Raw genomic sequence first — 144,179 nt, 5'->3', positions numbered from 1 at the left:
CAAGGTTCAGCTTGAGGTGGTGAGACACTGATATGTCTGCCAGACATGCAGAATTCCCACCATATCAGAAGGGGGAAAGGAGAAGATTAATTGTGTGTTTTCTGCATAGCAATGATAGGAGAGACCATGAGGTTATGACAGAGCCAAGTGACTTGGTGTATAGCGAGAATAGGAGAGGGCCTAGAACAGAGCCCTGGGGGACACCAGTGGTGAGGAGCTCGCCACGCCACCTGGTAGGAACCTGTCAGGTCAATCCAAGCGTGGGCCGCAGATGCCCACAGGGTGGAGAGGAGGATCTGATGGTTCACAGTATCGAAGGCAGCCGATAGGTTAGAAGGGGGCAGTGCGGAGCGCCCCGTGATAAAGTTGAATGACTAGTCTTGAAACCTGACTGATTTGGATCAAGAAGGTCATCTGAGAGAGATAGCGGGAGAGGGGCCAAGGACGGCATTCAAGAGTTTTGGAAAGAAAAGAAAGAAGGGATACTGGTCTGTAGTTGTTGACATCGGAGGGATCGAGTGTAGGTTTTTTCAGAAGGGGTGCAACTCTCGCCTCTTGAAGACGGCAAGGGACGAGCCAGCGGTCAGGGATGAGTTGATGACGAGGTGAGGTAAGGGAGAAGGTCTCCGGAAATGGTCTGGAGAAGAGAGGAGGGGATAGGGTCAAGTGGGCAGGTTGTTGGGCGGCTGCAGATCATTACAAGAAGCGAGATTTCATCTGGAGAGAGAGGGGAGAAAGAGGTCAGAGCACAGGGTAGGGCAGTGTGAGCAGAACCAGCGGTCAAGTCAGTTTGACTTTCGGATGTGACAAAATGGTTGAAGAAAGTCATCTGCAGAGAGGGAGGAGGGGGGAGGGGGGGAGGATTCAGGAGGGAGGAGAAGGTGGCAAAGAGCTTCCATGCTTTTTGATCAGGTGGCAGGCAGAACAGAGGAGGAAAATGTAGAGAGGAGGGATTGAAAGGATGAGGAGGCATTCCATTTCCGCTCGGCTGGGAGCTCTGTTCTGTGAGCTCGCAGTGAGTCATCGAGCCACGGAGCGGGGAGGGGAGGACCGAGCCGGCCTGGAGGATAGGGGACATAGAGAGTCAAAGGATGCAGAAAGGGAAGAGAGGAGGGTTGAGGAGGCAGAATCAGGAGATAGGTTGGAGAAGGTATGAGCAGAGGGAAGAGATGAAAGGATGGAAGAGGAGAAAGTAGCGGGGGAGAGAGAGCGAAGATTGGGACGGCGCGATACCATCCGAGTAGGGGCAGTGTGGGAAGTGTTGGATGAGAGCGAGAGGGAAAAGGATACACGGTAGTGGTCGGAGACTTGGAGGGGAGTTGCAATGAGGTTAGTGGAAGAACAGCATCTAGTAAGCACAAACTGTGGCTGTCTTCCAAGCAATTGGAACCTCCCCAGAAAGGAGAGACAGGTTTAAAAGGTTGGAGATAGGCTTGGCGATGATAGGGGCAGCAACCTTAAAGAAGGGTCTAAACCATCTGACCCAGGTGTTTTTTGGGGGTCAAGTTTAAGGAGCTCCTTTAGCACCTCGTACTCAGTGACTGCCTGCAAGGAGAAACTTTGTAGTGGGGCAGGGGAAAAAGAGGGAGAAGCATCGGAGATAGTCGCATTAGAAGGGGTGGGAGATGAGAAAATGTTGGATGGGCAGGGAGGCATGGCTGAGTCAAATAGGAATCCTGACTTAATGAAGTGGTGATTTAAAAGCTCAGCCATGTGCTTCTTGTCAGTAACAACCACATCAACATTAAAGGACATGGGCAGCTGTGAGGAGGGTTTATTCTCCAGGTCTTTAAATCATTTTCCAGAACGTCTTGGGGTTAGACCCACAGAGAGAGAACCGATCCTTAAAGTAACTAACTTTGGCCTCCCGGATAGCCTGAGTGCACTTATTTCTCATTCACCTGAACGATAGCCAGTCAGCCTGAGTGTGCTTGTGCCGAGCCTTTCGCCAAATGCAATGCTTGAGGTGGAGTAACTCTACAAGATCACGGTCGAACCAGGGGCTGAACCTGTTTTTAATTCTCATTTTCTTTAAGGGGGTGTGTTTGTTAACAATACCACTGAAAATATATTTTTTAAAGAAGGTCTAAGCGCCTTCGACAGAGGGTATCAAGCTGATTCTATACCAATATACAGAGGCCAGTTCGTGAAAGAAGGCTTGCTCATTAAAGTTTTTTAGCAAGTGTCTATGACATATCAGGACAGGTTGTTTCACTGTGAAGCCATTACGAACACAGGCTGTAAAACAATGATGAGTAAGGTCATTGCAGAAAACACCATAAAAAGGTAATACATATTATAAAAATCTCAACATGATACTGTCCTTCAAATGGTCAGAATTGGTTAAATAAGGTTATGCATGCCAAATAAGAGTAGGCAAAGTTATCGTGTCAGGCGAAATGTATAGCTATTAAAAGTTTTACCATTGCAACATTTGATGTAGGCAACAATGACATTAATTGTTGAACTACTGAAAACCCTACTCAGATGTGAATTAAATGCAACTACCACTATGCCACTAGTTAAATTACTAGCTAGTTGCACTACGTGTGTCGATCCTCGACCAACATTTGACAGATTTTGGAGCGGAAGCTGTAGAAAATGTAATTTAAAACCTTTCGCCGACACACGTCGGATTTGGGCACGGAAAGAGCCTCATCTGCTGCATTTTAAGGGGAGGGTTAAACATTTAGGAGAAATACATTTTTTAAAACTTAGTGCTGACGCGGACTGGGAGCTGGAGCAGCCGACTGGGTTGTGAACTCCACCATGTTTCTTTGGGTTTTAGTGGTCTTCGTTTCTAGAACAGAATGTTATTTTTCGGAGGAAAAATATCAAGAAGAGTCGAAAATTCAGCCACCAACGATTATTATTGCGATCATTGCTCGGAACGCGGCGCACTCTTTGCCATACTACCTCGGGGCGTTGGAGAGGCAAAACTATCCCAAAAACCGCATCTCTGTATGGTAAGTGGCAGCCATCCCGCCAGCGCTGTTTCCCTGGACGCTATCTGTTCGAATGTATCAAACTCGCCGGCGATCAAAGGTCAATCGCATTTAGTTTAGATTAAAAATACCACCCCTCTTCTCCCCAGTCCCCACAATCCCTTTAGAACCCTCGATCGTCACCCGACATATAAAATAATGAGTGCTTCTGCTGCTGTAGGCTACTCCAACTTTGTTTTCCAAGTTAGTCTCTAATCTAGAGTTTATGAACGTTAAATTGTAGGCTAGAACGACTGTTGCACTGCATTACGCAATTATATGATTTTCATTATAATAGCCTATACTTTACACTACTGTCTGCATGTTACTGTATGCTTTGCACAGATGACATTTCCATGTGATTCCACTGTAGCCCTAAAGGGATTTCGTCTTGTGCATATTATGTTTTTAATACGGAAATCTTTCTGCATATTCATGATCAACTCCTCATTAGGGCAAACGATGTGCGTGGCTTTTCTCGATTGCATGTGTAATGTTACCACATCGGTTTATCCGATTTGCAGTGTCTTTGATTCCTAGTTGTGTGGTGCTTGTATGCACACCCAGTGGTCACGGTATACACTGTATAAGTGCAAGACAGTGTCTTTATTCCCATGTCTGAAGGGCAGCAACAGATCACAATGCTGACAACACTACAGCTGTTCTGAAAGAATGGCTGACCGTCATGCAGAAGTTCTATCACTATGTGGAGTGGAGGCCCATGGAGCATCCTACGTAAGTTCTGTTTCTGTTCAGCATTATCTTGTATTTTCCCCGAAAGTCTGAGATTGGAGACCTATAGAGCGTCCATCCTTCATGAGTTATGTTCAGCATTATCATGAGTTCAACATTGTCATCCAAAAAGTGCATGTTGTTGATAGTTGTGCACCTCCCAGAACCTAAGGCCAAGGGCTTAAAAACATCTGGTCAACATCAGCCCCTGCTTTGTTGTAAAAGCCTTACTAGCACACACAGAGTAATATTTAAAACATGCTGTTTAAGGAATGTAACTTTAAAAAAGGATGAAGAGAAAAGAGAGCTTCAAAAACAATGTTAGGTGGTTAGAGAGTATACTGATACACAGTGCTACCTGACCTCAGTGGACTTCTAATTGTATCTCTCTAAGTACACTATATACACACACACACACAACAGTATGTGGACACCCCTTCAAATTAGTGGATTTGGCAATTTCAGCCACACCGGTTGCTGACAGGTGTATAACCTTGAGCACACAGCCATGCAACCTCCATAGACAAGCATTGGCAGTAGAATGGCCTTACTGAAGAGCTCAGTGACTTTCAAGGTGGCACCTTCATAGATTGCCACCTTTCCAAGTCAGTTCGTCAAATGATAGGACACACAAGCTCTCAGAACGGGACCGCCAAGTGCTGAAGCATGTAGTGTGTAAAAATGGTCTTTCCTCGGTTGTAACATTCACTACCGAGTTCCAAACTGTCTCTGGAAGCAATGTCAGCACGAGAACTGTTCGTCGGGAGCTTCATGAAATGGGTTTCCATTGCCAACCAGCCACACACAAGCCTAAGATCACAATGCGCAAGGCCTCCCGAGTGGCGCAGCGGTCTAAGTCACTGCATCGCAGTGCTTGAGGCGTCACTACAGACTCGGGTTCAATCCCGGGCTGTGTCACAACCAGCCGTGACCGGGAGTCCCATAGGGCGGCGCACAATTGGTCCAGCGTCGTCCGGGTTAGGGGAGGGTTTGGCCGGGGATGGTGGCTTTATTTGGCTCATTGAGCTCTAGCGACTCCTCGTGGCGAGCCGGGCGCCTGCAGGCTGACAACGATCGTCAGTTGAACAGCATTTCCTCCGACACATTGGTGCAGCTGGCTTCCGGGTTAGGCGGGCAGGTGTTAAGGAGCGCAGTTTGGTGGGTCATGTTTTGGAGGATGCAAGACTCGACCTTCTCTCCCGAGCCCAAATTGCAGCGATGAGACAAGATCGTGATTGAAATTGGGAGGAAAAAGGGGTAAAAAAACATTACAATGCGCAATGCCAAGTGTTGGCTGAAGTGGTGTAAAGCTCACCGCCTTGGACTCTGGAGCAGTGGAAACACATTCTCTGGAGTGATGAATCACACTTCCACCATCTGGCATTCCGACGGACGAATCTGGGTTTAGCGGATGTCAGAAGTATGCTACCTGCCTCAATGCATAATGGCAACTGTAAAGTTTGGTGGAGGAATAGTGGGCTGGGGTTGTTTTTCATGGTTCGATCTAGGCCCCTTAGTTCCAGTGAAGGGGAACCTTTACGCTACAGCATACAATGATATTATAGACGATTCTGTGCTGCTGACTTTGTGGCAACAGTTTGGGGAAGGCCCTTCAATGGTCATATAGAAATGGTTTGTCGAAATCAGTGTGGAAGAACTTGACTGGCCTGCACAGAGCTCTGACCTCAACCCCATCAAACACCTTTGGGAGGAATTGGAACACCGACTGCGAGCCAGGCCTAACCGCCCAACAATCAGTGCCTGACATCACTAATACTCTTGTGGCTGAATGGAAGCACGTTTCTGCAGTTTTTTTCACAACATCTAGTGGAAAGCCTTTCCAGAAGAGTGGAGGCTGTTATAGCCGCAAAGAGGGGAACCAACTCCATACTAATGCCCATTATTTTGGAATGATATGTTCGACGAGCACATACTTTTGGTCATGTAGTGGGTACCTCAAAGCCATGCAGACGGGCGTAGGGGGGGGGGGCACCCACTACTCTGCTGCTACTCTGTACTCTGTTTATTATCTATGAATTGTCACTTTACCTCTACCTACATGTACATATTACCTCAATTACCTCGACCAACCTGTGCACCTGCAAATTGACTCATTGGCTTGTAAGTAAGCATGTAAGGTTTTATTCGGTGCAAATTTGTTTTGATACTGTAGCACGTGTGCGCATGTGATTGATTGTGTGTGTCTTGTTTGGCCTGTGCAGGTCCTACCCAGGAGAGATGGGGCCTAAATACTGGAGCAACGGCAGATATGAATACCTGATGAAACTCAAACAGGCTGCTCTCAACTTCGCCAAGCAACGCTGGGCTGACTACATACTGGTACAGTCCCAAATCTCTACTTTGTCCACTGACTAGAAGTTCTAGGTTTATCGCATTAGCTTATCCACTGCCTAGAAGTTGAAATCAAGGGTTGTTGGGGTAAATTCTATCTATTTCAATTCGGGAAGTAAACTAAAATTGCAAATCTCCTCTCTCCATTGGTTTTCAATAACCCTGGCTCTCTATCGAGATCATCTCGGACTCTTTACTCGAACCTGAATATTTGCAAAAAACACACTCTCTCTCTCATACTACTCTCTCATAATCCTTCAGTATGCAGACACAGACAACATCTTGACCAACCCAGAGACCCTCAACCTCCTGATAGCAGAGAACAAGTCTGTGGTCGCCCCCATGTTGGACTCCCAGGGAGCTTACTCTAACTACTGGTGCGGCATCACTCCACAGGTACGAGTGCGTGTGCGCGCTTGGGTATGTGTCTGGTTACACATGCCTGTGTGAAAATTACACGTGTATAATATTGCACACTGGGTTTTGTTTGAATGACAGATTGATCTGTGTGTCTGTACTCAGGGTTACTACCGGCGTACGGCTGAGTATTTCCCCACCAGACACCGCCATCGGCTGGGCTGCTACCCGGTGCCCATGGTCCACTCTACCTTTCTGCTGGACATGAGGAAGACGGGCATGAAGAAACTGGCCTTCCACCCTCCTCACCAGGACTACTCCTGGCCCTTCGATGACATCATCGTCTTCGCCTTCTCCTGTCGCGTCTCAGGTAGGGGCCTACAGTGCAGAATGTACAGTAAAGCACGCACACTTTCTCTCGCTCGAGTAACATATCATCGCAAACGTCGGCGAGTTCAAAGTAAGAGGCCAGATGGTTACATTCACGTGTTGCTGGTACTCCCATGTCGACGTTAGCTGTTTGGATGACCGAGTTGACTGTGCGATTCCAGAGGTGCAGATGTACCTGTGCAACAAGGTGAGGTATGGATACCTGAACGTCCCAGCCAAGCCTCACCACACCATAGAGGACGACAGCATCAACTTCAGCCACCTCATCCTGGACGCCATGAGTAAGAAACTTTATTTCATATTCTACAGTGATTTGAGTGTAGGTGCTATATTCTGTATGTTTATTATGGATTATAACTAACAGTGAAAGATCTGTAATACCTTTATAGTATTAATAACAGCTCTGTTCTCCTTCCAGTTGACGGACCCTCCATGGCCCCCTCCAAATATGTCAGCCTCTTCCCCAAACGGAGAGACCTCATGGGCTTTGATGAGGTGACAGAGCCCAGGGGCGCCCAAACCTCTCAAGGACTAGAATAGAGCAAATAAGTAGAACTGGTTTGGGGGGAAACTGCTATAGACAAATGGTGTTCTACTCGCTCACTCAATCTATGGATCATTGTGTCTTAGTTGACCTCTGACCCAGACTCTCGATTAATGTAGGTGTACCTGATCAACCTGCGTCGGCGTCAGGACCGTAGGGACAGGATGCTGTACTCTCTCAACGAGCTGGAGATCGACGTCAAAGTGGTGGACGCCATAGACGGAGGGTGAGAAATTATCCTGATAATCCAGGCTGAATCATTCTAAACAGAGCTGAATTCAGTCTGATTTCCAGGCTGGGCGAGGACGCAAAGCTTGGCAGAGCTATAGCACTGAGGGACATGTACTTACAAGAGAAAGACGGACACTGTATGCGTGTGTCTTACAGAGCGCTGAACAGCAGTGATATAAAGATCCTTGGAGTGGACATACTACCTGGTTACTATGACCCGTTCTCTCGCCGTACCCTGACCAAAGGAGAGGTGGGATGCTTCCTCAGCCACTATTACATCTGGAAGGAGGTGAGGATCAGACGCAAATATACATCCACAACAAGAAACCAAAAATTGTTGCTCAAACAGAACGGGGAACTAACAAACAACAACCAAAACAAAACAGGTGGGGTTGAAGGAGGGCTTCTCAAAGACACTCATGGTGGTGTCCACTGAATGTTGACTAGCAACAAGAATGACAATTTATGACTAAATGACAATGTACTAAATGTAACTGAAAGTGAGGCCTAAAAGACACCCACCATGTGTGCCTACAAAATTGGCCCCAGACCAGGCAAACCAAAATAAAAACCCACTCCAACTTATAATATGGAGTTGTTAAGTGACGCAAACTAAACCAATACAGAAAGGATTTGTTTATCAACTTAAAGACGCAAAGCTATATATAAAAAAAGGTGCAGCTCTTCCAACATCTCTCATGCCAACTGGAGAATTGGGCCAGCCGCTCTTAAATATCACCTGGCTAACGAGATGACAAGCCAGCACAGGTGTAACACATACTGACTGACAAGGTGACACCAATCAGTGCTAATGTCCAACCTCGAAATACAAATGGAAACGACAAAGCCTGTAATACCTTCCCACATATTTCTGTTGGACAAGTTTGCTCACAACCAACAAAATGTTACATTTCACAAAATGGTCAACTTAGATGCGTTGCTACCTAAATGTTAATTGTTGGTCTCTCATACAAGACAAAACAGCCACTTATTTATATACATATACACACTACCGTTCAAAAGTTTGGGGTCACTTAGAAATGTCCTTGTCTTTGAAAGAAAAGCAAAAAGAAATTGTCCATTAAAATAACACGAAATTGATCAGAAATACAATGTAGATATTGTTAATGTTGTAAATTACTACTGTAGCTGGAAATGGCAGATTTTTTAAATGGAATATCTACATAGGTGTACAGAGGCCCATTTATCAGCAACCATCACACCTGTGTTCCAATGGCACATTGTGTTAGCTAATCCAAGTGTATCCTTTTAAAAGGCTAATTGATCATTAGAAAACCCTTTTGCAATTATGTTAGCACAGCTGGAACATTTTTGTTCTGTTTTTAAAGAAGCAATAGAACTGGCCTTCTTTAGACAAGTTGGGTATCTGGAGCATCAGCATTTGTGAGTTTGATTACAGGCTCAAAATGGCCAGAAACAAAGAACTTTCTTCTGAAACTCATCAGTCTATTCTTGTTCTGAGAAATGAAGGCTATTCCATGTGAGAAATTGCCAAGAAACTGAAGATCTCGTACAACGCTGTGTACTACTCCCTTCACAGAACAGCGCAAACTGTCTCTAACAGAATAAAAAGAGGAGTGAGAGGCCCCGGTGCACAACTGAGCAAGAGGACAAGTACATTAGAGTGTGTAGTTTGAGAAACAGACGCCTCACAATTCCTCAACTGGCAGCTTCATTAAATAGTACCCACAAAACACACTACGAACACTCTAGGGTACTTTTCTGATAACCCATCAGGTTCCTCTTCTTTGGGTTCCTTACAAACGACAAGATTTAGCACAAATTTCCCTCAAGCCAAATCGTTGCCCAAAATGAACGAGACCTACTTCACCGGTAGGCTAGATCTCACTTGAGTTCCACATTATACAAAGGAACTTCCATGCACCCCATCTCCACACCTTAAACTACCAAGTTGCTGAAGTTTCAGACAAAGGCGAAACACCCTCCAATATTAAGGATTGGGCTGCCCCAGTGTCTCGCGGTATCCTCACATGCTGCTTAACAGCATCGACACTCTGCAGAGACACGAACCCGTCTAAAACAATGGGTTCATACACATCCGAGATGTGATATTCCAGATATTCACGGGCCGGAGTGCTCCCACAAGGAGAAGCTGCTTCCCCCCTCTCTCATCTTTCTGTTTAACTTAGGACACTGAGAGACCATGTGTCCTTTCTCATGGCAGTAATGACACACTGCCGCATACGAAGAATCTGTTTTCTGCTGATCCTTGTCTTTGGTCACTAGGGGAAAAAGATTGAAACCTCACTGTATGAGGTGACGTCTCTGGATTGCTTTTGGGTGGGGTAACTGCTGGGTGCTTTGTTTGTCAAAGACTCCAGCCACCCTAGTCATAAACGTTTCTTTCTGCTACCGCACGGCAAGAGGTACCGGAGCATCAAGTCTAGGTCCAAGTGGCTTTGAAACAGCTTCTACCCCCAAGCCATAAGGCTACTGAACATCTTATCAAATGGCTAGCCAGACTATTTGCATTGCAAATAGTCTTTTATTCTGCCGCTACTCTCTGTTATTATCTATGCATAAGTCACTTTAATAACTCTACCTACATTTATATATTACCCCGATTAACCAGTGTTCCCGCACATTGACTCTGTACCGGTACCCCCTGTATATAGACTCGCTATTGTTATTTTACTGCTGCTCTTAATTATTTGTTACTTTTATTTGTTATTTTTGTAGGTATTTTTCTTAGCTGCATTGATGGTTAAGGGCTTGTAAGAAAGCATTTCATTGTAAGCTCTACACCTACTGTATTCGGCACCTGTGACAAATACGATTTGATTTTGAAGGTAGTTTTATGAAAACACTGCAGTTTTCTCAGGGGTGAGGTCCTTGTGCTCATAAGTGTAGGTAGCAACCCTTTCGGGAAGGCAATTTCTTGAACTGTTTGAGTAGTAGGAGTGTCTTTTAAATCCTTGACCTCTTGAGAACCACACCACTGGTCAAAAAGACATGCTTGTTGCCATGCAAAATTCAACATGGCTTTGTGATTCTGTCTTTTTTGTTATTTACGGAACTGTCGTCTCTATGCCTCTAGGACCAACTTGTAAGCCCGGAGGATAGAAGCTTGTAATCTGAACTCTGGTCAAGAGAGGAAGCGGCGTACACATTTTTTTCTTCTCAGCATTTCCCACAAGAACACTTTGGGAGGAGCAGTGACCAAATATCTCACGGCCATTTTAGGGACGTGTCAAGTCCTCTCAAATAGAGGAAAATATATATGTCCACCTCCTTTTCGTTGAAAGGCGGTACAAGCCGCCTGTTCTGACCAAAATCAAAATCTGACGGTACAGGATGGGCCTGTCTTGATTCTGAGTACTTCCATCTCTTTTTGTCATGCTTCCATCTCTTTTAATCGAATGGCATGTTCACGTTCTTGTTCTAGTCTGGGTGCACATTCTCTCTTCCTTTCCTTGTGCTAAAGTTCCAATTTCTGTTGCTCCCATTTTGCCTTGAGTTCCACCTCTCTCAGTTGCACGTCTACAGGGTGTCCTCTACCACTCGTAGAAACCCTTTTCATCATCCTCCCTCTCCAGGATTTCCACCTCCACCAAAGCTGTATTGATTTAACTCTGACTACTAGCTTTTGAATCTGCATGTGCCACTTTGATGTCATTATTCTTTGTTTGCATTGATTAGCAGATTCGTCTTCGGAAATGTATCTACCAACTCCCAAGTAAGGTTTTCCGCAAATTCTTCCAACTTAAATTCCATGGCGTTAAATGTTTTATTTTTTATTAACCTGTGTGTTTATGCAACTTTCTAACTGATTTCACCAATCTTATAACCCCTCTGAGTGGTTGTCAGTGACACAAACTGTAACAAAAAAGTGTATTTTGAACATTAAAATATCTGGTTACAGTAGAGCTTCAGAACAGGTGATTAGAGCGACTGCTATACTCATGGGAAACAAGATCCCGGAGGAACACACACACACACACACACACACACAACAGACCGGGGGTTATGTTAGCAGCAGCTTAATTGACTTGTTCAGTGAAGCAGAAATGCTTCTCTGGTCTGTCATTAGAGCTTTTCTTAACTACTAGTTATCACCCATTCTCATCCATCTCTGTCCCTCTCTGCTCTCATCTCCCCCTACTGTCTTTCCCTTGCTCCCCCTTTCTTTCTCCCACTCTCTCCCCACCCTTCTCTCACCCTTCCATCTCTTCTCCCCTCCATCTCCCCCTCCCTCCCTCCCTCCCTCTCAGATGGTAGACCAGCAGATGGATAAGGCTCTGATCTTCGAGGACGACGTGCGTTTCCAGGCCAACTTCAAGCGGCGCGTGCTCCGTCTGATGGAGGAGGTGGAGATGGTGGAACTGGACTGGGACATCATGTGAGTCAGTGTCACAGTCACCCAGGCGACAGCCGCCCACCCGCGTTGTCATGGAGACGGAGAGGAAAGGGCCGAGCTGCCCTGGAGTCATTTCGTACGATGAGCTAAACTCGGTTGAGAGGGGGGGGGATGCCGTTAATTGTTACATCTAATGTAATAATTGCATATTAAGTCGATTGTTTCTTTTGTTATTACGCAAGTGGAATAAAGAATAGTCCCGTATCACAGCAGTTACAACACAAGCAATACGTCATCCTCTGCCTGACCTGCCTCTCTCTCCGTTCTCTGTCCGTAGTTACCTGGGCCGTAAGCAGGTGACGCCGGGTGACGAGGAGGAGGTGGTGGAGAACGTGAGGAACCTGGTGGTAGCAGACTATTCCTACTGGACCCTGTCCTACGCCATCTCTCTCCAGGGGGCCCAGAAGCTGCTCAATGCCGAACCCCTCTCCAAGATGCTGCCCGTCGACGAGTTCCTGCCCATCATGTACGACAAACACATCAAGTAAGTATAATTTGACATTTCTCTATTTCTTCATTTCTTTAGCCATTCGCAAGTCCTCCTTCAGTCAATGAGACCAAAAAAACACCAAGTAAGTGGAACTGAAACCTGAAGAATTGTGTTAAGTACACCCAAGATAATCGCCCGACTTTAGCTCAAAGGGATAACAGTCTTGTGGATTGCGGAAGACCTGGGTTCAAAACCCAGTCAGTGAGAGAGCCAGTGTCACAAGTATCCAACCTGTCTTTGATGAATGCCAGCTCCAAGAGTCCAATAGAGTCCAATACTAGGGTGAGTTTCCTGAAAGTTTTGTATCACTAAGATCATCCTTCATCCATTGCCAACAATGGACATATAAGGATCATGCTACAATGCTGTAACTCTGCTTTGTGTCGCTCAATATTGCAGTGCATCATGAGATGTAAACAATGTCCTGTTAAGGCTTGAAATATGCGGACAGACAGACAGATTGAAAGTAAGTTTACATTGTAATTCTTCTGACAGCCAACTCTCTGATCTGCCCATAACTTTTGGACTTTATAACATAGCAGCGGAAAGTAGGGGTGCTGAATCCGAATACATTTGAAGTATTATTATTTTCAAGTATTTTCTTTAGAATAAACATTTTTTTATTCACAAAAGTAGTGCACTGGGCCTTCTCTAGTCCTGTATTAGTGGACCAATATAGGCATCTGTAGCGCGGGCAAGTTACAGCAGTCTATATAGTTTCTTGTACAATACATTTCATTTTCTTCCATATTGCCACAATTTATTCATCTTCATGACCTCTTTTTATCCCCAATTTCGTGATATCCAATTGCGATCTTGTCTCATCGCTGCAACTACCCAAATTTGCTGGATAGAGGCGCTTCGTTTAACACCATTCCGCTTAACCTGGAAGCCAGCCGCACCAATGTGTCGGAGGAAACACAATTCAACTGACTACCGCAGTCACCCCGCAAGCGCCCGGCCCGCCTCAAGGAGTCGCTAGAGTGCGACGCCTCAAGCACTGCGATGCAGCGACTTAGACCGCTGCACCACTCAGGAGGTGTTATAAATGTTGTTAATGTGCCACAATTTATTACATTTCATGACTCCTTTCTATGCGCACCAAAAGTATGATGTGCTTTACTGATTTTCCCTGTGAATGCCTAACAATGTAAGATCATATTTTATAAGTTAGCTTGTCAAATAGAACGAGCTTTCAAAGGATGCCCACCTGACCCAGATTGCGATTTATAATGGGCCGTTTTTGGATTGCGTAAACAACAACAGCAAGCGTGCTTGCTCTAGTTCCTCAATAGTTAAAAGACTCTTCTTTCAATCATTAAAGCGTGCTGAAATTACGTAGGAACTGTGCACACTTTGGAGAGGTGTGTGTGTGTGTGGCCACTTGGAGACGCCAGTTCGTCCTCACTCAAACCCTTGTCATTTCTTTGTTTTATGTTGCGCCTACCCCACCTTTTCCGGGAATATTCTTATCATGTCACTGAATGTATGCGGTGAAAAGTACAGTCAAGCCCAATAGTGTAATGTTTGGCTTCAGTCTTGTCAGGTCAACTGTTTTGTCCTCAGCTTTGGTTTAGTTTTCCAATAATCTCCAAACGGTTCCTTTTCAATTGCTGCCATGCTTATGCATATGATTTTCACACTTCTTCTGAAGAAACATTTCAGTTTAGCCCTCTCCATATAGGCCAATTCCCACATGTAGCGCATTCTCATTTTAGTTCAATCAAAAAGCGCTGCTTTGTTCATGTGAGTGTCTGCAGACTGACTTGGCTTGTCATAGCATTCCAGTTTCATGTGGTCATCTCGCTCTCGCTCTCGCTCTCTCTCTGGCTGCTAGACCAAGTTAATAAAGCCCAGAGCCTTGGGAGAAGGCTGTTGGAATGCTTCGGTGTCCTTTTAAGACTGCCTTAGTGTTCCGTCATGCGTGGAAACCTGGCCAGCTGCCATAAATCCCTATTCCCTGCTCCACCTTTCCCCTCTTCCCATTCTCCTTTTTCTCCTCAGTGGTTCTTCTGATTTGATAAGCATGACTTGTCCTGAAAAGAATTCACTAGAACCACATGGAGTTGAATCTGGGCATTCTGACACACTGACTCATTTCTTCCAAAGAAAGTTGTCATTCCTACAGAAGCCTGATATATCCCCGGTACTTGTCTTATAATAACCTTGTTTACACAAAATGTTGAGCGTGTTCTCACATGCTTGTAATAATCTCTCGGAATGTTCTTTTGTCATTTTTAGAGGTCACATTCAAAACTCTTATCCTGATTTAAGATTATAGTTATGTTTAGAGTAGCAGTGAATTGTGGCCAACAATAGGCTTCTATACTAAACAAAGTATGCCTCATGATCTTGTAATCTGGACAGTACTCTCAACCATGTAACTGCTAGTTTTCTAGTGGGATTTTCCATTTCTCTACATGTCATCATTGTCTATAGCCTGTGACCGCTGGTAACTCTCTCAATTAGAGGTTTTAATATGTTAATATTGCCATCTGACCTGATATCTAATCTCCCTCTTCTGTTCCACAGTGAGGACTACAAGTCTCACTTCGCGAACCGTAACCTGCAGGCGTTCTCTACGCGCCCCCTACTGGTGCAACCAGCCCACTACGCTGGGGACCCCGAGTGGGTGAGCGACACGGAGACCTCCACGCTGTGGGACGACGACAACGTGCGAACAGACTGGAGGGGTTCCCACAAAACCCTGAAGGGGGCACCTCAATCCGACATGCTGCAGGCAACGTATAAGGATGAGCTCTAGTTGAACCATATTAGTGCCTGATTCACACTGTCGGGCCAACTCAAACCGCACTGGGCTGACTTGGGATGTTGTCTTTTCACGCTGTTCTTTTCCAGCACGGTTCCAGAAACTAAAGTAGCCAGCACAGATTGGATCGGTTTGGCTCCGTAGTGTGAAAGGTGTAATGGGTTCCTGGTTATAAGTGCCACTGCTGACAGAGAGGAAGATCTCTGCTATTCACAAGTGCCTTAATTTCTGACTGTATATTTCCATTTTGCCATTTTGTACTGGGTATGTCTGACCGTAGTCACTGGGAATGACTGGATATACATACAGTAGTGACGCCGGCTGAGGCTCCAGAGACTTGGTCTGCTCACATCAAGTGACCCCAGATCTGTTTTCAAAGTGTTTGTGTGTGGCTTTGTCTGTGTACGGATGCTGACGTTTAAAAAAAATAATTTGACTCATGAACATTGTCCTTGGCTGTCCATCTGTGCATCCACTGAACATTCCAGGGTCTGGACTCACCTCACTGTACACTTAGTCCCCGGGGGTCGGCCGACAGAAATGACCGGAGGGGGAACCCATTCTCTTTTATATCACATTCCACTCTTATTCAGTGTATTGTGAGAACAGTCTTAAAAGGTTTTCTTTACTTTAGCAAAGTAACTACATACAAGTTGAACTGCGAGCCCTCACACAAGGTAAGGATCCTGTAGCTAGCAGTGTGACTGATCTACGACAGGAGCAGTCTCTCTCTCTCTCTCTATATGCCTGACCTCGTGGTAGAGTCTCTCACTAGAGCAGACAGAAGTCAACAGACCAGAGAGAAGCCGGCCAACTTAGGTGTTGTTAATGGTGCCAATTGCTACAGCGATCGTGTTACAGTCTGACTGAGCTGTCGGTTTGTGTTGGTGTTTTATAAATGCATACAAGTTCCATTATTTGTACAATTCTTATATACAGTTTTCCTAATTTATTTTTGAATGCACAATATTAAACCCAAGTGCAATGTCTTAAGGGTAGTGAAATGCATGTACACTCAGTGTACAAAACATTAGGAACACTTAGTATTGAGTTGCACCCACCCCCCTTTTGCCCTCAGAACAGACTCAATTTGTCGGAGCATGGACTCCACAAGATGCCGAAAGCGTTCCACAGGGATTCTGGCCCATGTTGACTCCAATACTTCCCACAGTTGTGTCAAGTGGGGTGGACCATTCTTGATACACACCGGCAACTGTTGGGCGTAAAAAAAACCCAGCAGGGTTGCAGTTCTTGACAGATTCAAACCGGTACACCTGGCACCTACTACCATACCCTGTTCAAAGGCACTTAAATCTTTTGTCTTGCCCAATTGTCTCAAAACTTAAAAAATGTGTCTTTAACCTGTCTCTCCTCCCCTTCATCTACAATGATTGAAGTGGACTTAACAAGTGACATCAATAAGGGATCATAGCTTTCACCTGGTCAGTCTGTCATAGAAAATGTTTTGTTCACTCAGTGTTTATGTCAAGCAAAAGTAGCACATTTGGCAGGAGCCTTGCTTGTGCCAAAAGTGTTAAAAATGGATGTGACAATTATGTAACTTTAATTGTTTATACATTAATAAAAATCTACATCATTTTGTTTATTATGCGTTGATAGAAATGTACTCTTTAATTTTGAAGATACATTATGTGCTGACATGAAAGCACCACAAGAGGGCATATACATACCCCTTTAACCAATCAACATGTTGGCCATAAAAAAAAAAATGTTTAAAATATTGATTTAATCTGTTACTTATTAAAACTTTGCTGTGCAATGATGGTATTCTGTAAACCTTGACTGGAATTTTGAAAAGGGAAATTCTCTTTTTCCCTTTGTAGGAAGTGTCATTTTTAGGGAAGTGTAGTAACTCTGAAATAAGAGTCTTCTACTCACACCCAACTTGGGCAGGAGCTGGAAAAAATAATTATATATATATATATTTTTTTTTTTTTAAATGTCCACTCACTGTTTGCTGTTTCCACAAGAGCTCGCTCTCTCTCTCTCAAACACTAACCACGCTGTGGAACAAGTTTGTCTATCCATCCATGTCACAATATTAACCACCCCCCCTCTCTCTCTCTAGATAACAAGACCTGCCTAAGCTGAGCAGAGATGGTTCTGAAATAGGCGGGTACATTCCTTCCCAGACATTCCTGGGACTCCCCTCACGCATGCATGGCAACCTATATGCCAGGGTTCACTGAACTGCACACATGCATAGTAACCTTTTAGTTAGGGACATTCTGTCAACTGCATATGATTCTGTGAACTCTATGACCTAATTTCTCCTGTGCCGATAGTCGGCAGAAGGTCCCGGAATAACATCTTCAAACGAAATCCGTCATCAGAACGTTCTATAATTGAATAGAAAATAACTGTAGCTCAAAGACATTCTTTTCAAGAACTGTTCTTCAGGAGGAACTTGAATTGAACCTGTTCTGAGTGTTCCCCGTGGGGTGTGGCCAATACCTACCAGTTTAGGTGTGTGCGGGAATGTGTGTGCACATGGGCATAGTACGTATGTGCACGTGTGCTATTTCATGCGCGTGTGTGTTTATTCATGTGCATGTGTGTGTGGTTTGTGCTTACGTACGTTCATGCACACAGCGCGTGTGTTTCTTCAAGTGTGTGCACGTGGCACAGTTTCCCACAACCTCCTCTCTTCATGCACCCTCGTCTCTATGCTGTATCTTACACGTGCATGTGTGTTCATTCAAGTACTTTTTTGTGTGTGTGTGTGTGTGTGTGTGTGTGTGTGTGTGTGTGTGTGTGCGGCACAGTTTCTATGTTGCAGCCAGTTCAGAGCTGCGAGTTCACTGCTTTGCACTGCTCCTTCATATCTGGCTAGAGGCTGTCTGGACTGGAGAGAACCCGCTTCCAGGGGTGGGGACATCACCAAGCTCTCCAATTGGTTCTGAGGGGAAAGCAGGGTTCTGTGAGGTCACAGAAATATGCTGCGGCATGAGGCAACTTTCTCCTTATCTGCTCACTGCAGAAAAACAATGCCAAAGCATAATGGTACTGTAGTATAGGTGATCCACATACCTTTGGAGGTTGTGATTGTAGGTGTGATCCGTACCATATGTTTATATAATACACCTGCATAGATACAGTCAGGTCCATAATCATTGGCACCCTCGATAAAGATGCTAAATAATATAAATACTGAGCTATATTGTATGCTCAAAAAAATTGGGAAATTATATTTTATACTAATACAATTGCTCAGAGAAAGTCATTTTGTTGACTTTCTGGGGGGAAAATGAAAAAGATAGGGGTTGAAATTATTGGTATGTCTCGCTGGATGATTCACATGTTGCTAAATGTCAGCCTCCTGGCAGAGGCAACCAGGTTTTTTATCCAAAATGTCCTGGTACTTGGTAAAGTTCATGATGCAGCTGACCTTAACAAGGGCCACAGGACCAGAAGAAGCAAAATAGCACCATAACATAAAAAAATGCACTACTATATTTTACTGTAGGTTTGGGGTACTCTTCTGCATATGCTTTCGTTTCTCGACACCAAACCCAACACTGGTGTGCGTGGCCAAAGATATCTATTTTCATGTCATCTGACCATAGCCAGTGCTTGACTTGAACATAAATAGGTGCTGGTACTCATTTTGGCATCTGGTACTGTTTATATTTAGGTGCAGGAGCGCCAAAATACTTTTGAGCTAATATTCTACGAGAGGAACAGGAGCTCAAGCAGTAGGACATTTGAGGTGCCGGTACTCATCTCCAGTGAGCTCCTGCCCAAGTCAAGCATTTACCATAGCACCGCCTAGAGTCTGATAAACGGCATTGGCACTTGGATTGGAACCGGTGCTATGGTCAGAGGACTTAAAAAAAATATATATATATATATTTTTTTTAAACAAATAATTTAAAATTAAAAGCTGAAAGGCCTTGAGTCTATCAATATTGGCTTAACAAGTCACATAATAACTTGCATGGACTCTTGGGCAATAATAGTGTTTAACATGATTTTTGAATGATTACAGTACCTCAACTCTGTACCCCACACATACAATTATCTGTAAGGTCCCTCAGTCGAGCAGTGAATTTCAAACACAGATTCAACCACAAAGACCAGGGAGGTTTTCCAATGCCTCGCAAAGGAGAGCACCTATTCGTAGAGGGGTAAAAAAAAAAAGCAAACATTGAATATCCCTATTAATTACACTTTGGCTGGTGTATCAATAGACCCAGTCACTACAAAGATACAGGCGTCCTTCCTAACTCAGTTACAGGAGAGGAAGGAAACCACTCAGGGATTTCTCCATGAGGCCAATGGGGACTTTAAAATGGTTGCAGAGTTTAATGGCTGTGATAGGAGGAAACTGAGGATGGATCAATAGCAAGGCCGTTACTCCACAATACTAACCTAATTGACAGAGTGAAAAGAAGGAAGTCTGTACAGAATAAAAAATATTCCTGTTTGCAACAAGGCACTAAAGTAATAGTGCAAAATATTTGTCAAATCCATTAATATTTGGTTCTAAATACAAAGTGTAATGTTTTGGGCAAATCCATTACTGAGTATCACTCTCCATATTTTCAAGCATAGTGGTCGCTGCATCATGTTATGGGTATGCTTGCAGTCGTTAAGAACTGAAATTGGCTTGCTGACTACAGGAATGTCCACCAGAGCTATTGCCAGATAATTTAATGTTCATTTCTCTGCCATAAACTGCCTCCAACATCGTTTTAGAGAATTTGGCAGTCAGTCCAACCGGCCTCACAACCGCAGACCACATGTAACCACGCCAGCACAGGGCCTCCACATCCGGATATTCAAACTGATCCGCCTGGCACCTTCAACCATACCCCGTTCAAAGGCACTTAAATCCTTTGCCTTGCCCATTCACCCTCTGAATGGCACACATACACAATCCATCTCTCAAAAATCTCAAGGCTTAAAAACCCTTCTTTAACCTGTCGCCCAAAGTGGATTTAAAAAGTGACATCAATAAGGGATCATAGGTTTCACCTGGGGAAAGAGCAGATGTTCCTAATGTTTTGTACACTCAGTGCATATATATATATATATATATATATATATATATATATATATATATATATATATATATAGCTCTAGATCATTATGGTAACTGTAGTAATGGTAAAAACTGGGCCATGTTCAGATGGGCCATGTTCAGTGGGTAAACGTTGTGGATAGAAACTTCATGAATAGAGAGGAAACGATTTCCTTAATCTACATGTCAGCGAACATAAACTCAGCAAAAAAGAAATGTCCCATTTTCAGGACCCTGTCTTTCAAAGAGAATTCGTAAAAATCCCAATGACTTCACAGATCTTCATTGTAAAGTGTTTAAACACTGTTTCCCATGCTTGTTCAATGAACCATAAACAATTAACGGACATGCACCTGTGGAACGGTCGTTAAGAGACTAACAGCTTATAGATGGTAGGCAATTAAGGTCACAGTTATGAAAACTTAGGACACTAAATAGGCCTTTCTACTGACTCTGAAAAACACCAAAAGAACGATGCCCAGGGTCCCTGTTCATCTGCGTGAACGTGCCTTAGGCATGCTGCAAGGAGGCATGAGGACTGCAGATCTGGCCAGGGCAATAAATTGCAATGTCCATACTGTGAGAAGCCCACGACACGCTACAGGGAGACAGGATGGACAGCTGATCGTCCTCACAGTGGCAGACCACATGTAACAACACGGTACAGGATCGTGTAAATAGGTACAGGATCGGTACATCCGAACATCACACCTGCGGGACAGGTACAGGATGGCAACAACAACTACCCGAGTTACACCAGGAACGCATGAGAGATGTGAGTGCTACAGGGCGATAGTCATTTAGGCAGGTTACCTTGGCTTTCTTGTGCAGGGGGACTATGGTGGTCTACTTGGGGGACTATGGTGGTCTACTTGAAACAAGTTGGTTGTCACACCCTGATCTTTTCACCTGTCTTTCTGCTTGTCTCCACCCCCCTCAAGGTGTAGCCCATCATCCTCATTATCTCCAGTGTATTTATACCTGAGTTATACCTCTGTCTGTTGCCAGTTCGTTTTGTTTCATCAAGCCTACCAGCGGTTTTTCCCGTGCTCCTTGTTGTCTGTAGTTCCTGTTTTCTAGCTTTCCTGTTTTTTTTACCATTCTGTCTGCCTTGTCCCTGAGCCTGCTTGTCATTCTGTACCTTGTCACACCACCCTGGATTACTGACCTCTGCCTGCCCTTGACCTGTCGTTTGCTTGCCCCCCTGTTTTTGTAATATACTTTTGTTACTTCAAAACTGTCTGCATCTGGGTCTTCTCCTGAGACTTGACATTGGTATTCCAGACCGGGTCAGGGATAGGTTGAAATGTCAGTAAAGACACTTGCCAGTTGGTCAGAACATGTTCTGAGGACGTGTCCTGGTATTCCATCTGGCCCCGCAGCATTATGAAGTTTAATCTGTTAAAAAGTCTTACTCACATCGGCTACGGAGAGTGAGATCACACAGTCGTCCAGAACAGCTGGTGCTCTCATGCATGGTTCAGTGTTGTGTGCCTCGAAGCAAATATAGAAGGCATTTAGCTCATCTGGTAGCCTTTGCTTATTCAAAAAAAATTAGAATAGAAAATGGTGGGAAAATGTATATATGCCTTATGTCTTCCGGTCCGGGTTGGAGCGAGCGGTCGCATCTACACTTCGGTCCGCAGGTAGTATAACTTTTCATTACATTTCATTATAGTACAACGGTTTGATTTGTCTAATCTTAGCAATTTCTTCTTAGCTAGCTACATAGCCGTCTTTGTATCAAAGATTATTGCGTAATTATCGTATTTCGTCCTGCCCAGCAGCTAGCTAACGTCCAATGTCTACTAGCACTGTAGAAACTATTACACTCAACTGAACGAAGTGTTAGCTAAAGTTGTCTTTGCTGTCAGTATCCAAGATAATTGTGTAGTTTAGAGTGCGTAGACTTAGAGTGATTATCTTAATTTACTGAGGTTAGCTAGCCAGCTATTTGTCATCCTTAACGTAGGAGATACTGCTAGCTAGCTAGCCAACAGCTAGCTCGAATAGAACTTCAACAACCCGGTCAACATCGCTCCACAGGTAGTATCACATTTTCATTTCACTTCATTACAGTACAACGGTTTGATTTGTTTGATCGTAGCTAGCTCTACATGTCTTTGTATCTAAGACAATTGTGTAGTCTAGAGCGATTTTCTAGGTTAGCTTTTGTAATCAACACTGCTAGCTAGCCAGCTAGCCCCGAATAGCAGCACTGTAGAAACTATTACACTCGACGGAACGACTTGATTAGTGTAGTGTCTGCCACTGCCAGCTAGCCTACAAAGTCAACAACGCAGCCACTGCCAGCTAGCCTACTGCAGTACTGTATCATTTCAATCATTTTAGTCAATAAGATTCTTGCTACGTAAGCTTAACTTTCTGAACATTGTGTAGTCCACTTGTCATTCCAATCTCCTTTGCATTAGCATAGCCTCTTCTTTCAGACCATACAAACGCTCCACACCGCGTGGGGGACCCTAATCTGGTGGTCCCAGCGCACGACCCACGTGGAGTTCCAGGTCTCCGGTAGCCTCTGGAACTGCCGACAACAAGGTCATCTCAGCCTATGCCTTCCAGTCCCTCACTTCTTGGCACTGACGGAAACATGGATCACCACAGATAACACTGCTATCGTCCGCCCACGTGTTCTCGCACACCCCAGCGGGGTGGTGGCACCGGGATCCTCATCTCTAAGTGGTCATTCTCTCTTTCTCCCCTTACCCATCTGTCTATCGCCTCCTTTGAATTCCATGCTGTCACAGTTACCAGCCCTTTCAAGCTTAACATCCTTATCATTTATCGCCTCCACCCTCGGAGAGTTCATCAATGAGCTTGATGCCTTGATAAGCTCCTTTCCTGAGGACGGCTCACCTCTGACTTTAACCTGTCTACCTTTTCATCTGCCTCCTTCTTTCCACTCCTCTCCTCTTTGACCTCATCACCTACTCACAAGGCAGGCAATTCATCTTTACTAGATGCTGTTCTTCCACTAACCTCATTGCAACTCCCCTCCAAGTCTCCGACCACTACCTTGTATCCTTTTCCCTCTCGCTCTCATCCAACACTTCCCACACTGCCCCTACTCGGATGTATCGCGCCGTCCCAACCTTCGCTCTTTCTCCCCGCTACTCTCTCCTCTTCCATCCTATCATCTCTTCCCTCTGCTCATACCTTCTCCAACCTATCTCCTGATTCTGCCTCCTCAACCCTCCTCTCTTCCCTTTCTGCATCCATCCAGACTCTCTATGTCCCCTATCCTCCAGGCCGGCTCAGTCCTCCCCTCCCGCTCCGTGGCTCGACGACTCATTGGGAGCTCACAGAACAGTGCTCCGGGCAGCCGAGCGGAAATGGAGGAAAACTCGCCTCCTTACATTTTCCTCCTCTGTCTCTGCTCTAAAGCCACTTTCTACCACTCTAAATTCCAAGCATCTGCCTCTAACCCTAGGAAGCTCTTTGCCACCTTCTCCTCCCTCCTGAATCCTCCTCCCCCTCCCCCCTCCTCCCTCTCTGCAGATGACTTCGTCAACCATTTTGAAAAGAAGGTCGATTCAACATCCGATCCTCGTTTGCTAAGTCAAACGACACCGCTGGTTCTGCTCACACTGCCCTACCCTGTGCTCTGACCTCTTTCTCCCCTCTCTCTCCAGATGAAATCTCGCTTCTTGTGACGGCCGGCCGCCCAACAACCTGCCCACTTGACCCTATCCCCTCCTCTCTTCTCCAGACCATTTCCGGAGACCTTCTCCCTTACCTCACCTTGACCGCTGGCTACGTCCCTTCCGTCTTCAAGAGGGCGAGAGTTGCACCCCTTCTGTCGATCCCTCCGATGTCAACAACTACAGACCAGTATCCCTTCTTTCTTTTCTCTCCAAAACTCTTGAACGTGCCGTCCTTGGCCAGCTCTCCCGCTATCTCTCTCAGAATGACCTTCTTGATCCAAATCAGTCAGGTTTCAAGACTAGTCATTCAACTGAGACTGCTCTTCTCTGTATCACGGAGGCGCTCCGCACTGCTAAAGCTAACTCTCTCTCCTCTGCTCTCATCCTTCTAGACCTATCGGCTGCCTTCGATACTGTGAACCATCAGATCCTCCTCTCCACCCTCTCCGAGTTGGGCATCTCCGGCGCGGCCCACGCTTGGATTGCGTCCTACCTGACAGGTCGCTCCTACCAGGTGGCGTGGCGAGAATCTTCACCACTGGTGTCCCCCAGGGCTCTGTTCTAGGCCCTCTCCTATTCTCGCTATACACCAAGTCACTTGGCTCTGTCATAACCTCACACGGTCTCTCCTATCATTGCTATGCAGACGATACACAATTAATCTTCTCCTTTCCCCCTTCTGATGACCAGGTATCGCATCTCTGCATGTCTGGCAGACATATCAGTGTGCATGACGGATCACCACCTCAAGCTGAACCTCGGCAAGACAGCTGCTCTTCCTCCCGGGGAAGGACTGCCCGTTCCATGATCTCGCCATCACGGTTGACAACTCCATTGTGTCCTCCTCCCAGATAAGAACCTTGGCGTGATCCTGGACAACACCCTGTCGTTCTCAACTAACATCAAGGCGGTGGCCCGTTCCTGTAGGTTCATGCTCTACAACATCCGCAGATCACACAGGAAGCAGCGCAGGTCCTAATCCAGGCACTTGTCATCTCCCGTCTGGATTACTGCAACTCGCTGTTGGCTGGGCTCCCTGCCTGTGCCATTAAACCCCTACAACTCATCCAGAACGCCGCAGCCTGTCTGGTGTTCAACCTTCCCAAGTTCTCTCACGTCACCCCGCTCCTCCGCTCTCTCCACTGGCTTCCAGTTGAAGCTCGCATCCGCTACAAGACCATGGTGCTTTACGGAGCTGTGAGGGGAACGGCACCGCAGTACCTCCAGGCTCTGATCAGGCCCTACACCCAAACAAGGGCACTGCGTTCATCCACCTCTGGCCTGCTCGCCTCCCTACCACTGAGGAAGTACAGTTTCAGCCCAGTCAAAACTGTTCGCTGCTCTGGCCCCCAATGGTGGAACAAACTCCCTCACGACGCCAGGACAGCGGAGTCAATCACCACCTTCCGGAGACACCTGAAACCCCACCTCTTCAAGGAATACCTAGGATAGGATAAAGTAATCCTTCTCACCCCCCCTTAAATGATTTAGATGCACTATTGTAAAGTGGCTGTTCCACTGGATGTCAGAAGGTGAATTCACCAATTTGTAAGTCGCTCTGGATAAGAGCGTCTGCTAAATGACTTAAATGTAAATGTAAATGTTATGTAAAAAAAATATAGACTCTTCGCTTTCATTTGATAGCCTATTTGACATGCTCCTGTGAACTTCACATGTTTTGTGCTCATGTGTCCTTTCACACTGAACAAAAATATAAACGCAACATGTAACAATTTCCAACATTTTACTGAGTTTCAGTTCGTATAAGGAAATCAGTCAATTGAAATAAATTAAATTAGGCCCTAATCTATGGATTTCACATGACAGGGAATACAGATATGTATTCATTGGTCACAGATATCGTTAAAAAAATTATGGGCGTTGATCAGAAAAGCAGTCAGTATCTGGTGTGACCACCTTTGCCTCATGCAGCTCGACACATCTCCTTCGCATCGAGTTTATCAGGCTGTTGATTGTGGCCTGTGGAATGTTGTCTCATGCCTATTCAATGGCTGTGCGAAGTTTCTGGATATTGGTTTGAACTGAAATGCGCTGTTGTACACGTCGATCCAGAGCATCCCAAACTTGCTCAATGGGTGACATATCTGGTGAGTATGCAGGCCATGGAAGAACGGGGACATTTTTAGTATCCATGAATTCTGTACAGATCCATTCTACACAGGCCGTACATTACCATGCTGAAACATGAGGTGATGGTGGTACGGACAATGGACCTCAGAATATCGTCACGGTATCACTGTGCATTCAAATTGCCATAGATGAAATGCAATTCTGTACGTTGTCCATAGCTTATGCCTGCCCATACCATAACCCCACCACCATGAGGCACTCTGTTCACAACGTTGACATCAGAAACCACTCACCCATACAACGCCATCTGTCTGCCATCTGCCCGGTACAGTTGAAACTGGGATTCATCTGTGAAGAGCACACTTCTCCAGCGTGCCAGTGGCCACTGAGGGTTAGCATTTGATAGCATCATGGTATCATGGTACACTCATTTCCAATGGAACTCTCCATTTGCCTTTGTGTTGCCAATGTGTGCAGAGGCAGTTGCAGTGCGTTCTGTGGCTGAGGTCCTTGATGATCTTCTTGGCCTTCCTGTGACACCATGTGCTGTAGATGTCCTGGAGGGCAGTCAGTGTGCCTTGGTGAAGCTTTAGGGTGTCTGCACCACCCCCTGGAGAGCCTTGCGGTTGCGGACAGTGCAGTTGCTGTGCAGCCCGACAGGATGCTTTCAATGGTGCATCTGTAGCAGTTTGTGAAGGTTTTACACCTTGATCACACCGATAGTGTCATTGAGCAAAATGACACGCAGCATCATCTGGATATAGGTGCAACAAAAGTTCAACATGCTATAATTTCTGTCAAGCTGTCTACGCACACAGTCTGATGCATACATTCGATAAATTCAACGCATGTACCACACCCGAGCCATGGCCTGTTCACCCCGCCACCATTTAGAAGGCAGAGAGAGTACAGGTGCATCAAAGCTGGGACCAAGAGAATGAAAAACAGCTTCTATCTCCACGCCACCAGACTGTTAAACAGTCACCACTAGCTGGCCTACTTCCAATACCCTGCCCTGAACTTTAGTCACTGTTACTAGACGGCTACCACCCGGTACTCTACCCTGCACCTAGAGACTGTTGCCCTGTGTACATAGTAATTGAACACGGGTCACTTTAATAATGTTTACATACTGTTTTACCCACTTCATATGTATATATTGTATTATAGTCCAGGCCTATCCTATATAACTACTGCCGTACACACCTTTTCAATTAATTTACTGCCGATAATGTCTATACACACCATCATATAGGTTACTATTATATTTATATTCTGGACTCTGACATTGCTTGGTCTAATTTTGGGATTTGCATGTGTTGTTTTGTATGGTCAGGTATTACTGCACTTGTTGGAACTAGAAACATAAGCATTTTGCTACACCTGCGATAACATATGCTAAATACTGTATGTGTACTCGACCAATAACATTGCATTTGATTTATTTCTATTTGATATCCACAACTCTGGAGGGTACACACCTTGTGTAAACATCTCCCAATAATCTCCCGTATTCACAATACTGGTGTACTAAATACAATACACTATAGCCTACCTCTATAGAGGTAATACAATGCACAATACACTATAGTCTACACAAAGCAGGTAATACAATACACTATAGCCCACACCTTTAGCCTACACAATACAGGTAATACAATACACTATAGCCTACACCTTTAGCCTACACAATAGAAGGTAATACAATGCATAATACACTATGGCCTACACCTTTAGCCTACACAATACAGGTAATACAATGCATTATAGTCTACACATTACAGGTAATACGATGCACAGTACACTATAGCCCACACAAAACAGGTAATACAATACACTATAGCCAATACAAAACAGGTAATACAATGCACAATACATGATAGCCTACACAAAACAGGTAACACAATAAACAATACACTATAGCCTACACAAGTACACAAGACAGGTAATACAATAGACATTACACTATAGCCTATACAATACAGGTAATACAATATTTCCATTAGTTCTATGCTTCAACTACGTCCCTAGGTCTTAGCATATTCAGCCATTTTGTTATGATTATTCAGTCATGTCATGAGAGTGGCTGATGGTTTGGTCCTGGCTCTGCATGATTTGGTCCAGGCTCTGAGAAGAGGAGGGAGAAGAAACAGCTGTGGCCCCTGCTGGGGGCTTCTCCTGCCATGTGCAGGGTTAACCCCATCTCTCATCAACCACACACACACTGCTCTGCTCTGGCTAGCAAACTTTGTTTTAATTTTATGGTCACATGCAGTGAAATGTGCTGTTTTACAGGGTCAGCCATATTAGTACAGCGCCACTGGAGCAAATGATGGTTAAGAGCCTTGCTCAAGGGCACATCAACAGATTTTCACCTTGTAGGCCAGGTATTAAAACCAGCAACATTTCAGTTACTGGCCCAACACTCTAATCTTAGGCTACATGACACTAGGGGAATAGAGATCACATGCACGATGCATCCCTCCAGGGGTGTATTCATTTGGCCAATTCTGGTGCAAAACGTTTTCCTTAAACTGATTTTTTTTAACGAAACGGGGAGGGACCAACCTGCATTTGTCCAAAAGAAACTCGTCTTGCTCTGTTTGCTTCCGTTTGGTTCATAAACGGTTTCTGTAATGAATACACCCCAGGAGCCACACATTTTCCTGGCTCTAACAATCAACCTTTATTTTTAGACGGTTACTTAGATGGTCAAATAAGGTGTACAAAATGTTAAGTGTATTTAAGTGACAACTATATATTTCAAGATAGGCGCTAAAAGGCAAATATGAATGAAAAAGCTGGTTGAAATAATGCAAAAATGTTTCAGCAGTTGGTGCTCTCAGCGGACAACATTGTAGCTTCATCCTTACTTCTTGTCATCGAATGTTTCAGTGCTGATTACGCAATATTCTCCTCCTGAAGTTGTATGTGATGAACTAGCCTCTACTGAGATATTAGAGAAACGAGACAGGAATCCCATTGCAATGAATGACGAGCATATAACGCTTCACCCAGCAGACTGTAGAATCGCTTTCTATCCCTTTTCAAAATCAGTCGAAAATAAAATATTTGTAATGTTGAACTTGTTGTTGACGAAATTCATGCTAATCTTGGGTTTTTGAGCTAACGTCCAATTGAGTATGGTTACATACATAAAATATTGTGATTATTGTAGATAGTCTGATTAATACAATAGTTCGATTAAAACGTTTAGATGCTTTGCAAGAACGATTTCCCTAATAATCCTGTTTACATGGTCACATCTGAAAGCAGGCTTCCTGATAGAATGCAGAAAATAAACGTTCTACTACAGCGACCATGTTATTTTTGGAAGTATATCTGATTTTGAGTTCGGACATATAAAGTTTGTATGTGAAAAGTACTTCAAAGACTCATACACGGGTTCCAAACTAACTCCACTCATGCTTGAGGCTCACCGAGCTGCAAATATATGATAGAACGCTCCAATAGGATCTCGCTAGCTCCTGCTTGGCTCTGCCAACTTCCTCTTTCTTCCGGTCACTATGATTAATTTGCTCCCATTGGAAACGACAGGCAGTGGTCTATCTTGGGTTAGTTCTAAAAAATCTTTGTTATAACAAGGCGACACTCAATTTGAACCCCTCCTCCATATTTACTGGATTGGTTGAACAGTGCAGAAAACAATCTCCTCGAAAGTTTTTTCTTCTCCTCATCGTCAGTACCTTGTGGATCTAGTTCCAGGCGTTTATTTTACGCCTGCTTCGTTTTAGGTTAGGGATGATCAAGCTACTGCTGCCAGCGATGACCACACTTTGAGCTCGGGTTCAGACACCACACGGCCATTTTCGAGTGAGCTTCATATAAACGGTCTCCGGTTGTATGCTTTTCCCCTGTTATTGCATTTTTGGGGGTCAACTTTAATCAAGAACAGAAGCGTATAGGAGCAAAGTAAGTGTTTGCGTGTAGGGGAGCACACAACACAGTTAACTAACTTTATATTACACAACGGGTGGGTCTAATCCTGGATGCAGATTGGTTAAAACCGCTTTCCAGCCTCTGTCTATTCCACAAATTACCACCGGGTCTTTACTTCAACATTATTGTGCAATACCTTTTTACTTTTTCTGCTAGACGTTTTCCAAGACCCATTTTCCATCTGTTTGACCAGAAATCAAAGCGTTTAATTATTTCACATTTTTAGGATGGAAAATGTACATATGCCTTCATTTCTAATATGTATGTATGTATGCGTGTGTGTGTGTCTCTTGGCTCCCAGTAATATATTTTTTGGCCAAGGTCTCGATTTTCAGAGTTTGGTGGATGTGTAACTTGGTTGGGTAATAGAAGATATGGGAATCGTTAGCCCCCGCCCCCTTTCCTGTCTGTCAGTCAATGGTGGTTTTGGTCAATGTCTCAGTCTCATGTAACCAGACAAGGATGTCTCTGAATATTGAGGAAGCACCCCTTACCTCTCTGATTCAGAGGGGTTGGGGTAAATGCGGAAGACACATTTCCGTTCTACAACTGACTAGGTATCACCCTTTCCCTTTCACAAGCTGTAAGTCTGACATAAGGGATTGTTCTATGGCTAAAAGGTTTGTTGACATCGAGTATTGAGGATGCATTAAAAAATGGCATACTATTCCCTACATCGTGCACTACTTTTGACCAGAGCCGTATGGAACCCTTGTCAAAAGTATTACACTACATAGTGAATATGTTGACACTTGGGATAAAGAATAGCACTTTTTCTTCCCAGATGTGGGTAGTCAATGCCACGCAGCACAAAGAGAATCGGTGAAATGGCTTTGGCCCGTGACGTTTGTTTTACATGCTGTACCTCACATCGAGACTTGTGTGATGGTTGTCATGGCACAAGGTTCAGGAGCAGGTTCCGGCTCTGGTTGGCTCTGTGGTATACGAGTCAGACATCTGTATTGCGTGCACGCGCACACTGTTGCTCCACCATTCCTGCAATAGAGTGTGTGGGTCCTGTTCATCTCCCTATTCGTTTTCCATAGCCTAGGACGACCCCCTAAAGCACAGGCGTCAAACTCATTCCGCGGAAGGCCGAGTGTCTGCGGGTTTTTTGCTTTTCCCTTGTACTTGATTTGAATTAGTCACTAATTAGTAAAGAACTCCCCACACCTGGTTGTCTAGGGTTTAATTGAAAGGGGAAAAAACAAAAACCTGCAGACACTAGGCCCCTCCATGGGATAAGTTTGACACCTTAAAGGGATGTGACTTTTGACTATATTTGACTGTCTGCAGGAGGCATAGCCCTGGTAGCTGTGTAGCCAGGCCAGAATCAGACCGATATGTGTCTCTGTGTGCAGGGGCCATGGCCTTCCTGGGGACAGCAGTGCGGAAGGTGGCTAGCTGCCGTCCGGCCCTCTCCCCGCTGTGCCGCTCTGCCACCACCTCCCGTCTCTACAGCTCCAGTTCAGAGCCCACCACGGAGAAGAGCGTCCCCTACGAGAACGTACTCAAGGTCTGTGTGATGGTTTTTGTGTCATCCTCTATGGTTATGTCCGAAAATGGTACCCTAATCCTTAGTCTATATCGGCCCTGGTCAAAAGTAGTGCATTTACACTGAGTGGACCAAACATTAGGAATTCCTTCTTTTTTTTTACACTCAGAACAGCCTCAACTGATCATCCCTAAAGCCAACACTTCATTTGGCCGCCTTTCGTTCCAGTTCTCTGCTGCCTGTGGCTCGAACGAATTGCAAAAATCTCTGAAGTTGGAGACTTTTATCTCCCTCACCAACTTCAAACATCTGCTATCTGAGCAGCTAACCAATCGCTGCAGCTGTTTTTTTTATTTTATCTTTATTTTACTAGGCAAGTCAGTTAAGAACAAATTCTTATTTTCAATGACGGCCTAGGAACAGTGGGTTAACTGCCTGTTCAGAGGCAGAACGACAGATTTGTACCTTGTCAGCTTGGGGATTTGAACTTGCAACCTTTCGGTTACCAGTCCAACGCTCTAACCACTAGGCTACCCTGCCGCCCCAATACATAGTCTATCGGTAAATAGCCCACCCAATTTACCTACCTCATCCCCATACTGTTTATATTTATTTACTTTTCTGCTCTTTTGCACACCAGTATCTCCACCTGTACATGACCATCTGATCATTTATCACTCCAGTGTTAATCTGCAAAATTGTAATTATTCGCCTACCTCCTCATGCCTTTTGTACACAATGTATATAGACTCTCTTTTTTCTACTGTGTTATTGACATGTTAATTGTTTACTCCATGTGTAACTCTGTGTTGTCTGTTCACACTGCTATGCTTTATCTTGGCCAGATCGCAGTTGTAAATGACAACTTGTTCTCAACTAGCCTACATGGTTAAATAAAGGTTAAATAAAAATAAATTTTGTCGGTGCATGGACTCTACAAGGTGTCGAATGCGTTCCACAGGGATGCTGACCCATGTTGACTCCGATGCTTCCTACAGTTGTGTCAAGGCTGGAAGTTCTTTGGGTGGTGGACCATTCTTGATACACACGGTGAAAGAACGGTTAGCAGGAGCTCGTCTGAGCGGTTGGCTTCTGAGCCCTCACCTGCTATGTCCAGTACTTAGTGCGGATTCAGACCCTCTACTTCTTGGTGCACTACACAGCTGGCCCCAAGGTGTACACTTTCTAGCACAACACAGCTGATTTAAAATAATCAAAGCTTCATGATGAGTTGATTAGTTGAATCAGCTGTGTAGTGATATGGCAAAAACCAAAACCTGCACCCCTTTTGGGTCCCCAGGCCCAAGTTTGGGAAACACTGCTCTACGGGATATTTTTATTACCTTTCTTCCTCACCACCACAAATTAGCCACACACACACTTCCAGGTATTTACGATGGATCTTGTAATAACTTGGGATCTTACTTGTAGTGGTTATTTCGATGTTCGCACAACATTGACGTTAGTGTTACTGTCGACAAAAAAAATCCTCAGAAACCGTACTCTTTTCAGATGATGATAACACTCTGACCTGAGTGGGCGGTGCAGTGTCCAGATGCACATTTCCAAGCGCTCTGATTGGTTTGGAATGGCAGCACTATGATTTTTGAGTGACCACTAAGTTAGACTGAGCAGCCAAACTAATAGCATTGCAGTTCTTCACAAACCGGTGCACCTACTACCGTACCCCGTTCAAAGGCACTTAAATCTTTTGTCTTGCCCATTGAATGGCGCACACATACACAGTCCCTGTCTCGATAGTCTCAAGGCTTAAAAATCCTTCTGAAATTTGTGTCCTCTAGAGGTTGACAGATTAATTGGAATGGCAATTAATTAGGGTCGATTTCAAGTTTTCATAACAATCGGCATTATTGGACACCGATCATGACCGATTACATTGCACTCCACGAGGAGACTGCGTGGCAGGCTGACTACCTGTTATGCGAGTGCTAGCTAGCATTAAACGCATCTTAACATAATCACTAGTTAACTACACATGGTTGATGATATTACTAGTTTATCTAGCTTGTCTTGTGTTGCATATAATCGATGCGGTGCCTGTTAATTTATAATTGAATCATAGCCTACTTCGCCAAAGGGATGATTTAACAAGTGCTTTTGCGAGAAAAAAATCACTGTCGTTGCACCAATGTGTACCTAACCATAAGCATCAACGCCTTTCTTAAAATCAATACACAAGTATATATTATTAACGTGCATATTTTGTTAATATTGCCTGCTAACATGAATTTCTTTTAACTAGGGAAATTGTGTCACTTCTCTTGTGTTCTGTGCAACAGAGTCAGGGTATATGCAGCAGTTTGGGCCGCCTGGCTCGTTGCGAACTATGAAGACTATTTGTTCTTAACAAAGACAGCCAACTTCGCCAAACGAGGGATGATCAAACAGAAGCGCATTTGTGAAAAAAGCACAATCGTTGCATGAATGTACCTAACCATAAACCTCAATGCCTTTCTTAAAATCAATACACAGAAGTATATTTTTTTTAAACCTGCATATTTAGTTAAAATAAATCCGGGTTAGCAGGCAATATTAAACTAGGGAAATTGTCACATCTCTTGAGTTCATTGCACGCAGAGTCAGGGTATTTGCAACAGTTTGGGCAGCCTGGCTCGTTGCAAACTAATTTGCCATAATTTTACGTAATTATGACATAACATTGAAGGTTGTGCAATGTAACAGGAATATTTAGATGTATGGATACCACCTGTTAGATAAAATACGGAACGGTTCCGTATTTCAAATCAAATTTATTTATATAGCCCTTCATACATCAGCTGATATCTCAAAGTGCTGTACAGAAACCCAGCATAAAACCCCAAACAGCAAGCAATGCAGGTGTAGAAGCACGGTGGCTAGGAAAAACTCCCTAGAAAGGCCAAAACCTAGGAAGAAACCTAGAGAGGAACCAGGCTATGTGGGGTGGCCAGTCCTCTTCTGGCTGTGCCGGGTGGAGATTATAACAAAACATGGCCAAGATGTTCAAATGTCCATAAATGACCAGCATGGTCAAATAAAAATAAGGCAGAACAGTTGAAACTGGAGCAGCAGCACGGCCAGGTGGACTGGGGACAGCAAGGAGTCATCATGTCAGGTTGTCCTGAGGCATGGTCCTAGGGCTCAGGTCCTCTGAGAGAGAAAGAGAGAGAGAAAGAAAGAGAGAATTAGAGAGAGCACACTTAAATTCACACAGGACACCGAATAGGACAGGAGAAGTACTCCAGATATAACAAACTGACCCTAGCCCCCCGACACAAACTACTGCAGCATAAATACTGTATTTCACTGAAAGAATAAACGTTTTGTTTTTGAAATGATAGTTTCCGGATTTGACAATATTAATGACCTAAGGCTCGTATTTCTGTGTGATATTATGTTATAATTAAATCTATGATTTGATAGAGCAGTCTGACTGAGTTGTGGTAGGCAGCAGCAGGCTCGTAAACATTCATTCAAACAGCACTTTTGTGCATTTGCCAGGAGTTCTTCACTGTGCTTCAAGCATTGAGCTGTTAATTACTATCAACTCCCGAGATTAGGCTAGTGTAACCGATGTGAAATGGCTAGCTAGTTAGCGGGGTGCGCGCTAATAGCGTTTCAATCGGTGACGTCACTCGCCTTAAAGACCTTAAAGTAGTTGTTCCCCTTGCTCTGCAAGGGCCGCGGCTTTTGTGGAGCGATGGGTAACGCTGCTTCGAGGGTGGCTGTTGTCGATGTCTTCCTGGTTCGAGCCCAGGTAGGAGCAAGGAGAGGGATGGAAGCTATACTGTTACATTGGCAATACTAAAGTGCCTATAAGAACATCCAAAAGTCAAAGGTATATTAAATACAAATGGTATAAAGGGAAATAGTCCTATAATTCCTATAATAACTACAACCTAAAACGTCTTACCTTGGAATAATGAAGACTCATGTAAAAAGGAACCACCAGCTTTCTTATGTTCTGAGCAAGGAACTTAAACTTGAGCTTTTTTTACATGGCACATATTGCACTTTTACTTTCTTCTCCAACACTTTGTTTTTGCATTATTTAAACCAAATTGAACATGTTTCATTATATATTTTAGGCTAAATTGATTTTGATGTATTATACTAAGTTAAAATAAGTGTTCATTCAGTATTGTTGTAATTGTCATTATTACAAATATATTTTTAGGCCATCCAATAATCGGTATCGGCGTTGAAAAATCATAGTCGGTCGACGTCTAGTCTCCTCCTCATCTACACTGATTGAAGTGGATTTAACAAGAGACATCTATAAGGGATCATAGCATTAACTTGGATTTACCTTGTATTCACTTTGTCAGTCTGTCATGGAAAGAGCAGGTGTTCTTAAGGTTTTCTATACACGGTGTATAGCGTTTTATTTATGTACGTTGCAAGGCCGTCATTGTAAATAAGTATTTGTTCTTAATTGACTAGCCTGGTTAAATAAATACATAAGTTAAATGAGGACCACAATGGTAATGTCTCAAACGTATGTGTTTACAGCTTCTGCCCCAAGCATTAGAGTCCTGAACATCTAATCAAATGACTCCCAGACTATTTCCATTGCCCCCCTATGCTGATGCTACTCTGTTATTATCTATGCGTAGTCACTTTACCCCTACCTACATGTACATATTACCTCAACTAACCGGTGCCCATTGACTCTACCGGTACTCCCTGTATATAGCCTCGCTGTTATTTTACTGCTGCTCTTTAATTAGTTATTTATTTTTTACTTAACACTTATTTTTCAGTAAGCATTTCACTGTAAGGTCTACACAAGTGCCAAAATACAATCTGTTGCTTGTAAAACAAAAAATATATAAACATTTCATAAAGAAAAAATCTAAGAAATGTAGTTTTACTATGTGTGCCTTTTTTTTGTTTTTGTATTTAAACAAATCTCATGGTAGGTGGAGGAGGGTGGCAGTGGGCCTACCAAGCCCCTTCCCAAGTCAGCAGAGGCTGTGGTAATTGGAGGGGGAAGCCTGGGATGCCAGACAGTCTACCACCTAGCCAAGATGGGCATGACCAACGTGGTGCTGCTGGAGAGAGACCGACTGACCGCCGGAACCACCTGGCACACAGCAGGTAGGTCGTACTCACCTAACAGCCCAGAGGCCTATCCGGGCTGTGGCTTTTTCTACTATGGATTCATTCATGTGTTGGGTTGTTTTGTAAATGGATCCGTAATGTATATCAGTGTTTTTTTAAATCCTGGTCCTGGGGACCCAAAGGGTAATATGGAGGATGCATTCAAGGTAATGTCACATTAAATGCCGATAGAAAAATAAATGCATAATGATGACCACTAGGGTGTATCTTCACCATGCTTACAGATTTTTATTCCACTTTGGGTTACTTGACCTAAATCGCATACTCTATGAAAATGACCATAGAGCATGATTTATAGCCTCTGGGGGGTGGTGACAGGGCATTCTTATGACATTGCCAGCTGAAAATTTGAGCTCAATTTCCCGAAAAGACAAGTTCTGTAGCTTTCGTGTGATATGCCACCGATATTGACGCACTGCGGACCCGGGACTGGGTCCAAAACAACCACGCAGTTTAACAGGTTTTAAAGGAGAAAAATATAACCTCTGGGATTGTTAAAGGGGAGTCTAATTGGCCAGGAAACACATTTACCCCCCCCCCCCTCTCTCTTTGTCTTCGTCTCTCTTTCTCTGCCTTTTGGTCTCTTTCGCTCTCCTCCCTCACTAATTGTCCCTATCTCTTGTGGTGTCTCTGTCCCAGGTCTGCTGTGGCAGCTGAGGCCCAGTGATGTGGAGGTGGAGCTGCTAGCCCACACCAGACAGGTGATCAGCCATGACCTGGAGCAGGAGACCGGTCTAGAGACTGGCTGGATCCAGAACGGAGGCCTCTTCATCGCGTCCAACAAGCAAAGGCTGGACGAGTACAAACGCCTCATGTCGGTACGCTCAATACAGGACCAGACTACACTGGACTGGGGTCTTAGGTTAGACTGGTTGGGGTAGAGGTGTCCCTCTCTAACAAGCAGAGGCCGGACGAGTACAAACTCCTCACGTCGGTACGTATTGTAGACTGGGCCCTGCTGCTCCAGACTAGACTGGACTCAACTGAGTGAACTTGTATAACTTGTTGGTAGAGGCTGGGTACTGTACCTATGGGCCTTACTGGGCCAGACTAGACTGAGTCACCTACCTCTCCACAGAATTCAGTAAATAGGCCAAAGGTAACTTGTAGTGTGGGTGTGAGATGAAATGCCCAGTTTGATTTGATTAGGATCCCCTTTAGCCGACGCCAATGGCGACAGCTAGTCTTACTGGGGTTCGACATGTATAGTGAAAAAGACATTCGACAAAAGGCTTTACAATTTGCGTACATTTAAAAACATTGTGTGTGTGCGCATCTATCAGTTACACATGTCGGCGCATACAGACAACGAGTAGGTCACATGGGGGAGAGGTTGCTTTATTTGATTTTTGAAACCAGGTTGGCTGTTCATTTGTGCTCATGGCCCTGTAAAATACTGTAGGTGTCCTTGAATTTGTTCTGGACCTGGGGACTGTGAATAACCCTTGGTGGCATGTCTGGTGGGGTAAAGTGTGTGTCTGTAAATTGACTATGCGAACAGTTTAGAATTTCCAACACTTTTGTTAATGTTTCTTATAAAAACAAGCAATGATGCACCCAGTCAGTCTTTCCTCAACTCTTAGCCAAGAGAGACTGGCATGCATAGTATTAATATTAGCCCGCTGACTACAACGAAGAGCAAGACGTGCCGCTCTGTTCTGGGCCAGGTGCAGCTTAACTTAGGTCTTTCTTTGGAGCACTTGACCATTTTGATTATTGCACAATAGTCCAGAAATCAAATCCCACAACTCCCATATGGGGCAGGGAGAGACAAGTTAGCAAATAGAGGATTTATGAAACGTAATATTGCGGCGTCAACATTTCAGTCTTTGAACTAAGGAAATTCCATGGTAACAGAATTATGCTGAGACTTAGATTTTTCACTTTTAAAATGTATGCCAAACAAAAAAAATGATTGCAAAGTTAGTCCTACTCCAGTCTCCTTCATCACCTGATTTTACTGAAGGCATAGCTCAATAGGTGGTCCAGGTATTCTCATTACATAGCAGATTTTTCTTCAAGCAAGGTGAGGCCGACGACATCCCAAATGCCCTAATCCTTGAAGTTAGCAGTTGTGTATAAAAAAAAAAAACACGTTGTAGCAAGCTCAAGGGTGTGGGGTTTCCACGTCAAACAAGTTCAGCAACAAAACAGGCACCAGTAGCCCAAATAGAAGGCAAAGGGGACGTTTTGGGGATTTTGGTACACGGGGATAGAAGGGGGAATTCACCAATCACGTCACCGGTCTCTCTGTACAGAACACAAAGGGGGAGCGTAGTCCAACAGTCCAGGTCACAACGAGAAATCACACAGATTTTGCTCTCACTCTTCATAGCTCTCGTTTCTCTCACCTCCTCTGCCCCTTTGTCCCCAAACACTCCCTGGAATAATGAGTCTTGCCTCATTGGGGCAGGAGGTCCATATAAGATTTGGGAGTTGAGCCAGCAAGATCTCTCTCCTCAATTATAACCCCCCACCTCTCCCTGCCGGTTGCCACAGCGTCTTTGAAGACACCATACAACTCTATGCATAAGGAGGACTTAATAATTTCCACTGAACATTGTGCATAGAGTTGTATTGTTCGTTTAACTTTAATTATTGATTTTTGTTTGCCATACATTTTAAAATGAAATGTATGTTGCTGTTGGTTTTTTTAAATGATTATTTTCCCTCAACTCTACCACCCCTTCCCTAATTGAAGTAAACTAATGGACAACAATACTTAGGCTTCCACTTCCAGCTCATACAGACTACATACACTTCACGGACAGTATATATTACATTAGTTGTCTTTTTGTTTTGTTTTTAGTCCCAGCCTTCAGCTACCCTCAAACCCTCCCATCTATCTCTGAAGACCATCCAGTTTTAATTTCTAACTGCCATATATTTTCCCGCTGTGATTCTTCACAAAAGTTCTGAACCTTTCTATTCTCATAGTTTCTACAGATAAAAAAAAAAGTGGCTAAGAACATTATTGATCGATAGATTACCTAGCTGTGCTCTTGGCAGAGTAACTTTAGCATTTTCAGCCGTTCCTGAACCTGTAACCAAAAACAAGCTACAAATGGGGAGTACCAAAACAAGTGATCTACTTATTCTGTCTGGGCTGGAATGGTTGTATCCCCCATAAATATGTTATATTAGTTGCAAGAATTTTGTATGATAATTTATGAGCGGACCAAGTCATTTGGTGTCACTCTAAAGAGGAAAGGTGGAATAAACGAGTCAGGAGTAGGTTTTCTTGATTGAACACAGTTCTCTATTGAGGGATTTCTGTCAATACAAACACTCCAACACAATCAATGAGAATCTCCCAAGGAAAAACACACCTTTTTTAGATGAAACAGGAACACAAGACGATTATCTTTAAACTATAACAAAAACCACAGGTTTGTCACCGTCTTAATGGTTCTTCGTGGATAGCTCCCCTCTCTTGGTGGCCATCCTCCAGAGATAGTTTATCTTCTTCGCTGGTTCCCTCCTCCCTCTCTCCCTCTTGTAGGAGAAAGAGAATAAGTCATTATTACCGTCAGCTGTGCTTAATTGCCTCTGGTCACATTGACTCACATGCCTGGTTGGGCTACTATCCGTGAGCCCAGCCTGCCCTCTGGTGGTCCTTCCACATTATATTGAAATATTTGAAGTTTTCTAGCGTAATTTTGTGTATCCGTTCATAAACCATGTGCCATGGAATCGGTACATAGAAAATATCCTAACTATTTTGCAACCTGTATAGTGCAGCTGTCAATGTTTTGGTCCTTAAATGACACTGGTATACTTTTTAATATGGCAAAATTTTCTGTCGCCAATTTTGGCCGTTAATGCAGGGCCGACAGACAAGTTCCTTACCTTTTGCCCTTTCCACTTGCCTCCTCTATTTTTGCGGTAATACTTTGTTGTATTGGATAGAGCAGACATTTCCATATATTTTTGTTTAACCATATATTTGTGTTTAACCATAATATTTGTTCTAATAAAGTGGTATGTGTTTGCTCATATAATAAACAAATCAAGTTTATAGATTTATGCAGGGCCATAAGTAAATAGGTAAACTGGGCTAAAGAATGACTAAATTATGAATCGGTGTGGTTTTTCCACAAATAGACAGGTAGCTAAATTAGATAAGATTTTGCTAACTTTCTATTAAAATGTGTTGGAGTGACATCCATTTCTTTCTTTCGGGATATGACTACAGAGTATGTCCACTTCATCGTCGGACCATTTTATTGGTAAACTACACGGTAATGTAAAAGTTGTATATTTTTTTAAGATTTTGAGTTGAGTAATATGGTGCACTTGTCATTTGGTTTCAATCCAGAGAGGTTAGAAACATTATATAGATCCTCTGAGGCTATGCAGGGATCCAAATTGTGGATTTAAAAGAGAAACATGAATCATCAGCGTACAATGATGTACAATGTTTTTAAGCCCTGCATTTCTAGGCCCCTGATTTATTATTGTTGGATCTGATTTTAATAGCTAACATTTTGATGACCATAATGAATAAATATGCCGATAGTGGACAACCTTGTTTTACTCCTCGACAGTTTAATGCTTTCTGAGAAGTAGCCATTATTTACTGTTTTACTCCTGGGGTTACTATACATATCTTCAACCCATTGTATAAGAGATTCTCCAAAATTAAAATAGTCCAGGCATTTATATATGCATTTCAGTCATACTTTATCAAAAACCTTTTCATAGTCAGCTATGAATACCAGGCCTGTTTTCCCAGATTTTTCATACTGTTCTAGTGTTTCCAGTACTTGTCTAATATTATCTCCAATATGTTGTCTGATTTAGGATGAATAATATCTGACAATACCTTCTTTTAATTCTATGCATTTTGCTACATTTTTGGCATCACAACACGGAAGTGTAAGGGATCTCCTGTTTTTTTAAGTGGACTGGATCTTTATATTTACCATCTGGGTCCTGTTTCAGTAATGGTGAAATCAGACCTTCTTGCTGAGTATCTGATTGTCTAGCATTTTTAAGAGAGTGGTTAAAACATGTTAATAACAGACCTTTTGAGTGGAATTGCCCACAGTGAGAATAACCTGTATTTAATAAGAGGTTCCATGCAAAATGGAAGTGTAGTGCTGTCTCACAAGGATGATGTCATTTGTTTTTCTCTCCAGTTGGGGAAGGTGTACGGTATTGAGTCCCACGTCCTGTCCCCCGCTGAGACCAAAGACCTGTACCCACTGATGAACGTAGATGACCTCTATGGCACGCTGTACGTCCCCAAGGATGGCACCATGGACCCCGCTGGCACCTGCACCACCCTGTCCAGGGCAGCCACTGCCCGTGGTGCCACGGTAAAGATAACACTCACGCATGCATACACAGGCTCATGATCTTGTGATGAGTAAGCCTGGCCTGCGACTTCAGAATCAGTGCCACCCTCGGCCCGAGAGGGGAATCTCCTATTGGGCTAACGGTTAAGGCGCTTGTTTCTCCCATGGGAGACTCACTCACACAAATATGCCAAGTTACTTAGGCGTTACATGGCTTGAGTATTGACAGTTATTTTCTTAATTATTCTCTTCCCACTTGTGTCCTATTAAAGATGGAAACATTATCTTGACAGTTGCACCTTTTAATGGTCAGTAAAAGACATTGAGTGGGCTATAAATCTGCAGTTCCTTAAGGTAACAATGTTTCTTTCTAGATGGCTCAGGGGGCTTCTGTCCAGTTTATCTGTGTAGTGTAGGGAGGTCGGTGAAGCCTGAGCATCAACCTGTGCAGGGTCCAGCCTAATGTTCCATTTTCTCTTTTCTGCTATTAGTGATACTAATGAATATTAGACAGTAAAGCCTTTAGATGGCCAGCGATAGATACCAAACTATGGCACTTTATACTCCGTTTTCACTACTGTTGGCATTGCTCCTATAACACCCACTCTCAATGGCACAAAAAGCTCCTGAAGAATTCATCTCTATGCTATTATGCTTTTACCATATAACTATTATGTGAATGTATGTTATAACCAATGTTCCCTCTAAGCGGTGGCTGTAGCTCCCCAGAGACTGCCATGCAGAATGAAAAATCAGCCCACGCATAGAAGCACGAGCTTGAACACTCAACTTTCTAGAGTTTTCCACGTTTAGTTAACACTATCAACTTTTCCCTTTTACTGTGGGATTTGTGATCGACTCAAATGCAATATTTGCCACTTTCAATGCAACAGACCAAAACAAAACGAACTATGCAAGAGATTTTGTTGTAGGCAGAGCGTATCGGTGTATGATTCTATTGTATTGACAAGCTTTACACAAACCGGTGCGCCATAACCAATCAGAGCTGCAGTAGGCCTATAAGCAAATAGACCATTGCCATATATGGATTTGTGCCATTCACGTTAAACTAGACTGTTTTACAGCAGGAGCATCATGATTATTATGCATTTGTTTTCAGATCAAAGCGAGAGCAGCATGTAGCCACGTGTGCTCATTTGTTTACATTCTTTGCTAGTTAATGATTTAGTAGCCCAGTTATTGCTAATTTGTAGTCCGCAATGTGGGAGTGATTGCTTCCTACAAGACACAAAACGTGTAGATTTCTAGCCATCTCTGAAAAGCTAGTCTGGTAAATACAAAAAAAGGTATCTTAAAAGGGCAGTGTTTTATTTTGAGACAGGCTTGAATAAGCTAAGTAGCCAGTAGGCAGAGGGTAGCATAATTTGTCTGATTCTCTGTAATAATGGTATGGAAATAATAATGAATTGTGGTTTCTTGCATCAAACAACACAACAAAATGTTCAGTCACCTCTTTGTCTGATAAACTGGTTAATGTCTTCACGCGTGCCTGAAGATGCACAGATATTTCACAAGGTTCAAGTTTGCGCTCAGCAGACCTGAAATTGGCTCCGTGCGTAGAAATATTACAGGGAACATTGGTTATAGCATAATGGATCGTACCTGGCTCCACCAGGGAACTAAAAGGGGATTAGCCCCCTCAGTTCAAACTTTTGCCCCCTAAATTATATATTTTTTATCCCTATATAAAAATGGCAAAAAAAGTTCAAATGATTGAGTGACAGGTTGGCATAAAAAACAAAAATCTCTGCTTCGCTTTCAGCACAATGGACAGAGCGCGCCGTGGTTTGTGTAGGTGGGCTATGGAAAGCCACTGGGGTGGTTATGCATGATTCCTTTGGGTTTCCATAAAAGCAGGAAAAAATGCTTTTCATCTCATGTGGTAGGCTAAATGAGTAACGTGATACTCCTCCGCTTGTAATATTTGATTTAGATTTAAGGGCGGGTTCGAACTGTCCTTTCTGCTCCTCTGCTGTTCCTATGGGCAGTGCTCTGACCTATGATGGGATGTGTAAGGTTTTCAACTCAACATTGATTGACACTGAATTGATTATGACTGAGCTCTCTTCGGTGCCTGGAGAGAAGGTGTGCCGTGTCCCTTTCCCAATGCTTGGAGAGAAAATGACTACACCGCAAATGTCCCTGGGTGTGGAACTTGTCACTGCTGGGGGGGGGGGGGGCCAGTGTCCACTGTGCATCGTTCGGTTAGAGAATGCTCCCTTACCTGCTTCGACAAAGGCCCATATGGGGAGGTTTGGGCCCTAACATCGCCAAAAGGTTAGTGGACAGTGTTTAGGGCCTGGGCCAAGTGTTAATCTGCTATGGTGTTCCTTTATTTGCGCTACCGACATATGGACATACCATGTTGGTCAATATGTATAATGTACCCATTGCTCGGTTGGAATGTGCCGTTCTGCCCTGCTGATACATGTCTATTAGTTTGTATAGTGTGCCTTTAACGGTGCTGGTTAGAAATACTGAGCTGTAATGATTTCAGTTAAAGGGACAATGACCACTGCTACGTCCTGACAATGTTTTGAGGTTGCTGCTTATGAGTGAAGAACATGTCTCGAGCATCGTTAATAATGTCGAGACCAGAATAAGGGGAGGGGTATGTAGTGAAGATGCGCTATAGGCCCGTCTCTCTCTCCACTATTGGGCACCGACTCCTGCCAATTTGTTTCATTGTGTCAATTTTTTTAATCAATGCCCCGTGAAATATACACTGATCAAAAATATAAACTCAGTTGCAGCTCATATGGAAATCAGTCAATTGAAATAAATTCATTGGGCCTTAATCTATGGATTTCATATGACTGGGAATACAGATGTGTGTGTGTGTGTGTGTGTGGGGTTGTGGATCAGAACCAGTAAGTATCTGGTGTGACCACCATTTTCCTCCTCCGCATAGAGTTGATTGTGGCCTGTAGAATGTTGTTCCACTCGTCTTCAGTGGCTGTGCGAAGTTGCTGGATATTGGCGGGAGCTTGAAAAACGCTGTCGTACACAGCGATCCAGAGCATCCCAAACATGCTTAATGGGTGACAAGTCTGGTGAGTGGGGGTGATGAGGTTATGGCGGTGGATTACTTGCACGACGATGGGCCTCAGGGTCTCATCACGGTATCTCTGTGCATTCAATGCAGTTGTGTTCGCTGTCCGTAGCTTATGCCTGCCAATACCATAACCCCACCACCACGGGGCACTCTGTTCACAACGTTGACGTCGTCCAACCGCCAGCTCACATGACACCGTACACGCTGTCTGCCATCTGCTAGGTACAGTTGAAACCAGAATTCATCCCTGAAGAGCACACTTGCACACAGCGTGCCAGTGGCCATCGAAGGCGAGCCGCTACGACGCCGAACTGTAGTCGGGTCAAGACCCTGGTGAGGACAACAAGCATGCAGACAAGCTTCCCTGAGACATGTTCTGATTTGTTTATGCAGACATTCTTCAATTGTGCAAACCCACAGTTTCATCAGCTCTCCGGGTGGCTGGTCTTAGACCATCCCACAGGTGAAGAAGCCGGATGTGGAGGTCCTGGGCTGTTGTGGTTACAGATGGTCGGTGGTTGTGAGGCCGGTAAGATGTACTGCCAACTTCTCTAAAAAGCCTTTGGAGGCAGCCTATGGTAGTGAAATGAAAATGTAATTATCTGGCAACGGCTCTTGTGGACATTCCTGCAGTCAGTCATGCCAGTCAGTCATGCCAGTCAGTCATGCCAATTGCACGCTCCCTCAAAACTTGAGACATCTGTGGCGTTGTGTGACATAACTGCACATTTTAGAGTGGCCTTTTATTGTCCCCGGCACAAGGTGCACCTGTGTAATGATCATGCTGTTTAATCTGCTTTTTGACATGCCACACCTGTCAGGTGGATGGATTATCGTGGCAAAGGAGAAATGCTCACTAACAAATGTGAGAGAAATGTTTTTTTTGAGGACCACCACTTTACATGTTGCATTTAATATTTTTGTTCGGTGTGTATATATTTGTCATTATCACCGTCATCTTTGAAACACCAGCGCTGTGAAAATAAATCCAACACTCATTTGCACCTCTACCTGCCTGCCTCCTGATTAATCTTTTATCCTTACAACTGCTAGAAGGCCCCTATTTTATGCTGACACAGCGCAGCGGAGATGCATTAGGCTACAGATTCCACGCCAACCTGTCACTTCAAAAGCACTCAATGAACTTTGTTTATTGTGGTATGGTGTGATATAAGCAGAATTCAATTCCAATGCAGGAACCCCCCCCCCCCAGATTTGTGCCCCCTCACCGTTTTCAACTGCCCTCTTAGTCACTTTAACCTGACTCCGAGTCTGGTATGAATTATGCTCGTTTCTGGTCAAGTCACACAGTCAGAAAAAAGCTCCTGCCGATAACTATAGATACGTATGGGTATACAGTACATGAGGTTGTCTTTCACCTCATCTCTGATTGGCTCGCTCTCCTGTCAGGTGATAGAGAACTGTCCAGTGACGGGGATCCAGGTGAGCACAGATGACATGGGAGTGAAGAGAGTCAAGGCTGTGGAGACCTTCCACGGAACCATCCAGACCCCCGTGGTCGTAAACTGTGCAGGTTAGTCAGTCGTCTATCACAGTGATTCCCAACTATTTTTTTTTTATGGTTACTGTACCCCAAATTACATTTTGCTCTGTCTGGAGAACCCACAAAGTACCCCTCTTGTGCATTTTACCAGTAGGCCTATGTTCTGGCCTCCTATTTAAGCATCTGGACGCTATTCAAGATGACTGAACCATTACAAAAAGCCCTTAACAAGAAGTAAAGTTGATTTGGACGGCTCATTGATGAGTGGTTATTTAGCGTTGCAAGGTGATTTTGTAGGTCAGGGATTCTGCACAGTCGGACTGCAATGTGGAGCTTAAGCACACACGGTCTGTCTTTGCCCTGTCAGGAGTGTGGGCCGCTAAGCTGGGTGAGATGGCTGGAGTCAAGGTGCCACTCGTTGCCATGCACCATGCCTACGTCGTGACCGAGAGGATCGAGGGCATCCAGGTACGTCCATAGGCACTCATGTTGCACTCATGCCGCACACACACAGAAACACACACACACACAGCACCATGCAGAGATAGGGATCGAGGGCATCCAAGGAAAAGGAAGAGCCCGTCATTATTCATTTATTGATCCGAACTTGGGAAACTGATTTACCACCACAAACACATGCACTGCCAGAGGGTAAGTCCAGGTGACACGTGTTATTTGACGGGAACTTTGATCTGCAATATTATCCAGCTTGCTCATGCATGTCGTACTGCTGACTAGAGGGCCAGCTGGGGCTCCAGTCGGCTCTCTGTTGTCACTATCGGGCCAAGCTGCAAAGCTGGAGGTTCTACAATTTATCTTCTTAAAATGTTCAACCTAACCTTAACCCAACCACACTGCTAACCTTATGCCTAACCTTAACTAAAATAAATTTGTCTTAATTTTTCATACATTTGTTTTACGATATAGCCAATTTTGACTTTGCAGCTTGGCCATACAGTGTGAACCAGTCCTTTCCTCTCTCCCACCACCAGGTCTGCCCAGCAGGGGGCACTGTGACACTGCAGGCCCCTGTCTTACTACTTCCCTTCAGTGTAGAGCCAGTATTCTCAAACTGGGGTATGCGTACCCCCAGTACATTAGTGTCTAGTTTGAGAAACCGATGCATCACAATTCCTCAACTGGCAGCTTCATTAAATAGTACCTGCAAAACACAGGTCTCAACAGTGAAGAGGTGACTCCAGGATGCTGGCCTTCAAGGCAGAGTTTCAAAGAAAAAGCCATATCTCAGACTGGCCAATAAAAATAAAATATTAAGATGGGCAAAAGAACACACTGGATCAAGGAACTCTGCCTAGAAGGCCAGCATGCCGGAGTCGCTTTTTCACTGTTGACATTGAGACTGGTGTTTTGCAGGGACTATTTGTCACGAAACCGGCTCATAGTCAGTAACAAAAAGGGAGACAACGTAGAGATCAGTTAATAAATATTAAATACAATTAACAATGGTGTGTGTAATCAGTAGTGTGAGTGGTTGTGTGCATAAATGTGATAATGAGGGGTGTTGAAAGGTGCCAAAGAAACAGACAGAAAAATGAATGGGGAAGTGGCGCATTTATCCTGGGACACACCCGGGCCCAGCTGTGTCCCATGTCGCTGACGACCCTCCCAGCTCCGCCCGCCGACCTCCTAATAAGGAAAACAAGAGCAAAGAGAGAATACGGCAGACAGAGTGGGAGGTGGGAGGGTCCCCCCCCCCCCATAAAACCGGGGACCTACAAGGACCCCGGAACACCATACCAGTCTCACAAACAAATTGACCCCGCCTCTGCGTCCCAAATTGATGAGGGGCTACGTGTTCACACTTTCACTTGCCCTAGCCAACCTCGTCCTCCCCAGACCTCAGCAACCTTTGTGCACTGGAAGCAACCTTTAAGAGGAAATAAGAAAATGGGAACAGACAGGAGCGACAGAACAGAACAATACCAAACAATGGTCAGTCACGTAGGCATTCGGGAACAGGACAAAACCAAACAATGGTCACTCACATAGACATTCAGGAACAAGAGAACGCGTCAGCAACAAGCTCCAACAAAAATAACATCTCAGGGTCCTTCTCATTACATTTTGGCAACATCAACCTATAACTGATTTAAAAAATAAATACAAATATTTTTAGACATTTATCCCTCATTTCAATCTTGTAGTGTTAAACGATCTTCAACAGCTGTTCTTTAGTACATAATTCGAACAGTTCCTCTGATGGAAAGGTAATGAACTCATCTACATTAGACACCATAGTCAGAAGTAAATACTTTAAAAATTCATGCTCTTCCCCTCTGCTGAGCACACCAAACCGGACCACAACAAGAGAAATGACAATCACACTGGGCACCACAGAAGAGAGATGAGATCTATATGGGGGAGGCACACTGGCAGATTCCCCCAACCCACGGATGTGCCCCCGAGACAACTGCTCAGTCCAGACACAACACAAAAATAAACAAAATAACGATGCCCAACGTATTCCAAAGTGAAACATGTAGCGACGGGTAGCCTAACAGGGGAAAAGAAGAAAGGCTCTAGCTCCGGGTAGCAAGTGGCACTACCCTACCCAAATATCCCACTGAGGTACACAGCAGATTGTATTCACCTCAGACCGATGTCCCAACAGCGAGTAGAGCGAGAGTTTCCAGCCTGGGCAGGGGCCTGAATACTAACCAATGTTACTCTCTCCAACGCAGCACACAACCAACCATCCACCGCAGTGGCAAGTTTACCAAACAGGCAACCAACCAACACTGGGCCTACCAAACATTACAACTTTACAGCTGTAACAAAAGATACAAACAAAGCACTTACAGAGTCCTCAAACATTAACTCTACGTTTTCTCCCCAACACAATACAAGCCCCAACAACAGTAGTATTCGGCCCACTGGCATACGCTACCAGACAACACACTTGGCTCATGACGTCACCGGACCACCAAAATCACTGATGCGTATCTAATGCACTGTACCAAACCACTTTAGAATATGCCGTGAAGACCAACCAAAGCACATTCCAATAAGCATTAACCCATCAATATGCAACAAAATACTACACACCAAAATGTCTAGCAAACCAACATTATGATCCCGGGTGACTCGCTCCACAAAGCGAGAAACGCACCTTTTTCAGATCACAGACGAGCCCCCACTTGTCACGAACCGGCTAAAAGTCCGTAACAAAAAAGGGAGACTGTGAAGATAAGGAATAACAAAAATGTATTTATTAACAGAAGTAAACTAAATACAATTAACAGTGGTGTGTGTGTGTGGTCAGTAATCAGTAGTGTGAGTGTTTAAGTGCATAAATGTGATAATGAGGGGTGTTGAAAGGTGCCAAAGCAAACAAACAGCCACAAAAAAATTAGCAAACACAACGTGCCATTGGAACACAGGAGTGATGGTTGCTGATAATGGGCTTCTGCACACCTATGTAGATATTCTATGAAAAATCAGCCATTTCCAGCTACGATAGTCATTTACAACATTAATAATGTCTACACTGTATTTCTGATCAAGTTGATGTTATTTTAATGGACAAAAAATGTGCTTTTCTTTCTTTCTTTTTTCAAAAACAAGGACATTTAAGTGACCCCAAACTTTTGAACGGTAGTGTATATTGGGAGTAGTGTCTTTCCTCAGCCACAGTGTGTTATATTTGCAAAAGTACTATCTCACAACTCAATGTAACCTTCACTCTTGCACTTAAATGTAGAAACACAACGTGCCAATTTAAAAAACAAGCCACAGGAGTTTTTTGAACGAGAATAAAGACTTTTGAGAAGTAAGACATGTATAAAAGCAACAGATACCATTAATAAGAAGGATCTAGAAGCGTCTCATATGGTGAGCTACCGAGTGGCTAGGACAGGCAAACCCCATACCTTTGTGAAGGACTTAATTATTCCCTGCTGCTGCAGATGTGGCTGGGACAATGCTGGGGAAAAAAGTCCCAAAAAACTATACAGACAATGTCTTCATCAAACAACTGTTTCAACGCAACAGTGACATGGCAGGAGATCTGAAACAATTACTGATCTGCATACAAGCCAGTGAATTCTATGCGTTACAGCTGGATGAGTCAACAGACGTGGCGGGCCTGGCACAGCTCCTGTTATATGTCCGTTACATTTATGGGGGTGGGGGTCAATTAAGGAAGACGTCCTCTTCTACAAACCACTGGAAACCAGGACAACAGGAGAGGATATTTTTAAGTACTGGACAGCTTTGTGACATCAGATGGACATTGGTGGTGAAGATGTGATGGGGTCTGTACTGATGGCGCAAAAGCCATGACAGGGAGACAGTGGAGTGGCTCTTGCTGCCAAGGGAACACCTGACAGCTTGAAAGATGTTTTGGACACTACAGTGAAAAATGGTTAACTTTGTTAAAGCAAGGCCCCTGAACTCCCGTGTATTTTCTGTATTATGCAATTATATTATTTTACTACATACAAAAGTGTGCTGGTTATCAAGGGGCGAAGTATTGACACTTTTTTAAATTGAGAGACGAGCTTTCTTTTACTGACCATTTTCACTTGTCTGACCGCTTGCACGATGATGAGTTTCTCACTCGACTGGCCTATCTGGGTGATGTTTTTTCTCGCCTGAATGATCTGCATCTAGGGTTACAGGGACTCTCCGCAACTATATTCAATGTGCGGCACAACATTGAGGCTATGATTAAGAAGTTGGAGCTCTTCTGTCTGCATTAACAAGGACAACACGCAGGTCTTTCCATCGTATCTTTTTTGTATGCAAATGAACTGAAGCTTACGGACAATATCAAATTTGATATAGCGAAGAACCTGAGCAAGTTGGGTGAGCAATTATGCAAGTACTTTCTCGAAATGGATGACACAAACAACTGGATTTGTTATCCATTTCATGCCCCGCCTCGAGTTAACTTACCGATATCTGAACGAGAGCCTCATCGAAATTTCAACTAGCGGTTCTGTGAAAATATAATTAAATCAGAAGCATGAGAACTAAATAAAGGCACAGACTGTGTGTGAAATGATTTAAGACTGAGACTCTCTCCAATACAACCCAACATTGCAGAGTTATGTGCATCCTTTCAAGCACACCCTTCTCAATAACCTGCGGTGAGTTACTCACAATTTTCAATGAACAAATAAGGTTTTATATGTAAGATGGTTAAATAAATAGCTAAATTATTGATGAATATTATATTATTATTTGTGCCCTGGTCCTATAACAGCTCTTTGTCACTTCCTACGAGCCGGGTTGTGACAAACTCACACTCATTCTTATGTTTAATAAATGTATAGTGTGTGTGGCAGGCTTACAATCATCGCAAAAAACAACATTTGAAAGTGCGCTGAACCTGGTGCTGGAGGGGGTACACAGCTGGAGGTTGAATGTTTTGAAGGGGTATGGGACTATAAAAAGATTAGGAACCACTGATGTAGAGAACGGAGTCAAAGATGGTTTATGATGAAGATTCCTAGAAACTGCTTCTCCAATAGAAATCCCCGATCACGCTTGTAGGCGATGTCAAGGCCATGTTAGATAGCCAACCTCATGAGCAGAAACATGCTCAGTCATGCCCAACTGAGCATGTAAACTCAGCAAAAAAAAAGAAACGTCCTCTCACTGTCAACTGGGTTTATTTTCAGCAAACCTAACATGTATGAATATTCTTACAACTCAGGCAACTCCGGCATAAACGGGCATAAACAAGTTCCACATACATGTGACTAATAGAAATTCAATAATGTGTCCCTGAACAAAGGGGGGGGGTTAAAATCAAAAGTAACAGTCAGTATCTGGTGTGGCCACCAGCTGCATTAAGTACTGCAGTGCATCTCCTCCTTGTGGACTGCACCAGATTTGCCCGTTCTTGGTGTGAGATGTTACCCCACTCTTCCACCAAGGCACCTGCAAGTTCCCAGACATTTCTGGGGGGAATAGCCCTAGCCCTCACCCTCTGATCCAACAGGTCCTAGATGTGCTCAATGGGATTGAGATCCCCTTCCGCTGGCCATGGCAGAATACTAACATTCCTGTCTTGCAGGAAATCATTCACAGAACGAGCAGAATGGCGGGTGGCATTGTCATGTCAGGATGAGCCTGCAGGAAGGGGATGATGGAAGAGGATGTCTTCCCTGTAACGGTGTGCTGTGACACACCGCCCCACACCATGACGGACCCTCCACCTCCAAATCGATCCCGCTCCAGAGTACAGGCCTCGGTGTAACGCTCATTCCTTCTACAATAAACGGGAATCCGACCATCACCCCTGGTGAGACAACCGCGACTCATCGGTGAAGAGCACTTTTTGCCAGTCCTGTCTGGTTCAGCGACAATGGGTTTGTGCCCATGTGTTTGTTATGTCTGGTGAGGACCTGCCTTACAACAGGCCTACAAGCCCTCAGTCCAGCCTCTCTCAGCCTATTGCGGACAATCTGAGCACTGATGGAGGGATTGTGCGTTCCTGGTATAACTCGGGCAGTTGTTGTTGCCATCCTGTACCTGTACCGCAGGTGTGATGTTCGGATCTACCGATACTGTGCTGGTGTAGTTCCACGTGGTCAGCCGGTGCGAGGACAATCAGCTGTCCGTCCTGTCTCCCTGTAGTGTTGGCTTGGGCGTCACACAGCATGGACATTGTAATTTATTGCCCTGGCCACATCTGCAGTCCTCATGCCTCCTTGCAGCATGCCTAAGACACGTTCACGCAGATGAGCAGGGACCCTGGGCATCTTTCTTTTGGTGTTTTTCAGAGTCAGTAGAAAGGCCTCTTTAGTGTCCTAAGTTTTCATAACTGTGTCCTTAATTGCCTACCGTCTGTAAGCTGTTAGTCTCTTAACGACTGTTCCACAGGTGCATGTTCATTAATTGTTTATGGTTCATTGAACAAGCATGGGAAACCGTGTTTAATCCCTTTACAATGAAGATCTGTGAAGTTATTTTGATTTTTACGAATTGTCTTTGAAAGGCAGGGTCTTGAAAAGGGGCCGTTTCTTTTTTTTTGCTGAGTTTATGTGCTGTCAAATCAAAGGCACTCCTACATAAAGTTTTTTTTTTTATTAAATTGTTTACCTGTCAGTAAAAAAATATATGGAAAATAGAATCAAATCTGGATGGTGTTAACCGAGTGGCGCAGAGGTCTATGGTACTGCATCTCAGTGGTTGAGGCGTCTATACAGACACCCTGTTTCGAATCCAGGATGTGTCAGAACCACCCGTGATCAGGAGTCCAATAGGGCGGTGCACAATTGGCCCAGCGCCATCCGGGTTTGGCCGGTCATTGTAAATAGGAATTTGCTCTTAATTGACTAGTTAAATTTTTAAAAATCTAATGATTGAAGGGAGGAGTTGAGTGGAGCTGAAGAGTGGGATTAAAAACAACAAGATGACTATACTTTGTCTGTAAAATGTATATAGTATGTATGAGCTGGAAGTAGAAGCCTAAGTGTTATTGTTTACTAGTTTACTCCAATTAGGGGAAGGGTGGTAGGGTTAGGAGAAAAATGTGTGTGTATACAGTATCAGTCTAAAGTTTGGACACACCTACTCATTCAAGTGTTTTTCTTTATTTTACATTGTAGAATAATAGTGAAGACATTTAAGACTATGAAGTAACATATGGAATCATGTCGTAACAAAAAGTGTTAAGCAAATCAAAATATATTTGGTATTTTAGATTCTTCAAAGTAGCCACCCTTTGCCTTGATGGCAGCTTTGCACACTCTTGGCATTCTCTCAACCAGCTTCATGAGGTGGTCACCTGGAATGCATTTCAAGTAGCAGTTGTGTGACGTAAAAGTTCATTTGTGGCTCAAACGTATTAAGAAGGAAATGAAGCCCAATCAGTTGTGTTGTGACAAGGTAGGGGTGGTATACAGAAGATTTGTTAAAAGACCAAGTCCATATTATGAACCGCTCAAATAAGCAAAGAGAAATGACAGTCCATCATTACTTTAAAACATGGTCAGTCAATGCAGAAAATGTAAGGAACTTTGAACGTTTCTTCAAGTGCAGTCGCAAAAACCATCAAGCCCCTATGATGAAACTGGCTCTTATGAGGACTGCCACAGGAGAGGAAGACCCAGAGTTACCTTTGTTTGAGAGGATAAGTTCATTAGAGTTACCAGCCTCAGAAATTGCAGCCCAAATAAATGCTTCAGAGTTCAAGTAACAGACACATCTCAACATCAACTGTTCAGAGGAGACTGCATGAAGCAGGCCTTCATGGTCGAATTACTGCAAAGAAACCACTACTAAAGAATACCAAAAAGAAGACTTGCATGGGCCAAGAAACATGAGCAATGGATATTAGACTGGTGGAAATGTGAGATTTCTGGTTCTAACCACTGTGTCTTTGAGACGCAGTGTAGGTGAACGGATTTTCTCTGCATGTGTGGTTCCCACCGTGAAGCATGTAGTAGGAGGTGTGGGGGTGCTTTTGTGGTGACACTGTCTGTTATTTATATAGAATTCAAGGCACACTTAACCAGCATGGGTATCACAGCATTCTGCAGCGATGCGCCATCCCATCTGGTTTGCGCTTAGTGGGACTATCATTTGTTTTTCAACAGGACAATGACCCAACACACCTCCAGGCTGTGTAAGGGCTATTTGACCAAGAAGGAGAGTGATGGAGTGCTGCATCAGATGACCTGGCCTCCACAATCACCCGACCTCAACCCAATTTGAGATGGTTTGGAATGAAGGAAAAGCAGCCAACAAGTGCTCAGCATATGTGGGAACACCTTCAAGACTGTTGGAAATGATTTCTCGTGAAGCTGGTTGAGAGAATGCCAAGAGTGTGCAAAGCTCTTCAAGGCGAAGGGTGGCTACTTTGAAGAATGTAAAATCTAAAATGGTATTTTGATTTAACACTTTTGGGGTTACTACATGATTTCATAGTTTTGATGTCATCACTATTATTCTACAATGTAAAATAAAGTAAAACCCTTGACTGAGCAGGTGTCCAAACTTTTGACTGGTATTCTATTTGACATTTTTATCATAATTCAGTAATAATTGGTGGTGAGGGTAGGCAACAACATCTCCACCCCGCTGATCCTCAACACTGGGGCCCCACAAGGGTGCGTTCTGAGCCCTCTCCTGTACTCCCTGTTCACCCACGACTGCGTGGCCACGCACGCCTCCAACTCAATCATCAAGTTTGCGGACGACACAACAGTGGTAGGCTTGATTACCAACAACGACGAGACGGCCTACAGGGAGGAGGTGAGGGCCCTCGGAGTGTGGTGTCAGGAAAATAACCTCACACTCAACGTCAACAAAACTAATGAGATGATTGTGGACTTCAGGAAACAGCAGAGGGAACACCCCCCTATCCACATCGATGGAACAGTAGTGGAGAGGGTAGTAAGTTTTAAGTTCCTCGGCATACACATCACAGACAAACTGAATTGGTCCACTCACACAGACAGCATCGTGAAGAAGGCGCAGCAGCGCGTCTTCAACCTCAGGAGGCTGAAGAAATTTGGCTTGTCACCAAAAGCACTCACAAACTTCTACAGATGCACAATCGAGAGCATCCTGGCGGGTTGTATCACCGCCTGGTACGGCAACTGCTCCGCCCACAACCGTAAGGCTCTCCAGAGGGTAGTGAGGTCTGCACAACGCATCACCGGGGGCAAAATACCTGCCCTCCAGGACACCTACACCACCCGGTGTTACAGGAAGGCCATAAAGATCATCAAGGACAACAACCACCCGAGCCACTGCCTGTTCACCCCGCTATCATCCAGAAGGTGAGGTCAGTACAGGTGCATCAAAGCTGGGGCCGAGAGACTGAAAAACAGCTTCTATCTCAAGGCCATCAGACTGTTAAACAGCAACCACTAACATTGAGTGGCTGCTGCCAACACACTGACTCAACTCCAGACACTTTAATAATGGGAATTGATGGGAAATTATGTAAAATATATCACTAGCCACTTTAAACAATGCTACCTAATATGTTTATTTACCCTACATTATTCATCTCAGATGTATACGTATATACTGTACTCTATATCATCTACTGCATCCTTATGTAATACATGTATCACTAGCCACTTTAACTATGCCACTTTGTTTACTCATCTCATATGTATATACTGTACTCGATACCATCTACTGTATCTTGCCTATGCTGCTCTGTACCATCACTCATTCATATATCCTTATGTACATATTCTTTATCCCCTTACACTGTGTATAAGACAGTAGTTTTGGAATTGTTAGTTAGATTACTTGTTGGTTATTACTGCATTGTCGGAACTAGAAGCACAAGCATTTCGCTACACTCACATTAACATCTGTTAACCATGTGTATGTGACAAATAAAATTTGATTTGATTTAATTAATTGGAGTTGGCCCGATTTTATTAAATTCTGGCCTTACCCACACCTCCTTTAAGACTCCATATTGTTTAATCCGTAGGTGCTACAAAAATTGGTGTCATATGAAGCTTTACTGCGTACTCTATAATATGAGTAGTATTTTGATTTCAAAAATATAAACATGAATATTGAAAATATATATATTTTTTTACATTTGGGCAAAAAAAAAATCTATATTTTTGAACATAATATATACTCTACTGACAGAATGGGATCTCTGCTAGTTTTGTTTTTATAGACAATTTAACCAATCACAGCCCTCCTTTTACTTGTATCATTGCACATACTGCAAATCACCAGCAAATTGGGACCATTTTTGAATACATTTTCACCATCACTCTGTTGGTAATGCTTGTTTTCATGTTATTTGATCAATATGTTTTTTTAATTTGATGTGGATGTTTTGCATCTTTGCCTATAACTTTGCACCTTTTTGATGTAAATATTTTGAGGACTGGGTTTTGCACTTTATGTATTCCATTAGAATGACAGTCGTAGAGAAAGGGTCAGGGCAACAACTCTTACAATTCCAACTATTGAATCCTGCAAGATAATGTTCTTAATTATTCAAATACCTTTTTTGGCAAAGCGGAGATGCTGGAAATGTTTTTGCCCACACTACAGGTCTATATTGGTCCGATAATACTAGTAAAGGCCCAGTGCACTACAGGTCTATATTGGTCCGCTAATACTAGTAAAGGCCCAGTGCACTACTTTTGATTATTTAACCCTCACAATGGTGAAAAAAGTAGTCAATTGTCATACATGAGTAAAAGTAAAGATGCCTTAATAGAAAATGACTCAAGTGAAAGTTACCCAGTAAAATACTATTTGCGTAAAAGTCAAAGTAGTTGGTGTTAAATATACTTATGTATCAAAAGTAAATGGAATTGCTCAAATGTACTTAAGTATCGAAAGGAAAAAGTATAAATAACATAATTCCTTTTATATTAAGTAAACCAAGTGGCACAATTTGTCATTTTTTTATTTTTTATTGACGATAGCCAGGGGCACACCAACACTCAGACATAATTTACAAACAGAATTTGTGTTTAGTGAGTCCTCCAGATCAGAGGCAGTAGAGATGAGCAGGGATGTTCTCTTGTGTGAATTGGACCATTTTCCTGTCAAAATGTAACAAGTATTTTTGGGTGTCAGAGAAAATGTAAGGAGTAAAAAGAAGATTATTTTATTCACGAATGTAGTGAAGTAAAAGTTGCCAAAATATAAATGGTAATATACAGGAAAGATACCCCCCCAAAAAATAGTACTTTATAGTAATTTTTACTTAATAAGTACTTTACACCACTGCACGGCTATGGGCCTGGGTAAGGCCAATATGTCATAAATATGCCAATTTACTATAAAATATTAATCATTCTGGTTGTGTCGGTTCAGTCTCCGTCTTGTTTATTTTATTTTGATCATAGTTGTAATTTCTTTTATGGCTAAACATTTTTGTAAAGTGCATTTGAATGGTTGACTTGGCTACTGGCAGACTTGGCTACAGCAATTGGCCAACTTTTGGGCAGTTTTGTAGCGTGTTTCAACTGTGTTATGTTTCGCTCCGGTATCCATGGAGACCAAACTGCCACTAGTCAATCAGCCAGTGATTGTGAACCTTCTGCCTACTAGTAGGTCAGTAGTGACCTCCCGTTTTGATTCATATCCTCGGATTTCTGATGACTGTTCTCTATTGTATAGACTGATTGGGTTCTGCATGGGGAGAGCGAGGCTAGCTAGCTACTTCTATCGTCGATGAGGGACAATGGTGACCATTTCCAGACCATAATCAGTACCGGGGAAGAGTGGCGGCTGATGCTCACATGGATGGGCATGCCGCTGCTCCTCTCTACGGCGGGGCATGTCTTTTGATGAACTATTATTGGGCAAGTCTGAGACATAACTATAAGACTGCCCAGAACGCTGTTTTGGAGCCTGATGATCGCTGATCTACTGTTTTGTTAAGCCTTAGATGTGAAACCCAAGTATGCTATGCAAGTAGGCTATGTCTGCTGTGTTTTATAGTCCTGTTTGTTGTTCTAAGATGATCATTGTGCCTGTGATCTGTTAGGAGTATACTGTTTTGAAGATCTAAAGAATGTCTCTCTTCCTTCCACCCTTCTAGAACATGCCCAATGTGAGGGACCATGATGCATCAGTCTACCTTCGTCTCCAAGGTGACGCCCTCTCCGTGGGGGGTTACGAACAGAACCCGGTCTTCTGGGACAAGGTATCGTGTGTGTGTGTGTTTTCATTGTGTTGACATACTGTGAGCGGGATGTCATTGGTGTTTGTGACACAGGAGGTTGGTGGCACCTTCATTGGGGGGAACGGGGATGGGTTTGTAAGGATGACTGGAGCAGAATGGGTGGAATGGTATCAAACACATGGTTTCCATGGTTTCCAGGTGTTTGATGCCATTCCATTTGCTCCGTTACAGCCATTTATTATGCGCCGTCCTCCCCTCAGCAGCCTCCTGTAGTTTGTGTGTATTGGGTTGTGCACTATACGGGTGCTTGTGTACAGTATTTGACCTCTACCTGTGAGAATCTTTATGTTTGTGTGGTTGTCCATGTGTGTTTGCTTATATTGCGCGCCCGCGTCGTGAGGTGCAGTGAAGCTCGCAGAGAGGCATGCTGCTTGTTGATGTCTCACTTTCACAGGCCAGTTAATTGCCATGCTCTGTTCCTCTGGCGTGTCAGTGGATTGTTGTATCCGCTCCCTACTCACACAGCCTGAGGAGAAGCTCCAGCAGGATGTGCACAGATAAGCACACACACACACACACACACACACACACACACTCATTACTTCACCAGCCACTGAGTGTCTGTGGCTCCCTTTCCCCTTTATCGCACTCTTATTCGCTCGCTCACTTTTAGCTAGGGGGTATGCAGCCTTATGAGGTTACAGCAGGACACAGATTGAGATCTGAGTGTTTTGTGTTGGTCTAGCTGGAGCGTGTCGTGTTCTGTCGGTGCACACTGGCTCTGACCGGCTCAATGTCAATATGCCCTCCTCACTCCTCTCTGTGGCGCGTGCTCAGTTGGTGTGGTTCCTGTTCAGTCTGCAGGTACCGTACCTAATGTGCTTTTAGTCACACACACCAGCCAGAATCGCCTCTGACCCCCAACTCTGGAGCCAGAGACCACGTCACACAAGTCTGTTTAACAGTCACATCTAGCCAAACAATTCGACAGCGCTAAATTACCTTACACCTCAACCCGGATAAAGGAAAGTTTTTGTCCTTTCCGCTCTGTCAGCACGAGCCTTCAAGAGTTCGAAACGAAGTGAGAAAAGGAAAATGCATTTAGTACAGAGAGGGAGAAGCTGGGTCTGTGGATCGATATGTTAGAGAAGTTTAGGAGAAGTTGAAAGTTTAATCTGGTGTTGGGAGCTCCCTCGGGGCCAGGCCTCGACTGATAATGAGGGGCTGTTGTGATGGAAAATCACTGTGTGTGCGTACGTGCATTCTTGCGGGAAAAGGTCACAGTTACTTGGCTGGCCCTGCAGCCTCCCAACTTTTTTTCTTTTCTTTCTTTAAATCTTGATCCCCGTCTTCTCTTTACAGCATCATTTCATCCACTGTGGCATATGCATGTGGATGTGTTCAGCATTTCCCTGCTGAGTGCTCTGCATCATCTCTCTCGCTCTCTCTCTGTCTGTTTATGTGACATTTGAAAGATGGGTTGAACGGTCTGTGTGTGTGTGTGTGTGTGTGTGTGTGTGTGCTTCCATAACTGTTCACCGATGTGTACTAAATGTTTGCGAAAGCCGTGTCTTGTTGAAGATGGCACAAGTGCAGCGCAGCATTGTTGTGTCCTTGGTTGAGTTAACACTGGTGGGGGTTGTTGTGTCCTTGGTTGGGTTGATGTGTCCTTGTTAACAACCTCCTCCCAGCTGCCCACTGCACTGATGCTAGGAAACACTTTCACCACTGATAAATCTATGATAATAAGCATTTTTCTACAGCTGGCCATGCTTTCCACCTGGCTACCCCTACCCCGGCCAACAGCTCTGCACCCCCTGCCGCAACTTGCCCAAGCCCCCCTCCCTGCTTCTCCTTCACCCAAATACAGACAGCTGATGTTCTGAAAGAGCTGCAAAATCTGTATCTCTACAAATCAGCTGGGCAAGACAATCTGGACCCTCTCTTTCTAAAATGATCCGCCGAAATTGTTGCAACCCCTATTACTGTTCAACACACTTTTGTATCGTCTGAGATCCCCAAAGATTGGGAAGCTGCCGCGGTCATCCCCCTCTTCAAAGGAGGAGACACTCTAGACCCAAACTGTTATAGACCTATATCCATCCTGCCCTGCCTTTCTACAATATTCGAAAGCCAAGTTAACGAACAGATCACCGACCATTTTGAATCCCACCATACCTTCTCCACTATGCAATCTGGTTTTCGAGCTGGTCATGGGTGCACTTCAGCCACGCTCAAGGTCCTAAACGATATCATAACCGCCATCGATAAAAGACATTACTGTGCAGCCGTCTTCATCGACTTGGCCAAGGCTTTCAACTCTATCAATCACTGCATTCTTATCGGCAGACTCAATAGCCTTGGTTTCTCAAATGACTGCCTCGCTTGGTTCACCAACTACTTCTCACATAGGCCTGTTGTCCGGACCTCTGGCAGTCTTTATGGGGGTGTCACAGGGTTCAATTCTCGGGCTGACTCTCTTCTCTGTATATGTCAATGATGTCGCTTTTGCTGCTGGTAATTCTCTGATCCACCTCTACGCAGGCGACACCATTCTGTATACATCTGGCCCTTCTTTGGACACTGTGTTAACAAACCTCCAAACGAGCTTCAATGCCATACAACACTTATTCCGTGGCCTCCAACTGCTTTTAAATGCAAGTAAAACTAAATGCATGCTCTTCAAACGATTGCTGCCCGCACCTGCCCACCCGCCCATTATCACTACTTTAAAATATGTGGACTACAAATACCTAGGTGTCTGGTTAGACTGTAAACTCTCCTTCCAGATTCACATTAAGCATCTCCAATCCAAACTAAATCTAGAAATCGGCTTCCTATTTTGTAACCAAGCCTGCTTTACTCATGCTGCCAAACACCCTCGTAAACTGACTATCCTTACCGATCCTTGACTTTGGCGATGTCATTTACAAAATAGCCTCAGACTGCATCCAATTTGCTGAGCAGAGTTTATCACAGCGCCATCTGTTTTGTCACCAAAGCCCCATATACTACCCACCACTGCGATCTGTATGCTCTCGTTGGCTGGCCCTCGCTACATATTCATCGCCAAACCCACTGGCTCCAGATCATCTACAAGTCTTTGCTAGATAAAGCCCCGCCTTATCTCAGCTCACTGGTCACCATAGCAACACCCACCTGTAGCACGCGCAGGTATATTTCACTGGGCATCCCCAAAGCCAACACCTTATTGGCCGCCTTTCCTTCCAGTTCTCTGCTGCCAATGACTGCAAAGAAATGCAAAAATCACTGAAGCTGGAAACTTATATCACCCTCTAACTTTAAGCATCAGCTGTCAGTGCAGCTTACCAATCACTGTACCTGTACACAGCCAAACTGTAAATGGCACACCCAACTACCTCATCCCCATATTGTTATTTATATTTTTGCTCTTTTGCACCCCAGTATCTCTACTTGCACATCTATCACTCCAATGTTAATGCTAAATTGTAATTATTTCGCCTCTATGGCCTATTTATTGCCTTACCTCCCTAATCTTCTACATTTGCACACACTATATATAGATTTTTCTGTTGTGTTATTGACTGCACGTTTGTTTATGTGTAACTCTGTTGTTTTTGTCACACTACTTTGCTTTAACTTGGCCAGGTCACAGTTGTAAATGATAACTTGTTCTCAACTGGCCTACCTGGTTAAATAAAGGATAAATAAATAAATACTGGTGGGGTTGTTTTGTCCTTGGTTGGGCTGCCGCGTGTCCTTGGTTGGGCTGCCGCGTGTCCTTGGTTGGGCTGCCGCGTGTCCTTGGTTGGGCTGCCGCGTGTCCTTGGTTGGGCTGCCGCGTGTCCTTGGTTGGGCTGCCGCGTGTCCTTGGTTGGGCTGCCGCGTGTCCTTGGTTGCAGGTAGTGCTGAACAATTTAGTGCTTTTTGAAAGTCGGTTCGGTTTCTGAACAATAGTCACAGTTTTCAATTTGCATTCAAATTGTTTTTATAAATCCATTGTCTGTTGAATGCTTTAACAACACAGAATAAAACAATAAATAAAAGCCAGATGAGGGTGACGGTCCATTACGTCTAATCACTAATTAACCTCCGTGCTTCTAAGAGAAACGATGCATTGAGCTCACAGAAGAAGAAAAAAATAACTAAATGGAATTCAAATCATTTGAACCGATGTCAGTCAATTCGTTGTTTAAAACTAAAAAACTAAAAATAACCTAAATGTTGGCTAGTCTCTCAGCACTAGCTGCAGATGTTAGGTGCTGCCCAGACTCCCTCACGACGCCAGGACAGCGGAGTCAATCACCACCTTCCGGAGACACCTGAAACCCCACCTCTTCAAGGAATACCTAGGATAGGATAAGTAATCCTTCTCACCCCCCTTAAATGATTTAGATGCACTATTGTAAAGTGGCTGTTCCACTGGATGTCAGAAGGTGAATTCACCAATTTGTAAGTCGCTCTGGATAAGAGCGTCTGCTAAATGACTTAAATGTTAAATGTAAAAGTAGGTGCTTATTTTTAAATAAGTAAATAACCCACGGACACTAGAGAAGCTTTAACCTCTAGTGACACCCCATCCCGTGAACGGGACCGTTGTCATCTGACACTAATTAGCATAACGCAACGGACATAAATCTTCCTAGAAAATATTCCTAATCATGAAAATCACAAGTGAAATATATTGGAACACAGCTTAGCCTTTTGTTACTCACCCTATCATCTCAGATTTTCAAAATATGCTTTACAGCCAAAGCAAGACAAGCATTTGTGTAAGTTTATCGATAGCCTAGCATAGCATTATGCCTTGCTAGCAGCAGGCAACCTTGTCACAAATCAGAAAAGCAATCAAATTAAATCGTTTACCTTTGATGAACTTCGGATGTTTTCACTCACGAGACTCCCAGGTAGATAGCCAAAGATTATTTTTTTTGTTCTTCACGTTTGGCTGAGAAATCGACCGGAAATTGCAGTCACGACAACGCCGAAAAATATTCCAAATTACCTCCATAATATCGACAGAAACATGGCAAACGTTGTTTATAATGAATCCTCAAGGTGTTTTTCAAATTTCTATTCGATAATAGATCAACTGGAACAATTGGTTTCTCAGAAGCGATTGGAATAATGGCTACCTCTGTATTTTATGCGAGAATTTCTCTGGGAGCAATCAGGTGACCACTTGCGCAATGAATCCGCCTACGGGTATTCTTCAACATAAATGCGTAAAACTACGTCACAATGCTGTAGACACCTTGGGGAATACGTAGAAAGCGTAATCTGGTTGATAGGGCATTCACAGCTCAACAGGGACGCATTGGAACGCAGGGCTTTCAAAAGATGAGTCGCTTCCGGATTGGATTTTTCTCAGGCTTTCGCCTGTAACATCAGTTCTGTTGTACTCTCAGACAATATTTTTACAGTTTTGGAAACTTTAGAGTGTTTTCTATCATAAGCTGTCAATTATATGCCTATTCTGGCATCTTGTCCTGACAACATATGCCGTTTAATTTGGGAACGTTATTTTTCCAAAAATGAAAATACTGCCCCCTAGTACCAACAGGTTAAACCAAATGTATATATATATATATATCCCACTTAAGATGCTCCTCCTTCTCTCCAATCCTTACATCTTATGCTTCTGCAGGAAGAGGGTAGTAAAAACCTTTATTGCTCCCTTCAGGGGATCTGACCTCACCCCCTGACCTCACCTCCTGACCTCAATCCCTCTTCCTTCTAGTCCACAGATGTCCATCTGCCTCCCCTTTAGCAATCCTCTGAGCTCCTTTCGGCCACCCGGCACATTTTCACAGCCACTCTTGTCTTTCTACAGATCTCACTCCTTAATATGCTATGTGTCTGATCTGTCATGTCTTTTCATATCTCAATGTTCAAAATGTCGAATACAACACGGGTGTCTGATAAGTTTGGTTCGAGTGAACACTGTTTTGGTTGTTCTTGTGTTGCAGGTGTCTATGTTTGGTCGAGTGAACACTGTTTTGGTTGTTGTCCTTGTGTTGCAGGTGTCTGATAAATCAAATCAAATTTATTTATATAGCCCTTCGTACATCAGCTGATATCTCAAAGTGCTGTACAGAAACCCAGCCTAAACTAATGCAGGTGTAGAAGCACAGTGGCTAGGAAAAACTCCCTAGAAAGGCCAAAACCTAGGAAGAAACCGAGAGAGGAACCAGGCTATATGGGGTGGCCAGTCCACCCGGCACAGCCAGAAGAGGAGATTATAACAAAACATGGCCAAGATGTTCAAATGTTCATAAATGACCAGCATGGTCAAGTAATAATAAGGCAGAACAGTTGAAACTGGAGCAGCAGCACGGCCAGGTGGACTGGGGACAGCAAGGAGTCATCATGTCAGGTAGTCCTGAGGCATGGTCCTAGGGCTCAGGTCCTCTGAGAGAGTGAGAGAGAGAGAGAGAGAGAGAGAGTGAGATAGTGAGACCAGGAGAAGTACTCCACCAAAGTTTGGTTGAGTGAACATGAATAAGTTTGGTTGAATAAACACTGTTTTGGTTGTTGTCCTTGTGTTGCAGGTGTCTGATAAGTTTGCTTTCAGCCTGTTTGACCTGGACTGGGATGTGTTCATGCAGCACATAGAGGGCGCTATCAACAGAGTCCCTGCTCTGGAGCAGACTGGCATCAAATCCACTGTCTGTGGACCAGGTATGGACATGCAATACACACACCCACTATGGTTCCCACTCCCGTAATAACTCCCTCAGTCAGTGGTTTCCAGTGCCTTCAGAAAGTATTCACAACCCTTGACTTTTACCACATTTTTGTTGTGTTACAGCCTGCATTTTAAAATGGGTTAAATTGAGATTTTGGCACTGACTACTCACACAACCACACAATGTCAAAGTGGAGTGATGTTTTTAGGAATTTTTCCACATGAATAACACATGAAATGCTGAAATGCCTTGAGTCAATAAGTATTCAACCCCTTTTGTAATGGCAAGCCTAGGTAAGTTCAGGAGTTGAAATCTGCTTAACAAGTCACATAATCAGTTTCGTAGACTCACTCTGTGTGCAATAATGGTGTTTAATAAGATGATTTTGGAATGACTACCTCATCTCTGTGCCCTAGACATATTGTACAGTTATCTGTAAGGTCCCTTAGTCGAGCAGAGAATTTAAAACACAGATTCAACCACAAATACCAGGGAGTTTTCCAATGCCTCACAAAGAAGGGCATCTATTGGTAGATGATGATGATGATGAAGCAGACATTGAATATCCATTTGAGCATGGTGTTGTGTATTTGGCATCATTAAAGTGAAGACCGTTATTTTATCAAATCAATTCTCTGTAATTATTATTATGTGATTAAACTAATCATGTAATTGTAATTAACTAGGAAGTCGGGGCACCAAGGGAAATCTTCAGATTACGAAGTTATAATTGTCCTGATACAACTCTTCAGATATTTGACTATCTAAGCAATTAGTCTTCTAATTAATGAATTATTCTTTACCTCATGTTAGTCTCATTCCAAACGTCGTAAATTGTTGGTTATCTGCACGAACCCAGCCTTCACTATGAATCATCCATACATCAATTGTCTTAATCATTTATTTACTAACAAGGAAATGATAGGGGAGGTTCCCTAGTGGGCTAAGCCGATATGACGGCTTGGTGGACAAAGGGAAGTGGGTGTGGACTGAGAATGGCGGGAAGGACAAAATGAGTCACCACACAGTTGATAATTATATTAATTGAAATGCTAATCCTTTGCACTCACTCATTCGGGATTAATTGCAATATATATATATTCGCCTAGTGTGTCATCGTGATCTCTGTTGGGATGGTCCGTCCTGTTGGAGAGTCAGTTCATCATCGTCTCTCTCTCTCTCTCTCTCTCTCTGCTTCCCTGAAGTCTTTCGTTGTTAGAATGGATACTTCAGAGTACCATTCAGAAATGTTCTTATAGTGTAGATGTTGTCTGTCTTTGCATCCCAGGTTGACATAATTTCTAGCTGCAGACTAATAATTAGTATCTAAGATTTGCTCTTATTCTGTCGGGATCGATCGTCTCAGAGTTGAACTGTTTCCCGCCCTGTAGCCAATGCGCCACGTGGTATGGTTAGGAATTCCACAACCATTCCAACCTTAGCTTTTACTGAGGTTTTTGTGTTCTGAACTCAACCTGCGCCCCCTCTGTGTCCATCGAGGTACACGTGGTCTTAACCTCTTGAAACTGGGGGCAGTATTTCATTTTTGGATGAAAAACGTTCCCGTTTTAAACAAGATATTTTGTCACAAAAAGATGCTCGACTATGCATAAAATTGAAAACACTCTGAAGTTTCCAGAACTGCAAAGATATTGTCTGTGAGTGCCCCAGAACAGGAGCTACAGGCAAAACCAAGATGAAACTGCAACCAGGAAATGAGCAGGATTTTTGAGGCTCTGTTTTTCATTGTCTCCTTATATGGCTGTGAATGCGACAGGAATGAGCCTGCCCTATCTATCGTTTCCCCAAGGTGTCTGCAGCATTGTGACGTATTTGTAGGCATATCATTGGAAGATTGACCATAAGAGACTACATTTGCCAGGTGTCCGCCCGGTGTCCTCCGTCGAAATTGGTGCGTCATTTTCAGCTGCTGGTATTTTTCCATGGGATTCTGAGACGAAAGCAGGCTTCCACGAACGGCATATCAATGAAGAGATATGTGAAAAAACACCTTGAGGACTGATTCTAAACAACGTTTGCCATGTTTCGGTCGATATTATGGAGTTAATTTGGAAAAAGTTTGACATTTTGGTGACTGAATTTTCGGTTCGTTTCGGTAGCCAAATGTGATATACAAAACGGAGCGATTTCTCCTACACAAAGATTCTTTCAGGAAAAATTGAACATTTGCTATGTAACTGAGAGTCTCCTCATTGAAAACATCCGAAGTTCTTCAAAGGTAAATGATTTTATTTATTTGGTTATCTGGTTTTTGTGAAAATGTTGCGTGCTAAATGCTACGCAAAATGCTAAGCTAGCTTAGCATACTCTTACACAAATGCTTGATTTGCTATGGTTCAAAAGCATATTTTGAAAATCTGAGATGACAGTGTTGTTAAGAAAAGGCTAAGCTTGAGAGCAGGCATATTAGTTTAATTTCATTTGCGATTTTCAGAAATTGTTAACGTTGCGTTATGGTAATGAGCCTGAGGCTGTATTCACGATCCCGGATACGGGATGGGTAGTATCAAGAAGTTAAGAGGATTTCTTCAGGTGGGTTTTTTATTCATAACAGTAGAAAAGGATTGTTCCATGATGCCAGATCATTTAGGAGTTCGCCATGTGAAATCCTTTGTTCTCTCTGTCTCTTTCTGCATGGCCATGGGGAGAGAGTCTCCTCCAGGAATTTATGACCTGAGATAACAGGACCTGGGTGTAGGAGGGAGAGTCATGACAATGATGAAGTTAATAATTACACTTTGGTTGGTTTATCAATGCACCCAGTCACTACAAAGATACAGGTGTCCTTCCTAACTCAGTTGCCGGAGAGGAAGGAAACCGCTCAGGGATTTCACTGTAAAACAGACACTGGGAGACAAATTCACCTTTCAGCAGGACAATAACCTAAAACACAAAGCCAAATACAGTTAATTCTAAAAGTGTTCAGACCCCTTCACTTTTCCACATTTTGTTACGTTACAGCCTTTTTCTTGTGGATTTAAATAAATTATTTTCCTCGTCAATCTACACTCAGTACCCCATAATGACAAAGTGAAAACAGGTTTTTAGAAATGTTTTCATATAAAAAACAAACAAAAAGCAAGTACCTTATTTACATACGTATTCAGACCCTTTGCAATGAGACTCAAAATTGAGCTCAGATGCATGCTGTTTACTTTGATCATCCTTGAGATGTTTCTACAACTTGATTGGAGTCCACCTGTGGTAAATTCAATTGATTGTACATGATTTGGAAAGGCACACACCTGTCCATATAAGGTCCCACAGTTGACAGTGCATGTCAGAGCAAAAACCAAGCCATGAGGTTGATGGAATTGTCCGTAGAGCTCCGAGACAGGATTGTGTCGAGGCACAGATCTGGGGAAAGGTACCAAAAAGTGTCTGCGGCATTGAAGGTCCTCAAGAACACAGTGGCCTCCATTCTTAAATGGAAGAGGTTTGGAACCACCAAGACTCTTCCTAGAGCTGGCTGCTTGGCCAAACTGCAATCGGGGGAGAAGGGCTTTGGTCAGGGAGGTTACCACACACAGCCAAGACAATGCAGGAGTGGCTTTGGGACAAGTCTTTGAATGTCCTTGAGTGGCCCCACCAGAGCCCGGACTTGAGCCCGGACATCTCCTGGAGAGACCTGAAAATAACTGTGCTTGAGAGGATCTGCAGAGAAGAATGGGAGAAACTCCCCAAATACAGGTGTGCCAATCTTGTAGCGTCATACCCAAAAATATTTGAGGCTGTAATTGCTGCCAAAGGTGCTTCAACAAAGTACTGAGTAAAGGGTCTGAATACTTATGTAAATGTGATATTTCCATTGTTTAAATGTTTTAATGCATTTGCAAAAAATTCTTATGGGGTGTTGTCTAGATTGATGAAGTGTGGGGAAACAATTTAATCAATTTTAGAAGAAGGCTGTACCCTAACAAAATTTGGAAAAAGTGAAGGGGTTTAAATACTTTCCGAATGCGCTGTATACACTGGAGTTACTTACCAAGACGACATTGAATGTTACCGAGTGACCTAGATAAAGTTTAGACTAAAATCGGCTGAAGTCTATGGCAAGACATGAAAGTAACTATCTAGCAATAACAACTAAGTTGACAGCGCTCGATAGACTAAACAAATAATCATGTGCAAATGTTTTACAGTCCAGATGTGCAAAGCTCTTAGACTTACCCAGACAGACTCACAGCTGTAATCACTGCAAAGGTGATTATAATATGTATTTTCTCAGGGGCAAGATTTTTGCATTTCATTTTCAATAAATTTGAACAAAAACTACAATTGAATGCATTTAATTCCGGCTGTTACACAACAAAATGTGCATATCTGAAGGCACTGTATAACAATTCAGACACTCCTAAAACACACATCTTTGCTGTACAACATTCTTTCACACACAATTACCAACACTGACAGACATTAAATGAGTATTGATATATAGTCCTTCACAGATGGAGAGATGTGGAAAATATCTTTATATCATTTAATCCCCCTCTACAGTTTTTAATGATTTGTCTGCGTCCATTCTGTGCTGTGGCAGCCAACCCCAATAGTCCCCCTTTGTCATATTTCTATTCCTCATCTATGTGGCCTCTCATTTGGATCAGTGTTGACCATTTACCGTAGTCTGGTGACTTGGGGCAGACGGTACCTGAACTGATCGAGGTTGGTTTCTCTGAGACTGGAGGATATGACTGCTCCAAGCCTGTGAGAGGCTTGAGTCGATGTGACTCCAGGGAATGCTGTCTGATATAAGAGCTGACAGGTGTGAACCGTTGTGACTTTCTCTCTTGGGAAGAGAGGTGACAGACTGGTAAGAGACTGACGACTGTCTGGTGGTCTCACTCTAGTGGTAGACGGGGTCTCCGGGCATGCGCACTCACACTTAAGCTCACGTGTTGTCTGGATGGTCTGTCTGCTTGTCTCTTTCGCTCCATCCGTCTGTATTTCTGTCAGTGGTTGGATTTTAATCGATGGCAACCAGTGTTTAATTAGCGTCTGTTAGAATCATGCTGGTTTGTTAACGGTCATCTGTCTGGTCCTGACTCACTGGAAATGGACATGATGAGAGGATGCCTGCAGATACCCGTAGACTTCGCCATTGCGCTAATGCTAGTTAGCATTGGTTTTTGCGAAACGACCTCAATTCCTTTTGTGCTGGACACAGACATTTTAAAATGGTATCCACGAGTTCATCTGACTCTGGGGAAGTAGATAATTAAAGGGCCTCCATTGTCAAAATCCCAAAGTAGCCCTTTAAATGTTTTTAACGTTTAAACATACACTTCCTCAGTGCATGTCTGTGTTCATGTGCGCTCCTTGTGGACCTCTGACTTTTTAGAATAACTGATGAGCTTGTGTGTGCGTGTGCCCTTTTAATGAGCTTGTGTGTAGTGCGCGTGTGTTTTCTACGAGCCTCCTAATGCATGTCCAAAATACAAAATGTATGTTGTGTTTTTAAGGCGGTGTGGCTGCTAACTCCCCAGCGAGAGGGTCGTGTACCTCGCCACCACAAAACAAACACAAGCCTGTTATCTCAACTGTGTTTTTGTTTGTTAGTGGCGAATGAATGCCTTTTATAGGCACTTACACGTCTCCCTAGAGAGGCCAGTGTAGATATGACATCTACCTCCAGACTTGATTTTACAACAGGCATACGTGTTTATTTTTTTCTTAAGGGGTCCAAGTGAAATCTGACCTTGTGGGAAGCCCAAAAAGGACTAGTAGTGCAATGAGTGGGAAAGTCACTGATTTTTGGTAAAGGTACCTTTTTTAGTTTGAGGAGCTGTGCATAAGCTGCGACGCTATTCTGCCTTGTTCTGTTTCTGGGAGACTCCCTACTTATTGGAGAGGAGAGCTCTGTGTGCTCTCGTACTTCATTACTTATCCCCCCGTGTGTAATAATGGCAAAGGTGTATTCCGATCTCCCGTCTCTCTTTCCTTACCCTCTTAACGTTCTCTCTCTCTCTCCCCCACGCTCACTTTTGATTTGATCCCTCACTTGTGTGGTAAGATGGTGGTCGTAGTAGAGTAGCGTTCGGCTCTACTAGCTGAGAGTGGAGAAGACATGTTTGTGGGGGTGGTAATAGTTCTTTGTAATTAGATGGACAAATACCTTCTCCTCCGCATTGTGATTGGATTAGACTCTGGAGACTGTAGATATTCACACTGTGGTGACCTGAGCCATACAGTACCAGTCAAAAGTTTGGACACCTACTGTACTCATTCCAGGGTTTTTCTTTATTTTGACTTTTTTTCTACAGGGGAATAATAGTGAAGATTTGGTAAAAGACCAAGTCCATATTTTGGCAAGAACAGATCAAATAAGCAAAGAGAAACGACCGTCCATCACTTTAAGACATGAAGGTCAGTCAATTGGAAAATGTCAAGAACTTTGAAAGTTTCTTCAAGTGCAGTCGCAAAAACCATCAAGCACTATGATGAAACTGTCTCTGAGGACCGCCATAGGAAAGGAAGAACCAGAGTTACCTCTGCTGCAGAGGATAAGTTCATTAGAGTTACCAGCCTCAGAAATTGCAGCTCAAATAAATGTTTCACAGAGTTCAAGTAACAGAAACCTCTCAACATCAACTATTCAGAGTAGACTGCGTGAATCAGGCCTTCATGGTCGAATTGCTGCAAAGAAACCACTACCAAAGGACACCAATAAAAAGAAGAGATTTGCTTGGGCCAAGAAACACGCGCAATGGACATTTGACCGGTGGAGTCCAAATTTGAGATTTTTGGTTCCAACCACTGTGTCTTTGTGAGACGCAGAGTAGGTGAACGGATAAGCTCTGCATGTGTGGTTCCCACCGTGAAGCATGGAGGAGGAGGTGTGATGGTGAATTCAAGGCACACTTAACCACCATAGCTACCGCAACATTCTGCAGCGATACGCCATCCCATTTGGTTTGCGTTCAGTGTGACGATAATTTGTTTTTCAACAGGACAATGACCCAACACACCTCCAGGCTGTTAAGGGCTATTTGACCAAGAAGGAGAGTGATGGAGTGCTGCATCTGATGACCTGACCTCCACCATCACCCAACCTCAACCCAATTGAGATGGTTTTGGATGAGTTGGACCGCAGAGTGAAGGAAAAGCAGCCAACAAGTGCTCAGCATATGTGGGAACTCCTTCAAGACTGTTGGAAAAGCATTCCTCATGAAACTGTTTGCGAGAATGCCAAGAGTTTGCAAAGCTGTCATCAAGGCAAAGGGTGGCTACTTTGAAGAATCTAAAATATATTTGGATTATTTTAACCTTTTTAGTTACTACATGATTATATATGTGTTATTTCATGGTGTTGGTGTCTTTGCTATTATTCTACAATGAAGAAAATAGTAAAAATAAAGAAAACCCGTTGAATGAGTAGGTGTGTCCAAATGTTTGACTGGTACTATATATACATCTCTGTACTGTACATGGCTCTGATGGTGGTTCAGAATGGATGGAATGTTCCCTTAACACTACGTGTATCTTTTTTACCCAGAATCATTTACAGCGGACCACAAGCCCCTGATGGGTGAGGCTCCAGAGGTCAGGGGATTCTTCCTGGGCTGCGGGTTCAACAGTGCAGGTGAGTGACTGTAATGTTATTTATACATGCATGCATACATACATACATACATACATACATACATACACATACTGTACATACATACATACATACATTGTACATGCATACTATACATACATACATACATACATACATACATACATACATACATACATACATACATACATACATACATACATACATACATTTAATTGACTCTAATGTACATACATACATACATACATACATACATACATACATACATACATACATACATTTTACAGATAGATACATAAACATACATACATACATTTTACAGAGATATAAACATACATACATAGTGCATGTGAGTATTGGAGGAACCCAAAAAATATTCCTCTATTTCCGTACAGTCCACGGAAATGTGTCTTTTTGCTTTTAACCCAAAACCCCAGGACACTCACAGACACAGGGGCTGGATGTACATGGTCAGAGGGAGGAGTGGATGTTGGTGGGTATATGGGATGTACATGGTCAGAGGGAGGAGTGGATGTTGGTGGGTATATGGGATGCACATGGTCAGAGGGAGGAGTGGATGTTGGTGGGTATATGGGATGTACATGGTCAGAGGGAAGAGTGGATGTTGGTGGGTATATGGGATGTACATTGTCAGAGGGAGGAGTGGATGTTGGTGGGTATATGGGATGCACATGGTCAGAGGGAGGAGTGGATGTTGGTGGGTATATGGGATGCACATGTCATGGATGTAGGTTACAGCTGTTTAAACCTTCATGGAACCACCATATGCTTGCCAGCTAACACGCCAAAACAGACTAACCTATAGTGAACCCAAACTGCGTGTACACACACACACACACACACACACACTCTCCATCAATGGTTATCATAAGGCCGCTGTGGTTACAGTGGTGTGTAGAGACATAGGACAGAGTGCAGGGATGAGTGAGGAGAGGCCTGCCTCGCTGCACCACACCGATAGGTGTTAAACTCCACACCCCACGGAGTCCAGAGAGACCACACACACACACACACGGGCACTCCTGTCACACGTCATTAGTCCACCCCCCCCCCCCCCCACACCCTCACATATCAGTGCATCATGGGAGGTTAAACGAACCCTGTTTATGGCAGATCAGGTACTTCCACCACCAGCTACGTTCTCAGTGCTGCTGCCTGCTCTGTTCTGCTCTGTTCTGTTTCTCTCCCTCTCCTCTCTCGCTTTCTCTGAGGTAATGCAAAAAATGTCATGCCTCTCCCTTGCGTCCCACTCCTCACCCTCCTTCTCACACACACACACACACACACACACACACACACACACACACACACACACACACACACACACACACACACACACACACACACACACACACACACAGTACTGCTCTGGCTGTGTCTGAATCATTTGCACACTTAACACATAGCATGTGTCCCAAATGGCACTGTATTCCCTTTATAGTGCACTACTTTTGACCAGGGCCCTTAGGGAATTGGGTGCCATTTGGAACGCACAAATGGCCTTTTTGCCCGCTGGCTCAGCTGGGGATTCATATATTTCTATACAACTCACTCACTCAGTCACTCACACAATAGCCTTCCTTTTACCAGGAGCCTTTTAAAGAGGGGGGAGATGGAAGTGGGGAGGAGAAAGACTGAGTGGGACAGAGAAATAGACTGGCGGGGACAGAAATAGATTGAGAAGGGAGAGAACAAAAGACAGAGCGTAGCGAGCGGTGTGAAAGACGCTGACCCCGGAGGCAGCAGATGACCGTGGCGTAGAGTGGTTCTCGTGCTCTGTCCTCCTAGTGTTGTGCTGATGTGGCTGTCCCTGAATACGTCCCCAACGCTGGGTCACTCCTGCACCCATTACCCTCCATGTGTCACCTTCCTCTTCTCCCCCCGCAACCGGCTGTAGCTGTGTCACCTTCCCCCTCTCCTCTGTTCTCCATTTTACCTTCCCCCACTCATTTTTTGTTGTCATTTTGTAGACACTTTTATCCAGAACAACTTACATGAGCAATTAGAGTTAAGTGCGTTGCTGAAGGGCACATTGACAGATATTGACAGATATTTCACCCAGTCGGCTCAGGGATTTGAACCTGCCCTTAACCACTAGGCGATCTTCCCCTCTCTTCTCTTCTCTCTTCTCTGTGTCACCTTCCCCCTTTCCCCTCCCTACCAGTGGTGGCCCAATCGCAAATCATCCCCTAAACCCTGCACCCTCTGCACTCGTGGAGTTCAGGTGCAATCAATCTGGTAGTAGCTCCACATTGCCCTCTGATAGGCTGGTTTCCCCCATGTTGCCTATACCAATCCAATCCTCTCAGATTTCCACAAGTGTTTTCAGGGGATGATTTGGGATTGGGTCACTGTCTGTGTGTCCCCAAGGCCAGGTCACTAGTTCTGCCCCCCCATCCCCTCAATTTCTCTTTATAGATGACCAATGAGTTTGGGTCAATAATTCTGATTGGGTTTCACCTTTCCTCTCTCATCTGCACTGATCTCTAATGACAAAGCATCATGACAGCCAGACGGGAAAGAAAACGTCCTGTCTATGTAGATCGGGGCAGGTGAAGGAAAGGAGATAGAGGAAGAGAAGTAGACTGGAGTAGACGGTAGATGACACACCGAAATCGTTGCAGTTTCACTTCTCATGGTTGGGAGGGTGAAGCGAAACACCAGTCTCAACGTCAACAGTGAAGAGGCGACTCCGGGACGCTGGCCTTCTAGGCAGAGTTGCAAAGAAATAGCCATATCTCAGACTGGCCAATAAAAAATTAATCTTAAGATGGGGAAAAAGAATAGAGACACTGGACAGAGGAACTCTGCCTAGAAGGCCAGCATCCCTGAGTCGCCGCTTTACTGTTGACGTTGAGACTGGTGTTTTGCGGGTACTATTTAATGAAGCCACCAGTTGAGGACTTGTGAGGCGTCTGTTTCTCAAACTAGACACTAATGTGCTTGTCCTCTTGCTCAGTTGTGCACCGGGGCCTCCCACTCCTTTCTATCCTGGTTAGAGCCAGTTTGCGCTGTTCTGTGTAGGGAGTAGCACACAGCGTTGAACGAGCTCTTTAGTTTCTTGACAATTTCTTGCATGGAATAGCCTTCATTTCTCAGAACAAGAATAGACTGACGAGTTTTAGAATAAAGTTCTTTGTTTATGGCCATTTTGAGCCTGTAATCAAAACTTCTCTCTCTCTCTCTCTCTCTTCTCCTCTCTGATTCAGATGCTCCTTTGAAAGGAGAACCGAGAACAGTCAGACCCTGTCGCTCGCTTTCGGTCCCCTCCCTCCCTCTCTTTGTGCTAAAGCAGAAGGCTGTGCGGACCTCGTTGGCACCTTTCGGTCATGCCATGCCACCCTCGCACCAATATAAACTAGTAACAAACAAAGCTATGCCGCTGCTTCTAACTCGAGTAAATCCGTTTGGCCCCCCTTGGGTGTATATGGAGAATTTCAGAGGCAGCACCAAACACTCTCTGAGAGCTGCCAGGTTACTTTACCCAACCCATACCTCTCCAGCTTTCTTAAGAGTTAGTCAACAGCAATGGTGGGAAAAGTAGCCAATTGTCATACTTGAGTAAAAGTAAAGATGCATTAATAGAAAATGACTCAAGTAAACGTTAACGTCACCCAGTAAAATACTACCTGAGTAAAATTATTAGGTTTTTAGATGTATTTAAGTATCAAAAGTAAATATAATTGTTAATGTACTTTATCAAAAGAGAAAGTATAAATCATTTCAAATTCCTTATTAGGCAAAACAGACAGCACAATTTTCTTCAGAGGCTTTAACTCCAACACTTAATTTAAAAACAAAGCATGTGTGTTTCGTGAGTCTGCCAGATCAGAGGCAGTCGGGATGACCAGTGATGTCTTGTTAAGTGTGTGAATTGGACCATTTTCCTGTTCATCTAAGCATTAGAAATGTAACATCATTTTGGGTGTCAGGGAAAATGTATGGGGTAAAAAAGTACAATATTTTCTTTAGGAATGTGGTGGAGTAAAAGTTGCCAGAAATAGAAATATTAAAGTACAGAGTTTACAATAAACTACTTGAAGTAGTACGTAGTATTTTGCTGTTCTATGAGTGTTGAGGCATAAAGGACCACATTAGCTACAAAGTACTCTGGAAACTCACCCCCGTTAAGTGTCATCTACCCCTCCTCCTCCGGCCCTGTTTGGTTCTGCAGGGGGTCCCAGATCTGTCGGAGGGGGACAGGTGAGGGTTTGAGTTGGACAGGCGACGCAGGTGGGCAGGATGATGGCGTTAGTTAATTAGCGAGGCTGTGTTGCCGGGCCCATTTTAATGAGTGTTTCGCTGAGGCAGTCTCATCTGTCTTGTCTGTCTGCTAACATGCAAAACGTCCTTCAGAGACACTGCTAGCAGGGCCAGCTAGCTAGACTGCCGTGCCACACACACAGCCCCTCTCTCTCGGTCACTTGCTCTCTCTCTCTCCCCCTTTGCCACATCTCACCCCATGTTCTAATCTACACCATTCTCTCTCCTTCCTTCTCCACCTATTCCCATTTCTGATGTCTGTGTTGAGTGATCCTCTACCTCCTTCCCTGTCACCTGGCCCTTTTTTGACGTTACATCTATGACGTGTGTGTGTGTGTGTGTGTGTGTGATACCAGACATGGGAGAGGATATAGTGGGAGATGGAAGGCAACCTATCAAGCTGTCTCTAAGTGTCTGTGATACTGATCTCTCTATCTGTATGTGTGTTGCAGGTATGATGCTGGGAGGAGGCTGTGGCAGGGAGCTAGCCCACTGGATCATCCATGGACGTCCTGAGAAGGACATGTACGGCTATGACATCAGGTATGGACCCACACACCACACACACACACACACACACACGCAGAGAGATGGTTGTCAAAGCTCTCGTTCTCCTCAACAGGCGGTTCCACCACTCCCTGACAGACAACAATAAGTGGATCAGAGAGAGGAGTCATGAGTCCTATGCTAAGAACTACTCTGTAGTGTTCCCCTTTGATGAGCCTCTGGCCTCTCGCAACATGAGGACAGACCCCTTCCACAAGGTATTGCTTGGTCACCACAAGTCATTACTCCCCCTCTTATCCACTTCCTGACTGCCTGGTCTCTTTCTTCTCCAGCTCTTTTCTCACCACACCCCTTTTCCCTCCCTCCTCCTCTACATTTTCTGCAGTCTACCTCTCTCTCTTTACCTCTCTCTCTTTACCTCTCTCTTTACCTCTCTCTTTACCTCTACCTCGCTCTACCTCTCTCGCTACCTATGTCTCTCTCTCTCTCTCTCGCTACCCCTCTCTCTCTCGCTACCTCTCTCTCTCGCTACCTCTCTCTCTCGCTACCTCTCTTTCTCGCTCTCTCTCTTTCTCGCTACTTTTCTTTCTCGCTACCTCTCGCTCTCTCTCTTTCTCGCTACTTTTCTTTCTCGCTCTCTTTCTCGCTACCTCTCTTTCTCTTTCTACCTCTCTCTGTTTCTCGCTACCTCTCTCTTGCTACCTCTCTTGCTCTCTCTCTACACCTTTCTCTCTCTCTCGCTACCTCTCTCTCTCTCTCGCTACCTCTCTCTCTCTCTCTCACTACCTCTCTCTCTCTCTCGCTACCTCTCTCGCTCTCTCAAATTCAAATTCAAGCTGCTTTATTGGCATGAAAAACATTGTGTCAATATTGCCAAAGCAACAATGTATACAATATACATTGTAACACAATTATAAATGATAGCAAATATAAAATGGTAGTAAATAATAATACAAAAATAATAACAATAAAATGGTAACAGTCAATAGTAGAAATGTAATAAATATAAAATCAAATTATGAAAAATGAAACTATAACTAACTTATAACTAAATAACGGTCATCTTCTCCTTTATATCAGTACTACAACTACAATCATCATTACTACAACTACTACTACCATCACTAAACTGTTATCACTACCATTACCACTCACATTTGGAATGATAAATAGTAATAGTAATAACAATAATAAGTAATTTACTGCTTACTATGCAGATGTTATTATTCAGTGTCCCTCAGGCTATGGCAGGAAAATACATATTTGGCTGCAAGAGGAGCCATTGAGTATTCTTAGTTTTTCCTCTGGGTTCAATTTGTAAAAATTTGGAATATGTGTAGTCATTTCTGTGAATAATGAATCTCTTTGTGAGGAATATTTATCACAGTAAAGGAGAAAGTGCATCTCTGTTTCTACCTCCCCTGTCATGCAGTGACCACATACACGCTCCTCTTTGGGTAGCCATGTCTTTTTATGTCTGCCGGTTTCTATTGCCAATCGGTGGTCACTCAGCCTGTACTTGGTAAGGATCTGTCTCTGCTTCGTATCTCTGACAGAGTAGAGATAATCCGCCAATTCATATTCTCTGTTTAGGGTCAGATAGCAATTAAGTCGGCTTTGGGATTTTGTTTAATTTTTCCAATGTTGTAAATATGATTCCTTTGATTGGTTCATGATTTTGCTTATTGGAATTCTTTCTTTTGAAGCGGTGCTGGTGTCAGCTTGGTTGGTGAGGTCCAACACCAGCTGACTGAGAGGGCTCGTTTCTGGGCTCAGCTCTTGGGTTTGAAGTGATTTAAATTGCAGACTTGAATTCAGATGTAGCCAAAATTTGAATGATCTTTTCTGTATTTTCATTATTACTGGAAAACGGCCCAATTCTGCCCTACATGCATTAGTTGGTGTATTTCTCTGGACTTGTAGGATTTTCCGACAGAATTCTGCATGTAGGGCTTCAATTGGATGTTTGTCCCACATTTTAAAGTCCAGTTTATTGAGTGGCCCCCAAACCTCACTTCCATAAAGAGCTATTGGTAGGATTACACTGTCAAATATTTTAGTCCAAATTCTAATTGGGATGTTGATTTTGAATAATTTCATTTTTATTGCATACATTGCTCTGCGGGCTTTTTCTTTGAGTGCATTCACTGCCATATTAAAGTTTCCCGATGCAGATATGGTCAGACCAAGGTAGGTGTAATTTTTTGTGTGTTCAATTAAGGTGTTGTTCAGGGTGAATTTATATTTGTGTTTCTGACATCTGTTTTTTGGGGGGAAAATCATGATTTTAGTTTTTTGGAAATTTACTGCCAGGGCCCAATTATGGCAATATTGCTCCAGAATATTAATGTTCTGTTGAAGACCTTCTTTGGTTGGTGATAGAAGTACCAAGTCATCAGCATATAGCAGGTATTTCACCTCTGTGTCAAATAGTGTGAGTCCTGGGGCTGGAGATTGGTCCAACATGTCTGCTAATTCATTTATATAAATGTTGAAAAGATTTGGACTCAAACTGCAGCCTTGTCTCACAACTCGACATTGTGAAAAAAATTCTGTTCTTTGGTTTTTGATTTTTATTGCACACTTGTTTTCTGTGTACATACATTTTATTAAGTCATACACCTTACCACCAAGCCCACTTTGTAGAATAGCCCTTCGTGCCAAATCAAATCAAATGCTTTTTTAAAGTCAATAAAGCAAGCAAAGATTTTGCCCTCTTTTTTTGGTGGACGTGTTTATTAATTAGTGTGTGTAAGGTGTATATATGGTCAGTAGTGCGATGGTTAGGGAGAAAGACAATTTGACATTTACTTATTACATTTTTTTCTTGAAGAAAGGTTTGAATTCTTGAATTCAAAATGCTACCGAAAATCTTTCCGAAGTTACTGTTTACGCAAATTCCCCTGTAATTATTGGGGTCTGATTTGTCTCCACTTTTGTGGATAGGGGAGATGAGCCCCTGGTTCCAGACATCAGGGAAGCAGCCAGAAGTTAAAACCATGTTGAACAATTTAAGCACAGCATTTTGCAACTCAGGTGTGCTGTTTTTCACCATTTAATTTCTGATGTTGTCTAGACCACAAGCCTTCTTTGATTTAATAGATTTTAGCTTTTCATTTAGTTCTTGTTGGGTTATTGGGTAATCTAATGGATTTTGGTTGTTTTTAATGACTGATTCAAGGATGTTCAATTTTTCTTTAATTTCTAATTGATTCTGTTGTAAAGTCTTTTTGTGGGATGTTTTTGTATAGATTATCAAAATAAGTTTTCCAAATTCCTACATCTTGTATTGCTAAGTCTTGTGGCTTTGTTGTCCTTAAATTGTTCTACATGTCCCAGAACTGATTTTGGTCAATTGCGTTTTCAATTTTATCAAGTGTCCTGTTGGTATAATTCAATTTCTTGCGTTTCAGTGTTTGTTTATACTGTTTCAAAGTATTCATATCGTAGCTCTGGGTTGTTTTGCTGCTTATGTTTTTTGTTTGACATTTGTCTCAGGTGTTTTCTAATTGTTTTACATTCATTATCAAACCATTTGTCAGAAACATTTTGATTTTTGCTTCTGAATTTGCATTTCTTTGGTTTTCTCAAATTTGCTTTCGATGCTGCTTTTTGGAATATGCAGTTGATGTTTTGAGTAGCTGAATTGACACCATCTTTATTGTTTTGGTACCGTGAGTTATTGAAAAAGTGTATAGAGTTCAATGTTTCAATGAATCTCTCTGCACTGTTTGGAGCCCATCTGTGTGATTGGTTTATGTTGTAGAGTTTATTGGGCTGTTTTTTTTAATGAATATTGCAGGTTAATTTCTTCAGAAACACGTTGATCTGACTGTGATCTGACAAGGGTGTCTGTGGTCTGACAGTGAATGCACTAATGGAAGAGGGGTCAATGTCAGTGATGGCATAATCGACTACACTTGTCCCAAGAGCTGAGCAGTAAGTAACTGACCTAAAGAGTCCCCTCTGATTCTACCATTAAGCATGTACAGGCCTAAGGCTCGACAGAGATGTACTAACTCCTTTCCATTTTTGTTCAGTATTTGGTCAGGACTGTTTCTATTATTTATAATAGGGCTACTGTATAAGGAGGGGTGTCCAAATATGTGGTGGTTACCTCCCGCATCAATGTAGTCAGGCTCAGAACCTGTTCTTGCATTGAAATCTCCACAAAGAAGCACTTTACCTTGTGCCTGAAATGTAATAATTTCTGTCTGGAGATTGTCAAAAAACTGATCATCATAATATGATGAATCTGAAGGAGGAGCATAAGCTGCACATATGTATACATCATTGTCACAATAGATTGTACCTTTGTTAAGTTTTAGCCAAATGTGAGTGGTACCTTTTTTTCATTTCATCCAGCGCTAAGTCCTGCTTATGCCAAATGATGATTCCACCTGAGTCTCGGCCCCGTTTAACATGTTTATGTTTGATTGATGGTAGTAAACTTTCTCTATAGCCTGAGGGACACTGAGTCTCCACGACACCATGTTTCCAGTAGGATTATGATGTCCTGTCCCTTGATGTTTTTAATCAATTCTGGATTTGTTGTTTTATAACCAACATGTGAAGAGTATAGGCCCTGGATATTCCAAGAGCTGATAGTTAATGATCTCATTTATAATAAGTGATATTCACTGGTTTGAGTAAAGTACATCGAAAAAATTAAAATAAAATACTATATACATACATACATACATACATATACATATACATACATACATACATACATACATACATACATACATACATACATACAGATACATACACATGCAGATACACATATACACTCACACAGAATTATTATTATAATACCGGTGTCAATAAAATTAAGAATAGTTGTAAACAAATTAATAAGAATCGAATAAGATTGCACATAAAATAAGTACAATGCAATCTGCAATCCTGTGTGTGCGTGCGCGCTTGAATTAAAGGGACTGTCTAGCTCAGTAGTCTGCATATTAGTTGCAGTAGTTGGTGCACCTCTCCTATCTCTGATTGTTCTAGGGGCCTTCTGCCAGAGGTTACCTCAGCATATGTAGGCTGATGATCTGACTGATACAAGGTGTGGACTGCATCATGTGGTCTACTTCCCTGAAGGGCAGTGTTCTGTCCGACCCTGGAGTAGTGGTCAGAGCTGTGTTGTGATGGGCTGGGTCTAGTAGAGCTGTGTTGTGATGGGCTGGGTCTAGTAGAGCTGTGTTGTGATGGGCTGGGTCTAGTCGTGCTGTCCTGAGGCAGGTCTGGTCTGGTAAATATGTGCTGTGTTGGGCCTGGTCTAGTATAGCTGTGCTGTAATAAGCCGTGTCTGGCTCTTTTCTCCTCGGGATGGTTGAGGTACTGTTGTTTCAGAAGGTGGGGCGGGGGACCTTTGTTGCTGGGGTGATGGGTGTGTGGGTCCCTGCCAAGTGTTACATCTTTTAGGTCCTTGGCAAAGGTTCTGATACTGTCCTGATCAAGATGTACATTATCATATAAGTGTTGACATGTCAGAGTGGGGTGGTGAGCCGTTCTGACGTTGAGCAGTGAGGCACAGTCCACAGTGATCTGTTGATTTATTTTGTCGATCAACTTTCCTGGTAAGTCTTTTCTTGGTAGGAGGGTGGACACAACTATATTGGTTGTAGGGAACATAGCCTGTGCCCGTTCTGCCACTCTTCTCACTGCCCCAGATTTCTGGCTGGTGCAGACTGGGAGGCTGGTAAGTTGACCTGGGTTGGAGCAGACTGGGAGGCTGGTAAGTTGACCTGGGCTGGAGCAGACTGGGAGGCTGGTAGGTTGACCTGGGCTGGAGCAGACTGGGAGGCTGGTAGGTTGACCTGGGCTGGAGCAGACCGGTAAGCTGGTGCAGTGTCATCAGGCTGTGTGGTGGAGGCCATGCTGGTCTCAGGTTCTGATTGTGTTATGCCAAGCTGGTGGACATGTTCTCTAGATACGGAGGACACAATGACTCGCTGCCGGTTGAGGGTGTCAATGTACCTCTCTTTTTGTTCTAGCTCCTTTCTTGTTGTGCTCAGATGGTCTCTGAGGTCATCATTTGTCTGACTCAGCTTGTCCATTCTGCTTTCTAATTTAGCAATGGATGCTCTGCTCTCCTCCCAGAACGGTTTCATTTCTTCTTTGAGTTTCTGGACAGTGTCCTTCTCTTGAAGCTTGTTCTCTCTGAGTTCTATGACCTCTGCTTCGACTAGAGAGAGAGTGTTGTGGAAACGTTGCATAGCAGGTGTTCTTATTGAAATTGACATGTCCTTGACTCTGTCTGCTGCAGGTGAGGTAGGTAGAGGGACATTGAGGGCTTCCTGCTGGGTCACAGAGACCATTGGGGTCTGCTTTTCTCCATCTCCCTCTTTGACTTTTTCCTCAGTTTCTGAAATGATTTCAGCGTCTGCTTTTAGGGTAGCAAACCTATTCTCAAAAGCCCGGAGGCTTGAATCATTGCCTTGTATCAATACAGTTCCATTATTATATAAGTTTACTGTTTGATATGTGTTGCTCTGGTCAGCTTCTTCAAAAATGCTGATCTGACATCCTTGGCTGATGCCCCTCTTTTTTGAGAAAGGGAAATGGTTGCAAATAACCTTTTTCCATATGTTCCCTCGATTGGTATTAAAAATTAAATTTGCTCTTGTTTTGTAACTGGTAAGATCTGCAAACAGGCATTCATGTTTCTGTCCCATCAACAAACCTTTGAAACTTTTCTTAGCTTTCTCTGTTTGGATGTCTGGTGGGTAAACAATTTCCATAGCAACGCTGGTGATGTTTGCTACAATGTTGCAATAGAAGCAATGTTTCTTGTATTATGGTCTCTTGTTTCTTTAGAGGACTGTTTCACTTTGTTGTCCTTTTTGTCCTTATTTTGTCTTCCTTTCTTCTGTTAACTAGATATTTTTTTGTTATTCTTTGATAGCTAGCTAGCTTCTTCCAGGAGAGTCCCTAGCAACTGCTTAGCAACAGGTATACAATTGAGCTAGCAATTCAGCTAGCTAAGATAACTGTACAATTTTATGAAAAATAGTTACTTTTTCAAAAGCCTGTCTTTTTGGTTTGTTGCTTGTTTTGTCTTCTATTGAGTCTTGCAGTTTTCTTTTGAGTTTTTCGATGTACTTCACTCTAAAAAAAAACATTTAAATCTCAATATATACAGGAGCTCATTTTTCAGCAGCTGCTCGCTCTCTCTCTCGCTACCTACCTCTCTCTCGCGCTACCTACCTCTCTCTCGCGCTACCTACCTCTCTCTGGCTGGGAGGCTAACCAATGTTAACACATACTAATAAACAGACAGTCGCCTGGATTTAATTGAAGTGAGAGAGATAAAGGAGAGTGATTCCTCGGGAGGAGAGGAGGAGAAAGGTGCCTCTGGTTGTTTTATTCTATTAGCCTCTCTCACCTCACCGTGCGATTTGGCTAATTGACAAGAGTAATGTGACGACAGAACAAATGGAAATCGTGTGCGTGCTTTTGTGTTGCGGGTGGGGCGGGGTAGTGGTCTACGTGCCCGCACACGTCTCTGTGTTTTACTCTGTGAGTGAGCCGTGAAGCCATACTCTACAACCACTGCATACAGTAAACGAGTTACCATATTTTCTCATAGTATGCCTCAATTGACATCTCAACCCTTTGAGACAATTACCGTACATCATTAACAGATGGTGGAATCATTTAAAACCCCTCGCCATGTCATTTGAAGAAAGTGACACTCGATAAAAAAAATACTAATAATATAGATCCTGATCGACAACACGTTCAACTCAATCGTGTAATTGTGTGCCTGAGGTAAGCGGTGTGTGCGTGTGTAGGACTTGTTGCTAAGCTACTGAATAAAGAGATGGTGCTTAAGTGTTCCAAAAATACCTCCTAACTGGCAGCCAGCCTTCTCCTCTCTGTTAATCTTGTGAGCAGATCACCCCACTTTGTAATGGCCTGTTGAATTAGATAGTTAGCAATAAAGTTGCTAGCTGCTCGTTTGTTACACGTGCGATTCCTGCTAAGATGTCTCCTAAACGAGACACTTAAAATATCGAGGTTATCTCCGTCTTATAAGAAAGAACGCTTCTCTCTCTGGGCTGAGTGTTGTGTGACTGTTGATCAAGGGTGCTGTGTGTTGTGCTGTGCGCGCCCATGCGTGCGAGAGAGTCTTGTTCATATCGATTGAGCTTCAGTCACGAACTATGACTATTTTGCATGAACAGAAACACACACGCATACACACCAATGTATTGTGTTCTCTTTTTCAATTTGGTTGTGCTGTTCTGTCCTCATCACAACACACTCGAGGTTCAAAACACACTCACCGTAACACAAGGTTTTATCTGTGTTTCCAGCTGACTGTTTAGCCATCTGCAGTAAAACGATCATATTGGATTAAATCAATGCTGCCCTCAGCCAACTGAGCTCCCAACTCAAAGTAATGGAAGGTCTCCATTGGCATGGCAACGGCAATCAAAACAGCTGCTATTTTTTTTGGAACTATATGTACCTAACAAAAATATCACCACAACTTGTAAAGTGTGTTTCATGAGCTGAAATAAAATATTTCTCTTGAATGTTGTTTACATCCCTGTTAGTGAGCATTTCTCTTTTGCCAAGATGATAATCCATCCACCTGACAGGTATGTCATGAAGCTGATCAAATAGCATGATCATTACACAGGTGCACCCTGTGCTGGGGACAATAGGGCCACTCTACAATGTGCAGTTTTGTCACACAACACAATGCCACAGATGTCTCAAGTTTTGAGGGAGCTTGCAATTGGCATGTTGACTGCAGGAATGTCCACCAGAGCTGTTGCCAGAGAATTGAATGTTAATTTCTCTACCGTAAACCGCCTCGACGTCGTTGTAAAGAATTTGGCAGTACGTCCAACCGGCCTCACATCCGCAGACAACGTGTAACCACGCCAGCCCAGGACCTCCACATCCGACTTTTTCACCTGTGTCATCGTCTGAGACCAGCCACCTGGAAAGCTGATGAAACTGAGGAGTATTTCTGTGTGTAATAAAGCCCTTTTGTGGGGAGAAACTCACACTGATTGGCTGGGCCTGCACCCTTCCCAAGTCGTGTTAAATCCATAGATTAGGGCCACAGATGATGTCATCTCTATTGCACTCTCCACTGCCCTTTCCCAGCTGGAATAAAGGAACACCTATGTGAGAAGGCTATTAATTGACTACAGCTCAGCTTTCAACACCATAGTGCCCACAGTAGTGGTGCCCATAAGGACCCTGGGACTAAACACCTCCCTCTGCAATTGGATCCTGGTCTTCATGATGGGCCGCCCCCAGGTGGTAAGGGTAGGTAACAACACATCCACCATGCTGATCCTCAACACCGGGGCCCCTCAGGGGTGAGTGCTCAGTCCCCTCCTGTATTCCCTGTTTACTCATGACTGATGGCCAGGCACAACTCCAACACCATCATTATGATTTGCCGATGACAGAGCAGTGGTAGGCCTTAACACCGACAACGATGAGACAGCCTATAGGGAGGAGGTCAGTGACCTGACCGTGTGGTGCCAGAACAACAACTTCTCCCTCAACGTGATCAAGACAAAGGAGATGATTGTGGACTACAGGAAAATGAGGTTCGAGCACGCCCCTATTCTCATCGACGGGGCTGTAGTGGAGCAGGTTGAGAGCTTCAAGTTACTTGGTGTCCATATCACCAACAAACTAACATGGTCCAAGCACACCAAGACAGTCGTGAAGAGGGCACGACAAAGCCTATTCCCCCTCAGGAGACTGAAAAGATTTGTCATGGGTCCTCAGATCCTCAAAGTTATACAGCTGCACCATTGAGAGCGTCCTGTCCTGACTTGTTGCATCACCGCCTAGTATAGCAACTGCTCGGCCTCCGACCGCAAGGCACTACAGAGGGTAGTTCTTACAGGCCTAGTACATCACTGGGGCCCAGCTTCCTGCCATCCAGGACCTCTATACCAGGCGGTGTCAGAGGAAGACCCTAAAAATTGTCAGACTCCAGCCACCCTAGTCATAGACTGTTCTCTCTGCTAACACACGACAAGTGGTACCGGAGTGCCAAGTCTACGTCCTAAAGACTTCTTAACAGCTTCTACCCCCAAGCCATAAGACTCCTGAACAGCTAATCAAATATTTACCCAGACTATTTGCATCTCCCTCCCCTCTTTTACACTGCTGCTGCTGTTTTATTATCTATGCATAGTCACTTTAATAACTCCACCTACATGTACATATTACCTCGACTAACCAGTGCCCACGCACATTGACTCTGTACCGGTACCCCCTGTATATAGCCTCGTATCTATCTTATTTTTCTTAACTGCATTGTTAGCTAAGGGCTTGTAAGTAAGCATTTCACTGTAAGGTCTACACCGGTTGTATTTGGCGCATGTGACAAATTTAAAATTTGATTTATTGAATTAATTTAAATTGACTGATTTCCTTTATATGAACTGTAACTCAGTAACATCTTTGAAATTGTTGTATGTTGCATTTAATATTTTGTTGGGTATAATTATGATACGGCAGCATTATTATCGTTATGAAAGCAGGAAAATACATGTTTTCTGGTTAAGAAGACAGCAGCCTGTGACTCAGACTTTGCCCACCTCTCTGCTCCTGGCCAAGAGCCTTCCTTCAGAATCTCAGAATGAGGGGGATCGCCTAGCAACCAGGGTTCTAACTGTTAAGAGAGAGAAATGACTCATTTCTAGGCACTTAAAATGTTGGAGTCCATTAGTGACCAAAGAACAGTAATGATTATGGTAATTGTTCAATAATAAAGACTGTGACACTATGGTATTTAATGTTAATAGGAACTTTACAATACAAGTTATGATAATGCCTGATGGTGTCATGACTTTGCTTTTAACTTGAATCTGATGAGTGTTATTTTATCTAATCAACTAATTATGTTTAATTGTTACCCCATTTTAGATTAATCAAGATTGTAATAATTTACTCATTATATCTTTTATATCTTTCAGCGATATTGCACAGTGTTTCACCAGTCGGGTCAGTGGCAGGACTGACGCCGTTAGTTTCATTGTAAGGGTTTTCAGTCCCCCTCAAAGCGGAAAATATATCATCGGAAGCAGAGTCGACTCTGAAGGTTGATGCTTTGTTTCCTGAAGACGGCCGTGGTGCTTGCGGAAGTGTCTGAAGGACAAGGGGAAGTTAATCTTAGCTACAGTATGGCATGACTCCAAGAAGGAGTGAAGTTGCTCACTCACGGAGAATGCTGGCTTGCAATCATGAAAAGAATAGTGACGAGATATCGTGATATCTGCTTGAGTCACATTCTGCACCAAGAGGTGTCGAAACGCCTGTTTCCCAAGGGGTCCTGTCCACAGATATTCCTTGTGGATGACTGTGTTGCGTCCAGCGTCCGGAGGTGACCGTATGGTCAGTTGAGACAGGCATGGTTACTTGTGACCACAATTGGTTGTTTTTCCAATCCATCAGCGTGCGACCAAATGATCCATCGAGTCTGTTCCAAGTAGCAGGTGTTCCGTTTTGAGGCTGGTAACATACACAGGATAAACAAGCGTTACGTCTTGGAAGTGTAGTTTCAGCATGGGTCGCATTGTGAGAGGCGAGGTAGTCTTGAGTGAAACCTCAAGTTTAGTGTCGCATCATACCGTTTTTTTTAACCAACGTTTAGGATGGGTTCACAGACCTTTTTGAAATCATTGAACAGTGTTTGAGAGATGAGCGATATTGTCGAGCCTGAATCAATTAGCGCATCACAGCTTAAGCAGTTCTCCCCGACTGTTTTGAGGTATGGCCTCTGAGTTTTGTTTTCTGGTCATATTCTTCACAAAGTGGAGTGAGTGATCGCAACGGGGTGATGGGTCATTTGTGTTCATGGTGAAAACAAATCGACTTATCGGAGTTTGAGTAGAATTGGCTGTTGTGATGTGGGTTACCTTGTGCGTCACAACATTTCTATCGGAGTCTATAGTCAAAGCCCGTGGGCTTGTTTCTTGATCGAGTGGGCCCTGGATAGGGTTTCGAGTGAGAGCGGGGGTAGTTTGATCGTTTACGTCCTCGCTAGTGGTGTTTAATTTTGGCGGACCTGTTCTCTGGCAATTCCACGCCTAGTCATGGTGACTTATCATTTAACCTCTTGCAAAAAAAAGTTTTGTTTTTTTTAACGTCTCTTAGCATATCTTCTAGAGCAGGTATTCCCAAACTGGGTGTCGGGGGTTCGCCAACTAGAAATGTGTACATTTATATTTTCCAATGGGGCTATACATTTGGGTGAGGTTATCTGTCCTGAGTAGCCTCATTTCACTGCCGAAAATAAAATAAAACCATCTAGTGTTCAGCGAAATAACAACACAATGTCAAATACAGGTAGCCTAGTCAAATAATTAACATTTAAACGTTACTCTAGGCCAGAAATTTAGAAAACAAAACATGATAATTTTGAAAAATAAGTGAGCGAGAATAAAGAAGACTTTCGAGTAGTAAGACATGTATAAAAGCAACAGATACCATTAATAAGAAGGGGCTAGACGCATCTTATGTGGTGAGCTACCGAGTGTCTAGGACAAGCAAGCCCCAAACTATTGTGGAGGATGTAATACTTCCTGCTGCCATGGATATGTCTGGGACAATGCTTGGGGAAAAGGCCAAAAAAACAATACAGACATTGTCTTCATCAAACAACACTGTTTCACGACGCATCGGTGACATGGCAAGGGATGTTTTGAAACAATTACTGCTTTGCATACAAGCCAGTGAATTCTATGCGTTACAGCTGGATGAGTCAACAGATGTGGCGCGCCTGGCACAGCTCCTGGTATGTGTCCGTTACGTTTATGCGGGGTCAATTAAGGAAGACATCCTCTTCTGCAAACTACTGGAAACCAGGACATGAGAGGATATTTTTAAAGTACTGGACAGCTTTGTGACATCAGATGGACCTTGGTGGTGAAGATGTGTTGGTGTCTGTACTGATGGCGCAAAAGCCATGACAGGGAGACATAGCGGAATGGTAACGCTTGTACACTGCCAAGGGAATGCCTGACAGCTTGAAACATCTTTTGAATTGCTGCAGATTGCTGCAGATTCTTCACCACAAGGGGTCAGTTACCCTTGAAAGCTGATCTCACACAGGATTCCATCTCCCAAGGTGGGGTTTCCGCTGTAAATAAAGGAGAATGGCTTCTCTCTTTGTTAGCCTCTAATGCAAAGTTGGCCGTTCTTGTACAAGAATGTTCACTTCAAGCACAAAAAAGGGTCCGGGAACGGGGGTTCACTAACGACGTCTCACGTTCAACCCAATCGGCTTTTCTTGCTTGCAATGTTACCGGAATTCGAGGTAACATGAAGAAATATTTGCCACGTCTATTCTCGCTCGAGAGATGGAGAGATAATACTTTGCATTGATCAACCAAATATATTTTCTCAAATGTCCTGAATCGGCTGGCCCTTATGTCCTAGTTTTGGAAATGTAATAATTCACCCTACACACTCTGACCCTTTGTCAGGTATACAACACCGGAGTCAATCTTTCCCTGCTATCTGGGTTGAAAGCAAACACACACTCAACGACAATCTTGCCCACTGCTCATTGGTGTATAATTTTATTATGCCACACAATTCATGTAGACTGAATTCAACAGTGGGGCCCAATTTTGTTTTCGATTCCTTGCACGTGGCTCCAATATGTCGTCACTTTACTTTAAAATTAATTTGACTACCTAACTAACTATGTCTAACTATGTTGATTGTTACCCAACTTAAGTTAATCATATAACAATTAACTAATTAGGAATTGGGGCACCACGAGAGCAGTTGTTTAGAGGTACCATATCCCAAATTAAACTCGAAAGGTCTTTTACTTATTACATCTATAAACAGTCAACTCATTAATCATAACCGTGTATCGTATCATCATTCTGAACAGTTGTAACCTCCTTGCATCTGCAAAAAACGCAAACCTTACTTATGATTCAGTACTACATAAATTGGTTTAATTATTCATTTTCTAGCCAACTAAATGTTAACACAGGATAAACATACACACTTAATACATTAAACAGGTCCCTAGTGAAATGACAACAATATGGCTGCTTGTTATAAAAGACATAGAGGGACCCTTAATGTTAGTACATTTTAGAAACTACTCTCACTTATACTTTGCACACGAACCACCGCCTGCTTGGAGTAAGAAAACATGAATGTATTTACGTGAAAATGCCTTGGTTTACTGTGTATCTCTCCGAACCGGCCGCCTTGGAAAGGGGGTTGGGCTTTTTCGCGGCACGCTTGTAAGGCTCTTATTGTTCAAAAGGGGTTTCTCTGTTTTTCTCCTCTGCAGTCATCCGGTATCCTGTGACTTGTTGTGTAGTCCTGAACAGAAATAGTTTATTCTACTTCCATTCACTCTTGAAGATGCTTTTTTGAAGATAGGCTAGCCAGCCGTGTCGATGGTTCCCAGTGGGGGTGATGAGAGTAGCGGAATACAATGGTTTGAAATGAGTAGTAAAATGGTCACACTTAAATTAACTTTTCTAGATACTTTACTTATGACAGCTATTCAGCTGTACCAGTGATTGTCCGGAAGGTGACTCAAAATCATGCCCTCTCTTAACAAAAACACTTTAATCATTTTTCATATTTCATGTGCAAAGGTTTGGCTGGAAACTTTGTATATGTAGTGTGTATACTTTCCAAGTTACAGTATTTCCTTTAACGTTTTTAATGACATCACAAAATAACACACCATATGACATTGGTGTTCTTTAGATCGCCTCTGACCATTCCCCACATTCTATGTTTGTAGACGTCGGTGTCCGCGACGTGGCTGGTTTTCCCTTTGTAGTCCGCGATTGTCTGTAGACCCTGCCACATATGTCTCAGACACGTGGCCAATTTTTTATAACTTTGGCAAAGCGTCAAGTCTCTAAAATGTAGTGTTCGTAACATATTGTCGTTTTGGGAACTGACAAAATGTATTGAGATCCGATGTTTATCCGATAGAATTTGCTTTGTCGGCCTAGTTGCACCGAGCTCCATCCTCCTTCCTCCTCCATCCTACTTCCTACTCTGACTACCATACTTGGTGGTGAGAAAATGTTGTAGCCCCTGTGACGTGTCTGGTTTACCCCTTCTGTATGTGTTATTAGTGTGTGAAGGCTAATTGCAATGCTAATAGATTGTGTCACTGTTTCTCTAGGTTTTGACGGAGCAGGGCTGCGTGTTCCAGGAGAGACATGGTTGGGAGAGACCAGGATGGTTCAACCAGGATGGCGCTGCTCCAGTAAGAAACACGCATCTGAGCGGTTGCTGGTCTGAAATCCTTCATCTGTCTCCTGCTGTTGTGCCCTTGGGCAATGCACCTAAGCCCTAGAAACGGTTCCAGGGGACACCTGTCACAATGGATGATAATGAATTGTTGTTCTTGAAAGGATTTGAAAGCAAGTTCATAGCATCTGATAACATCGGGTCAGGTGGTTCGTACAGAGAGGAGATAAAGTAAATTTTCTGTCCATTGACCTAATGTTTGTGGTTGTAGGTTCTGGACTATGATTGGTACGGGGCTTATGATATTAGCAAGAACCAGAACTACAAATACAACGAGCTGCTTGGCAAGGAGTACACGTTTGACTACCCTCCACATCACCACGTGGTAAGCATCTGTTGGTACTCTCAACTTCTACCCGGTACAACCAGAGGATGGGACCCCCCTCTGAATCTGGTTCCTTTCAAGGTTTATTCCTTCTAGTCCCCCCCTTGCCACTGTGCTGGCAGTTGCTTTTTGCGGTCTTGGTTGGGCTTCTGTGAAGCACTTAGTGACCAAATGTTGCTTCATGAATTCATTTGATAGATTTTTCAGCTGAAATTTCAGTCCTTACAGGGATGTGTATTTGTTTTTCAGATAAAAAATGAGTGTCTGACGTGCAGACATGGAGTCTCGGTGTTTAACATGTCCTACTTTGGAAAGTTTTACCTCACCGGGCCAGATGCTAAGAAGGCTGCCGATTGGCTATTTTCCGCAGATGTCAACAAAATCCCAGGTGAGTCTTCGTGCATGACTACCACAATGTTTGCATTCACAAAAATGTGTGCACACACACACACACCCACCCACACTGCTGGCCCCTGAATAATGTAGCCCAGCAGTACCCAGTGAGGCAGAAGAGGAGATGCAGGACTGTTTAAATTACAGATGAGTTTTGAGGTACAGTCCAATCCATCTGTCCCCACACACATCCTCTGGCCCATGCTGCATGTGAACATTGGAACATTTTGGCTTTGATCTCACTTAGTCATAGTGAGAGGTCTTAGCTAACCTTCATGCCACCACATGGCCTAGCCATGACCCCGTGTCTACACGAGGATATTCTTCATCCATAGGGCCTTGGAACTTCTCCTGACTAGGAAAAATGGCTATACATTAAATAATGTTATTGGTTGGTGACAATGGTCAGGTCCTACTAATCAGTCAATCGATGACATGTGTACATAGCCCTTATTCGAGCAAACATTTGTCACAAAATGCTTCACAGTACTCATCACACCTCCCTTCTGCTGTATGTGTGTGTCCTCCAATGTGCTGGTTTGGTTGACAGCTGGATCCTTGTGTTGCAGGCTCTACTGTGTACACCTGTATGCTGAACAAGAGAGGAGGATCTGAGGCTGATCTCACAGTCAGCCGGCTCGAGGCTGGCGCTGCCAACCTGCCCCTTGCTCCAGAGGCCAACGGTAAAGAGGAGAGTGGGATGGGGATTTCGTTCATTTCAATATTCATTTATTATGTATTCGACAGGGACATTGCGCATGTATCATTAATCATCATCTGTGACTTACTTACCACCTGTGACTTAACCTCAGGAAATATATACCACTTAGCAGAGTATGTGTGTATGTGATCCCAGCGGAAATGGAACCCACGACGTTGGCATTGCCAGTGCTACTCTCTCACCAACTGAACCTCACAGGACCTATTCACATCTTGTGACTGAACCTTTTAGAGTGGACGTTCTCTGTAGTGAAGCCCTTGTAGAATATTTTAAGTAGCACGGCGGTGCTACAGTAGATCGCTTGGAAATAGCAGTGGTCAGAGACGCCGTGGCCCAAAATCTGTCTTGCGTACTACTTGCTAAAATGACATACTGCCCAGTCAAAGCTCTTCTCTGTCCTGGCGCCCAAATGGTGGAACTGGCTTCCCCCTGAACCTAGGACAGCAGAGTCCCTGCCCATCTTCCGACTATCTTAAATAATCACACGGCACCTCCTCTTCTCCCCTCCCCCACACTGTGTCTAAAATTAATAAAAATACAAAATAAAACCTTTGGAACTTACACTCTCAGTTGACCTTTCCACCTTACTAGCACCGACTTTGCTGATTAGTACATTTTTCCTCAATAATGTAGCTATGATACAGTATGTGGTTGTCCCATCTAGCTATCTAAAGATGAATGCACGAACTGTAAGTTGCTCTGCATGAGAGCATCTGCTGAATGGCTAAATGTCTACGTTGAAGTACATTGTAGAGACACTTTTGTAGGAGGGGTTGGGGGTGTGATCACCATGAAGTGTGGAATAAATGTAGAGACTTTTTCACCGGGAATCGATGAGTACAGACCTTCTTGCTTTTTGCTACCTTGAAGTATTGCCTTGCCTAACCTCTTTCCCGAATCTGCAATGTTGTGTGGTTCGTTCCACGAAAAGAGTGCCCTTTGTGTTCCTTTTTGATATTTTAAGTAGAAATTGTGCACCAATATTGAATTTTAAGTCGGACATTGAATGAAAATGTATGAATAAAATAGACCACGTTGAGAATTCAAGAAATCTGATATGTAGTATGACTAAAGACTTGCTAAATTGCCTAAATTCAGTGTTTTGACATGTTCCTCCGTGCAACTTCTGTGACTTTTTACCCACTTAACCCTAAAATATCTCCCAGGTTTTCACCATCATTGTAAAGCCCTAGTTATTTTGTTGCTTTGACGGTCACCTCTGGATATGTATTATACATTTCATGTGATTTAGGGTCAACCCTGATAAGTGAACGGAACTCTCATTTTAATATGGTGAAACTATTCCATTTCAAAATCAACGTTGAACATCTAATAGTTCAATCATTATGAAAAAGCAGGTGAGCTGGTCTTTATGGTAATTTTCTGGGTTTTTTTTGTGGTGGAAAACTGAGCATTACATGTCAACCCTGTTACCCATAGATAAACAGGCTAGAAATGTTTTGAAAATTACATTTTATTTGAGTGATGTTCGATGGGGTTCAATCTAGGGTTTGGCTGGGCCACTCAAGGACATTCAGAGGCTTGTCCTGAAGCCACTCCTGCGTTATCTTGGCTGTGGGCATAGGGTCGGGGTCCTGTTGGAAGGTAAACCTTCGCCCCAGTCTGCGGTCCTGAGCGCTCTGGAGGAGGTTTTCATCAAGGATCTCTCTGTTCTTTGCGCCGTTCATCTTTCCCTCGATCCTGACTAGTCTCCTAGTCCCTGGCACTGAAAAACATCCCCACAGCATGATGCTGCCACCAGAAATTCCAGAAATTAACTTTTAACAAGGCACACCTGTTAATTGAAATGCATTCCAGGTGACTACCTTATGAAGCTGGTTGAGAGAATGCCAAGAGTGTGCAAAGCTGTCATCAAGGCAAAGGGTGGCTACTTTGTAGAATCTAAAATCTATATTGATTTAACACTTTTTTTTGGTTACTACATGATTCCAATATGAGTTATTTCGTAGTTTTGATGTCTTCACTATTATTCTACAATGTAGAACACAGTACAAATAAAGAAAAACCCTTGAATAAGTAGGTGGGCCTTAACTTTTGGCTGGTACTAAATATACTTTTTTTATCTCTTGAGATGGGGAAAATGTGTGTTTTTATGAAGCCTAACATGTGCTCTCTCTTACAGAATGTGAAATGTAAAGTTATTTTTGATCAAGTTGCACTGATCAAAAGGCACTGAATGGATGGAACATCTCATGTACACAGGAAATGCAACACAGGAAAATATTATCAGTGCAAAGTGCTCATGAATGATTTCTCCTGCTTTGTAAACAAGCAGCTTGCTCACAAAGTCAACTTCTGAAGCAAAATTGAAGTCATTCGGGGACTCGTATGAAAGTGGAAGGGAAAACACATTGAAGTCTGAGAGCTTCTCTGACGGGTGGTTTGCCTGATCAATGCCCTCCAATGTGGAAATGTGACTCCATATCCACTAATGTGTGTGTGTGTGTGTGTGTGTGTGTGTGTGTGTGTGTGTGTGTGTGTGTGTGTGTGTGTGTGTGTGTGTGTGTGTGTGTGTGTGTGTGTGTGTGTGTGTGCGCCTGCACTGTCTGTATGTGGGTACTCACCTTTCTCACTTTTTGTATAGATGAGTAAACACCTATGTCTCATTCTTTCTGTCTGGAATCTCGCCCTCTACCAGGTGATGCATACTACCTGGCCATCGGTGGAGGTGTAGCAGAACACAACTGGAACCACATCAAGACTGTTCTCCAGGATGAGGGTCTCAACTGCCAGCTGACTGACTACTCTGAAGACATGGGCATGATCAGCGTCCAGGGGCCCAAGAGGTGAGTGTGAACCCCCCCAAACAGGTGCCTTAATGTTACCCTTACACTAACCATCAAGTGGCCTAAGAGGTGAACTTGTTTAGTGGTGCATCTCAAAGGAAACCACACAGGGTGGCAGGAGCATAGGTTTGGGGGAGACAATGACAGAGGTGAGCCCCCCTCATGTGTGCAATAACAGGTCCTGAGCAGAGTGGTTATGCCCATTTTGAAACTGGCCCCTGTAACAGCTCATTTCAAAATCATGAGCATTAATATGGAGTTGGTCCCCCTTTGTGGCCATAACAGCCTCCACTCTTCTGTGCTTTCCACTTGATGTTGGAAAATGACTGCGGGGACTTGCTTCCATTCAGCCACGAGCATTAGTGAGGTTGGGCACGGATATTGGGCGATTAGGCCTGGCTCGCAGTCGGCGTTCCAATTCATCTCAAAGGTGTTCGATAGGTTTGAGTTCAGGGCTCTGTGCAGGCCAGTCATGTTCTTCCACACCGATCTCGACAAACCATTGAATGTCATTGTATGCTTTAGCATTACGATATCCCTTCAATGGAACTAAGGGGACTAGCCCAAACCATGAAAAACAGCCCCAGACCATTATTCCTCCTCCACCAAACTTTACAGTTGGCACTACACATTTCGGGCAGGTAGTGTTCTCCTGGCATCCACCAAATCCAGATTTATCCGTTGGACTGCCGAATGGTGATGAATCACTCCAGAGAACGCATTTCTATTGCTCCAGTGTCCAATGGCGGCGAGCTTTACACCACTCCAGCCGACGCTTGGCGATCTTAAGCTTGTGTGCGCCTGCTTGGCCATGGAAACCCATTTCATGAAGCTCCCAACTGACAGTTCTTGTGCTGACGTTGCTTCGAGGCAGTTTGGAACTCGGTAGTGAGCGTTGCAATGGTCTCTGACGTCAACCGCAGCAAGGAATGTCATCATACACAGAAATCTTGCCTCAGGATAGGGCCTGTTATTTCCAAGTCAAACCTACACTCAGGAAAGGGCCTCTCCTTGTGATGGAACACTAGTCTGTAACTGTATTCGGTAACTGTTAGAGCCATGAGGAAAAGATTCAACAGTCATAAAATCTTGACCATAGTACTCATTGTGGTCTGATTTCATGCCACTTGAGCATACCACGCCTTGCGTATGCTAAGTTATATGAAACCATTGACATTGGAAATGCAACGTTAGTTTTGTCTCTCTCACTGCACAGAAATGTAATCAACCCGACAGTTCCCTTACTGCATCTAGTATGGGCAAATTGTGTGTGTGGCAGCTACATTGCCATCCCCCTGGGTTTATCAGTATTAAAAACGGTAAATGATTCCCTGAATGCTTACGAAACGAAATGGCAAATAACCCTGCTCAATAAAGACTCCCTCATTTCTCATATGTCTTCAGTTTCTGAGATGAGGCTCTCACTTCTGCTTAGAGTAAGCCACAAGTCATCAGCACAACCACTACATACACACAGTTACACACACACACGCAGTTAAACACACACACACACACACAGTTACACCCACACACGCACAGTTACGCACACACATACAGTTACGCACACACACACAGTTACACACATACGCACAGTTACACACACGCACATAGTTACACATACACAATCACAGTCATGCACACACGCACATTTGCACGCACACACACACACACACAGAGTTACCCACATGCGTACACACACAGACAGTTGCACACACAGACAGTTACACGCACACACACACACACACTGCCATCCCCCTTGGTTTATCAGTATTAAAAACGGTAAATGATTCACTGAATGCTTACGAAACGGAATGGCAAATAACCCTGCTCAATAAAGACTCCCTCATTTCTCATATGTCTTCAGTTTCTGAGATGAGGCTCTCACTTCTGCTTAGAGTAAGCCACAAGTCATCAGCACAACCACTACATAGACAGTTACACACACCCACACAACCCCACACCCACACAACCCCACACCCACACAACCCCACACACACACACGCACACGCACACATACACACACACACACACAGTTACACACACACACACACAGTTACACACACGCAAACATGGTTACAAACACACACAGTTACACACACATAGTTACAAACACACACACACAGTTACACACGCACATATAGTTACATACACAGTAACACAAACACATATAGTTACACACACACATACACAGTAACACACACACACACATACACAGTTACACACACACACACACATACACAGTTACACACACACTTACACACACTCACACACACAGTTACACACACACACACACGGTTGCACACACACGCACAATTACACACACACACGCACACACAGTTACACACGCACACACAGTTACGCACACACTGTTACACACACACACACGCACAGTTACACACATGCACACAGTGGCACACAGTTACACGCGCACACACACACAGTTACATGTGCACACACACAGTTACACGCGCACAGTTACACGCGCACAGTTACACGCGCACAGTTACACGCGCACAGTTACACACGCACAGTTACACGCACACAGTTACACGCATACAGTTACACACACACAGTTACACACACACAGTTACACACACACAGTTACACACACAGTTACACAAACACGCACACACAGCTACACACACAGTTACACACAGTTACACAAACACGCACACACAGTTACGCACCACAGACACACACACACATAGTTACACGCACACACACACACACACACACAGTTACGGACACACACAGTTACGCACACGCACACACAGTTACGCACACGCACACACAGTTACGCACACGCACACACAGTTACGCACACGTACACACAGTTACGCACACGCACACACAGTTACGCACACACAGTTACGCGCACAGTTACGCACGCGGGCGCACAGTTACGCACGCAGGCGCACAGTTACGCACGCGGGCGCATAGTTACGCACGCAGGCGCACAGTTACGCACGCAGTTACACACACGCAGTTACACACACGCAGTTACACACACACACACAATTACACGCCCACACACACACGCAGTTACACGCCCACACACACACACGCAGTTACACACACACACACGCAGTTATACACACACACACAGTTTTACACACACACACACACACTTACACACACACACACAGTTACACACACGCACACACACGCACACACACACAGTTACACACACAGTTACGCAGTTACACACACACTTACACACACACACACTTACACACACACACACTTACACACACACACAGTTACACACACACACACACACACACACAGTTACACACACACACACACACACAGTTACACACACACACACACACACACATAGTTACACACACTCACACACACAGTTACACACACACACGGTTGCACACACGGTTGCACACACACGCACAATTACACACACACACACACAGTTACGCACACACAGTTACACACACACACAGTTACACACACACACAGTTACACACAGTTACACACATGCACAAAGTGACACACAGTTACACGCGCACACACACACACACACACAGTTACACGCGCACAGTTGCACACACACACAGTTACACACACACAGTTACACAAACACGCACACACAGTTACACACAGTTACACAAACACACACACAGTTACGCACCACAGACACACACACACACACATAGTTACACGCATACACACACACACACAGTTACGGACACACACAGTTACGCACACGCACACACAGTTACGCACACGCACACACAGTTACGCACACGCAGTTACGCACACACAATCACACAGTCACACACACAGTTACACATACACACACACACAGTTACACACACATGCACAGTTACACGCACGCACAGTTACACGCACGCACAGTTACACGCACGCACAGTTACACGCACGCACAGTTACACACACACAGTTACACGCACACACACACAGTTACACACACACAGTTACGCACACAGTCACACACACAGTTACACACACACACACACAGTTACACACACTCACACACACACCGTTACACACACTCACACACACACAGTTACACACACATGCACAGTTACACGCGCACATACACACACAGTTAAGCACACACAATCACAGTCACACACACAGTTACACACACACACAGTTACACACACATGCACAGTTGCACACACACACACACACACAGTTACACACACACACACAGTTACACACACACACACACACAGTTAAACACACACAGTTACGCACACACAGTTACACACACAGTCACACACACACAGTCAAACACACAGTTACACACACACACAGTCACACACACAGTTACACACACTCACACACACAGTTACACACACATGCACAGTTACACACACACGCACACGCAGTTAAGCACACACAATCACACAGTCACACACACAGTTACACATACACACACACACAGTTACACACACATGCACAGTTACACACACACACACACACACACACACAGTTACACGCACGCACAGTTACACGCACGCACAGTTACACGCACGCACAGTTACACGCACGCACAGTTACACGCACACAGTTACACGCACACACACACACAGTTACACACACACACACACACAGTTACACACACACACACACAGTTACACACACACACACACAGTCACACACACAGTTACACACACATGCACAGTTACACGCACACACAATCACAGTCACACACACAGTTACACACACACACAGTTACACACACACAGTTACACACACATGCACAGTTACACACACACACGCACAGTTACACACGCACAGTGACACGTGCACACAGTTACACGCACACAGTTACACACACATACACACAGTTACACACACATACACAAAGTTACACACACAGACACAGTTACACACACAGACGCAGTGGCACCACAGACACACACACACACACACACACACACACACACATAGTACACACACACACACACACACAATTGCACACACACACAGTTACAGTTACACACACAGTTACACACACACACATGCACACACAGTTACACGCACAATTATACACACACAGTTACACACAAACACAGTTACACACACACAGACACAGTTACACACACACACACACAGTTACGCAGTTACACACACACACAGTTACACACACACACACAGTTACACACACACACACACACACACACACACACACAGTTACGTAGTTACACACACACACACACACACACACACACACAGTTTCACACACAGACACAGTTACACACACACACACACAGTTTCACACAAACACACAGTTTCACACACACACAGTTACGCACCACAGACACACACGCGCACACACACAGTTACAGACACACACACACACAGTTAGACACACACACACACACACACACACACACAGTTAAACACACACAGTTAAACACACACAGTTACGCGCACACACAGTTCACACACACAGTTACACACACACAGTCACACACACAGTTACACACACACACACACAGTTACACACACACACACACAGTTACACACACACACATACAGTTACACACACACAGTTACACACACACAGTTACACACACACACACACACAGTTACACACACACAGTTACACACACAGTTACACACACACAGTTACACACACACAGTCACACACACAGTTACACACACTCACATACACACAGTTACACACACATGCACAGTTACACGCACACACACGCACACGCAGTTACAGCACACACAATCACACAGTCACACACACAGTTACACATACACACACACACAGTTACACACACATGCACAGTTACACACCCATGCACACACACACACACACAGTTACACACACATACACAGTTACACACACACAGTTACACACACACAGTTACACACACAGTTACACACACAGTTACACACTCACACACAGTATACACAGTTACACACTCACACACTTACACACACACACACACAGTTACACACACACAGTTACACACACAGTCACACACACAGTTACACACACACAGTCACACACACAGTTACACACACACACACACACACACACACACACACACACTCACACACACACACAGTTACACACACATGCACAGTTACACGCACACATACACACACAGTTAAGCACACACAATCACAGTCACACACACAGTTACACACACACAGTTACACACACACACACACACACACACACACACAGTTACACGCACGCACAGTTACACGCACGCACAGTTACACACACATACACACAGTTACACACACATACACAAAGTTACACACACAGACACAGTGGCACACACACACACACACACACACACACATAGTTACACACACACACACACACACACACACACACAGTTACAGTTACACACACAGTTACACACACAATTATACACACACAGTTACACACAAACACAGTTACACACACACACACACAGACACAGTTACACACACACACACACACACACACACACACACACACACACACACACACACAGTTACGCAGTTACACACACACACACACACACACACACACAGTTACACACGTTACACACACACACACACACACACACACACACACACACACACACACACACACACACACACACACACACACACACACACACACACAGTACACACACACACACACACACACACACACACACAGTTACACACACACACACACAGTTACACACACACACACACACACACACACACACACACACACACACACACACACACAGTTACACACACACACAGTTACACACACACACAGTTACACACACACACAGTTACACACACACACACACACACACACACACACACACACACACACACACACACACACACACACACACAGTTACACACACACACACACACACACACAGTTACACACACACACACAAACACAGTTACACACACACACACACACACACAGTTACACACACACACACAAACACACACACACACACACACACACACAGTTACACACACACACACACACACACACACACACACACACACACACACACACAGTTACACACACACACACACAGTTACACACACACACACACACAGTTACACACACACACACACACACACACACACACACACACACACAGTTACACACACACACAGTTACACACACACACACACACACACACACAGACACAGTTACACACACACACACATACACAGTTACACACACACACACAGTTACACACACACACACACACACACACACACACAGTTACACACACACACAGTTACACACACTCAGTTACACACACACAATTACGCACACACACACACAGTTACACACGCACACACACACAGTTACACACACACGCGCACACACAGTTTCACACACAGACACAGTTACACACACACACACACAGTTTCACACAAACACACAGTTTCACACACACACAGTTACGCACCACAGACACACACGCGCACACACACACACACACAGTTACAGACGCACACACACACACACACACAGTTACACACACACACAAGCAGTTACACACACACACACACACACAGTTAAACACACACAGTTACGCACACACAGTTACACGCGCACACACAGTCACACACACAGTTACACACACACAGTCACACACACAGTTACACGCGCACACACACACGCAGTTACACACACACAGTTACACACACACACACACAGTTACACACACACACAGTTACACACACACAGTTACACACACACACACACAGTTACGCACACACAGTTACACACACAGTCACACACACACAGTCACACACACACAGTCACACACACAGTTACACACACTCACATACACACAGTTACACACACATGCACAGTTACACGCACACACACACGCACACGCAGTTAAGCACACACAATCACACAGTCACACACACAGTTACACATACACACACACACAGTTACACACACATGCACAGTTACACACCCATGCACACACACACACACACAGTTACACACACATGCACAGTTACACGCACACAGTTACACACACGCACAGTTACACGCACGCACAGTTACACGCACGCACAGTGACAAGCGCACAGTGACACGTGCACAGTTACACGCACACAGTTACACGCACACACACACAGTTACACACACACAGTTACGCACACAGTCACACACACAGTTACACACACACAGTCACACACACAGTCACACACACACAGTCACACACACACACAGTTACACACACTCACACACACACACACAGTTACACACACACACATACACACACAGTTCACACACACAGTTACACACAGTTACACACACACACAGTTACACACACACACACACAGTTACACACACACACACACAGTTACACACACACATACACAGTTACACACACATACACAGTTACACACACATACACAGTTACACACACATACACAGTTACACACACACACACAAAGTTACACACACACACACAGTGGCACCACAGACACACACACACACACACACACATAGTTACACACACACACACACACAATTGCACACACACACACAGTTACAGTTACACACACAGTTACACACACACACATACACACACAGTTACACACACACACAGTTACACACACACACACACACACAGTTACACACACACACACACAGTTACACACACACACACACACACACACACACAGTTACACACACAGTTACACACACACACACACACACACACACACACACAGTTACACACACACACACAGTTACACACACACACACACACAGTTACACACACACACACACACACAGTTACACACACACACACACACACACAGTTACACACACACACACACACACACACACACAGTTACACACACACACACACAGTCACAGTTACACACACACACACACACACACACACACACACAGTTACACACACACACAGTTACACACACACACAGTTACACACACACACACACACACAGTTACACACACACACAGTTACACACACACAGTTACACACACACACACACACAGTTACACACACACACACACACACACAGTTACACACACACACACACACACAGTTACACACACACACACACACACACACAGTTACACACACACACACACAAACACAGTTACACACACACACACACAGTTACACACACACACACACACAGTTACACACACACACACACACACACACACACACACAGTTACACACACACACACACAGTTACACACACACACACACATACACAGTTACACACACACACACACACAGTTACACACACACACAGTTACACACACAGTTACACACACACACAGTTACACACACACACAGTTACACACACACAGTTACACACACACACACACACAGTTACACACACACACACACAGTTACACACACACACACACACACACACACACACACACACACACACAGTTACACACACACACACACAGTTACACACACACACACAGTTACACACACACACACACACAGTTACACACACACACACACACAGTTACACACACACACACACAGTTACACACACACACACACACACACACACAGTTACACACACACACACACACACAGTTACACACACACACACAGTTACACACACACAGTTACACACAGTTACACACACACACAGTTACACACACACACACACACACACAGTTACACACACACACACACACACACAGTTACACACACACACAGTTACACACACACACACACACAGTTACACACACACACACACACACACAGTTACACACACACACACACACAGTTACACACACACACAATACACAGTTACACACACACAGTTACACACACACACACACACACACACACACACACACATACACAGTTACACAACACACACACACAGTTACACACACACACACAGTTACACACACACACACACACAGTTACACACACACACACACACACACACAGTTACACACACACACACACACACACACACACACACACAGTTACACACACACACACAGTTACACACACACACAGTTACACACACACACACACAGTTACACACACACACACACACACACAGTTACACACACACACACACAGTTACACACACACACACACAGTTACACACACACACAGTTACACACACACAGTTACACACACACACACACACACACACACACACAGTTACACACACACACACACACAGTTACACACACACACACACACACACAGTTACACACACACACACACACACAGTTACACACACACACACACACACACAGTTACACACACACACACACACATACACAGTTACACACACACACACACAGTTACACACACACACACACACACACAGTTACACACACACACAGTTACACACACACACACACAGTTACACACACACACACAGTTACACACACACACACACACACACACAGTTACACACACACACACACACAGTTACACACACACACACACAGTTACACACACACACAGTTACACACACATACACAGTTACACACACACACATACACAGTTACACACACACACAGTTACACACACACACACAGTTACACACACACACACACACAGTTACACACACACACACACAGTTACACACACACACACACACACACACACACACACACACACACACACACACACACACACACACACACACACACACACACACACACACACACACACACACAGTTACACACACACACACAGTTACACACACACAGTTACACACACACAGTACACACAGTCACACACACACACACACACACACACACACACACACACACACACACACACAATTGCACACACAGTTACAGTTACACACACAGTTACACACACACACATGCACACACAGTTACAGTTACACGCACAATTATACACACACAGTTACACACAAACACAGTTACACACACACACACACACACACACACACAGCTACACACACACACACACACACACAGTTACGCAGTTACACACACACACACACAGTTTCACACACACACACAGTTACACACACACACACACACACACACACACACACAGTTACACACACACAGACACAGTTACACACACACACACACACACACACACACACACACACACACACACACACACACACACACACACACACACACACACACAGTTACGCACCACAGACACACACACACACACACAGTTACACACACACACACACACACACACACACACACACACACACACACACACACAGTTACACACACACACACAGTTACACACACACAGTTACACACACACACAGTTACACACACAGTTACACACACACACACACACAGTTACACACACACACACACACACAGTACACACACACACACACACACACACACAGTTACACACACACACACACACACAGTTACACACACACACACACACACACACAGTTACACACACACACACACACACACATACACAGTTACACACACACACACACACACACACACACACACAGTCACACACACACACACACACAGTTACACACACACACACACACACACACACACACACACACAGTTACACACACACACACACAGTTACACACACACACACACAGTTACACACACAGCACAGTTACACACACAGTTACACACACACACACAGTTACAGTTACACACACAATTATACACACACAGTTACACACATGCACAGTTACACAGTTACAGTTACACGCACAACTATACACACAGTTACACACACACACACACAGTTACATGCACACACACACAGTTACACACACACACAGTACGCACACACACACACACAGTTACACACACACACAGTTACACACACACACACACAGTTACACACACACACAGTTACACACACACACACACACACAGTTACACACCACAGTTACACACACACACAGTTACACACACACAGTTACACACACACACACACAGTTACGCACACGCACACACAGTCACACACACACACACACACAGTTACACATGCACACACACAGTTACACACACACATGCACACACAGTCACACACACACAGTCACACACACAGTTACACACACATGCACAGTTACACGCACACAGTTAATCACAGTTACACGCACACACACAGTTACACACACACACATGCACACACAGTTACAGTTACACGCACAATTATACACACACAGTTACACACAAACACAGTTACACACACACACAGACACAGTTACACACACAGTTACACACACACACACACACACACACACAGTTACTCAGTTACACACACACACAGTTACACACACACACGTACACACACACACACACAGTTATGCAGTTACACACACACACACACACACACAGTTTCTCACACACACACACACACACACACACACCGTTTCACACACACACACACAGTTACGCACCACAGACACACACACGCACACACAGTTACACACACACACACACACACACACACACACACACACAGCAGTTACACCACACACACACACACACACACAGTTACACACGCACACACACACAGTTACACACACACACACACACACACAGTTACACACACACACACACACACACAGTTACACACGCACACACACACCCACAGTTACACACACACACAAGCAGTTACACACACACCCACACACACACATGGTTACACACACACACACACACACACACACACAGTTACACACGCACACACACACCCACAGTTACACACACACACACACACACACACACACACACACACACACACACACACACAGTTACACACACACACACACAGTTACACACACAGTTAGTTACACACACAGTTACCCGCACACACAGTTACAGTTACATGCACAATTATGCACACACAGTTACACACATGCACACATAGTTACGCACATGCACACACACACAGTTACACACACACACACAGTTACACACACACACACACACACACACAGTTACGCACACGCACACACAGTTACGCACACACAGTTACGCACACGCACACACAGTTACACACGCACACACACACAGTTACACACGCACACACACAGTTACACACACACATGCACACACAGTCACCACACACACACAGTCACACACACAGTTACACACACATGCACAGTTACACGCACACAGTTAATCACAGTTACACGCACACACACAGTTACACACACACACACACAGTTACGCACCACAGACACACACACGCACACACAGTTACACACACACACACAAGCAGTTACACCCACACAGACACACACACACAGTTACACACACATACACACACAGTTACGCACACACACACACACAGTTACGCACGCACACACACACCCACAGTTACACACACACACAAGCAGTTACACACACACCCACACACACACATGGTTACACACACACGCACACACACACCCACAGTTACACACGCACACAAGCAGTTACACACACACACACACAGTTACACACACACACAGTTAGTTACACACACAGTTAGTTACACACACAGTTACCCGCACGCACAGTTACAGTTACACGCACAATTATACACACACAGTTACACACATGCACACACAGTTACAGTTACACGCACAACTATACACACAGTTACACACATGCACACATAGTTACGCACATGCACACACACACAGTTACACACACACACAGTTACACACACACACAGTTACACACACACAATTACGCACACACACACACAGTTACACACACACAGTTACGCACACGCACACACAGTTACACACGCACACACACACAGTTACACACACACACACGCGCACACACAGTTACACACACACGCACACACACAGTTACACACACACATGCACACACAGTCACACACACACAGTCACACACACAGTTACACACACATGCACAGTTACACGCACACAGTTAATCACAGTTACACGCGCACACACACAGTTACACACACACACACACAGTTACGCACCACAGACACACACACACAGTTACACACACACACACAGTTACACACGCACACACACACAGTTACACACGCACACACACACAGTTACACACACACACGCACACACACACACACACACACACACACACACACACACACACACACACACACACACACACACAGTTACACACACACACACACAGTTGCACACACACACACACAGTTACACACACACACAGTTACACACACACACACACACACACACACACACACACACACAGTTACACACACACAGTTACACGCACACACTTACACACACACGAACACAGTTACACACACAGTTACACACACACTGTTACACACACACACACACACACGGTTGTACACACACACACAGTTACACACACACACAGTTACACACACACTCAGTTACACACACACGCACACACACACATACACACACATACACACACACACAGTTACACACACACACACACACACACACACACACACACACACACACACAGTTACACACACACACACAGTTACACACACACACACACACACACACACACACACACACACACACACACACACACACACACACACACACACACACACACACACACACACACACACACACACACACACACACACACACAGTTACACACACACACAGTTACACACACACACACACACACACACACACACACACACACACACACACACACAGTTACACACACACACAGTTACACACACACACACACACACACACACACACACACACACACACACACACACACACACACACACACACAGTTACACACACAGTTACACAGTTACACACACACAGTTACACGCAGACACTTACACACACACACACGAACACAGTTACACACACAGTTACACACACACACACGAACACAGTTACACACACAGTTACACACACACTCAGTTACACACACACACACAAACATAGTTACACACACACACAGTTACACACGCACTCAGTTACACACACACACACACACACACACACACACACACACACACACACACACACAGTTACACACACACAGTTACACGAACACAGTTACACACACACACACACACAGTTACACACACACTCAGTTACACACACACACACAAACATAGTTACACACACACATACACACACAATTACACATACACACACACGCACACACAGTTACAGTTACACACACACGCACACACAGTTACAGTTACACACGCAGTTACACACACACACACATACACACACAGTTACACACACACAGTTACACACACACAGTTATGCACACACAGTTACGTACACACCCTACCTTTGAAGCTTCCAGTCTGTTATTTGAACTCAATCAGCATGACAGAGTGATGTCAGCAGGTCCTTTTGTGTCAGGGCTGAAATGCAGTGGAAATGTTTTCAGGGGATTCAGTTAATTTGCATGGCAAAGAGGGACTTTGCAATTCATCTGATCACTCTTCATAACATTCTGAAGTGTATGCAAATTGCTATCATACAAACTGAGTCAGCAGACTTTGAAAATTCATATTTGTGTCATTCACAACTTTTGGCCACGACTGTACACAGTTTCTGAAATGAGGCACTCACTTTTACTTCGAGTAAGTCACTAGTCATCAGCACAACTAATATGTCACTTACAGTTACTGCTGGTTTACTTACAGTAATTCATCAGCACAGCCCGTGATGTTAGTCACATACAGTTACCCTAGCCTTACTCACTCTATAGCCTCCATTTAAGTCACCCTGGACAGATGTGGGTGAGCAAAGCTGCTCTAGGCCCAAAACTTGTTTAACCTTGCTAGCATCCCACCTGGCCAACATCCAGTGATAATGCAGAGCGCCAAATTCAAATAAATTACAATAAAAATTTCACTTTCATGAAATCACACATGCAAGACACCAAATTAAAGCTACACTTGTTGTGAATTCAGCCAACGTGTCAGATTTCAAAAAGGCTTTACAGCGAAAGCAAAAGATTCTATTATCTGAGGACAAGCACCCTCCAGGCGCTACACAAAACGCAGAAATAAAGATATAATTCATGCCTTACCTTTGACAAGCTTCTTCTGTTGGCACTCCAATGTGTCCCATAAACATCACAAATGGTCCTTTTGTTTGATTAATTCCAACTCGCGCAACATGACTACAAAATTTCTCATAAGTTACCTGTAAGCTTTGTCCAAACTTCTTTCCTAATACAACTTTATGTATTTTTTGACGTAAATAATCGATAAAATTTAAGACGGGATTCACTGTGTTCAACGCCGGAGGAAAACAAAGTGGAGAGTGCTTTTCAGGTCATGCACCTCTAACAAAGAGTACACTTCCCTCGTGCCTCGTTCTGAACAGTGCTACTTCTTAATTTCTCAAAGGAAAAACCTCAACCAATTTCTAAAGACTGTTGACATCCAGTGGAAGCGATATGAACTGCAAGAAAGTCCTTTAGAAATCTGGATTTCCAATGAAAACACACATTGAAAAGAGTGACCTCAAACAAAAAATATTCTGAATTGTTTGTCCTCGGGGTTTTGCCTGCCAAATAAGTTGATTCAAACAGTTTTAGAAACGTCAGAGTGTTTTCTATCCAAATCTAATAATATGCATATCTTAGCTTCTGGGCCTGAGTAGCAGGCAGTTTACTTTGGACACGCTTTTCATCCGGATGTGAAAATACTGCCACCTATCCCAGAGAAGTTAAACGTTCCGGTTGAAAAGGATTTCACTGTGACTGTGAACTTGCTGTGGACCTTGTCGTTGGGCCACCTTCTGCTCCGTCTGTCTCTCTGTCTCAACAGACTAACTCCAGCTCGTAGAAATGACTGGCCCCAGCCCCCATACATATTAGTGTCTTTTTCATCATGTCTCCCCCCCCTCCCTCATCATCTCTCACTTCATCCCTCGCCCCCCTTCTCACAATCCTGAAATATGAATGAAATGCTGTCACAACACATCTGAAACTCAAATGAGTCCTCTGCGGCAGTGTAGCTAGCGACGAGGAGGCAATGAGAGGATATTGAAGAGGAGGGGGGGATTTCTCTCTGGTCTGATTTGTATCTCAGAATACACGGATAGGCAGGGGCCACATACTTGTTCCCTTGTACTGTGTGGGCTCTGTGTATCACATACATAGTTGGGACTGAATTAGTAGTTCTGCAAATAGTTTGATGAAGTTTAATTAGTGCAATCTCAATTTAGAAATGTTTAATTCGATGTTGTCACGTAATAGTGCAATAGGAGTTTTACAACAACTAAAATTGTTTGTTGGTTAGTTAGATTTGGTTAGATTTGGGGGTGATATGCAGCCAGCTGTGTGTGTGTGTGATTTCTCATTAGGAACAGATCTGTGATCCTGCGCTAACTGCCACACTAAATGGGTAGTCTGATCAACTAATTGGCTGTTTCACAGCCCACACTATCCACGCACTAACGCACACACTCACACAGAGGGTTTATAATTAGACAGCTTGTCGGCCTCTACAGTTCAGTAAGCATGACGTTTCAGGGGGAAGGAAATGGGTGGAGGCTGTTCATGAAATATCGGAGCGCTTTATACCACTGATCCATTCAACAGCAACTAATCACATTGCCTCATACATTTAAAAAAAATACCCTGAAACCACCTACCTTCACGAACAAAATATATTATCTCTCCACCTCCACATATTCCCCTGGCCCTACACCTTATCTCCCTCTGTACCTCACACATTTAATTTGTCCTTTATGAGTTCCTCTGCTTAGTGGTAGGTGCTTGCACACACACACGCGCGCGCTCTGGCAGAGCCTAAACATCCATTACTCTTCCGCCGTCCACCGGCAGCCGCTCCAACTCTGAGATTTACCTCTGAAGAATGATGCGTCTGCAATCTCAGCCAGCCGTCCGGCCATTCCTGTACCTAGAAAAGCCCAGGTCCTTGTCGTAAATGGCATATTTTGGCATATTTTTATACAGAGGTTTGTTTATCAACGTAGCGTGACCGTAGCGGCTCACAGTCCACGTCTCTTCCCTAGTGTAAACATCCATCACTTTGACTGCTGCCAATGTAGCAACGCTGCGTTTGTGTCTTGAGGATGGAGCCTTATTTGACCTGTACCTGGAGACACTGACGCTGCCGCCGGCCCCGAAATGAGGAAGCCATCTCTATCTCAATTTTAGAGTGCAGTTACTCAATTGTTTAAAATGCTGTCCCCTGTCTCCTCCCTTTCTTCTGGCAATTGTTGTAAAGTATTTGACGGGTGAAAAAATGATGGTAGAAAGTCATCATTATGCTGGAGGAAAGAGGTGTACGAAGCCAAATGAGAGAGAAGCGTCACAGTCACATCGTCTAGGCTGTTTTGGCCCAATAGCCCTGCAAGCCACGCAGCTGCTACCAATGACTACAGTCAGGGGCCCTTCAGTGATAGCCTGATCGCAAATTGGTTTGTGCTGTCTTGCCAGCTCCCTACAGTCATTGTCTAGTTTGGCAAGACTCAACCACCCAACCAAACCTGAACACTGTCCATGAAATATGAATGATGTTTTGTTTTTGTCTACTCGATCATGAGTGTGTGTTGTGCCGCGCTGCCTGTCTGACTTATATTGTCTGTCGTGGACTTTTCTCAGATGGACAGGTTGACTGCTAGGTACTTTGGCTGACGTGAGCTCTGCTGCCATTGGTGATTGACCGATATACTGTTGATTCACTAATGATCACTTTTGGCAGTTGCTGGTTAGAGCAGTTCCTGATTGGCTGATACTGGTTGATTGACAGCTGATTTGCTGACATGGTGTTCTGTGTCTGTCCACAGTCGAGAGGTGCTACAGGAGATCCTGGATACAGACCTGAGTAACGAAGCCTTCCCTTTCTCGACACACAAAGTCTGTAACGCTGCCGGACACAAGGTAAGAGAAAGGACCTGTCTGTCTGTCTTCCTGGCTGGCTGGCTCTATTGGTCTGTCTGGCGAGCAGTTATTTTCCCCTTTCATTCCCACCCTTAGACACACACACACACACTCCTGCCTCATCAAATGTATAATTTAATCTGGTACAAATGACTTTTCTTCACACAGTGATGTCAATTGCCAATGGAATTCAAATAGTAAATTTGAATAAATGTACACTTCATGGCACTGCTTGAAGAAGGGTTCTTTTCTCCTTAGTGTGCATGAGAGAGAGCAAGGAAAGAGCGAGGGTGCATAACTTTGCGCGTGTGCGTTCATGCGTGCACAAAGGTGGTTGTTGTATGTGCGCGCGTTTGCTTGTAGCTGCCTGCATGTGTGTTTTGTTGTGTGTCTTGGCCTAGTTGTGTATTGTGAGTGAGGAACCCGAGTGAGTATTGTGCCTGTTTATGGGACAGATGGCCTGGCTCACATCACCCCTGTGACTGACTGAGACCTCATGTCAAACACTGCACACTTCTCTAACCTCCCTCTCTCTTTTTTTCCTATTGCGCTCTCTCATCTGTCCCTCTCCCCCTCTCCATTATTCATATCTCCCTTGAATCGAAACATTTGTCTTTCACCATCCAGTCTTTTCCTCCTCTCTGCCTCATTTCAGAGTTGTAGAAAACATGTGCGTCTCTCTGTACATTTAATACATACCATCTTAATTTGACCAGTTTCTCACGGCAGTAAAATAGGAAATCTGAATTATGTGGATTATAATTAATGGATATTTTTGTAGGGGTTGATGCATTTTCCGTTGGGGCAAATCAAGTTTAAGTGGAAATTACAAACTTTAGAAGCCTTTTTAAACCTTCAATACACCACAAGTTGCCACAATCTGACAACAGTGATCAAATTAAGAGACAATATCTCTATACATGTTTAGCTGTAATACATTTGGAGTGTTAAAAAAAAAAAAAAATCCAATACAGCTCTAACTATTACAGTGTAATTACAGTACAGTATAAAACACTAGGTCCTCTGTATGTTTCCCAGTAGATGAGCAGAGCAGCGTTGGAACGGAGTGGCTCTCCTCTCCCAAATAAAGACAGCTCTATTTCGAACTAAGCCTCTGGCGCAGTGTCACTAATGCATTCTGTTTTGATTTTGCTGAATTATGTCATCGTTTTTTTCTGGATCCCCCTTGTTTCTTTGGCATCTGCCTGCCGTCACTAATGCCCCATCCTGTCCTACATTAAGTACGGTCTTAGTGGCATTTTAGTCCCAATGATGGTCTCACTGCTGTGCTGAAAACACGGTCTTTGCCTGTGCCCCAACTCACTCATTCCACATCATTCTCCCATACAGGTTTAACATACCGTGAGGCAGGTTGTTTGGTTTGGAGGGGGTGTGCGTGCACACCCACACGTGCGCACACACCCACACGCGTGCCCACCCCCACGCACGCACACCCACCCACGTGCATGCATGCTTGGGTGTGCGTGCACGTGGGTGTGCATGTGTGCCTGCATGTGCATGCATGATTATTATTTGTGTATGTGTTATGTGAGAGGATCTTGGCCTAGTTCTGTCCAGATCCCTGGAGTTTCCTGCTGTGAGTGGGGGGGGATAAAGGGACCTGTGTGAGGCTGTGTTGGCCAGATGGTGTGGCTGACAGGGCCTCCTCTGGGGCTGCCTCTTCAACCATCCTTGCTGTTGTCACATCTCCTCAACTTCTCCTCACATTCCTCCTGCTGTCCTGCTTCACCAGTCTCTCACCCTCTCTCCTTCTTTAGTCTCACATCTCTTCTTCTGCTCTTACTCTTTTCTTCTCCCTATCCAGCTCTATCCCGAACACATTTTTATCAGTTCCTATCCTGTTCCTTTCCCATGCTTCTGTTCATCCTCCCACGCTCTCTCTCTCTCTCTCTCTCTCTCTCTCTCTCTCTCTCTCCTCTCTGTTCCCTCTCTCCCTGCGAGGAACTTCTTCATTAGAATGTACGGCAGCCCGGCATACAGACCGTATCCTTGAAGACGTGTGTGTGTGTGTGTGTGTGTGTGTGTGTGTGTGTGTGTGTGGGAACAGTAGATAGTAGGAGGGTTACAGGGCAGCTGTGCTGTTCTCCAGAAGGGTTCTCTGTCAGACTAGACCAGTGTGAGCTGCCTTCCTGCTCTCAAGGACAACTCGTACACAATTCCTCTATTCATTCCATTACATATATATTACATTGGGTTCTGGCCATGCAATTTAAGTTCTCATTGCATACAGTGTGTTGGGAAGAGAACTATCGGTTGCAATTACTGTGTCTTATTAGAGCCCCGTCCGTCATGTCCCACGACATTTAAATGATCACTTTCCTCGTTCGCTCACTAACTCGCTCACTGTCTTTCACTCATGAATTCTCATTCTGTCACCCCCTCCCCCTCTAGGTGCGTGCCATGCGTCTGTCCTTCGTGGGTGAGCTGGGCTGGGAACTGCACATCCCGAAGGACTCCTGCTTGCCCGTCTACCAGGCTGTCATGGCTGCCGGTGCCAAGCACAGCATCATCAACGCAGGATACAGAGCCATCGACTCCCTCAGTATAGAGAAAGGTGTGTGTGCGTGTGTGTGTGTGTGTGTGTGCCAATGACTCCCACAGCATAGACATGTACTTCAGCATCGAGAAAGGTATAGTACAGCTCCGAAAGAGTTTGGTGGCAGAAAAACAACTCAACAAAGTGTTTCCGGAACCAGCTGTGGTAACACAACCACCAGCTGTGCTTCAGCTATGACATGTTCCAGGAAAACATATTAGTGAGATGTGCCAGGAAAAGTTGGGACTTTACTACCCCTTTTCTTCTGTAACGGCAGTGGGATAATCACACACTACAGATTCTTATTAGCTTAGTTTGGCAATGACACAGAGTACAAGGTGTGGAATGTTGGCTTAACTGACTAGTGCCCAGGCTAAGAGTACAGTAACAGTCCTATTAATGTCTTAACTGAATGTATAAACCTCCATAGGCAGTAGACAGTGTGTCAGATGCACACATTTCCATTGGTATCAGTCGTAGTGTTGTCACGATACCAGTATTGCGATACTAGGAAGCAAAGGAAACAAAACACGAAGCGGACAGAATTTCTCGAGGAAAACAGTCCTAATGTTGGAGAAAACTGCCTTATGTTGTCACCCAGAGTCACATTTGTTTTACAGAAGTAGATTTTAAAGGACCATAGAGTTGGTATGGTAAGTATCGCGATACTGGTGTCGTGACAACATGGAGCAGAGCTGTAAGTGAAACAGAGCGTGTTTGGTTCAATACATGTGTCCTTGAGAGAACAGCAGTAGCATGACTAGCAGAAATGAGAGACCCATTACAGTGGCTGTTTGACGCATCAGCAGGTAGAGATTAGTTGCATGCCCGCTTGCCACTTCCTTGTATACTCTCACTTACAGCTCGCTGCCTCCGGCTAGCCCTTGTGGTGAATTGGGGAGAAGATCCATGCACAAGTTTCCCCTTGCCGGTACAAAGCCTCTCCGTGACCAAGACTCCTGTCGGGCCTCCTCGCGGCGGCACACGTTTACTGGTTGTCTTGAAACTCCAGTCTAACCGGCTGGGGATCTCGGGAGCAGCAGTGGGCCCCAGAGATGCATCTGTACAGGCCCACATCTGTCCTGGCAGCCATCAACCACTGTCGTCCCGCTGCCTTGTGGGTTAATCTGGTACGACAACGGCTTGGGGAGCACACCTTGAAAGAAAAGCAGCGTGCTCGCGGGCGCGCGGATGCCGACAGAGTGCGGTTCCGGCAGCCTCCTGCAGCTGTGGAAGGTACTGGTTGTCCCCCCTTGCCACTGGAATTTCACCTTCCTACAGTGATGTTGTGCTGTTGGGGATTGCGCGCACACTCAGCGGCACTTTAAATAACTTCCTTTGCACAGGTATCCACTTCTGACCTCGGTGAAGCCATCAACCGGAAACCGGGAGCCCTTAATTAGACCCCTGCACGCCAGCGGCACAGGGCTATTATGGTCGCCCGCAGCTGGGACTTGAGTGGCAGCTGCTCTCAGCAGACCCCTGTGTGACGGAGCATCCCGACGTAGGAGCCACACTGCTCACCCCAGCTGGGGAGAGGCCTAGAAAAGGTGGCCTAAAAATTGCCCACTCACTCCATCCTGGATAGGCTACCGCACCTATCGGGAGTTCCACAACATCAGCACGGTGTGGGACTGGCAATTAAGAACAACCTTCTACCCAGCCTCACCGAAACACCTGTCGGTGAGGAAGAGAGAAAGACTCATGTCTCACCATATCCCCCTAGCCAATATGCATTATGCTACTCTTCTCAGTGCATACGCACCAACGTTACCATCTGAAAATTAGGCAAAGGACGGCTTCTACCAGTCACTAGATGAGGCCCTTCACCGCATCCCCAGGAATGACAACATCTTTCTGCTGGGTGACTTCAACGCTCAGGTGGGACAGAACAACGGGATATGGAACAGAGTGTTGGGTAGGCATGGTGTTGGCCAGGTCAATGAGAACGGCATGAGACTACTAACTCTGTGCCGAGCAATGACCTCATTGTCACTGACACCCACGCTCCAAACACTGGCACCTGATGTACTACGTCATAGTGAGACGTTCTGACACTAACGACGTCCTGCTGACACGTGCCATGCCCCCCCCCCCCCCCAACGCCTGCAGAAGTCCAGTAAGAGGCAACTGCACTGTTTCCGGCATGAGAAAGCTGCAGTAAGGTACGAGTTCTGCCGCTCTCTCACTGAAAGGCTGAGGGAGACTGAGCCTCTTCTGATGGCAGAGGACCCCGTGGACCAGAAGTGGGCATCTATTAGGTCAGTGCTCTATCAGGCAGCGGCCCACTCCATTGGCTACAGAGGTAGGACTGGTTCGATGAGAACTCTGACACCATCACAGCCTTACTGGACAATATGCAGAAAGCGCACAGGGCTACTCTCAACAGCCCCACATCTGCTACCTTTTGCAAGAAAGTGCCAACAACCTTGCGAATGGTGGACGAATAAGGCACAGGAAATCAACATTTATGCTGACAAAAACGACATTCACAATTTCTACAGCTCAACTAAAGCTATCTGTAGCCCTAAAAGTCTCTTCATCACCCCCATGAAAACAGTTGATAGTCTGACTCCCTTGAAAGACCAAAACCAGATCCTGATGAGGTGGGCTGACCACTTTGAAGCACTACTCAATCAGCGTTCTCCTACAGACCACTCCATCCGTCCACCCATTCAAGGCCTCAACCATTCACTAACCTTCCAAGAGGTGTTATCAGCTATCCATTCACTCAAGAACAACGAGACTCTTGGCGCTGACAGCATCCCGGCAGCGCTACTTAAGAAGGGAGGTTACTTCTGTACCAGAACGCTCCACCAGTACATCACTGAGGTTTGCGACCGGGAGATCGTCCCACAACAGTGGCGGGATGTAAACATCGATAAGAACAAGGCTGACAAGTCCATTTGTGGCAACAGCCGGGGGGGGGGGGTTGTTCACCAGCCTGTGTAGGTGAACAGGAGTATGGTCAACATGATATTCTTGGGACACAAGCAACTCCAAGAGAAGTGCCATGAATAACATCAGGATCTTTCATGGCCTTTGACTCTGTGAGCAGGAAACTACTATCAGGCATTCTACTCAAATTTGGATGTCCAGGCAAATTTGTCAACATCCTTTTCCAGTTCCATGAGGGGATGATTGCTCTGGTGGCCATTGGAGGGCAGGAGACGGTGCCATTTAGAGTAAGCATCGGTGTGAGGCAGGGGTGTGTGCCTCGCACTGGTTCTCTTTAACGTCTTAATGTCTCAGGAGCGCTTGCCAGGGAAGATCCTGTACGGCCAGCTACATCTTGGCTGGCGGTCTGCAGGGGAAAGCTGAAGCTCTACAAGGGCCAGCTGAAATTGTCACTGAAGAAGTGCAACATAAAACCCACAGACCTAGAGGATGCTGCTGCCAACCGTTCCACCTGGCGGCAGCTCTGCCAGAGCGGTGTACAGAGGTGGGAAGGAGGAGAGGAGCACAAAGAGACAGCAAAAACAGCTCAGGAGACATACAACCTTGCCTGCCCCCCGCCAACACAGACTGCATATGCCCCACCTGCAATAAAGTTTGTTTGTGGATCTCTGATTGGACTCTACAGTCACCAAAGAATTCAACGTTAACTCAGAAGTGGAAGTGATCATCGAATACGTTGGACAACGATAAGCAACTTCTTTGAGAGTGCTTAACCTCTGCGCGCTTGCATGCGTTCATGTTTCTGTGTCTAATGAATGCAGAGGAAGCTGGTTGGAGGAGCTAAAGTAGGATGGGCTCATTGTAATGGCTGGAATGGAATACATGTACATTTATCAAACATATGGAAACCGCATGTTTGACTCTGTTCCATGAATTCCATTCCAGTCATTATCATCCTCCTATGGCTCCTCCCACCAGCCTCCACTGACTGAGCGTGAGTGTGTAAGCGTTTATTACATCTGACTCATCCATTCTGTGTCCTACCTCTTCCAAGGTTTGCAGTTTGGCTGAATAGTGACTCCCCTCCTCTCTCCCTAGGCTACAGACATTGGCATGCTGACCTGCGGCCTGACGACACACCTCTGGAGGCGGGACTAGCGTTCACCTGTAAGATGAAGAGCACCATTCCCTTCCTGGGTCGGGCCTCTCTGGAGAAACAGAAAGCTGAGGGACTACGTAGACGCATTGTCTGTTTCACCATTGATGAGTGAGTGGTCACGGTCACCATGGCAACTTTTTTAGCTTGAGGACATAATTAAATGTCACCAGCATTATTTTCTTATATCCTCGGCTTCTTCCTCCTCCTTCCATGTGGGTCTTCGATAACTCCAGTTAGAACGGTGTGAGTTTCTCTTCTTTTTTAAAGTCAACATGACCATGGCCTTAATGACAACCATAGAAATAGAAATGACAGAATCATATTTCCGTAACTTAGCCCACAAGTCTTCCCTGCCGTTAGTGTACTGTAGCAGACCTGGTCTAAATGTGGTCTAAATGGTGAGGGACTAAGTGATGTTTCCAGTCATTCACTAAAACTGCTGTGGTTCGATTAGAATGGGATTCGGTAAGAAGTGGATTTAAAGGACTGTCAGCCTGACGTGATATCGTTTTCTGAGTTGATTCACTGAGACTACTCTGTCTGGTTCGGGTCTGAGGTGCAGATAGAAATTCAATGAGTGGAGCTGACATGATCCCCTATTATACACGCGGACAATCATATCTGTTCTACACAAGACATTTCTGTCTGAACGCTCGAACGTTACATCACCTGAGCAGGTCTGTTTGATGTAGTGTGAGCCGTCTGTCTCTCTCGCTCTGTCTCTCTCGCTCTGTCTCGCTCAGCCTCTCTGGCTGGCGCGCTGTCGCTCGCTCTCTCTCTGGCTTGCTCGCTCTGTATGGCACTCAGGCTCTCTGGCTCGCTCTGGCGCGCTCAGCCTCTCTCGCACTCGCGCTCGCTCAGCCTCTCTGGCTGCCTCTCTGGATGGTGCGCTGGCTCTCTCTGGCTGTAGCTCTGTCTCTCTCTCTCTGGAGCTCTGTCTCTCTCTGTCTGGAGCTCTGTCTCCCTCTCTCTGGCGCTCTGTCTCTCTCTGTCTGGAGCTCTGTCTCCCTCTCTCTGGCGCTCTGTCTCTCTCTGTCTGGAGCTCTGTCTCCCTCTCTCTGGCGCTCTCTCTCTCTCTCTCTCTGGCTCACACTCTCTCTCCCTCTCTGGCGTGCGCTCTCTCTCTCTCCCTCTCTGGCGCGCTCTCTCTCTCTCTCCCTCTCTGGCGCGCTCTCTCTCTCTCCCTCTCTGGCGCTCTCTCTCTCTCTGGCGCTCTCTCTCTCTGGCGCTCTGTCTCTCTCTCTGGCGCTCTGTCTCTCTCTCTCTGGCGCTCTCTCTCTCTGGCGCTCTCTCTCTCTGGCGCTCTGTCTCTCTCTCTCTCTGGCGCTCTGTCTCTCTCTCTCTGTCTCTCTCTCTCTCTGGCGCTCTGTCTCTCTCTCTCTCTGGCGCTCTGTCTCTCTCTCTCTCTGGTGCCCTGTCTCTCTCTCTCTGGCGCTCTGTCTCTCTCTCTGGCGCTCTGTCTCTCTCTGTCTGGAGCTCTGCCTCTCTCTCTCTGGTGCTCTGTCTCAATCTCAATTCACTTTGCTTTATTGTTATGACGTACCAATGTACATATGGCCAAAGCTTACTTTGGATATTTACAATATTAAAATAATAGACGTACTTGTCAAAGGGACAACATTAACCAAGGGTCAAAATAACCATTGAACAATAAAAATATAGAGGACATGTGCAGCACTCTGTCCATCTCTTGCACTGTCTAAAACACATATATAAAATATTAACATTTTCCCACCAGAGGTGTGTTTCCATCAAACGTATTTTTATCCGATAAAAGGCTGTGCGTGATGACGTAGTGCACATAAAAGCTCTTTAGTGTATGTGTTCAGGTACCGAATAAAAAAAACTGAAGTTTCATGTGTTTATTTGCAATTTCAACGCTGATGGTTTTGTCACAAAAAGTGTTGCAATAAATAGCATACCTCCTTGCCCAATCTGGTTTTGGTGCTCTAAAGACAACCGTTGAGGATAAAGTGAACAGGGTAGGTTCACATGGCTAAAAGCAATATCTATATCATACATACAGTTGAAGTCAGAAGTTCACATACACCTTAGCCAAATACATTTCATCTCAGTTTTTCACAATTCCTGACTTTTAATCCTAGTAAAAACTCACTGTCTTAGGTAAATTAGGATCACCACTTTATTTTAAGAATGTGAAATGTCAGAATGATACTAGAGTGATTTATTTCAGCTTTTATTTATTTCATCACATTCCCAGTGGGTCAGAAGTTTACATACACTCAATTAGTATTTGGTAGCATTGCCTTTACATTGTTTAACTTGGGTCCAACGTTTCAGGTAGCCTTCCACAAGCTTCCCACAATAAGTTGGGTGAATTTTGGACCATTCCTCCTGACAGAGCTGATGTAACTGAGTCAGGTTTGTAAGCCTCCTTGCTTGAACATGCTTTTTCAGTTCTGCCCACACATTTTCTATGAGATTGAGGTCAGGGCTTTGTGATGGCCACTCCAATACCTTGACTTTATTTTCCTTAAGCCATTTTGCCACAACTTTGGAAGTATGCTTGGGGTCATTGTCCATTTGGAAGACCCATTTGCGACCAAGCTTTAACATGCTGACTGAAGCCTTGAGATGTTGCTTCAATATATCCACACAATTTCCCTTCCTCATGAAGCCATCTATTTTGTGAAGTGCACCAGTCCCTCCTGCAGCAAAGCACCCCCACAACATGATGCTGCCACCCCTGTGCTTCACGGCTGGGATAGTGTTCTTCGGCTTCCAAACCTCCCCCTTTTTCCTCCAAACATAACGATGGTCATTATGACCAAACAGTTCTATTTTTGTTTCATCAGACCAAAGGACATTTCTCCAAAAAAGTACGATCCCCATTTGCAGTTGCAAACCGTAGTCTGGCTTTTTTATGGCAGTTTTGGAGCAGTGGCTTCTTCCTTGCAGAGCGGCCTTTCAGGTTATGTCGATATAGGACTTGTTTTCCTGTGGATATAGATACTTTTGTACCTGTTTCCTCCAGCATCTTCACAAGGTCCTTTACTGTAGTTCTGGGATTGATTTGCACTTTTCACACCGAAGTACGTTAATCTCTAGGAGACAGAACGCGTCTCCTTCCTGAGCAGTACGACGGCTGCGTGGTCCCATGGTGTTTATACTTGCGCACTATTGTTTGTACAGATGAACGTGGTACCTTCAGGCATTTGAAAATTACTCCCAAGGATGAACCAGACTTGTGGAGGTCTATAATTTTTTTCTGAGGTCTTGGCTGATTTCTTTTGATTTTCCTAAGATGTCAATCAGAGGCACTGAGTTTGAAAGTAAGCCTTGAAATACATCCACAGGTACACCTCCAATTGACTCAAATGATGTCAATTAGCAGAAGCTTCTAAAACCACGCCATCATTTTCTGGAATTTTCCAAGCTGTTCAAAGGCACAGTCAACTTAGTGTATGTAAACTTCTGACTCACTGGAATTGTGATGCAGTGAATTATGAGTGAAATAATCTGTTTATAAACATTTGTTCGAAAAATGACTTGTCATGCACAAAGTAGATGTCCTAACCGACTTGCCAAAACTATAGTTTGTTAACAAGAAATTTGTGGAGCGGTTGAAAAATGAGTTTTAATGACTCCAACCTAAGTGTATGTAAACATCCGACTTCAACTGTATGTACACACAGTACCAGTCAAAACTATGAAATAACACATATGGAATCATGTAGTAACCAAAAAAGTGTTAAACAAATCAATATATATTTTAGATTCTTCAAAGTAGCCACCCTTTGCCTTGATGACAGCTTTGCACACTCTTGGCATTCTCTGAACCAGCTCCATGAGAAATTATTTTCCAACAGTCTTGAAGGAGTTCCCACATATGCTTGAGCACTTGTTGGCTGCTTTTCCTTCACGCTGTGGTCCAGCTCATTCCAAACCATCTCCATTTGGGTTGAGGTCGGGTGATTGGGTGAGGCCAGGTCATCTGATGCAGCACTCTGTCACTCTCCTGCTTGGTCAAATAGCCCTTACACAGCCTGGAGATGTGTGCTAAGTCATTTTCCTGTTGAAAAACAAATTATAGTCCAACTAAGCGCAAACCAGATGGGATGGCGTATTGCTGCAGAATGCTGTGGTAGCCATGCTGGTTAAGTGTGCCTTGAATTCTAAATAAATCAGACAGTGTCACCAGCAAAGCACCATCACACCTCCTGCTTCATAGTGGGAACCACACATGTGGAGATCATCCGTTAACCAACTCTGCGTCTCACAAAGACACGGTGGTTGGAACCAAAAATCTCAAATTTGGTCTCATCAGACCAAAGGACAGATTTCCACCGGTCTAATGTCCATTGCTCGTGTTTCTTTGCCCAAACAAGTCTCTCTTTCTTATTGGTGTCCTTTAGTAGTGGTTTCTTTGCTGCAATTCGACCATGATTTACGCTGTCTCATCTGAACAGTAGATGTTGATGTGTCTGTTACTTGAACTCTGGAGCATTTATTTGGGCTGTAATCTGAGGTGCAGTTAACTGTAATGAATTTATCCTCTGCAGCAGAGTTAACTCTGGCTCATCCTTTCCTGTGGCGGTCCTCATGAGAGCAAGATTCATTATAGCGCTTGATGGTTTTTGTGACTGCGCTTGAAGAAACTTTCACATTTCTTGAAATGTTCTGTATTGACTGACCTTCATGTCTTAAAGTAATGATGGACTGTCGTTTCTCTGATTATTTGAGCTGTCATAATATATACTTGGTCTTTTACCAAATAGGGCTAACTTCTGTATACCACCCCTACCTTGTCACAACACAAGTGATTGGCTCAAACGGATTAAGAAGGAAAGAAATTCCACTAATTATTTTTTAACAAGGCACACTGGTTAATTGAATTGCATTCCACGTGACTGCCTCATGAAGCTGGTTGAGAGAATACCAAGAGTGTGCAAAGCTGTCATCATGGCAAAGGGTGGCTACTTTGAAGAATCTCAAATAGAAAATATATTTAGATTTGTTGCATTTTTGTTATTTTTGTACAATGTAGAAAATAGTAAAAAATTAAAACCCTCGAATGAGGTGTGTCCAGACTTTTGACTGGTGCTTTATATATAATTGGCAGCCGTGCACCGATCATCATTCAAATGATAGCCTACCCTCGATATTTATGGAAATTTGCATGAAACTCCAAGTTTATTTCAATTGTTGCATAATCTATTTAATCTACCAAAAATATATCCCACCTTGTCCAGTGTATTTTGTTTTGTCGACAAATTTGCTGTTTCCGTAAGGCCTGTCGTAACTTTCTTTCTTCATCCGCATGAAATTGTTGGCTGGAAACCTAGTTTGTCCCTCTTCTCCCAATTCTTCCTCTCTTTCTTCTCCTTCCCCGTCTCTCTAACATTACATCCTCCTGAACAGGTCTGTGTGATGTAGCTGAACCTGACACCTCTGTCTCTTCCTACTAACAGGAAAGTCCCGATGTTCGGCCTGGAAGCAATCTTCCGGAACGGCGTTCCAGTAGGCCATCTGCGGCGCTCCGACTACGGGTTCTTTATTGACAAGCAGATTGGATACGGATACATCCGCAACCCTGACGGAGGAGTGGTAAGTAATATATAGTTGGCCACATACACACACACACACACATACACACACTATTCAACTCAGCCACCCACACAATTTCTGTCATCACCACAAGTAGACGAAACATTAACAGGCTTCTTTTTCTTCTTCGTTGGGAGATGGGATTTCTATTATAATTGGTGGTATTCTGGCCGTTACGCTCTTAACGATTGGCTGACAGGAAAACACTGCTTGTTTCCAGCTCTTTAGAAACGCTTCATTGCTGCTCTGCTCCTCCTCCGGCTGGGAAGCGATGACTCCTCTCAGAGCCCGCTGTGTGCGTGCCTGTGGGTGTGCACGTTCTGGGAACTGTCTCTTTCTCCTATTATCCGTCGTCATTTATTGGCTCTAGCCTGATCAACTCAGCCTTCAGACGTTCTCGCCTGAGCTTTTTACTTAGGATAGACAATATTCATGGACTCTATTGTCCTCTCCTTCTGTTGGAGCAGAGGCCCAGATTTGCAAACAATTATACCACGTCATTATATCATGCATATCTTGCAGTTTAACAACTTCATATTTGAGTCAGTTGAGTCAGATTCCAGTACCCGGGCTTTGACACACGCACACCACAGGCTTTGGTTGCTACCTCGGAAACTGAGACAACTTTTTCCCCCCAGCACTCCAAAAGAAACCTTGAATCGTTAATTGGTGAAACTGCCACGTCTGTTTTTGAGATTACGACAACCAGGACATAATTGAGATTACGACAACCAGGACATAATTGAGATTATGACAACCAGGACATAATTGAGATTATGACAACCAGGACATAATTGAGATTACGACAACCAGGACATAATTGCATGTGCAATTGCACAGCAGAATATTTACAGCATATTTTTATTTTTTTACCGCACTGCCGAACAAAACAGTTAACAATAAGGAGTCGCTGGGGTGGAGTGGTGCGGTTTCCCCTAATGTGGGTTACATTTTTAAGGGCTTTATACTTTCAAAGCTGTTAACCAGGGTTTCTGGGTGGGGGAAGTTTATTTGTGTATCATATGTGTACATCCTGTGTTGTTTTCCTGTGTTGTCCCCCACAAAAATAAGACCTGTAGTAATAGAATACCACCTCAGTGTGTCCTACCGGGCCGAGCAGGTTCTTACGCAGTGGGTGACCGTTGCCTTGTTCAATGAGATGCTGCTGCACGGTGTGTGTGAGAGAGAGTGTATGTTACAGGGCTGTGTGCGTTACGGAGTGAGTCACCACATGTCTAGGTCTCCACCTGTTTCACAGGATATATATATATATCCCCCGTCACTTATAATTGGGCTCACGTCCCCTCCCATCATAGTAGCACGGCAGAGTGCGAAACAGACACACACATCCACTCACAAAGCCCTGGCTTTGGCCCTGCGCTACAGCGCTCCACATGCCCTCCTACGCTGCGTAAAAGGGTCAGTCAGCGTCAGCAGCAGCTCATCATCACATGGCTCTGAAACCCCCACCACTCAACCTCTCCTTGCCTGCTACTGCTGCTAAGGTCAGAGTGGCAGGGAGGGATTCATCTGCCTCACTGATTACTGAGAAGCAGAGATGGAGGACAGTGAGAAAGAATGAGAAAGGGAGGAAGTGAAAGAACATTAGGAAGGCGAGAGGGAAAGTAAAGAAGGGAGGGAAGTAAATGGGGTAAGATAGAGGAGCGAGTGAGGGAGAAAACAAGTGAGCGAATGAGAGAGATAGTAAGCAAGAAGAACTGAGAGAGAGACTGGGAGAGAATGAGAAGGGGGGGGAAGAGATGGAGTGACAAACTGCTAATGATTTGGGGAGAGCAGTCCAGGGGCTTGGCTAGGGGCGGGGCCGAGGGTTAGAAGCCAGTGGACTTTGACTGCGGTTGGCCTAGGATACAGACTAGGAGCTGGGTTAGGCCTGCCTCCAGCCCAGCTCGTTTTTGGAGAGTTATAATTAGCCAGAACGGGGAAAAGCAGGGGCCACTGCGCTGCGAGGAAGGGAAGCAAAGGAACAGACTCATTGGGCCGGAATAGTTTTGACATTGAGATGTGAATGAACTGGCTGTTTCGTGACCTTTTATTACATTTGGGTTTCATTAACCCTTTACTCTTGTGGGAATTGGTTTTTATGGATAGGGCTAAATTGAAACAGTTTGGAGATGATGGGAGAATTATTAGACCAAAGATGAGTACACAACAGTATACCTGACTCAGCATTACACTGTTGAGTTTACATGCATTTTACATGAACTGTACTTTTCCCCGCATTTGTTGATAATGAAATCTGAATATACTCTGGATACATTCAGTAAACGTAATAAGAATATTCCTGGAAAAGGTGGGGTTTGGGAGCAACATAAGACAAAACAATTACAAGGCTTTGAGTGAGAGGACTAACTGGTGTCTCCCAAGTGGCCACACACCTCTCCAAAGTGTGCACAGTTCCTAAGTAATTTCAATACTCTTTTGATGACTCAAAGAAGAGTCTTTAGCTATAAGGTGTTTTTAGCTCTCCTATCTGTGCTGTTGAGGAACTAAATCTCAAACATGTTTAGTTTTGTTTGGAACACAAACCTACATCCCTGCCATCACACAATTACTGTTGCAATCTAAAAACGGTTCATTATATATCGCAATCTATGTCAGATGGGCATCATTTTAAAGCTTGATCTATTGCTAATATGACTAGTTAAGCTACAAAATACACTATTACAGTGTTAGGTTTTTACAATGCAATTCCGGGAAATTGATACAATTTTTGGTGTGCACCCAAAGGATCATGCATCCAGGCACATGTGACACAGCAAATGTTCAACAGAATAGACAAACAGGCTCATTCTGTTCAGAACAACCCCAGGGTATGACACTATATAATAATTTTGAAACTGTATATCAAACATAGTGATCATTGACATTGTATATGACATGCGTTTTATGATCTCTGGAGAATAATGGAATCACTGGAGAGCAATGGGTGAGCTCCGTTTGAGACTGTCCTATCGAAGTGATCTGAAGAACTGTAATATCCTATGTTTCTCAGTAGTGGCTGAACAAGGACATGGTAAATATGAATCTCTGTTTTTTTCTATACATCGGTAGGACCGAACAGTTGCATCAGGGAAGCTCAGAGAAGGGTCCATGTGCCTTTGTGAGCAACAACTTATGCGCAATCTCTAATATTAAGGGAGTCTCGAGATTCTGCTCACCTGAGGTAGAATACCTCATGATAAACTGTAGACCACACTATTTACCAGGAGAGTTTATCTATATTTTTCGTAGGGGTCCATTTACCACCACAAACCGATGCTGGCACTAAGACCACACTCAACCAGCTGTATATGGCCATAAGCAAACAAAATGCTCATCCAGGGGTGGTGCTCCTAGTAGCCAGTGACTTTAATGCAGGAAAACTGAAAACCATTTTACCTCATTTCTACCGGCATGTCACCTCTGTAACTACAGGCAAAAACTCAAGATCCCCTTTACTCCACACACAGACACACATATAGAGCTCGCCCTCACCCACCATTTGGCAAATTTGAACTTATCTTAACTTCTTGATACTACCCATCCCATATCCGGGATCGTGAATACAGCCTCAGGCTCATTAGCATAATGCAACGTTAACGATTTCTGAAAATCGCAAATGAAATGAAAATAATATGCCTGCTCTCAAGCTTAGCCTTTTCTTAACAACACTGTCATCTCAGATTTTCAAAATATGTTTTTGAACCATAGCAAATCAAGCATTTGTGTAAGAGTATTGCAAGCTAGCTTAGCATTTTGCGTAGCATTTAGCACGCAACATTTTCACAAAAACCAGATAACCAAATAAATAAAATAATTTACCTTTGAAGAACTTCGGATGTTTTCAATGAGGAGACTCTCAGTTACATAGCAAATGTTCAGTTTTTCCTGAAAGAATCTTTGTGTAGGAGAAATCGCTCCGTTTTGTACATCACATTTGGCTACCGAAACTAACCGAAAATTCAGTCACCAAAACGTCAAACTTTTTCCAAATTAACTCCATAATATCGACCGAAACATGGCAAACGTTGTTTAGAATCAATCCTCAAGGTGTTTTTTCACATATCTCTTCATTGATATGCCATTCGTGGAAGCCTGCTTTCGTCTCAGAATCCCATGGAAAAATACCAGCAGCTGAAAATGACGCACCAATTTCGACGGAGGGCACCGGGCGGACACCTGGAAAATGTAGTCTCTTATGGTCAATCTTCCAATGATATGCCTACAAATACGTCACAATGCTGCAGACACCTTGGGGAAACGATAGATAGGGCAGGCTCATTCCTGTCGCATTCACAGCCATATAAAGAGACAATGGAAAACAGAGCCTCAAAAATCCTGCTCATTTCCTGGTTGCCGTTTCATCTTGGTTTTGCCTGTAGCTCCTGTTCTGGGGCACTCACAGACAATATCTTTGCAGTTCTGGAAAATTCTGAGTGTTTTCTTTCCAAAGCTGTCAATTATATGCATAGTCAAGCATCTTTTTGTGACAAAATATCTTGTTTAAAACGGGAACGTTTTTCATAAAAAAATGAAATAGCGCCCCCAGCGTTTCAAGAGGTTAACTATCCTCCTGATATACGTAAAAACTCAAACAGGAAGTACCAGTCACTCGCTCAATACAGAAGTGGTCAAATAAAGCGAATGCTAAGCTACAGGACTGATTTAATTTTGTGTAGCGCGAGGGGCTCAAGTTCAGAACGGCTTTCAATCAAACCCAATACAGCGCAATCAAACCCAATGCAGCTCTGACGTCATGTATAGCATATTACTGTACAGCCACTATGTTCCAATTTAGTTGTTTACCAGTGCCCAAATCTGCCATTTCAACCCGTATATGGGTACAGGAAGGGAAACAATGAAATGCAGTATCTCAGGGGTCATCAACTAAATTCAGCCGTGGGCAGATGTAATTTCTTTCTCGAGAGGATGGTCGGGGGACGGAATATCAATATAAAGTATTTGTACTCTGACGCAAGAAGCCCAACCAGATATTGTATTTGACTAAAACATAATCATTTCAAAGCTTGATATTAGTCTTATGTTTGTTTTTTAAACGGCGCCGTATATGCCACTCCACTATCTAGAAAAAGCAGAGGAGATGTGCAATAGGTTTCTGAGTGGCTACTCGCCACAATGTGTGGATGAAGCTCTTAATTTGGCATTGGGGAAACCACGAGATGAACTGCTCCAAAAAAGTAGACTCACTAGAGCTAAAGAACACAACTACATATATTTTGAACTCGCTAAAAAGTGGATAGATGCTGGCATGTTTAATCGTCAGACCCAGCTTTGCCTGCTGAATTTAAGCATCCACCACTTATTGTATGTAGGAGAGGTCGCAATTTACCCCATTAATTGGTCCATCCAACTGCCAGCCGCACAAGAAAATGAGCCAGGCTCTTTTACGCCCGCTTGGGGATGGTAGCTATAAATGCAGAGGTTGCGCACAGTGCAACAATATGATGACGTGTGAACATTCCTGCCACCCACACACAGGAAAACGGTTCCAAATAAATGACATTATTACGCGCTCCACCACCCACGTTATCTACATTATGAAATGTCCATGTGGGCTGTGCTATGTCGGTACAACCTCTCCTTCTCTCAAACATAGACGTTAAATCAGGAAAAATTACAGTGATTATCCAGTGGCAGTACATTTTAATGACCTAAAACATGAAATTTCTACCTTTAAAAAAAAATAAAAAAATTGTGGCATAGAGAAAGTTAAGATATCAGACAGGGGAGGTGATATAAATAATACTCTGAGCAAAAGAGAATGTTTTGGGATTTTCACCCTCCCAGACATTATTTGCTAAAGGTCTTAAAGATGAAATGCCTATGTATGTTATGTTGTGAATTTGAACATGAATTATGCCCCTATTTCAGATTATTCTGTTTTTCTGACGCTGTATGATTTATGAAAACTTGCTTGGTAGGTCGATGTCCTCATTGTGGTTTTACAGACGTGTTTAATACGTTTTATGTACACACTTTATTAGAATATTTATGAAATGTATATTGTTATATTGGGTAGCACTTATTTGTTTTCCCGTTCGCCTCCATCCCCATTCGATGCGTGGAACGGATGTGGGTGGGGCTAGGTCTACATAATTTTTTTGCAATTTTTTTTTTTACTCACTAAAGCTCTGAGGAAGGCCGATACGTAAACGCTTATTAAAGATCAGTGATACTATCAAGAAATACACTGCTCAAAAAAATAAAGGGAACACTTAAACAACACAATGTAACTCCAAGTCAATCACACTTCTGTGAAATCAAACTGTCCATTTAGGAAGCAACACTGATTGACAATAAATTTCACATGCTGTTGTGCAAATGGAATAGACAGGTGGAAATTATAGGCAATTAGTAAGACACCCCCATTAAAGGAGTGGTTCTGCAGGTGGTGAAAACAGACCACTTCTCAGTTCCTATGCTTCCTGGCTGATGTTTTGGTCACTTTTGAATGCTGGCAGTGCTTTCACTCTTGTGATAGCATGAGACGGAGTCTACAACCCACACAAGTGGCTCAGGTAGTGCAGCTCATCCAGGATGGCACATCAATGCGAGCTGTGGCAAGAAAGTTTGCTGTGTCTGTCAGCGTAGTGTCCAGAGCATGGAGGCTCTACCAGGAGACAGGCCAGTACATCAGGAGACGTGGAGGAGGCCGTAGGAGGGCAACAACCCAGCAGCAGGACCGCTACCTCCGCCTTTGTGCGGAGGTAGGAGGAGCAGGAGGAGCACTGCCAGAGCCCTGCAAAATGACCTCCAGCAGGCCACAAATGTGCATGTGTCTGCTCAAACAGTCAGAAACAGATACCATGAGGGTGGTATGAGGGCCCGACGTCCACAGGTGGGGGTTGTGCTTACAGCCCAACACCGTGCAGGACATTTGGCATTTGCCAGAGAACACCAAGATTGGCAAATTCGCCACTGGTGCCCTGTGCTCTTCACAGATGAAAGCAGGTTCATACTGAGCACATGTGACAGACGTGACAGTCTAGAAACGTGTGGAGAACGTTCTGCTGCCTGCAACATCCTCCAGCATGACCGGTTTGGCGGTGGGTCAGTCATAGTGTGGGGTGGCATTTCTTTGGGGGGAAGGCACAGCCCTCCATGTGCTCGCCAGAGGTAGCCTGACAGCCATTAGGTACCGAGATGTGATCCTCAGACCCCTTGTGAGACCATATGCTGGTGCGGTTGGCCCTGGGTTCCTCCTAATGCACGACAATGCTAGACCTCATGTCGCTGGAGTGTGTCAGCAGTTCCTGCAAGAGGAAGGCATTGATGCTATGGACTGGCCTGCCTGTTCCCCAGACCTGAATCCAATTGAGCACATCTGGGACATCATGTCTCGCTCCAACCACCACGTTGCACCACAGACTGTCCAGGAGTTGGCGGATGCTTTAGTCCAGGTCTGGGAGGAGATCCCTCAGGAGACCATCCGCCACCTCATCAGGAGCATGCCCAGGCATTGTAGGGAGGTCATACAGGCACGTGGAGGCCACACACACTACTGAGCCTCATTTTGACTTGTTTTAAGGACATTACATCAAAGTTGGATCAGCCTGTAGTGTGGTTTACCACTTTAATTTTGAGTGTGAGTCCAAATTCATACCACCGTGGGTTGATAAATTTGATTTCCAATGATAATTTTTGTGTGATTTTGTTGTCAGCACATTCAACTATGTAAAGAATATTTCATTCATTCAGATCTAGGATGTGTTATTTTAGTGTTCCCTTTATTTTTTTGAGCAGTGTATATTAAAAACATTTTTACTTACAGCTTTTTCGAAGGCCAAAGAAAATCTGCCGCGCACCAAATTTGCGACACTGGGTGCCAGTTGACGAACCCTGCAGTACCTAATCAGGAATAGTGTTTTTGGAGAGAGGAGTCGGGTCATTAAGAACAGTCTAAGGTTCCCTAAGCTTTCAGATCTCAGGATGGATTAGGAGCTAATTTTAAAGACTTGGAGTTCCTCCATCTCTGAGTAAAGGTGTGAATTTAACCATGTCTGTTTGCTCTCTTCCATTCTTTTTTCTCTCTCGTCCTTTCAATCACACTCTTTCTCTATCCCCCCTCTTTCTCTCTTGCTTTTTCCCCCCTCTTGTGCTCTTGCTTTCTATTTCTCTCTCGTGCTCTCTCTCTCTCTCTCTCTCTCTCTCTCTCTCTCTCTCTCTCTCTCTCTCAGGTAAATGCTGAATTCATAAAGAGTGGCAAGTTCACTCTGGAAAGGATGGGTGTGGTGTACGAGGCCAAGCCCCACCTCAAGTCGCCCTTTGACCCCTCAAACAACCGCGTGAAAGGCATTTACCCCGACAACTACCACAACATTTACAAGGCCAACGCACAATAATGTACATCGAGGTGTGATTGGACAATGTGACTTTTTTTGTCCCTGATCTCCACCAGCATGTCCCCATGTTGGAGTCAGACCTGAGTCCAAATACTTTGAGCTTTTGTTCTAGCCTACCAGGAGTGCCGGTGGGCAGGGTTTAACATTTTCCAGACTTTTCTATTGGTTCAATTGCAACAGGCAAGCTTAATCGTGCACAGCTAAAGTATTTGAAAGGACATGAAATTGTATTTGAACCCATGTCTGGTTGGAGTATCATGTGAGGTACCTGTTTACTGTCTCTGTCTGGAGTAAAGCTTGAGAATAGCAGTGTTTTTAAGTCCATATTAATGAGGTATAATTCCATGTGAAAAGAGCCCGTGAACCACAGATTAGAGTCGCAAGTTTGGTAGTCCTGCAGTACCATACCTCAACACCATGTTATTCTCATGGCTGAAGGCGAAGCTACCAGCTACTTCTGTAAGTCTTAAAATCATCTCTGATTGTCAAGTAGAAAATATGATAAATTGATTAACAAATAGTTAACAAAGGGTAAATATACTGTACTTAACGTGCCTTGCTTTGTTGAACTACTAAAAAAAAAATGTATAAATTGGTGACCTGCAATGTATTCTTAGTTTCATTAATGTTTCTGGTGCTGCTATTGGTGAGGATGTTTTAAGATCCCGTTGGTTCAATTGTGCTTTTATTGTGTTCATATTAGTGTATGCTAACTCCGGAGTTGATACCAAATTAAATCTGATTGTTGAATTGGACTCTAATAATGCATGAATAAAATGACTTGTCTGTGAACAAATTAAGACTGCTCGCCTGTGAAATCCTCAATACACTTTATTGATTCATTTCAAATACAATCCATAGACAATGTAATTTGTTTTAGCGGTGTGTTTTTTTCTGTTCTTTATATACTGAACATAATGTTTCAGATGTTGCAAGGCATGCTGGGTCATGTGGTATTAATGTTGTCTTACTTCTTCCTGCTTCAATGCAATCTTACATTTTCACATATGAAGAATCAGGTTAGTGACTTCAATGACTGCTTTAGAAGACAAGAAGGTCTAGTTTCCTGTTATTTTAGATCTCATGTATATGCAGTTATTGGTGTCAATGATTGCCATACAGCTTAAAATGATAAACTATGCCCATTAAAATCTAACTTAATTTCATATTTATCTGATCTTTCCCACAGATTCCTTTACGAATAAATATCTGTACTGGAAACAAATGTTTTTGTTTTATTCACTGTGAAAGTGAAGTGATCATAGAGATATCATAATAGAGTTATTGAGTTCTATTTAATTGTGTGAGAGTGAAGTGATCATTTAGATACAATATTATGCTATTGTATTATAGTACAATAATAGTGTTCTCTTGAATTCTGTGAATGTGATTATGATATTGTGCTAGTGCTGCAGTGGGCCTTCTTGATGATGGTGATTATGCCATTGGATCAACTGGATGTGATGTGCCATCCCCTGCACTTGTTGTGGAGAAGTACTTCACCAGAGAGAGAAGAAGGGGGATGCGTGTTGATATTCAGACGGGAGAGGGCGTGTCCCGGGGGCTGCAACATGGTGGGGTCACTGCTTTGGCCGGGGAGTTTGTCGTCCTAACAGGGCCCCTGGAGCTGTGACATCACTACAGGAAGCTCCTGCCTCTCCCAGTCACTCTGTCACAGGACCACAGAAACAGTCACACAAGGCGACACGTTGTAGTGTGATGATCTTAAATGTACTAAGAACTTTGGCTTGGTCTCGTGTGATGGTTACATGCGCATTTGAACTAATGAACTGTGTGTTTTATCGTGCGTGTTATGCATGGTATTTGTACATGTTTGTGCAGTGGTTCTCTATGTGTATATGGTACAGCACTTCCGGTTCCGGGTTGGAGCGAGCGGTCGCATCTACACTTCGGTCCGCAGGTAGTATAACTTTTCATTACATTTCATTATAGTACAACGGTTTGATTTGTCTAATCTTAGCAATTTCTTCTTAGCTAGCTACATAGCCGTCTTTGTATCAAAGATAATTGCGTAATTATCGTATTTCGTCGTCCTAACGTAGTCTACACTGCTTTCTGCCCAGCAGCTAGCTAACGTCCACTAGCACTGTAGAAACTATTACACTCAACGACTCGATTAGTGTAGTGTTAGCTAGCTACATAGTTGTCTTTGCTGATTGTATTTTGTCGTCCTAACGTAGTCTACACTGCTTTCTGCCCAGCAGCTAGCTAACGTCCACTAGCACAGCAGCTAGCTAACGTCCACTAGCACTGTAGAAACTATTACACTCAATGACTCGATTAGTGTAGTGTTAGCTAGCTACATAGTTGTCTTTGCTGTCTTCGTATCCAAGGTAATTGTGTAGCTTAGAGTGTGTAGACTTAGAGTGATTATCTTAATTTACCGAGGTTAGCTAGCCAGCTATTTGTCGTCCTTAACGTAGGAGTCACTGCTAGCTAGCCAACAGCTAGCCAACGTCTTCCGAATTGAACTTCAACAACCCGGTCAACATTCCGCCTCGCTCCACAGGTAGTATCACATTTTCATTTCACTTCATTACAGTACAACGGTTTGATTTGTTTGATCGTAGCTAGCTAGCTACTTAGCCGTCTTTGTATCTAAGACAATTGTGTAGTCTGGAGCGATTTTCTAGGTTAGCTAGCCAGCTATTGTCGTTCTTTTAACGTAACGTTACGTAATCAACACTGCTAGCTAGCCAGCTAGCCCCCGAATAGCAGCACTGTAGAAACCATTACACTCGACGGAACGACTTGATTAGTGTAGTGTCAACAACGTAGCCACTGCCAGCTAGCCTACTCCAGCAGTACTGTATCATTTCAATCATTTTAGTCAATAAGATTCTTGCTACGTAAGCTTAACGTTCTGAACATTCGATAAGTGTAGTCCACTTGTCATTCCAATCTCCTTTGCATTAGCGTAGCCTCTTCTGTAGCCTGTCAACTATGTGTCTATCTATCCCTGTTCTCTCCTCTCTGCACAGACCATACAAACGCTCCACACCGCGTGGCCGCGGCCACCCTAATCTGGTGGTCCCAGCGCGCACGACCCACGTGGAGTTCCAGGTCTCCGGTAGCCTCTGGAACTGCCGATCTGCGGCCAACAAGGCAGAGTTCATCTCAGCCTATGCCTCCCTCCAGTCCCTCGACTTCTTGGCACTGACGGAAACATGGATCACCACAGACAACACTGCTACTCCTACTGCTCTCTCTTCGTCCGCCCACGTGTTCTCGCACACCCCGAGAGCTTCTGGTCAGCGGGGTGGTGGCACCGGGATCCTCATCTCTCCCAAGTGGTCATTCTCTCTTTCTCCCCTTACCCATCTGTCTATCGCCTCCTTTGAATTCCATGCTGTCACAGTTACCAGCCCTTTCAAGCTTAACATCCTTATCATTTATCGCCCTCCAGGTTCCCTCGGAGAGTTCATCAATGAGCTTGATGCCTTGATAAGCTCCTTTCCTGAGGACGGCTCACCTCTCACAGTCCTGGGCGACTTTAACCTCCCCACGTCTACCTTTGACTCATTCCTCTCTGCCTCCTTCTTTCCACTCCTCTCCTCTTTTGACCTCACCCTCTCACCTTCCCCCCTACTCACAAGGCAGGCAATACGCTCGACCTCATCTTTACTAGATGCTGTTCTTCCACTAACCTCATTGCAACTCCCCTCCAAGTCTCCGACCACTACCTTGTATCCTTTTCCCTCTCGCTTTCATCCAACACTTCCCACACTGCCCCTACTCGGATGGTATCGCGCCGTCCCAACCTTCGCTCTCTCTCCCCCGCTACTCTCTCCTCTTCCATCCTATCATCTCTTCCCTCTGCTCATACCTTCTCCAACCTATCTCCTGATTCTGCCTCCTCAACCCTCCTCTCTTCCCTTTCTGCATCCTTTGACTCTCTATGTCCCCTATCCTCCAGGCCGGCTCGGTCCTCCCCTCCCGCTCCGTGGCTCGACGACTCACTGCGAGCTCACAGAACAGTGCTCCGGGCAGCCGAGCGGAAATGGAGGAAAACTCGCCTCCCTGCGGACCTGGCATCCTTTCACTCCCTCCTCTCTACATTTTCCTCCTCTGTCTCTGCTGCCAAAGCCACTTTCTTCCACTCTAAATTCCAAGCATCTGCCTCTAACCCTAGGAAGCTCTTTGCCACCTTCTCCTCCCTCCTGAATCCTCCTCCCCCTCCCCCCTCCTCCCTCTCTGCAGATGACTTCGTCAACCATTTTGAAAAGAAGGTTGACGACATCCGATCCTCGTTTGCTAAGTCAAACGACACCGCTGGTTCTGCTCACACTGCCCTACCCTGTGCTCTGACCTCTTTCTCCCCTCTCTCTCCAGATGAAATCTCGCTTCTTGTGACGGCCGGCCGCCCAACAACCTGCCCGCTTGACCCTATCCCCTCCTCTCTTCTCCAGACCATTTCCGGAGACCTTCTCCCTTACCTCACCTCGCTCATCAACTCATCCCTGACCGCTGGCTACGTCCCTTCCGTCTTCAAGAGAGCGAGAGTCGCACCCCTTCTGAAAAAACCTACACTCGATCCCTCCGATGTCAACAACTACAGACCAGTATCCCTTCTTTCTTTTCTCTCCAAAACTCTTGAACGTGCCGTCCTTGGCCAGCTCTCCCGCTATCTCTCTCAGAATGACCTTCTTGATCCAAATCAGTCAGGTTTCAAGACTAGTCATTCAACTGAGACTGCTCTTCTCTGTATCACGGAGGCGCTCCGCACTGCTAAAGCTAACTCTCTCTCCTCTGCTCTCATCCTTCTAGACCTATCGGCTGCCTTCGACACTGTGAACCATCAGATCCTCCTCTCCACCCTCTCCGAGTTGGGCATCTCCGGCGCGGCCCACGCTTGGATTGCGTCCTACCTGACAGGTCGCTCCTACCAGGTGGCGTGGCGAGAATCTGTCTCCTCGCCACGCGCTCTCACCACTGGTGTCCCCCAGGGCTCTGTTCTAGGCCCTCTCCTATTCTCGCTATACACCAAGTCACTTGGCTCTGTCATAACCTCACATGGTCTCTCCTATCATTGCTATGCAGACGACACACAATTAATCTTCTCCTTTCCCCCTTCTGATGACCAGGTGGCGAATCGCATCTCTGCATGTCTGGCAGACATATCAGTGTGGATGACGGATCACCACCTCAAGCTGAACCTCGGCAAGACGGAGCTGCTCTTCCTCCCGGGGAAGGACTGCCCGTTCCATGATCTCGCCATCACGGTTGACAACTCCATTGTTTCCTCCTCCCAGAGCGCTAAGAACCTTGGCGTGATCCTGGACAACACCCTGTCGTTCTCAACTAACATCAAGGCGGTGGCCCGTTCCTGTAGGTTCATGCTCTACAACATCCGCAGAGTACGACCCTGCCTCACACAGGAAGCGGCGCAGGTCCTAATCCAGGCACTTGTCATCTCCCGTCTGGATTACTGCAACTCGCTGTTGGCTGGGCTCCCTGCCTGTGCCATCAAACCCCTACAACTCATCCAGAACGCCGCAGCCCGTCTGGTGTTCAACCTTCCCAAGTTCTCTCACGTCACCCCGCTCCTCCGCTCTCTCCACTGGCTTCCAGTTGAAGCTCGCATCTGCTACAAGACCATGGTGCTTGCCTACGGAGCTGTGAGGGGAACGGCACCGCAGTACCTCCAGGCTCTGATCAGGCCCTACACCCAAACAAGGGCACTGCGTTCATCCACCTCTGGCCTGCTCGCCTCCCTACCACTGAGGAAGTACAGTTCCCGCTCAGCCCAGTCAAAACTGTTCGCTGCTCTGGCCCCCCAATGGTGGAACAAACTCCCTCACGATGCCAGGACAGCGGAGTCAATCACCACCTTCCGGAGACACCTGAAACCCCACCTCTTCAAGGAATACCTAGGATAGGATAAGTAATCCTTCTCACCCCCCCCCCCTCCCCCTTAATGATTTAGATGCACTATTGTAAAGTGGCTGTTCCACTGGATGTCAGAAGGTGAATTCACCAATTTGTAAGTCGCTCTGGATAAGAGCGTCTGCTAAATGACTTAAATGTAAATGTAAATGTACAGTTCGTCTCCGGTAACGTAGGTCCCGGACGATGGGCTGTGCCAGTCTGGCATACATATGCCCATCCAAACACTGTGACCTGGTTGACAGGGAGGGCAGCACGATTCAGCCTGAGGCCATGGGCGCAGGTGAGGATGCCATGGTAAATTAAATACTCACCGACTCCCTCCCCTAACACTCCCACTGGCCATGTCTCCGTCTGTTACGATCACAGCTGCTATCAGCCAGTCAGAAACACACATCCACAGTCATAAAAATGTATTTCAAAGAAAGTGTTTTACAGGGTCAGCCATAGTAATACGGCACCCCTCGAGCAAATTAGGGTGCATTGACAGATGTTATGCCTTGTCAGCTCAGGTATTCGAACCAGCAACCTTTCAGTGACTGGCCCAACGCTGTAACCGCTAGGCTACCTGCCACCCTCATTTCATAGAGATCTGTGGTAAACTGTTACTGTACATTTATAAAAACCAAAAGTATTGCTGCATGGACTTGCTTCCAGTCAGCCACGAGCATTAGTGAAGTCGGGCACCGGTGTTGGGTAATTAGGCCTGGCTCGCAGTCGGCGTTCCAATTCATCCCAAATGTGTTCGATGAGGTTGAGGTCAGGGCTCTGTGCAGGCCAGTCAAGTTCTTCCACATCAATCTCAAGAATCAATTTCTGTAAGGACCTCGCTTTATGCACGGGGCCATTGTCATGCTGAAACAGGAAAGGGCCTTCTCCAAAATGTTGGAACCACAGAATCGTCATTGTCATTGTATGCTGTAGCATTAAGATTTCCCTTCACTGGAACTAAGGGGCCAAGTCAAACCAAACCACCTCCTCCACCAAACTTTACAGTTGGCCCTATACATTGGGGCAGGTAGCGTTCTCCTGGCTTCCGCCAGGAGTGAAGCATGATTCGTCACTCCAGGGAATGTGTTTTCACTACTCCAGAATCCAATGGAGGCGAGCTTTACACCACTCCAGCCGAGGCTTGGTATTGAGCATGGTGATCTTAGGCTTGTGTGTGGCTGCTCGGCCATGTAAACCCA

The 144,179-nt window shown here is 44.3% G+C and overlaps 2 protein-coding genes across 2 annotated transcripts; both read left to right on the top strand.

Moving 5' to 3' along the window:
- Positions 1-2,556: 2,556 nt before the first annotated feature.
- Positions 2,557-16,858, top strand: LOC135517618 (procollagen galactosyltransferase 2-like). The gene is made up of 12 exons (XM_064942087.1): positions 2,557-2,966; positions 3,609-3,719; positions 5,939-6,056; positions 6,330-6,464; positions 6,591-6,795; positions 6,977-7,096; positions 7,234-7,310; positions 7,479-7,585; positions 7,747-7,879; positions 11,844-11,971; positions 12,267-12,473; positions 15,012-16,858. Exons 1-12 carry the CDS (start codon positions 2,770-2,772, stop codon positions 15,241-15,243), a joined length of 1,770 nt encoding a protein of 589 aa, XP_064798159.1. The 5' UTR covers positions 2,557-2,769; the 3' UTR covers positions 15,244-16,858.
- A 12,790-nt stretch (positions 16,859-29,648) lies between these two features.
- sardh (sarcosine dehydrogenase) lies at positions 29,649-138,307 on the top strand. Its single transcript, XM_064942086.1, has 22 exons — positions 29,649-29,982; positions 31,371-31,525; positions 36,427-36,604; positions 37,268-37,446; positions 41,770-41,949; positions 46,415-46,538; positions 46,876-46,976; positions 59,029-59,133; positions 65,646-65,775; positions 73,297-73,383; positions 78,096-78,186; positions 78,266-78,407; positions 93,320-93,403; positions 93,659-93,772; positions 94,022-94,160; positions 94,735-94,848; positions 97,546-97,693; positions 116,444-116,537; positions 118,950-119,112; positions 123,091-123,259; positions 128,584-128,719; positions 136,918-138,307. The coding sequence occupies exons 2-22, from the start codon at positions 31,376-31,378 to the stop codon at positions 137,080-137,082; spliced, it is 2,793 nt and encodes a 930-aa protein (XP_064798158.1). The 5' UTR covers positions 29,649-29,982; positions 31,371-31,375; the 3' UTR covers positions 137,083-138,307.
- The last annotated feature ends 5,872 nt before the right edge of the window (positions 138,308-144,179 follow it).

This window comes from Oncorhynchus masou, chromosome 28, assembly GCF_036934945.1.
Source record: "Oncorhynchus masou masou isolate Uvic2021 chromosome 28, UVic_Omas_1.1, whole genome shotgun sequence".
Classification (NCBI taxonomy): domain Eukaryota; kingdom Metazoa; phylum Chordata; class Actinopteri; order Salmoniformes; family Salmonidae; genus Oncorhynchus; species Oncorhynchus masou.
This window is presented reverse-complemented; position numbering and strand designations above follow the sequence as displayed.

Bases quoted from the DNA above. Each gene is read 5' to 3' on its own strand.
- LOC135517618 (XM_064942087.1), top strand. From the start codon at position 2,770: ATGTTTCTTTGGGTTTTAGTGGTCTTCGTTTCTAGAACAGAATGTTAT. The intron at 2,967-3,608 runs GTAAGTGGCAGC...CCATGTCTGAAG, and splicing joins AAAAACCGCATCTCTGTATG to GGCAGCAACAGATCACAATG. The intron at 6,057-6,329 runs GTACAGTCCCAA...ATAATCCTTCAG, and splicing joins GCTGGGCTGACTACATACTG to TATGCAGACACAGACAACAT.
- sardh (XM_064942086.1), top strand. From the start codon at position 31,376: ATGGCCTTCCTGGGGACAGCAGTGCGGAAGGTGGCTAGCTGCCGTCCG. The intron at 59,134-65,645 runs GTATCGTGTGTG...CTTGTGTTGCAG, and splicing joins ACCCGGTCTTCTGGGACAAG to GTGTCTGATAAGTTTGCTTT. The intron at 93,773-94,021 runs GTAAGCATCTGT...TTTGTTTTTCAG, and splicing joins ACCCTCCACATCACCACGTG to ATAAAAAATGAGTGTCTGAC.